The 114,835-nt window shown below is 41.5% G+C and overlaps 1 protein-coding gene across 1 annotated transcript; it reads right to left on the bottom strand.

Moving 5' to 3' along the window:
* Positions 1-35,299: 35,299 nt before the first annotated feature.
* On the bottom strand, positions 35,300-71,020 carry LOC125451461 (G-protein coupled receptor 20-like). The gene is made up of 2 exons (XM_048528539.2): positions 70,908-71,020; positions 35,300-41,002 (listed from the first exon to the last, which is right to left on the bottom strand). Exon 2 carries the CDS (start codon positions 40,982-40,984, stop codon positions 39,926-39,928), a length of 1,059 nt encoding a protein of 352 aa, XP_048384496.1. The 5' UTR covers positions 40,985-41,002; positions 70,908-71,020; the 3' UTR covers positions 35,300-39,925.
* Positions 71,021-114,835: the final 43,815 nt, after the last annotated feature.

The raw sequence follows: 114,835 nt of genomic DNA, 5'->3' as shown, positions 1-114,835 counted from the left end.
GGGACACTTGGAGGATGTGATTGAGCATTCTTAATTTTTCAATTATAGAATCGCTACAGTATAGAAGCAGGCCATTCAGCCCAACCCTCCAAAAATCATCCCACCCAGACCCACCCTCCTAACTTATCCTTGTAACACTGAGTTTCCTTTGACCATTCCACCTGGCTTGCACATTCCTGGACACTACAGGGCAATTTAACATGGCCAATCCACCTAGGCCATGCATCTTTACACTGTGGGAGGAAACTGGAACATGTAGAGGAATCCCACATACTCATGGAGAGAATATGTAAGCTCCACACAGACAGTCACCCAAGATTGGAATCAAAAGCAGGTCCTTGGTGCTGTGAGACAGCTGTGCTAACCACTGAGCCACCGTGCTGTGCTATGGTGTAAGGTGAAACAAACCAATATTTTGCATTGGTCTTCATGGTGGATGACACAGTAAACGTACCAAAGTGACAAGATAAGTAAGGTGTTAATGAGACAATCAATCCTATAACAGTCTCTATCATGAAGGATGAAGTATTTTCCAAACAATTAGGTCTGAAGGCAGACATGCTGCATGCACCTGATGGCTTTCATCCAAGAGCTTTAAAGGAAGAGTCTGCAGAGATAATGGAGGCATTGTTTGAAATATTCCAAAACTCATTGGGATTCTAAGGAGGTGCCAGTAGATTGGAATACGGCTATTATGACTCTCCTGTTCATGAAAGGAATGAGATATAAAGCAAGAAGCTTTCAGCCTTGCATCTGTCACTTGGAAAATGCTAGGGGCCATTATTAATGAAGGAATAACAGGACATTTGTAAAACCGTAACACATTCAAATCAAACAGGTTCAACATGCTTTAGGGAAGGGTGAATCATGTCAGGCAAATTTGTTCGAGATTTTTGAGGGTATAACAAGCAGAACGGATAAAGGGGAACTGGCGGTTATAATGGTTATGTATTTCAAGGAAGCATTTGATAAAATGCCATTCAATAAAAAGATATTGCATAAGACGGGAGCTCAAGATTAGGGAGTAAGATATTAGCATGGATTAGGAATGGTTGATACACGGAGTTGGAAATAAATGGGTCTTTTTCATTTTGAATGGAGGGCCACAAGGTCTCGATTATTTGTTACCCATCTTAATAATTTGCAGGAGAAGGCAGAGTATAATGCATCCAAATTTGTTGCTAGTATAAGTGGGAGAGCATGTTGGACTCAGAACATAAGGAATGCAAGGGATAGATAGGTCGAGTGAGTGAGCAAAAACTTGGCAAATGGAATGTAAAGTATGAGGCCATATACTTCAGTCAGAACTGTCAAAAGGTAGCTTATTATTTAAATGGAGAAAGACTCCAAAATCTGCAGTACAGAGGGATTTTGGTTCTTATACATGAAACACAAAAGATTAGCGTGTAAGTGCAGCAAATCAACATTGACAATCAGTCACTAATGAGTATGATTATCCTCATAGGAAATTCTGTGTCACTGGTCCTGTTTAAGAATAGGTCTGGATATAATTGCGCAGTTTGCTGGTGAGGTCACACCTGGTGTACTGTGTTCAGGTTTGGACCCATATTTAAGAAAGGATGAATAGGCATTGGAAGCAATTCAAATTCACGAGGTTGAGTCCTGAGATGATGGGAATGACTTATGAAGATCTGATTAAGTTAGGCCTTTATTCATTAAAGTTCAGAAGAATAAGACGTGATCCTGTTGAAATGTGTAGGATTCTTAACTGCCTTCTGGGCAGTTAAGGATGACCAACAAGTGCTGGTCCAGCCAGTAACGCCCTAGTCTCGAATGGATTAAAAAGAATTCTGAGGCGGTTTGACAGGGTATATGTTGAAAAGATATTTTTACCCTCGAACTAAGGGACATGGGCACAGAAATAGGGCATGCTGAGATGTGAACAAATTTCTTGTCCCAGAGGGTAGTGAATATTTGGAATTCTATAACCCAGAGAGTTATGGAGACTAGATCATTGAAAGCATTTAAAGAGAAAGTAGCTAGGTTTTTGCAATATCAGAAGAGTTGATGGCTTTGATGAGCTGGCATGAAAGAGGAATTAAGATGTGCGGTAGATCAGCCATGATCAGCTTGAGATCTTATATGTCCTACTCTTGCTCCTATTTCCTTATGTTGTTGTGTTCATCATCCCCTACCTAAGGCATTGCTGGAGCTAAGATGTCAATTGAAACATTATTTATTCTTTTCATGTAATCCTGGAAAGCAAGCTCGAGCTTGTGCTCCTAAGATGTTGCTTGGCCTGCTGTGTTCATCCAGCTTCACACTTTGTTATCTCGGACTCTCCAGCATCTGCAGTTCCCATTATCTCAGACTTGAACTTTATTTCAATCACTGCTGGGTGAACTTTCCACTAAGTGTTATCGTGGATGGTAATCAGGAATGGGAGGCCTCAGGGATCTATCCCTTTCTCAGTCAGGAACTACTAGGATTAGTTTCTACACCAATCTCCTCAGCTGGGATCAATCCATCAGCACAGCCTGAGGATTGAATCTGAGTCTTTTCTGCCTGGCCTGGCTGAACTGTAAGTTTTCCATCTCTAGATTAAAGAAGGCAGCAAGTGAAAATTTCAATAAACGCTCAAAGGGTTTCCTGTTAAACCTGCTGATGTGTTTCAAATAAAATAATTTTCAGCATATTGATAAAGATCTGAATTAGAACATTGTGAGCCCTAGGTATTGTGCTGTTTTGTATTACTCAGAAACTAAAGTGTTTTGTTTGGTACGAAAGAAATCTTGACTAGGCCCTCTCCATGTATACAAAGGAGCCGATTCAAAGAAATGCAAACTAATAGTGGAACTAAATAGTTAGGCATTTATTAATCCTGGGGGAGAATGAAACTTTATTTGAAAGACAAAGGCATCAATTTGAAATGTAGGGTACAATTTTGCCCTTCCTGGTGTGAATGAACATTGGCTAGAAAAGTAGGAAAATACAGAGAAAATGAAGAATTCAGTAACCAAACCTTGAGAATACTTTTCAACCATACCCCTTTAAGCCTTAAATGATGAGTTCAGAGTCTCACCATTGAGTGGTATCAATCTTATTTCCATGAATTTTCATCTCAATACTTGGCTCACCTCCTGGTTGTAGACATTCCTACTCTTCATCAAGGAATTAGATGGTACAAACCTCCAACATTTAAGTAAGAGCAGGTATCTAGAGGCTCTAGCTTGTCCTGGCCAAAGTACAAATGCTTCCTGGTAATAAAATCCCTGCATTTTCCTCTGGCACCACCCTCCATGACCCAAGTCAGCATCCACAAACCATCAGCCTCACCCGCATCATCATGATAGCTCCTAGACCAAGTCTCATACCACTTCAGTTTTTCATCACTTTACCTTGGAGTTCAGGGGCAATTATGCTGGCACGGTGGCTCAGTGGTCAGTACTTCTGCCTCACAGCACCAGAGACCACAACTCAACACTTGGGCGACTGTCTGTGTGGAATTTCTTGCCGTGTCTGTTTGGGTTTTCGCCGGGTGCTCTGGTTTCCATCCACAATCCAAAGTTGTGCAGGTTAGGTGAATTGGTCAAGTAAAAAATGCCCATAGTGTTCAGGGGTGTGTAGGGTAGGTGCGTTAGCGGGCTACAGGGATAGGATAGAGGGTTGAGATGCTCCTCAGAGGATTGGTCTAGACATGTTGTGGTGAATCACACTGTAGGGATTCAATATATAAAAAAGAAACTTATATGACTTTGCCTGCAGGATGCACAAGTACCTAATGCATTGATACAGGGTACATTTATGACTGTTAGTTTGCTTTCTTAGCACTCACTCACTTTGCACTGACTTGTATTCTGCTGATCTACGGTGCATTGCTTTCTTAGCACACTCTCAGCAGCAAGCTACCAGGGTGGGTGGGGGATAATCGCTCTCTCAGTGCACCAGCTCTTTAATAATCTGTTACAGGCTGACAGGCACTGCAGCTTTTTCCAGCAGAGGGAGAGACAAAAGCTTGTACCAGTGGGGAACAGCCAAGAATGTGTCATTGTGTGGCGCTGGGCTACATCAGTGTAACACATGCAGCATATGAAGACAGTTTGCGAGGCAAGCACACTGCACGTGCTTCAATTAAAACAGCGACATGTGAAGGTAAAAGGGGAGAAGTCCACCAGAGAAGGGGAGAAGAAGGGACATCTGGACAATAGGTTACTGGCCATTGTCAGCCAGGCATGAGTAGAGTCAGGGAATCTGTGCCCTTGCAGTCTGGGAATTGGGATACAGTCAGTCCTTCAGGAGAAATGCACCCAGAGAGGAGGTTACATTCAGTGTGATGTGAATAATTCTGCCTGGCAGATGGCCCACCGTCAGTTGGGGTGTCAGTTGTGTGGGTGGGCCCACGGTCAGTCCTGGGGTTATGGGCTTATCAGCGAAGGGGCTTATTGGGGAACAGATCTTAGATGCCTGGGGAATACAGGCAAATCGAGTCTGCTACTTGTGACAGTGAGAAAGAGGGGCATTGGAAATCACAAAGTGGGCTCTCATGGTGAATAGGAGGAGGTTGGAAGCTTTGGAATGGCACATTCACAGAGGCCACCGTAACTCTGGCCTTGACATGGGGAGGATCTCAAGCCAACAAAGGCATTGAAATTTCTAAAGTGATGGGCTTTAGGGGATGAAGTGGGAATTTTAATATAACGTAAAGGGACTCAACAGGAGTAGAGGAGGTTGAAAGGCTGTAGGAGTCACGAGGATAACACAAAAGAAAACAAGAAGGGTGGTGGGATATATGTGCATCGCCAGCAGACTCTGCAAGTAACTCACATTGGAACAAAGTTGGGATTGTGTCATGTTGGGTCGAGTACAATAACTGCAAAGAAAGCACAAATTGCGTGCTGAATGGGTAGAATAATTAATTTTTATTTCCCTCCAATGTGGAGTAATATTTATGGAATATGATTGGAGGGATATGGGCCAGGAGCAGGCAGGTGGGGGGCCTAGTTCAGTTTGGGATAATGTTTGGCATGGCATGGTAGGACTGAAGATTCTGTTTCTATGCTGCACGTCTCTATGACTCTATGCCACTCATTTAGCTTCCATTTACACTTCATCAGCAGTTTGTTCATTGTCTAAGACAGTAGAAATGGCGTCAAGCAGTTTGGGCTGAACACTAATGGCCTCCATGGTAAAATGATATGTCAAAATTTGGAGTTTTCACTTCACCTGAGTTACACTGACTGCCATTTAAAAACACATCCATTTAAACTGTGATACTTGTTTTCAAATCCTACCATGGACCCTCCTCTCCCAAGCTCTGAGATAGAGTCATAGAGTTACACAGCACAGAAACAGACCCTTCAGTCTAACTTGTCTGCACTGACCAATATTTTAAACTGATCTCATCCCATTTGCCAGCATTTAGCCCATATCACTCTAAACCCTTCCTATTCAATAATTCATTCAGATACCTTGTACCAGCCTCCACCACATACTCTGGTAGCTCATTCCATATGCTCACCACACTCTGTGAGGAAAAGTTGTCCCTCAGGTCCCTTTTAAATCTCTGACCCTTGCCTTAAACCTAGTTTAACCTCCTGGGAAAAAGACCTTGGCTGTTCACCCTATCCATGCCCGTTATGAATTTTACAAATCTCTATAAAGGTCACCGCTTAGCCTCTGGCTAATGTTGGCATCTTGGTTACACTGTTATTGGTGACTTTGATCTTTATCCTGTGCTCTGGAATTCCCTTCCTAAATCTCTTCACAACTCAATCCTGATTTTCTCCTTTAATGCAGCCTTAAAATCCATCTATTCAACCAAGATTTTGATCACCAGCCCAAACATCACCTTATGTTAGTTGATTTCCAATTTTGGTTTAAGACACACGTTCTGAAATACCTTCAGACATTTTGTTCCATGAAAGGTGTTATATAAGTACAAGTTGTGCATTCACTCCCTTCACCAGTGACGCACAGTGGCAGCAAGGTGTACCATCTGTGAAATGCATTTAAGCATCTATCAAGGTCACATCAACAGCAGTTTCTAAACCTATGACCACTCCCACTTAGCAGGAAGAGGGCACCAAATGCATTCAGTTTGACACCACTTACAAGCTCGCTTCCAAATCTCATGCCTGATTTGAAAATATTTCACCATTTATTCACTGTTACTGGTTCAAAATCCTGGACTTACTTTGCTGCCGGCAGTCAGACTACCGATATCACACAGATTGCAAATGTTCAAGAAGGCAGTGCACCACAATCTTCTCAAGGGCAACTTGGTGTGGGCAATAAGTGCTTGGTGAATGATGTGGAAATCCTCTGAATTAAGACAAATAAATAATCCATCTCCTTCAGTGGCACTGGCCTATGAATTAGCCCAACAACATGCAATTTTTTGACTGAAACAGTTCCCTCTATATTCTATTTTTGACTCAACCCATGTTACGTGTAGTATTGTTCAATAATAAATTGTTCACAATATTAGCTTTTCATGACGTTGAAAGCTTTAAGATTGCTTTCAATTTTGGGCTAATTCAGAAGGTGAGAGTTGTAAATAAATAAAGAAAGAATAACAATCAGTCACATTGACATCTATATGAATGTTACAGCGAGTTTTGAGAAGATTTGTAGCTCAGGTTGAGGTTCTGGATGTGAGTTTGCTCGCTGAGCTGGAAGGTTAGTTTTCAGACGTTTCGTTACTTTTTTTTATTTGAAAAAATATACTTTATTCATAAGATGTACAAAAAATAGAACATATTTATACACCTACCCAGTCATGCAAGCCGCTCCGGGTTACCCAGGGGGTACATACACCAACTAAAGGAAAAAAAAACAAAGAAGAAAAAAAAAGCAAAGAAAATACCCCGGCAGTCGTCACCCCGCACAGTCCCCATTGGCCCCTGACCAGTTGGGGAAGGCGCCAGCAGGGCCCAGTTACCAGATAGGGCCCTTTTTTCTATTCTGGACGAGGGGTTTCATACGGTGGTCTTTCCCCACCGCGCCTTGGCGGCGGCTGCCCCAAGCTTTAGTGCATCCCTCAGCACGTAGTCCTGGACCTTGGAGTGCACTAGTCTGCAACACTCGGTCGGGGTCAGTTTTTTCAGCTGGCAGACCAGCAAGTTGCGGGCAGACCAAAGAGCGTCTTTCACCGCATTGATGGTCCTCCAGGCGCAGTTGATGTTGTTCTCTGTGTGCGTCCCGGGAAACAGCCCGTAGAGCACGGAGTCTCGCGTCACGGAGCTGCTCAGGTCGAACCTCGACAAATACCACTGCATCGCCCTCCAGACCTCCTGCACATAGGCACACTCCAGAAGGAGGTGATCGACAGTCTCGTCCCCCCCACAGCCGCCTCGAGGGCAGCGTGCGGCGGCGCAGAGATTCCGGGCATGCATGAAGGATCTCACTGGCAGAGCCCCTCTCATGGCCAGCCAAGCAATGTCCTTGTGCTTGTTTGAAAGTTCTGGTGATGAGACATTCTGCCAAATGACTTTGGCAGTCTGCGTGGGGAACCACACGACGGAATCCACCCACTCCTTTTCCCGAAGGGACTCGAGGATACTACGTGCTGACCACTGCTTTACGGCCTTGTGGTCAAAGGTGTTTCCCTTCAAAAATTTCTCCACGAAGGACAGGTGGTACGGAACGGTCCAACTACTCAGAGCGTTCCGCGGCAACGAGGCCAGGCCCATCCTTCGCAACACCGGGGACAGGTAGAACCTCGGTAAGTAGTGACACTTGGTGTTTGAGTACTGAGGATCTACGCACAGCTTGATGCAGCCGCACACAAAAGTAGCCGTCAGGGCGAGGGTGGTGCTCGGTACGCCCTTTCCCCCATTTTCCAGGTCTTTGTACATGGTGTCCCTGCGGACCTGGTCCATCCTCGACCCCCAAATGAAGTGGAAGATGGCCTGGGTGACTGCAGCGGCGCAGGTCCAGGGAATAGGCCAGGCCTGCGCCACATACAACAGTACCGAAAGCCCCTCGCACCTGACAACCAGGTTCTTACCCGTGATGGAGAGGGACCGGAGCGTCCACCTGCCCAGCTTCTGCTTCAGTTTGGTGATACGCTCCTCCCAAGTCTTAGTGCACGCCCCAGCTCCACCGAACCAAACACCCAGCACCTTCAGGTAGTCTGTCCTGACGGTGAAAGGGATGAAGGAGCTGTCGTCCCAGTTCCTGAAGAACATGGCCTCGCTCTTACCCCTATTGACTTTGGCACCTGAGGCCAGTTCAAACTGGCCGCAGATGTTCAACAGTCTACTCACCGACCGACGATCGGTGCAGAAGACGGCGACAACGTCCATGTACAGGAAGGTCTTGACCTGAAGGCCTCCGCTGCCTGGGATAGTCACGCCCTTCAGGCTCACGTCCTTCCTGATGGATGTGGCGAAGGGCTCCACACAGCACACGAACAAGGCAGGAGAGAGCAAGCAGCCCTGCCTGACTCCAGATCTGATGGGAAAACTGCCCGATACACACCCGTTGATCGAGACTGCGCGAATGATGTTGGCTTGGAGCAGCCGGATCCAATTGCGGATGCCCTCCCCAAACCCCAATTTGGAGAGGACGTCCCTCATGTAAGCATGAGAGACCCTGTCGAAGGCCTTCTCCTGGTCCAGGCTGACGAGGCAGGTGTCCACCCGCCTGTCCTGTACGTAGGCGATCGTATCCCTGATGAGCGCGAGCCTCTCAGCGATCTTCCTGCCCGGCACAGCACAGGTTTGGTCAGGGTGAATCACTGACTCCAGGACAGACCTGACCCGGTTGGCTATGACCTTGGCCAGGATTTTGCAGTCCACGTTCAATAGTGAAATGGGACGCCAATTCTTAATTTCTTCCCTCTCCCCCTTCCTCTTGTAAATGAGGGTGATGATGTCCTTCGACATGGGCTTGCACATTTCCTGTGCCCGAAGCGCACTATCGTACACCTCCAGCAGGTCCTGGCCGACGAGGCCCCACACAGCGGAATACAGCTCGACCGGTAAGCCGTCGCTCCCGGGAGTCCTATTCCTCTCCAAGGACCTGAGGGCTCTGGTCAGCTTGTTCAGGGATATCGACCGGTCCAGCCACTCCCTCGTGCCGTCGTCTAAGACCTCTGTGATAGACGACAGGAATGACTCGGAGGCCGTGCTGTCGTGGGCTTCGTGTCATACAGTCCGCCATAGATGGATCTGCAGATCCTCAAAATGTCGGGCCGAGATGACGTCACCGAGCCGTCGTCCTCCCTCAGCCGGCTAAGCACAGAGCTCTCTTTGTGCATCTTCTGAAAGAAGAAATGCGAGCACGTCTCGTCCTGCTCCACGGAGCGGACCCTGGACCGGAAGATTATTCTGGAGGCCTCCGCAGCGAAGACCGAGGCTTGCTGGCCCCTCACCTCGCGGAGGTCCTCCGTGACATCGACCCCCATCAACTGCAGAAGGAGCAGGTTCTGCACCCTTTTCTGGAGTCGCGACAACTTTCCCCGCCTCTCTCTCGCCTTCCGAACACCCCCGAGGACAGAGAACCTCTTGATGTTCTCCTTCACCATCTCCCACCAGTCGCCCGAAGACTCAAAGAGGGGTTTCACGGTTCTCCAACCGGCGTACACCCTCTTAAGTTCCTTGACGTTCTCTGGGGTCAACAGAGTCGTGTTGAGCTTCCACGTCCCCTTGCCGGCCTGCTGGTCGTCCTGTAAGTGACAGTCGGCCAGCAGGAGGCAGTGGTCAGAGAAGAACACTGGCTCGACGCTGGTGGACCTGACCGAGAACGCCCGTGACACAAACAGGAAATCTATCCTTGAGCGGATAGACCCATCTGGCCGCGATCAGGTGTATCTCCGCTGCGCTCCGTCTGCAGGGGTGCTGAAGATGTCAAGCAGCTTGGTGTCCTTCACTGTGCCCATCAGGAATCTGGACGTGACGTCCAGTTGACTCCCCCCACCCGCTGTCCCCACGCCGGATCTTCCATCTGCATTGATGATGCAGTTGAAGTCTCCGCCTACGATGACCGGCCTGGACGTAGCCAGCAGGGGTGGGAGCCGCTGCAGGACGGCCAACCGCTCACTCCGTTCCGCTGGGGCGTACACGTTGATCAGCCTCAGGGGAGCATTCCTGTAGGTGACATCAGCCACTAGGAGGCGTCCCCCCACCACCTCTTGAACTTGAGAGATGGTGAAGTTGCGCCCCCGCAGCAGAATAGCCAGGCCTGAGGAGTGACAGTCATTACCCCCCAACCCGATCACAGGCGCCGAACCATTTCCCGTACCTGCTGGTGTGCAGTATCCCGCACTCCTGCAGAAACAGGAGGTCCGCCTTGACGGTGGTCAGGTAGGCCAACGTGGACACACATCTTGCGGTGGACTTGACGCTGCGCACATTAATGCTCGCAACTCGTACCCCCATTGTGGGCAGTGACCGCAGTACCCTCCCCAAGTCCAAAGTCCAGCCCCTCCATCTGTCCCTTCATGCCCATTGCCCGGGCTAACTGCTGGACGCTCTCCGGGCTCAGGAAACCGTCCGTGCTGCCTTCCGTCGGCGGTACGGAGGCAGGAGAGTCCAGCTCTGGGTCAGGCTAGAGACGCGCTGTTTCCTCCTTCCCGCCCGATAGTTCCGGGGAGCCCTCCAGGGCCCCAGAGGCTCATGGCTGGGTGTCAGAGGGAGCCTCAGGACGCCTCCCGTCACCTGGAAGCGGGGTGCTGCTTTCCTTCTCCCTTGAGATCTTTAGCTTTTGCTTTGGGCGGGCCTCCTCCGAATCTCCCTCGTCAGAGGAGCTCTTATAGCCCCCCTGTAGCTGCCTCTTCCCGCCTGATGGTTGCGATGCCTGGGCCCGCCGGCATGCCTTCCTCCTCGCTTTCCGGACCGTCGTCCATTCCCCTGGGTCACCTGTCGCCTCCTCCATCGACTCCGGGTTGTCGGGGGGGGAGCAGAGCCTGCACGGACGCTTTGCTGGCCTCGGGTCCGTCCTGCGGGGCTGGGCCCTCCTGCACGACCTGGCCCTCCTGCACATTGTGGGGGTCCTTGCAGGGTCCTAGTGCCTTCCTCTCCTCCGGGGGGGACTTGCCCCTCATTGCCCCTGCCGGCGACCTGGGCGTAGGTGGTGCCCAGCCGCGGGCATGCCCTGTAGAGGTGGCCCGCTTCCCCGCAAAGGTTGCAGCTGTTTTCTTGTGGGCATTCCTTTGCAAGGTGTCCTTGCAAATAATAACAATATATAATTTGAAGTAACACACTGTAAATTATGATCAAACTGTAGAGAAAGCCTTAACTACCAACAATCTGTAGTGAGAGGTTTTTATAATTCACTCATGGAACATGGGTATTGCTGGCTGGTCAACATTTCTTGCCCATCCCTGGTTGCCTTTGAGAAGATGGTGGTGAGCTGCTTTCTTGAACAGCTTCAGTCCACCTGCTGCAGGGGGATCCAAAATGCTGTAAGGGATGGAGAGAATTCATGATATTAACCCAGCAACAGTGAAAGAACAGTGATATATTTCCAAGTCAGGATGATGATTAGCTTGGAGAGAAAACTGAAAGCAGTGGTGTTCCCTTGCCCTCCCAGTTTGAAGTGGTTGCGAACTGCAGCAGTTCAAGAAGGCAGCTCACCACCACATTCTCAAGGGCAACTAGGGTCGGGCAATAAATGCTGGCCCAGCCAGTGACACCCATGTCCCACAAGTGACTAAGAAAAAACTCTCAGATTTGAGGTAGTTTATGCTTTCTCTACAAGCTCATCCTAATTCACAAACTTTTACTTCAAATTATTTATTAACTTAGTAATTAATTCAATTTTTAACGAGTTCTCAGAAGTAACTTTATTAGGAGGGCTCTGCCAGCTTTTTCAGCCTGATATCCTGGGAAACTGGAAATAACTAAGCTGTTGTAACATTCATATAGAGGTCAATGTGACTGATTGATTGCTATTCTTTCTCTACTCTTTACAACTCTCACCTTCTGAACCAGTGAGAAGGTGCTGTCTAAGGATCTTTGGTGAGCTAGATCATAAGATGTAGGAGCAGAAGTATGCCATTCTGCCCACTGAGTTTGGTCTGCCATTCAATTAGATCATGGTTGATCTAATACTCTTCACCTTCCCTTTCCTGCCTTTTCCCTTGCTAATTAAAAGCTGTCTAAATTAGCCTTCAATATTATAAACATGCCAAGCTCAACACTCTATGCTCATCACAAAATTCCTCGTGATCGCTTAAACGTGTGGTCTTACACTCTGAGGTTGTGCCAAATGGTCTTAGACTCTCCCAAAAGGCGAAACAATCCTCTGCATTTATCCTGTCGAGCCCCCTAAGAATCTTAGATACTTCCAGAAAATCTTTGTTTATTTGTCTAAACTCCAATGGGTCCAAGATGACCAATGTCTCCGCAAAATCAGTCAATACTCAGGATTGACCTAATGAACCTTCTCTGCTTTGCCTCTAATGCTAGTTATTTTTCTTGCAAAAGGGGACCAAAACTATTCACAGTTATTAGATGACATGTCTGACAGATCAATTTTTTGTCATTTTATTTCCATCTGTATTATTTTGCGTAACAGTTTAATGCCTAAAATTTGTTTATTTCTCTTCAATTCTTCACACTTATGTTAGAATCTAACGTACTGAGTGTGGCTATTTCGCCCATCGCGCATGTGCTCACTCTTTAAGCGCTGTCCACCCAATTCCAGTCACCTTTCTGTTCCTCATGATTGTACTATTTTTTCTCTTTTTTTCGGTAAGTATCTAATGCCCTTTTGAAAGGCGTTAATTAATTAGCTTCAACCCTCCATTTAGATTCTGGATTATAATAATTAAATTATTTTCTTCTCAAGTATTTTTTAAACCTACTTTCTAATCGACTGGTTCAGAGATGTTAATAAACATCCCTAGAACATGTGGGACTTGAGCATAGGCCTTCTGGCTCAAAAATAGGGAAACTACCACTACACTAGAAGAATCTCTCGATTCACTTTTGGTTCCTTACCAATTATCTTAAAGTATATTTTGTGTAAAGAACACTTTACAAATGATAGAGTTGCCTCCAAATGAACCTGATATCTTGATGCCCCTGTGAATCCTACTCATAATCAGAGCCTGACAGGTCTGTCAATTAAATAAATGATATATTTCATGCACTTTTCTATTGGCTTCTTTATTGTTACTGACCTTGTATCATATGGATATGTTCAGGTCATGAGTCAGCAAAGTCAAAACTGTTTCCCTAGTTTCTGTGATAATAAAATGTGAGGCTGGATGAACACAGCAGGCCAAGCAGCATCTCAGGAGCACAAAAGCTGACGTTTCGGGCCTAGACCCTTCATCAGAGAGCTCTGATGAAGGGTCTAGGCCCGAAACGTCAGCTTTTGTGCTCCTGAGATGCTGCTTGGCCTGCTGTGTTCATCCAGCCTCACATTTTATTATCTTGGAATCTCCAGCATCTGCAGTTCCCATTATCTCTCCCTAGTTTCTGTAGTACAGTTTTTCTCCTGCAGGTGGAAGGCTAGACCCACACATTCAGTCCATCATTGGGAAGTGGGTTGTAACAATGACACTGCCAAATATGTTTGTTGGAGAGAGTTGTCTTTTCAGATTGTTTTTCTTTCTTAAAATATAAGCCGCTCAGAAATATAAGTTAGAAATCGATTCTCCCAGGACCAACATTTTTCATCAAAGGCACACTGGCCCTGCCTGCAAGTTTGGAAATGTGGTCCAAGGAAATAGAGAGAAAGAAAACCTAAAAGTGAGCATTGTTTGGGGAATGAGACGTGTGCAAAGATTAGTGATATGATCCCAGGGAGATTTGACCATGGCATTCAGCCAGTGATTTTTTATAAGAAGGTTGTCCAGTTTCAGCACTGTGGAAAAACAAATACTTCATCACGAAAGGGAAGAGAATACTGGAAACCTCTAGGATTCAGTTCTGAACATTCAGAAAGACAAGTGAACAGTAGGGTCTTTGGTGGAACCATAAGGATCAAGGCCATAGTCATGGAGGAGAGCTGTGAGGGAAAGATTAAAAAGAAAACAAGATTCCAGAATTATCAACACTACCAAATTCACAGAATATTCCAGTGCCCTCTTCCAGTACTGCCTGTCATCTTAGAGGGAGGAAATTGTGAGATGAAGCATCTCAACTGAGCACATGTGCGACAGGCCAATTAGCCACATTCTGTACTGCTAGATTCTAACGTAAGTATGAAGAACTAATGAGAAATAAATAAATATCAGGCATTAGTGTCACGCAAAATAACACAGACTGAAATAAAATGACAAAAAATTGATCTGTCAGTTGAAGCCACTGTATAATCTATGCTGGGGATTGAGGAAACACTACATTGTCAGCATTGTTTACATTCAAATGAAACATCAAACTGAGCTCCTACCTGCCAATTCAAGTGACAAAATAGCCTCAAAGCATTAAATTAAATAATTGCGTTAGAATTTGCCTATGGGATAGGATGGGCCGAAGGGCTAAAAGTTAATGATGCTATTTGACAATTGCATGAGAAGATAGATTGTATATGATGGGCTGAATGGTTACAATTATTGCTGGTACTCAACAAGCTGCATGACTTTGAATGAGATAGCAAGAGCTGCAGAAACTGGAATCGGGGGTAACACAGTGTTGAACTTAAGAAACACAACTGGCCAGGCAGCACCAGAGGATCAGGAAAGTTGAGGTTTTGGTTTAGGAAATCAGCAAATACTTCCTGTTCCTCTGATGCTGCCTGACCTTGGATGAGTCTTGTTAACATTCCTTTACAGGTTGAAGTTGGCACCTGCACCTTGTTTTTCTGTAGCCGTGTTTTGTCTTCGATATCTATGTACTTTGTGCTGGCTGTTTGTCACACTGTGTAGGAGAGAGAGAGTTTCATTCCAAATCATGGGACTTTGCTTTGCCTCGGAATCGTGGATGATGCCAGGTCGAACATAAGCCTCCAGACCAGCCATCAGTCAATAGGCTGCCAATAGGCAGGAGAGTATGTAACTTGTTGCTTTTCCTAGATGTGTGTGAGAGTCACTTTTTTTCCCCCTTTCGCTTTCATTTATTATTGCCACTATAACCATTTATTACTACTTAATAAACATTCATATTTAAGCAAATTGCTGTGGTTGAGCCTTCTCTTATATTTACCTGAATCTGAACAGAACTGTTTGGATATACGCTGTGATCCAAGACAGCCTGCTAACTTGGTCAGCATTTATCCCTCAAATGGGTTAGCTAGCCTTTCATTTTGTTACTATTTTTGGGATGTTCTTGTGTGTGAATTGAGTGTTGAGTTTGCTTACAGCGAACTGATTGACTGTAATGTGAATTGAGAGTGTAAAAGGCAACGCGATGCGTGGAAGTTTGTTTTTAATAATTGCATTCATGTAGCATTATTTGTGATTTAATATCTTAAATATTTAAATTTTCATTAAGGATTATTTTTGCAGTAATTTAGAAGTTTAACTATTAAAATTCAAAGCATATAAAAATGCTAGCTTTTTCAAAAAAATTGACATTTTAAATTGATTCGGGTAAATTAGAGCAAAATAGAAGTGTATAGGTACAATAATGCAAAATGGGAATAAGAGTAGACCATTCAGTGCCTCAAGCCCATTCCATCATTTGATCATATCATGGCTGATTCGCATTTCTGCTTACCCCAGATAATCTTTTCTCCTCTGTTCAACAAGAATCTTTTTTTTAATCTCTGACTTAAATGTATCCAAGAACTTTACATCCATTGTCTTTTCAGGAAGACAGTTCCAAAGACTCACATCCCATCCTTTGACTCAATTTCTTGTTGCTGTGGAAATGCAGTCAACGTCATCAAAAACTTCTCCCATGGGTCCTGGAAGGGCTGTGTTGGTTCTGGAAATGTGGGGAGGGAGTTTTGGTCTTGCAGCAGGAATTGGGAGTGAGGTCCTAGGAGGAGAGGAGGTGTTGAGTCAGTATTAGGGGAGTGAAGGGCTCTGGGAGGGATGTAGTTTGGAGTTTGTGAATAGTTTCTCTGGAGTTGGACAAAGTATTGATTGTCAAACCTTTCCTGAGTAACTATTTACTGAATCACAGTGGACCCTGCTGAATTCTTTACTCTAAAATGGATATTTTTGGAGGGTTCCAAAGCGGGGGAAATTGCTCAGTTGAATTGTTAGCTTTCGGGGAATTCCTTAGAAATCTGTTACATTGTGGAATTCACAGTGTTCCCAGTGGCACATTGGCTTATGCTGCAGCGACAATAACTTTGTCGTGGGAAAATCTGAATCATTGTGCGTAATTAGCTATTGTACCTATTGGAATCAGGCAGCAAATTACATTTGTTATTTATGATTACGTTATTTATACAAGTGATTGTGACAGAGGTGCAGTGTAATCTAGAGTTGTAGGCCAAACCCCTGGGGACAGGAGGTCAAATCACACCATGACTTTATAAAAGGTCTGATGGTGCAGTGGTAGATATTTTTTCTTTTATTCATTTACAGGATGAGGGTGTTGTTGGCCAGGTAGTGTTTAATGCCCATCCCTAATTTCCCAGAGGGCAGTAAAGGGTCAACCACATTGCTGTAGGTCAGGAGTCACATGTAGGCCAGACCAGGTAAGGATGGCAGTTTCCTTCCCTAAAGGACATTAGTGAACCAGATGTTTTTTTCTGACAATCAGCAATAGATTCATGGTCCTCATTAGACTCTTAATTCCGGATTGTTATTGAATTCAAATTCCACTACTGCTGTAGCGGAATTCAAACCTAGGTCTCCAGGGCTTTACCTGGGTTTCTGAATTAACAGTTCAGTGATAATACCACTAGGCCATTGCCTTCTCCGTGCCCCTATCTCTGAGCCAAGAGGTATGGTTTAACATCCCACCTGCCCCACAGGTATGTAAAACTATCTTTCAGGGGGATGATTAGGAAATATCTAAATACAAGTGACCTTCTTGTCAAGACCCATTGATGGTTCATCCTTTACCATTGTTAATCAAACAGGCCAATGGGCCAAGTTTAGGGGAGGATTGATAGCGTATAATAACATCTCTCAACTGGCTGATGAGGAAAATATCTGGAAAGTGGATTGCAGGGCTGTTGTGGTGCAGGTGTAGAATCTGATCTCTGGGATCAAGCCTCTCCGACACCAAAATGTTTTGAAATTTATCTGACCTATTCTTTTAAAGTCATTTAGAAGGAGGATTTGTAGCAGCATTCTGCCCTAACTACAAACTGCCAGTGTTTGCATCCACAAACACAAAATATTCTGCTTTGAACAATGTCTGCGAGAATAGGTGGAGCCTCAGTTTAATGTCTTATCTCCAAAATTAAGGTACACCCTTACAACTGCCCAGCAGTAATAGTTTAGACCCTATGCTCTCTCTTAACCGTCTAAGCCTCAGTTGTGTGGTATCTCTCTATAAGACCATAAGACATAGGAGCAGAAGTAAAACATTCAGCCCATCGAATCTGCTCTTCCCTGTATGAGATCCATCTGCCACCAGTTGGGTTTCTCTGTTTCCTGTTTCTAAATGGAGAGCACAAATATTAACAGTCCATTCAGTGTATTCAACTATGCTTCAAGCATTGACAGTTCCTACTATCTATGTTTCTAAGTAAGTTGATCATCAACATTGTTACTATTGTAATTAGATTGATTCTCAGCAAGCTGTCACATTGCCTGCAGCCTGCAGGTTAGTTCGAGTGTGAAGTTTAACTGAAGCAGGTTGTGTGCTCTGGCTGCCTGGTTTCATACAGCTTGTTTCAAAGTCAGATCAAAGCCATGGTTTGGTAGAACTGCCTACAAACAGCTTTTAGCTGATTTTAAGAGCATACATCAAATGATTCCCTTATCACAGAAAATTTTTATAAGTTCAATGTGCTCTTTCAATTAAGGTGTGGTGCTTATGTTGATTCTAACAGCCTGTCAATGTTTGTGATCTCCATTTAGAACTGGTCCCCTTACTGTGGTAATAAAATGTGAGGCTGGATGAACACAGCAGGCCAAGCAGCATCTCAGGAGCACAAAAGCTGACGTTTCGGGCCTAGACCCTTCATCAGAGCTCTCTGATGAAGGGTCTAGGCCCGAAACGTCAGCTTTTGTGCTCCTGAGATGCTGCTTGGCCTGCTGTGTTCATCCAGCCTCACATTTTATTATCTTGGAATCTCCAGCATCTGCAGTTCCCATTATCCCTTACTGTGGTGTTTGATTGTTATCACTGAGGACATAACTCAGAGTTCATTTTCATCCGACCAAAAATTTCTCCTGTTTGATTTTCACATGTGGCCATTTGCTGGAATCACATGCTTTGTGTTTGCCAAGGAAACTGTTAGCATATTGCTGATACAGGCTCACATTCAAGGGGTAAAAAAAGAGAGAAGCTTTTATTGACATTGAGAAGCTGATGTTTTTCATTCTTTCTGTATTTTCTCATGTGTCTCATCAAACCAGGGAGGGGAATTACCACTTGTGTGTGAACAACCTGCTGTCCATTGCTGTGAACTCACAGATTTACTGACAGAGAGAATGCCAGTGTGTTATTTAATTGAAGCACACAACTACTTTCACTCTTCAGTCCTACATCAACTTCCTGTTAGGACAAAAAATTATTTAGACAGTATAGATGATTGACTCAAAGTTAATTCTGACGACCTGGCCAGCAGTTAGTAACTCACAACAGGTATTTGGATTTGAAAAAGTCAACCTTAAATGGTGGAATAAAGTCAAATACTTCACTGTCAGAAGAATCCAAATGCATGTCTTAAAGAAAGCTACCAATTGTTCATTCTGAGGTATTACTTCCATAGACTGCTATGTATAATTAAATCATTGATATTGTGCAATGAGAGAGACGGACTCTTTTTCGATGAAGGGACCACTATGTCCTCGTACCTTCATCTATCGTCACTCACCTTACCCTAAGTCACATTATTCTCTTCTCTGAACTATAATACTGATTTTCTCTGAATTCTGGCACTGATTTTTAACCTCAGTGCATTGCTGCTGATTACTTGTCTCTCCTTGTCATATAGCCCATGCTGCTGCCCTCTTTTATTCATCTCTCTTTTTCTTATAATGCATCCTTTCATCTTCTGTTGTTTATCTCTCCATTTCCAATCTGTAGGGTGTATAACTGTGTGTTGATACTAATGCAATTTGCCTATTATGTGGTGATAATAGACGATAAAGCAACATTATGCAAATTTCTTATAAAACAGACTGCGTTTCACATAGCAAATACATTTTCTTACCGTTAACATTTACAGCCAGAATCTCAACACTCAGGCACTTTAGCAAGATGCAAATTGCTGACTTAAAATTTATCTTTGCCTGAAAATAGCAGATTTCTAAATCAGTGATTTCAAAGTAAATATTTCTTAAACTGCTCAAAGTAGTCACTGTGCTTAATGCATCATAAACAGTATGTTAGGCTTTGTTAATAGTAGCCCTAGAGGAGAAGAGCTGGGAGGTTCTGATGAACTTGTCTAAGACACTAATTTGTTCTTGACTGGAGATTTGTCAATAGCTCTCAGTGATACACTTTACAAATTGTGTGAATGCATTGGACAGAGTACAGACAAGATTTATGAGAATGGCTCCAGATTCAGATGCTTCTGTCATGAAGATAGATTTGAAAGGTTAGGACTGTTTCTCTGGAAAAGTGAAGGCTAATAGCAGACTTGAAAGAAGTTTTCAAAATTGCGAGAAGCCTGGACGGAAGAGACAGGACAAAATTGTTTCTGCTTGTAAAAGAGTACACTTCAAAAATGATTTGCTTAAGAAATAAATGTGATGTGAGAAAAAAAATTCACCGAACATGTGACTCAGTTCAGGAATGCACTGCCTCAAAAAACATTTTAAGCGCATTATTTAAAGCTGTAAGGGATTAATTAAAATAAAAATAACATGCTGTATTACAAGGAAAGGATGAGAGACAGACAATAAGTTTAACAGTCTTTGGGAGAGCCAATGTAAACATGATGGGCTGAATTTTTTTTTCTGTACTGTAGCAATTGGTTGATCCCAATTTGAGTGTGCTAAGGTTTGTTATACTTCGAACACACCTGGATTGTTGGTGTAGAAGAGATGTTTACAGTCCAGGGCTTGTGAAGCATTAGTTTATGATGAAAACATGATTGTGTAAAAGGCCACTGTAACTTTGCCCTGTTCACAGGAGGTGATACCTTTGTTGATAAGAGGGGCAATTTTGTGACTCTGCAGTGAGATCTTCAAAGTTCCATCAAGTGCTTTTACATGGAAAACTTTTGCCTTCAATTTGTTGCCCATAGAAACACTCATCAGACATTCTGCCCTCCTTATCTAATTGGAAACTCAGTGCTGTCCCAATACATGTCCAGCCATTCTGAGTCTATGAGTGCCTCACTGTGCCACATTGCTATTTCACCGCAATTACACTTTTATTATTCCTGCATCTTACTATCAGAAAAGTCATGTGGCAAGTCAGAATTCTTCCAGAATGGCAGAAGTGTGCTGTAGGTACTGATTAATTGAGCAACCCTGAACAAGAAGTGCTGTACCTAAATCACAGTAAGAGACTGTCTCAAAATATATTCCACCTTAAATTTCTCAGGAATTTTGAAGGCTTTGAAGGCATCCTTAGAGGCCCAAGTCAGAGTTCTATATGAATGATATGCATACAATACTAAAAAAGAAAGGGAAGAAGAGTCCATTGTTCAATTTTTAACATAATTAACTCAGCATTTGGAAACTGTCAATTTGTACAATTAACAGATAAACTAATTAGAGACTGAATTCTATTATGTGTTCAAAGTACATTAAATCATTGACCTTGGCACACATTGTAGACGAGTACAAAGATGTATTTGTAGGGTTAGGATGTCTGCCAGGAGAATATCACCACAAAGTAAATGATGATGTAAGACTAATTCAGCATCTGCTGAGGCCAGTTTCCAGCTGCTTTCAAGGTGAATCTGACAGAGCAGATAGAGCTGGAACTATCAAGAAAATGACAATTCTGACAGAATGGATTCATGGTACGGTAATAGTTAAATAATCTGGAAAATGGAGAGTTTGCATCAACTCAAAGAGTCCGAATACAATGCAGAAGAGATCTCACTGCCCCAAAACCAGCCATTGATGGAATTTTGTCAACACTTGCAAGAGCAAAATCTTCACCACCTTAGATATGCAAAGCATTGTTCACAGCAAATGAAGCTGAATGAAAACAAGAGCTTTCTAACTTCCTTCTGGGCTCCAGCTACAGATTGTTTTAGATGCCTTTTTGCATTTCCACTGCTCCAGAAGAACACCAACACAGACATCATGAACATTGTCCAACTGTCAGGAAACATTCCCACTTCTGACCTTATGATGGAAGGAATGTCATTGATGAAGCAGCTGAAGATGTTTGGATCTGGGACTCTACCCTGAGGAACTCCTGCAGAGATGTCTTGGAGCTGAGATAACTGACCTCCAACAACCATAACCATCTTCCTTTGTGCAAGATATGACCGCAACCAGTGGAGAGTTTTCCCCTAATTCCAGTTTTATTAGTGTTCTATAATGCCACACTGGCTAAACGAGACCTTGATCTTAAGAACAATCAGTGCTATCTCACCTCTAGAATTCACCTCTTTTGTCCATGTTTGCACCAAAGCTGTGGTGAGCTCAGGAGTTGAGTAGCCCTGACAGAACCCAAACTGATAGTCAGTGAGCTGGTTATCACTAAGCTGGTGCTGCTTGTTGGCACTGTTTGTTATCATTTCCATCCCTTTACTAATGATCAAGAGTAGACTGATAGGGCAGTAATTAGCTGTGTGGGAATTGTGCTGCTCTCTGTGTACAGGATATACCTAGGTGATTTTTCACATTTTTGGTTGACACCAATATTGTAGCTTTATTGGAAGAGCTTATCTAGAGGCGCAGAGAGTTCAGTATTATTTGTTGTTAGGGCCCATAGCCTTTCTTCTATCAATTGACTTCAGTCATTTCTTGAAATCCTATGGGATGGACCAAATTAGCTGAAGACTGGCATCTGTGATGCTGGAAACATCCAGAGAAGGACAAGTTGTATCAGGAGGTATGGTTAGTAAGTTTGTGTATGACTCCAAAATAAGTGGTACTGTTGACAGTGAAAAAAGTTAGCTAAGATTACAAAGGGATCTTGATCAGCTGGCTCAGTGGGCTGAGGAGTGATAGCTGGAGTTTAATTTGGATAAATGTGAAGTGTTGCATTTTGGTGAAACAAACAAGAGCAGGATTTATACAGTTAATGGTACAGCCCTCTCTGTCAAACAGAGACCTAGGAGTTCAGGCACATAAGCCCTTGAAGTTTGCATCACTGTAAACAGGATAGTTAAGAAGACATTTAGCACACTTGTCTTTGTTGCTCAGAACAATGAGTATAGGAGTTGGGATGTTATGTTGAGGTTGTGCAGGACGTTAGTGAGGCCTGCTCTGTGTCCAGTTCTGGTTGCCCTGTTATAGAATGAATATTATTAAATTGGAGAGGGTTCAGAAAAGATTTACCAAGATGTTGTTGGGTTTGGAGGGTTTGAATTATAAGGATAGGCAGGATAAGCTGGGACTTTTTTCACTGGAGCGTAGGAAATTGAGGGTGACCTCAGAGAGCGGCATAACTGATGTGAATAGCAAAAAAGCTTTCCCTAGAGTGGGCAATTTCAAAACTAGGGTGCATATTTTTAAGATTGAGAGGAGAAAAAATTAAAAGGGAACTGACGAGCAACTTTTTCACACAGGGAGAGGTTTGTTTGTGGAATGAGGAAGTGGTAGATGCAAGTACAGTTGCAACATTTAAAAGTCACATAGATAAGTGTGTGGGTAAGAGGTGTTTGGAGGGATATGGGCCAAGTGCAGGCGGGTGGGGCAAGTTTAGTTTGGTCTTATGGTTGGCTTGGACTGAAGGATCTGTTTCCGTGTTGTATCACACTATGACACTATGACTCTATGCACTTGGCGCTTCTGGCTGAAGATTTTTGCAAATGTTTGACTTTTATCTTTCTCACTAAGCACTGCACTTCCTCATCATTGAGGATGGAAACATTTGCGAAGCCTCCTTGTCCAGTGAATTATTTAATTGTCTATAATCATTCAAGGCTGGTCGTAACAGGGTTTTCGAATTTAGGTCTGATTTGTTGGAATTGCTTATCTCTGTCTACCACTTGTTGCTAATGCTGTTTAACATACAAATAGTCCTGTTTTGTAGCTTCACTAGGTTGACACTTCATTTTTAAGTATGCCTTGTGCTTTTCCTGGCATGCCTTTCTGCACTCTTCAATGAAACAAGATTGACTTCCTCAGAGATTGTAGGAACTGCAGATGCTGGAGAATCTGAGATAACAAGGTGTACAGCTGGATGAATACAGCAGGCCAAGCAACATCAGAGGAGCAGGAAAGCTGACTTTTCGGGCCTAGATCCTTCTAGGCCCGAAACGTCAGCCTTCCTGCTCCTAAGATGCTGCTTGGCCAGCTGTGTTGATCCAGCTCTACACCTTGTTATCTCAGATTGATTTCCTGTCTTGTTGTAATGGTAGAATGGGGATATGTCAGGACATGAGTTGCAGATTGTGCTGGAGTTTGGTTCTGTAGCTGATGGCTCTCAAAAACCTCATAAATGCCCAGTCATGAGTTGCTTCTTGACTTTGTCCTGTTGTTAAATCACAGCACAAGCCATGGTTCAACAACCTCAAATATCTGGAGAAGACGGCTATTGTGGTTATGCCTGCAAATAAGCTCTAACCCTCAGCAATGTGAAGCAAATTCAAATATCAAAAGTTCTTCCTGGCATTTTTACTTTATTATATTTCAATCTTCCATTTCGCTCACCATCTTTCTTAAAGGTGCTGATTCAACTTGTATCTTGCTGCTCACCTACCCTTTATCGATAGGCTTAGGGAACTCAGAACTCAGCAACATTGTTCGACTATCTTCAACATACGGACCTCTGTGGTTTAGGTCAAAAGCCCCAGTATCCCTTTCACAAGACAGCTGAAAATGGTTAATGAATGATGGCCCATATACTAAGATATTTGTCAATTATGAGAAATAATGTTTTCTTAATCTGCCTTCCAATCAAGTGTAAAATTTCATATTTTTGTAAACAGTACTGAATATTATGATGAAATCTGCAGTTTCAAAGCTTGTAATTTTTAGACAGATCCTAGCGAAACTGCTATGATAAAACATAAGAATGTAAATAGACTCTTCAGCCATTTGGATCTGAATCCACCATTAAATTAGATCATGACTGTCCATCAACCTAAACACCAACTTGCGACATTATTTTCATTTCTATTGAAGTAATTGGCATCTAGAAATCTATTGATTACTTTCTTGAACATGCTGAATGATTGAGATTCCATAGTCCTCTTGGGTAGAGAATTTTAAAGGTTCACCCATTCTCCCCACCACCCTGCTGGAGTGAATGGATTCCTCCAGAGCTCAGTCCTAAAGGGCCTACCCCTTACTTGGAGATTATGTCCCTGGTTCAAGAGTCATTGGCTAGGGGAGGTGTCCCGTGTACCCTGTCACACCCCTTAAGGACTTCGTAAGTTTCAATGAAATCAAATCTCAATCTTCAAAATTGTAGACAGCACAGGCCCAGTTTTCTCAATCTCTTTTCATAGTACAATCCCATCACCCCAGGCATTAATATGGTGAGCTGCCATTGTATTTATTCCATGGCAAGTATATCCTTCCTTAGATAAGGGGGCCAAAACTAAACATAATATTCGAAATGCAGTGATATCAAGGTGCTATACAATTGCAGAAAGGCATCTTACTCCAGTAATTAAACCTCTTTTGTTTATTCATTAATGGGATGGAGGCTTGCTAGCTAAGCAGCATTTATTGCCCATCCCTAATTGCCCAGAGGAATCAATCACATTGCTGTGGGTCTGGAGTTACATATACGCTAGACAAGGTAAGGATGGCAGTTGCCCTCCCGAAAGGACATTGGTGAACTAGTTGTGTTTTTCCAACAATCGACAATGGCTTCATGGTCGTCATTAGATTCTTACTTCTAGATATTTTGTTGAATTCAAATTCTAAAATCTGCCTTGGTGGACTTAGAACCCAGGTCGCCAGCATATTACCTGGGCCTGTGGATCAACAGTCCAGCAATAATACCACTAGACCATTGCCTAGATGATGACAATTTGACTTTCCTAATGATTCATTCAAGTTTTAAATGACTCATGGAACACCCAGATTTCTTTGAACACTCCAGACTTTCTAACTTCCCACCACTTGCAAAATATTCTTTCTTCTGGCTTTTTTGACCAAAATGGATGTCTTCATGCTTGTTCACATTTTAATCCATTTACAATGGATTGCCTATTGACTTATCCTCCCTCAGTCTGCTTGAGTTATCTTGCATGCTCCTGTCTTCCTGACAATGCTCTATCTATTCTTAGTCTCTGTTTTCTTTTTGTTCACTAATTCTCAATCCATGTCAGTATATTGCACCAATCCCACATAATCCTTTGTATGGAAACTTATCACAAACCTTCTGGAAATTCAAAACTCAGAACGTAACTGACCATTCCATTTTCTGTTGAAACTGAGATTGGAAACTAAAACCTCTAAGGAGACCAAAACTGGTTGAGAGCGTAGTAGAGGAGACAAAGCCATTAGAATTCAGATGGTGAATTCAATGGTGCAGTGCATGCAGGCTGAAGAAGATGGAGACTAGGTCCAGAAGCTGAGAATATGCAAAATATATTGGCTGTCAATAACTGCTCAGAAGAATAAACCACATTGCTGTGCATCTGGAGTCGCATGTAGGCCAGATCAGGTAAGGGTAATGTCCTTCCCTAAAGAACATTAGTGAACTAGATAGGTTTTTTCCTCCCCTCTGACAATTGACAACAGTTTCACAGTCATCATGAGACTGTAATTATTGAATTCAAATTCCACCATCCACCATGGTAGGATTTGAACCCAAGCCCCTGGAACATTATCCAGATGTCTGGATTAATAGTTTAGTGGTAATACCATTAGGTTATTGCCTCCTCTAATTGCAGAGTTACACCATTCAGACTGTTGCAAACAGAATTGTGGAAGTTCAGTGTGAATGTGCTATTTTTAATGAAGGCTATGCTTATGAGAACCTGGGTTGGTTATGATTTAGGATTAGGCTAAATCCTAAAAGAAGAGGAACTGAAAATCTTTCTCAGGAAGACTAGAGTCTTGAAGAACTCTGTGACTGATATCTTTGATATATCTGGGGAATGCAATCCCAGACCAAGTTGCCTCTACCATTTAATGTGTAATTTAGAATGGATCACCATTTGCCTATTAAATAATTCATAAAATTTTGTGATTCTAGATTATAATGTATAAGGGCAAGTTGAGGTAATATTCATTCTTTGCTTTGTTCGACTGTTGCATATTCAAATTTATTTTGTTTTAAACTTGTGGAGTTTTGTTGCTTTTCTTTTTTTAGTAAATAGCCAGAAATTCAGTTTTGTTAAAAGAAATCGAAACGTGACTAAGAGCATAACTACATGACTAGTGAATGGCTTGAAACTTTTCCATCTAGCTCAAAGACTCAGCAACACAGCACATAGCCATTATTTGTTGAATAGTTTAATGTCATTGATTATAGTGTATATATTAACAACATTAAAAAATGGAACACAGGAAGATATAAGCTTCTGGTGTGAAAGTTCATTACTATACTTATGCAAGGGGGAATTCTAATTGCTCACCCCAGTCCTCATACCATGTACATGATAGGCGGGAGAGGTTTGGGAGTCGATTGAATATTTTAAATTCCGTAACATATGTGATGATGCTATGGCTTTAAGAGATATATTTTGTCCTGCTGGTTTTTTTTTGAAGAAAGATTTTAAGACAGAGCTATCTGTGTGAACCTAATAAACAGTTTGTGTGGCCTTGGTGTTTCTTTAAAACAAATTGGAACAATAGAAGCATCCTGAATGGGTCGTGTCCTCAAAGCCAGGAATTATAGTTTTAATTTTTCATTTGCAGTTGTTGGGGTCTTGAAGCTGGGTCTGAAAGCAACTGTACATCTCTTTCTGTTTCTCTGTCTTAGCATTTTCTCCTGATGTTTTTCCTCTTGGACTGGAGATTTGCTTGTGTGGGTGTGTTTGTGGGGTGTTATTGTGCTGGAATTGTTACTATGTAATAGTTAAATAATCTATTATTCTGTTACCTTTTCTAGTAGAGTTATGTTATTCCAAATTCTTCTTTCTTTTGTTTGTAATTTAAATATAGTGTATGAGTAAAGTGTGCCTTTCTTCAAGATTGGTAGTTTGAGTAATCAATTTGCGTCCAGAATGTAATGCTTGGCACTTGTCTTTAAAATAGCAAAAGATTAAGGTCTAGGCTACCTTCTTTATATACTTTGAGGGGGTTTGGTCTGATCCATAACACGTGACACCAATGCATCTTGAATGTGGCTGCCACCATTTGTAAGGAGGAGTGTGTGCTCTTGAGAAGCAGAAAGAACCATTATCACATTTGCCCCAGGCTGTCACACGGGGAACCTGATTAAAATTTAATTTGTCGCTGGATGAGTTTCCTAGGGCGAGAGAAATCCAGCACCTGAACAGAGGCAAGAATATTTGGATCCAGCAGGCTCAGTTCTTTTTCTAGTGCTGCTTGTGAATCGTAAGGAACAGCAATGTTTCTCACACACCAAGTTTCTGTCCCAATCACCCCCAACAATTTGCAACCTCAAGCCTTAAGCGTTCTCATCTTTCGTTCCTGATCACTCGTCTGAATCCTGCCTGATGTTCCACAACCTTTGCCAAGCAAACTGCCTCCATCACCCATCCCTCACCAATATGACCTCTGCAGTGCTACAACTTGATTTAAACATAGAACATAGAACATAGAACAGTACAGCACAGAACAGGCCCTTCAGCCCATGATGTTGTGCCGACCATTGATCCTCATGTATGCACCCTCAAATTTCTGTGACCGTATGCATGTCCAGCAGTCTCTTAAATGTCCCCAATGACCTTGCTTCCACAACTGCTGCTGGCAACACATTCCATGCTCTCACAACTCTCTGTGTAAAGAGCCCGACTCTGACATCCCCTCTATACTTTCCTCCAACCAGCTTAAAACTATGACCCCTCGTGTTAGCCTTTTCTGCCCTGGGAAATAGTCTCTGGCTATCAACTCTATCTATGCCTCTCATTATCTTGTATACCTCAATTAGGTCCCCTCTCCTCCTCCTTTTCTCCAATGAAAAGAGTTCGAGCTCAGTCAAGCTCTCTTCATTAGATAAGCCCTCCAGTCCAGGCAGCATCCTGGTAAACCTCCTCTGAACCCTCTCCAAAGCATCCACATCTTTCCTATAATAGGGCAACCAGAACTGGACGCAGTATTCCAAGTGCGGTCTAACCAAAATTTTATAGAGCTGCAACAAGATCTCATGACTCTTAAACTCAATCCCCCTGCTAATGAAAGCCAAAACACCATATGCTTTCTCAACAACCCTGTCCACTTGGGTGGCCATTTTAAGGTATCTATGTATCTGCACACCAAGATCCCTCTGTTCCTCCACACTGCCAAGAATCCTATCCTTAATCCTGTACTCAGCTTTCAAATTTGACCTTCCAAAATGCATCACCTCGCATTTATCCAGGTTGAACTCCATCTGCCACCTCTCAGCCCATCTCTGCATCTTGTCAATGTCCCGCTGCAGCCTACAAACGACACCTCCAACCTTCGTGTCCTCTGCAAACCTGCTGACCTATCCTTCAATCCCCTCATCCGAGTCATTAATAAAAATTACAAACAGTAGAGGCCCAAGGACAGAGCCCTGTGGAACACCACTCACCACTGACTTCCAGGCAGAATATTTTCCTTCTACTACCACTCGCTGTCTTCTGTTGGCTAGCCAATTCTATATCCAGACAACTAAGTTCCCCTGTATCCCATTCCTCCTGACCTTCTGAATGAGCCTACCATGGGGAACCTTATCAAATACCTTGCTGAAATCCACATATACCACATCCACAGCTCAACCCGCATCAACTTTTCTAGTCGCATCCTCAAAGAACTCACTAAGGCTTGTGAGGCATGACCTGCCCCTCACAAAGCCGTGTTGACTGCATTTAATCAAGTCATGCTCTTCCAGATGGTATAAATCCTATCCCTCAGAATTCTTTCTAACACCTTGCAGATGACAGACGTAAGACTTACCGGTCTGTAATTGCCAGGGATTTCCCTATTTCCTTTCTTGAAGAGAGGAATTACATTTGCCTCTCTCCAGTCTTCAGATACGACTCCAGTGGAGAGCGAGGATGCAAAGATCTTTGCAAGTGGCGAAGCAATTGTATTTCTCGATTCCCAAAGCAGCCGAGGACAAATCTGGTCCGGGCCTGGCGACTTGTCAATCTTAATGTTTGACAAAATTTTCAGCACATCAGCTTCCTCTATCTCTATCCATTCCAGCATGCACACCTGCTCTTCAAAGGTTTCATTCACTACAAAGTTCGTTTCTTTCGTAAAGACAGAAGCAAAAAACTCATTTAGGGCTTCCCCTACCTCCTCAGACTCCACACACAAGTTCCCTATGCTATCCCTGATCAGCCCTACTCTTTCTTTGACAATTCTCTTATTCCTCACATAAGTGTAAAATGCCTTTGTGTTCTCTCTAATCCGTTCTGCCAAGCCTTTCTCGTGCCACCTCCTGGCTCTCCTCAGACCATTTTTGAGCTCCTTCCTCGCCTGCCTGTAATCCTCTAGAGCTGAGCTTGACCCTAGCTTCCTCCACCTTATGTAAGCTACCTTCTTCCTTTTGACGAGAAGCTCCACCGCTCTCGTCATCCAAGGTTCCTTTATCTTACCCCTTCTTGCCTGTCTCAGAGGGACATATTTATTCATCACTCCCAACAACTGTTCCTTAAACAGTCTCCACATGTCTATAGTGCCTTTACCATGGAACAATTGCTCCCAGTCCATGCTTCCTGACTCATATCTAATCGCATCATAGTTTCCTCTTCCCCAATTAAATATCCTCCCATTTTGCCTAATTCTCTCCTTCTCCATAGCTATGTAGAATGTGAGGCAGTTATGGTCACTATCACCAAAATGCTCTCCCACCACAAGATCTGATACCTGCCCCGGCTCGTTTCCGAGCACCAAGTCTAGAATGGCCTCTCCGCTCGTCGGCCTGTCAACGTATTGAGTTAGGAAACCCTCCTGAACACACCTTACAAAAACAGCTCCATTCAAATCTTCTGCTCAAAGGAGGTTCCAATAAATATTAGGAAAGTTAAAGTCACCCATTACAACAACCCTACTACATCCACACTTTTCCAAAATCTGCCGACCTATGCTTTCTTCAATCTCCCTGCTGCTATTGGGGGGCCTGTAGTAAACCCCTAACGAGGTGACTACTCCCTTGCTGTTCCTAATTTCCACCCATACTGACTCGGTAGGCAGATCTTCCTCGACAATATGAGCTTCCGTAGCTGTGATACCCTCTCTGATTAGTAGTGCTACACCCCCTCCTCTTTATCCCCCCTCCCTATTCTTTTTAAATGCTCTAAACCCTGGAACATCCAGCAACCATTCCTGCCCATGAGAAACCCATGTCTCTGTTATGGCCACAACATCATAGCACCAGGTACTGATCCATGCTCTAAGTTCATCACGTTTATTCCTGATACTCCTTGCGTTAAAACAAACACTCTTTAGCTGATCCCTTGGTTCCTTCCCAGGAAAATCCTTCCCACTAGCTGGTCTACCTCTTGCTACTGCCTCACCTGCATCAACTCTCACCTCCGGTATAGAGCTCAGGTTCCCACCCCGCTGCCATACTAGTTTAAACCCTCTCGAACTACTCGAGCAAACCTTCCACCCAGGACATGGGTCCCCTTCCAGTTCAGATGCAACCCGTCCTTCTTGTACAGGTCCCACCTTCCCCACAAGGCATCCCAATTATCTACATATCTGAAGCCCTCCCTCCTACACCAGCTGCGCAGCCACGTGTTCAGCTGCGCCCGCTCCCTGTTCCTCGCCTCGCTATCTCGTGGCACCGGTAGTAAACTAGAGAACACTATTCTGTTCGTCCTGCTTTTCAACTTCCATCCTAACTCCCTGAAATTACTTTTATATCCTCAATCCTTTTTCTGGCTATATCATTAGTGCCAATATGTAACACGATTTCTGACTGTTCGCCCTCCCCTTTTAGAACCTTATCCACCCGATCGGAGACGTCCCGACCCTGGCACCAGGGAGGCAACATACCTTCTGGGAATCCCGATCCTAACCACAAAATCTCCTGTCGATTCCCCTAACTATGGAGTCCCCTACCACGAGTACTTTTCTATTCTGCCCCCTTCCCTTCTTTGCCACAGTGTCAGGCTCAGTGCCAGAGAACTGACTACTGTGGCTTTCCTCTGGTAGGCCATCCCCCCCAGTAGTATCCAAAACGGTATACTTATTGCTGAGGGGAATGCCCACAGGGGATCTCTGCACTGTCTGCCTGTCCCCTTTCCTCCCCCTAACTGTAACCCATCTATCCTTGTCCTGAGCCTTAGGAGTGACCAACTCGCAGTAACTCCTCTCAATTACCCCCTCTGCCTCCCGAATGATCCGTAGTTCATCCAGCTCCAGCTCCATTTCCCTAACACGGTTTTCAAGGAGCTGGAGTTGGGTGCACTTCCCGCAGATGTAGCCAGTGGAGACGTGTGCCATGTCTCCCACCTGCCACATTCTGCAGGAGCAGCAAGCAACTGCCCTAGCATCCATACCCCACTTATCTGAACAGCCACTCAGTACTAAAGTGGAAAGCTTAGTTCAAGTTGCTATAAAATTAATAACAAACTTATATTCAATAGAGAAAGTTTGGAATGAGCCTTACCTTATTAACTAGGTTAGAGGAGGAGGGTGGGTGGGAGACCCTACAGTTGTAGAGTCTCGGGTTTAGCCGCCTTGCTGATATATATGGTCCCTGCTTTCCTTCCCGGCTGCCCCTCTGGTCCTCGTCACTTCCTCCGCTGCTCCCGCTCCTTCTGTGAAAGAGAAAACACGGCTGCCCACTACCGGTGAGTAATTTTAAAAAACTGCCTTACCTTAGCTGCAGTCTTCCGGGTTCATCTTACCTCTGCTGCTGCTCGCACTCCAAATTTAAAATAAACAGACAATGAGGTTCTATCATTTAATTCAGAACTGCCTTCCCATTCCCAGATTTTCCAGGAACCATTTACTGACGTGCTCATTCTCAGGCTTTCTCTTTCAATCCACATAAATATCAGGGCTTCATTATTTAATATGCAGATGTTTGAGGGCAACTTTAACCACCATTGGATGATGCAGAGTTGTTGATCATGCACTGGAATCAATGTTCCCAAATTTTTTATTTTAATCTTCATGGAATTATTAAAGTGCAAATTTTAACTTTGAGTTAATAGTGTTAAATTTAGACTCCACTAAGACCAATTATTATGGCTCCGATCGTAGCTCAATTAAGATAATTGAATACACTTCTGGCTGATAGCCAAACCTAGAAAATTCCATCCCCTATTCCCAATTCTTCTGTCTCCGCCGCATCTGCTCCCACGATGAGGCATTCCACTCCCGCACATCCCAGATGTCCAAATTCTTCAAGGACCGCAACTTGCCCCCCACAGTGGTCGAGAACGCCCTTGACCGCGTCTCCCGTATTTCCCGCAACACATCCCTAACACCCCGCCCCTGCCACAACCGCCCAAAGAGGATCCCCCTCGTTCTCACACACCACCCCACCAACCTCCGGATACAACGCATCATCCTCCGACACTTCCGCCATCTACAATCCAACCCCACCACCCAAGACACTTTTCCATCCCCACCTCTGTCTGTTTTCCGGAGAGACCACTCTCTCCTTGACTCCCTTGTTCGCTCCACACTGCCCTCCAACCCCACCACACCCGGCACCTTCCCCTGCAACCGCAGGAAATGCTACACTTGCCCCCACACCTCCTCCCTCACCCCTATCCCAGGCCGCAAGATGACATTCCACATTAAGCAGAGGTTCACCTGCACATCTGCCAATGTGGTATACTGCATCCACTGTACCCGGTGTGGCTTCCTCTACATTGGGGAAACCAAGCGGATGCTTGGGGACCGCTTTGCAGAACACCTCCGCTTGGTTCGCAATAAACAACTGCACCTCCCAGTCGCAAACCATTTCCACTCCCCCTTCCATTCTTTAGATGATATGTCCATCATGGGCCTCCTGCACTGCCACAATGATGCCACCCGAAGGTTGCAAGAACAACAACTCATATTCCGCCTGGGAACCCTGCAGCCATATGGTATCAATGTGGACTTCACCAGTTTCAAAATCTCCCCTTCCCCCACCGCATCCCAAAACCAGCCCAGTTCGTCCCCTCCCCCCACTGCACCACACAACCAGCCCAGCTCTTCCCCTCCACCCACTGCATCCCAAAACCAGTCCAACCTGTCTCTGCCTCCCTAACCTGTTCTTCCTCTCACCCATCCCTTCCTCCCACCCCAAGCCGCACCTCCATCTCCTACCTACTAACCTCATCCCACCTCCTTGACCTGTCCATCTTCCCTGGACTGACCTATCCCCTCCCTACCTCCCCACCTATACTCTCCTCTCCACCTACCTTCTTTTCTCTCCATCTTTGGTCCGCCTCCCCCTCTCTCCCTATTTATTCCAGAACCCCCACCCCATCCCCCTCTCTGATGAAGGGTCTAGGCCCGAAACGTCAGCTTTTGTGCTCCTGAGATGCTGCTGGGCCTGCTGTGCTCATCCAGCCTCACATTTCATTATCTTCCATGTCTGTCAGTTTTTGTCCTTACCTTTCTCTGCTCCATATTGTTAGAGAGAGTAACAGCTCACTGCTGGTGTGGAAATATTATGCCTATAAAAAGCCTGAGGCTGGCAGCAGTTGAAGGTTTTTGGATGGAGGTAATGAGCATCCAGAAAAAAAACCTCTCAATTCTTGGAAAAAGAATTGTCTGAATTATTAGTGCAATAGGACAGTAAATGTTTCTGGGAACCTGGGCCATTTCTGTATCTTTTATAAGTTATAATCAGGCTTGCTTGCTTGGCAGATTCCTCTTTATCTCACTGCTAATAATATTCCACCTTTTACATGAAAGAAAAATACAATTTCGCCTCGCAAAGGCACAAGTGATGAAAAAAATCCTTCTGTCAAGAATGGGAAATAGTTATGCTTCAAACAGAGTTGCTGGGAAAGCTCAGCTGTCTGGCAGCATTTGCAAAGAAAAGAATCAGTGTTATTGTCACCGGACCTGTAACGTTCACTGATCTTTTCTTCACAGATGCTGCCAGACCCGCTGAGCTTTTCCAGCAACTTTTTTTTTGTTCTTAATTTACAACATCCTCAGTTCTTTCGGTTTTTATGCTTCAAACAGAATCTATTAAGTGTGGCTTTATGCCTGCCCACAAAATCCCCACTTTCAGGCTCAGAATTGGTCAGTGCCTGAACTACTTAACCAATTTAAACTCTAACCACCTTTTATTGGCGTGCAGACAATGCAACCACCCATTAGATGCTTAGGATCAAGTCTCAATTCCATTGAGAGATATGCCAACATAAAAAGGAGTTTACTAATTCAACGATGTATTAACCATGTATACATATAACCTTCCAATATATACCTGATGTTCTTACATCAATGGCCATTCCCTGTTGTAGAATTTTTGATGAACTGGCCAAGTGCTTTTGAAATTGTACACATAGGTATTCAGGAGCATTTGTTGGGGAATTTAGCAACTTGTAGTACTAGCATTTTGACAATAATCAATAACATAAATTCGGATCAGGAGTAGGCCTTCTGACCTCTGCAACCTGCTTTACCATTCAACAATATCATGGCTGCTCTGATTGTGACGTCAATTCCTTATTCCCACCTACTCCCTTTAATTCAATAAAAGGGGAAAATTGATTACAATTTCATGTTGTTTAAGGGAAGAATTTTGGCAGTGACATTGCATCAATAGCACTTGTTCTTTTTCAAAGGCAGGCAATGAATTTTCTTTAAAATTAATTTATGGGATATGGGGATCACTGGCTAGGCCAGCATTTATTGCCCATTCCTAATTGCCCAGAAGATAGCTAAGAGTCAATCACATTCCTGGTGTCAAACATGGGCCTGACCAATTAAGGATGATAGATTTCCTTCCTTAAAGGACATTAGTGAACCAAATAGGTTTTTCTTATCATGAACAGCTTCATGGCCATCTTAATTGCAGATTTTCATTGAATTTAAATTCTACCTTTTACCTTGGCAGGATTCAAACCCTGGAATTACAGGAACAGGGGGCTGATTTTCAGTTTCAACTAAAATTCAGTTTCCATGGGGCGAGACTTGAATCTATAATGTTCAAACATTGACACATAACCAACTAAGCCAAGCTGGAGACTTTCATTGCTAGTTATAAAGGCTTCTCTTTATTTCAACAGAGTTTGCCAAGCTCACAGCGAGATTTTTTAAATCATTCCAACATGTCTGATACTTCATATCATAGAAATTGGGGAGAATATAGAAAATGAACATACATATATGTACATACGTTGACAAAATATTGGCACACATAAATGGACAACAGACATGTTGAGTACTTAAACATCAAGTACATTGGTCCCAAACAATATCCTTTAAATGCCACATGGTGTGGCAGTCACAGAAGAAGGTCCTTGTTCCTTGGTCAACAGTTGAAGTTGAATACTTAAACTGCAGAACACATATGGCAGTCTGCAGTCTAACCTGATTTGCAAAGAGCTGCAGCGTTAATATTTAATATGTTACAAGTGTTTCTAGTTGACACAGTTATTGTGAAAGCATAGCATGTTGCTGATCAATCAGAAATAAATCATTACTTTTCTACATGTATATTTCCTGTGATCTCCGTTTTAATAGTTCACAAACGAATTTTACAGATTATGTACAGATGTTTACGAATGTAATCCTTATGAATTTAAAATTATTAAATGTTATTATATCTACTTGAAAGATATAAATCCTCATCGACTATATTCTGCCACAAATTTGTTCCATATAAATGTTAGCATGGAGATCATCTGTGAGGCAAAAAGCAACACATTTACAATGTTCCAAAGAGTCTTAATTGCCTTCTCTTAATAGAATCCATCTGAACTTTATAGACTTTGCTGTTTTATTTCAGGTTTCTAATATTTTCAGTGATAGCTTAAAAAAATTAATAACTTAGGCTATAGTACTTGAATGGAATGCTTGATATTCTCAGCCGACTAATGTGATAACGAAAATAGGATGGCATTTACTTCACTGTTAGTCAGTCTGAGGTTAGCTCAGTTGACTGATAACAGGTTTCAGAGCGTATGTACATGCAGTCCTCACAGCAGCTGAGGTTACCAAGAAGGACGCTCCTTCTTGATGTCTCCCCATGCCTGAGATATGGTGATCCTCAGATTAAACCTCTTCCTTTTTAGTGAGAGAGTGGGACGGTAGTGACTTTAGCTTTCCTATTCCATCAAAGATGCAAACGTCTCAAAATGCCCAGAATAGCCAAACCTCATTTAGGCAGCTTGGCAGAAGGGTGTTTGTGAAACTCTATTTAGCTTCACATGCCTCATATTCCAGGAATTCCTCATTGGAGTGAAGGAATCAGATTGGTGAACATGTTGACACCTGTCACTTAAGTCAGTTGGAAAGCTTACAAATAGCCATATCTCTCTTGTCAGTAAGAAGTCTAGATTCTAAAGCTTATTAGAGCTCTGCATAGATAAACATCCTTAACGATTGCTGTTCATGAGTACCATTGTTTAATACACCCTAAAGTTAGAAAACATTGAAACAGTGAAGTTATTTGTGAGGGCCGAAGGCAAATGTTTTTTACCTTGACAAATTTAGCATGGTTTCTAAATGTAGTTTTGTCTGTTCATTGCTGATGGTATCTAATGATAGAACATCAATAGTCCATGGCCTGTAATTTTGCATTATTAATTGGCTGCCCAGTTTGAACACTTAGATATAAGAGAAGGTCATAGAATCCCAACAGTGTGGAAGCAAGGCATCGGGCCCAACAAGTTCACACTGACTCTCTGAAACGCATCCAGACTCAACCCACTACCCCATCGCTGTAACCCAGCATTTCCCATGGCTAATAGAACATAGAACATAGAACATAGAACAGTACAGCACAGAACAGGCCCTTCAGCCCACAATGTTGTGCCAACCATTGATCCTCATGTATGCACCCTCAAATTTCTGTGACCATATACATGTCCAGCAGTCTCTTAAATGACCCCAATGACCTTGCTTCCACAACTGCTGCTGGCAATGCATTCCATGCTCTCACAACTCTCTGCGTAAAGAACCTGCCTCTGACATCCCCTCTATACTTTCCACCAACCAGCTTAAAACTATGACCCCTCGTGCTAGCCATTTCTGCCCTGGGAAAATCTACCTAATTTACACATCCCTGGACACAATGGGTAATTTAGCATGGCCAATCCAGCTAATCTGCGCATCTTTGGATTGTGGGAGGAAACCGAAACACCTGGAGGTAACCCATGCAGACACGTGGAGAGCATGCAAACTCCACACAGACACCTGAGGCTAGGATTGAATTTGGGTTCCTGGCACTGTGAGGCAGCAGCACTAACTACTGAAACACTGTGCCACCCAAAGACCTAAGAATGTTTTGTCAATGTTCAAACACGCCAATAAATGAATCACTGGATACTAAACCAGTGCCCACAATGGCAGGAGCATAATGATAGGTGAAACTAACATTTTGAATTAGCTAAATTGCACTTCCTGCATTGGGAATGGTTGCAGATATATTTGCAGTTCCAACAGACTGCTTTCTTGGCAGGAAAAATAGAAGTGGGCAACACCAATACTTTCAATTGAATCATTATCCTACATTTTTAATGTAACAGAATTTGTGTTGGACACACAATAGCAAAAAGTGTAACCATATCCATCAGCTAGTTTCACACATTCTTACTGAATCCAAGAGGGTATTCCTATGGGCTATGTATTTACAAGTAATTTACAAGCCTGTTCAGAAGGTTTGGCAAACACAGTTGATAACCTACAGACAAATTAGGAGCAGGAGCATAGATTTGATTCACTCAGTTCTGCTCCACCATTTAATAAGTTCACAGCTGATCTAATTGTGGCCTCAATTTCACATTCCCATTTACCTCTGATACCGTTGACTCCATTATTAGTCAAGAAACGATCTACCTCTGCTTTAAAAACATTCTTTGAGAACACTCACAACTTTATTCTATCACAACCTAAGAAAACATCCAGTGACTCTGCCATTATATTACAAATAGAAAGCTAAAAACACTCAATATCATCGCTTAAGATGACTTAATTATCTTGCTCATGTCTTATGTTCACTCAATTTTCCCTGCCTCAGAAGAATACTGAACAAAGACCAACAACAGAATAAAGGAATTTCACTGTTCAGTGAAATACATGCCATATAATGTATTACTGCCACGGTATAACATTGTACACCAAATCTGAAAAGCATCCATTTCCATAAAAGTTTTCCTTCGGCTTGAATGTATATTTCAGGCCCCAAGTGGAACACAAAGAAATCTTAGCCCAACAATGTCAGTAGCTCAAAAGTTGGATAGTGTATCTTAAAATGCATACAACAGCAAAATACAAAATAAAAACTATGAGGAGATAATGAGAAGTTTTTTTTTCGGTATTCACCCAGATCATATGGAAAATGACTTAACTAGTTGTATAACAAGACTTTTAAGTCTGCGTCCCAGTTTGAGTTAAAATGGAGTAATTGCAGAGGGAACACAAGTCTGGGAAAGAGCAGTGGCTTTACTGGGGAGATGGGCATTAAAGATTGTGGCTAGGGAGTAACTGAGCAGATCAACAGTTGTAGAAGTGAAGTGCTTTCTTCTGAGATCGCATTTAAGGCTATTTCCTGGGCTTTTATGTGCCCACTTAAACCAGTTAAATCCGGTGCCTCACTTGGCTGACATCAAACTTGCAGTTTTGATAATAGGGCAGAATGTCAAAGTTACAGCTGTTGTAACATGAAGTATCAGCTAAGGGTCCCAATGGGCCTATGTGGGACAGATAAGTTGCCCACCAATTATTCAGTACATCTCAGGGAATGGGTGTTGAAATGATGGATTAGCAGTCGTCAAATATATGTGTCACCACATTGCCACCAATATCACATCTAGCTGGTGCCATAAACTTTCGCAAGTTCAAGAATTGAGTTGGATCCCCTATTGGAGGCGTATAGAGAGCTCTCATGAACTGGAAACATATTACAATACCTTCTGCCCCTTGAATGAAAGATAACTACCCACCTTCAAATCTATTCCTATTCTTGTGTAGTTTAAACGAACAATGCCTCAAATTGTCAAACCAAAACAATCTATTGAACGTAATGTAGTTGAACCCATTCATTATTTTATACTATATATTAAAATGCTGAGTCCCTAGAAGAGGCATTCCCAGAAAATAGAGTTCTGAAAGTTATATCTTATCAACCCAAGGATAACTCCTGTGGTTATTTTATATCTACATAAAGTTTCAGGCACAAGTCTGAAGTTAACAGATTGGAGAATGTTTCACAAAATATATTCAACAATTTCCAGGCAAGTCAGACACATACATCACTAGAGGTGACGCTGTAAGAATGGAAAGGTAGAGTAGACAGACCTATAAACACTGGAAACCAAATTTTTTTGCTTTTGCAAGAAGAACAAAGATTTTCCATTGTATTTTGGTCTAGGGCCAAGGGTTTCTGTCCCATCTTATAAACTAATGCGCCAAACAATAAGACTTTGTTTCTCTTTCCTTTGTCTGCCAACACCAGATTGTCTTACAACTAACGGAGCATTACCTAAACAAAGAAAACCAGGCCTTCCATTCTTCTCTGGTAAAGGACACCTTGAGTAAATTCCACCAAACTGTACAAAATGATGTATTATGAACATCAAGGCACAAAATGTAGTACAAAGCAAAGTTACAGCATAATCTTGAGACATGAAAGTCCTCTTTTGCTGCGTGGATATTGCTGTTGTCTCTTCACTGTTCAATGTCCAGTGCAGGGCCATTCATCATCATGCTTGAAACTACTGTCTTTCCTGTGGACACCTTAGAGCTCTTTTGTACACTGATTACCTCTCCGCTGTTCTGTTCAGGCTCGACCTTGACAAAGATGTTCCTCACAGTAGACTGGAAGTTGTTAGTGACAAAACAGTAGACAATAGGGTCCAAACAGCTGTTGAGGCTACTTAGGGTCACAGTAACGTGGTATACTATTAAGCTGATATGAAGGGGCAGTTTAGGATTTGCGTAGACCACCACCTGGCGGACATGAAAGGGTGTGAAGCAGATCATGAAAATAATCAACACAGTGACCAGAAGCTGGACAGCCCTCATGCGTCTTTCTCTGCTCTGCTGCATAAGATTTGGCTTGGCCAGGGCACACATGATCCTAATGGTGAACCCTGTGATAATCACTAAAGGCAAAAAGTATTCAAACACTGTCAGAGCGAAGAGCTTAGACAGACAACAAGAGGCATACTTGATTGCTGTGGTGAGTATAGAGTAAGTGACAATGATGGCAAATAGCCAGATGAAAACGCAAATCCCTTTGGCATAGTGAGGGTTTCTCCACTTGCGTGAAGCTTCCACTTGGACAATAGCCAAGTACCTATCCACACAGATGCAGGTTAGGAACAGAATGCTGCAGTACATGTTCACAAAATAGCTGAAAATGTGCACAAAAGAGCATGTCAGGCATTCACCACCACTGTAATACATTATTATCCTGGTTGGCAAGGAGAAACCCACCATCAAATCCGTGATTACTAGGTTTATGGTATAGATGACAGATGTTGTTTTGGTCTTGGTACGAAAACAGAACACGTATAATGCGACGCTGTTGAGGACAATGCCAACTACAAATATGAAAACATTAATTATCATTAAGGCAAGCCAGAGGCTGTAGTAATCATTGTAGAGTGCTTCATCGAGGTGTGCTAGTTTATGTAAGTAGGGTTCCTTATGATTGTGAGTCTCATTGACAAGACTAGTCGCAGTCAAGTCTGTAAGATTTGGTCCAACTGTTGCATTTGGCATGGCTGATCTTTTGGTGATCTGCAATAAGACAAAAAAAAAGCAGTGTTAGTAAGGAATATACTTTAGTGTGAAATATCCCTTTGAGATAAGGAAAGCAGTGCCAACCACCTTGTAGATAGTAGTCAATGGAGTTAATTTTGATCATCACTACTCGACAGATCTTCCACTCATTGTTGAACCAGCCCAGTTTTCATTCCATCAAGAAAACTAGGTGGTTATGTTAAGAAAGCTGATTTGCTCCACCATCCATGTGACAAAGTTGAAAACTAGTCTCAATATCCTCTTAATGCAGAACATAAAAGCAAAGTATTGCAGATGCTGTCAATCTGAAATAGAAACAGAAAGAGCTGGAGAAACTCAACAACCCTAGCAGCATTGTGTAGAGTCAGAAACCAAGTTAATGTTTCAAGTCTGGATGCAAAATGAACTCAAGATAGAGTTTAATTTAGGTAAATATGAGGTATTGCATTTTGGTAAGACAAACCAGTGCAGGATTTACACAGTTAATGGTAGGTCTTCGGGAAGTATTGTTGAATGGAGAGATTTTGGAGTTCGGGTACATAGTTTCTTGGAGGTGCAACAGACAGGGTGGTGAAGAAGGCATTGAGTATGCTTAGATATGCAGTGTGGAGCTGGAGGAACACAACTGGCCAGGCAGCAACAGAGAATCAGGAAAGATGACATTTCAGGTCAGGACCCTTCTTCGGAAATGAACATTTATGCTTGCCTTCATTGTTCAGACCATTGAGAATAGGCGTTGGAACATCGTGTTGCAGCTGTAGAGGACATTGGTGAGGCCACTTTTGGAGTACTGTGTACAGATCTGTTTGCTCTGTTGCAGGAAAGGTATTATTAAATTGGAAAGGTGCAGAAAAGATTTTGCAAGGATGTTACCAGGGCTGAAGGATTTGAGTTATAAGGAGAGGCTGTATAGGCTGGGATTTTTTTTCCCTGGAATGGTAAGAGATTGAGTCATGTTGTTAGCCTTAAATTGCACTCATGCCAGATCAGCATGACAGATATCCATCCCTGAAGAACATTAGCGAACCTGTTCAGTTTTGTGACAATGCAATAATTTTATGACGATCATTGCTGAAACTGGCTTTTTATTCCATATTTGTTTAAGTAACTGAATTGAAGTCCTCCAGCTGCTGTTCTGGGAGTTGATCTCAGGCTTTTAGATCTTTAGTCGAGCTTTCTGTTCCTGCATTCCTTTCTCTAGTCCATTAAATCTGCCCAGTGGTGTTTTCACTAACTTCAAAATCCTCCATAAGATGTATCTCTGAGTAGGTCTTTAAGTGTGTCCCTTAATTGCCATACTGTTTCTTTCTCTTGTCTAACCCATGATTAAGTTGTGAGAAAGTTTTACATGAATTACAGGGGGTTCCCAATTTACAAACATCCAACATATGAATGTTTGTACTTACAAATGTGATCCCATACAGGAGTGTAATTTTAAGGACCTGACAAATGAGCAGTTCCTGTACTCACAAACAGCTGCTTTACATTATCCTGCACTGTGCTCTGACTTGCTTAGAAATCAATTTATGATTGGACTCCAGAATTGAACCATTGTCAACCCAGGAACTGCCTGTGCACGTTCCTGTTTTTGTGACCTCCACCCCGCCCCCCCCACCGTCCAATTTGCTCAGTATAGAGTCATGGTATTTATATCTTCTATTGGTTGGTGCTAGTGGCAATAGGAAAATTGTCTGTGCTCCATTGCAGATTGCCTTTGTGAATGCTGTAAGAGGTCTGGAATTTAGTGCTATGAAAAGAAAAGCAAGGGAAGAAGCTTGAGAAAATAACAATGATGGTAATGATGGTGTTTGGGAAGGAAGGAATGAAGAGAAAACGATTGCTGCCAAAAAATGTCCACATCTTCCCTAGAAAGTAAGGGCAAGTTTACAATGAATGCTGTTATTAAGGCACAAATCAGCTTCGAAGTTCAAGAGAAGTGGTATGGGCTGAGTTGCAAATCTATTGTTGAATAATTATAGTAAATAATTTGGATTGCACAAACAGCAGCTCACTCTCAATCACCCTGCTATATTTAACACGTGTATGTTACGTTAAACTGCAATTTCTTACATTGCTTATCCTTTCTGTCTTCTTTTCTAACCAATTCTTTCCTTTTTCTCCCTCCCACTATTTGTCCTTCTGTACTTGGTTTGCCCACCCCCCGTCTCTGACATGTCTATCTCTTTCACAATCCCCGAATGTTTCATTGGTTAAGAAGATAACTCGATCGTTTCCCTAAGATGACCATTCTTAATGTGGAGTCTGTGGAAATTTTCCAGGGGTTCTGTAGAACATGATCAGTGCAGTGTTGAGCTTTATGGTTGGGTAATGTGTGTGACTGACTATGGTGCCGTGATCAAGGAACATGAGTGGATGCTGGAACAGCGCGGGGCCATCACATGTGTAATGTGGAATAGCCTGACTGCTCCCTAAATAGCAGGGGTCCAAGAGTAGAGGAACACTGAGTGCAATGTAATGACCGTCTGTGGTTAAACCCACAGTTCATAACGTGTTCGTAGAAGGTACCAGATGACTCTAGCCATGCTCAAAGAGTTGAGCTTATAAAAATATTCACGTAGTACATATTTAAACTCAAAGACAGGGTGTCAAGTACAGGTTTATCCAGAACACCATCTTCCCTCAGGCTAACTTTGTTCTGAATAAAACTACAAAAATTAACCCTTGTTTGGAATGCTCGAAAGCCCTCTAATAGTGCATGATAGAAGCTCAGAGCAAACAACATTAAATACAAATATATAGTACACTTTTTTGGAATATATTTGGCTTTCTTCTATATTTATGGCAACTCTGTACTTATATATAACATGAACACCTTCAAAAATATTCAAAGGAACTGTACCTATCACACATTATGCAGTATTATAATTTAGATCATGGAGTCCAAGAATACGAATCCTTATCAAAGGTTTAAGAACCACCACACAAAAATGCAGAATCTTTGTTGACGCTGGACGGAGCGGTTATCTTATAGAGGGTTATAAAATCATGAAGGTTGTAGAGAAGGTGAATAGCCAAAGACTTTTTCCCAGGGTAGGGGAATCCGTAACAAGAGGGGAAAGATTTAATTGGGACCAGAAGGGCAACTGTTTCACACAGAAGGTGGTGCGTGTACAGAACAAGCTGTCAGAGGAAATATTAGAGGAGGGTACAACTACAACATTTAAAAGACATTTGGACAGGTACATGAATCGGAAATCGTTGTGATCAAATCAGCTAGCTGGACCTCACAGAATATGAGTCCCCTGATTGAGGCTGTTAATCCAATTCAAGAGACCTAGCTGACATAAAAAGGCGAATGTCAGGGATATTGAGCCCTGGAATGCCTCAGTCAGTGATAAGCTGCACTATTGTCAAAGGCTTTCTCAATAAAAAGTGATTGGTAATGTGATGCCAGCCTCTGAAGAATTATTTCAGAAGGGTTGAGATGGATGTGGGCCAAATGCAGACAAAGGGGCAAGTTCAGTTTAGGAAACTTGGTTAGCTGGGCCAAAGGGCCTGTTTCCTCTCTGTATATCTCTGATTATAGAACATTACAGCACAGTACAGGCCCTTCGGCCCTCGATGACCTGTCATACCAATCTGAAGCCCATCTAACTTACACTATTCCATGTACGTCCATATGCTTGTCTAATGATGACTTAAATGTACCTAAAGTTGGCAAATCTACTACCAATTCTCTGACTGTATGTTTTCAATCTGCATGCAGTCCCAGCAAAGTACAATACAACTTATATTCAAATTGGAGGATACAGGTAGAAGTCTAACCAATGCTGCATGTGCCAGTCTGCAAGATATAACATATTGCATTCTCGTCCCTAATTTGCAGGTGTATAACTGTTCTGCAGTCAGCTACTTCATGTCAGAGTGATGATCATGAGCATTGTTTGCTGTGATATCACAGCTCAGCAGTGGCTGACAATTTGCACTATATTTCAACAAATGACACATCAGGTATTATGGACACTGATGGTTTACCCACCAGCATGTTCTGTTTGCACCACTCTTAAAAATCAGAGTTATTTGACCTTTGCACTGTGGACCACAGAATTCAGTCAATATGCTTCCCAGAATAAGGAACAGCAAACACCTCATACTTTGCACCACAGTGCACTGAAGACTATGCTCCCCAGTTTCTAGTGTCTATTTTGTTCACTTCAGCAAGGCATCTTGTGCAGCCATCCTGGATTACTATGAAGTGGCTACTTCAGTCCATTAGTCAAATTTTACTCACTGCACTCAAAAATTTCTTTTGTTTTGTTTAGATTGAAGACTTTTGGATGTATACGTGTTCATGTGCAAGTCACGTATCAGACTTTCCTAAAAAGGAAATTTGAATTTCTCTGTATAATTTATAGCTCCGCAGCAACTTTAACAGCACAGTTTTCTTCATCTGTCAGAATCCATTGCCTCTGTTTATGAAAAGAAACTGTCTGCAGTGAGGTTTCCCAGAAAAGCTGTATTATGTGACAGGTAAGTATTTCCTTTGTGCCAGAAAATGAAGACCTAAAAGTCCTGCAAAATTAGAATTCTGTGGCCAAGCAGGTAAACGTATCATTCTTTGTGCTACAGAGTCTAATTGGCTAGACTCATAGAACCCCATCTGTGCTAAGTTTGTTTGTATCTGTCAGGGTAGTATAGGTGGGGTAGAAATTCATTGATGCTTACTACCAGATTACAGCACACTGATGAACCAGGAGAACCTAAGGCTAGCTAGAAATTAAATAATTTGGAAAATCTACATGCAGGTCTATTTTAGTTAGACAACTTCAAGCCCCATGTCTCACTGGCTGATGCCCAATGGCAAATCTCAGCAAAGGGTAGAAATGGGAGTGGTGAATTCTGCACATTGTGGGAGTGCGTTTCTGTTTCTCCTGGGTTCCAAAGGAAAAGATTTTGGTGATGGCGCAGCTTAGGCTGCAGCAACTACTGAAGATCTTCAATGGTATCGACCTCTAATTTTACAAAGCTGGCTAAAAATCAGAGCTAGATTCCTCAGTTAAAGATGTAGAGGGCTGAACGCATGTCTTGGGCAGAGTGTCAGACAATGAGTTGAACTCTTTAAGACAATATTTTGAACACAAGGTCCAAAATCCATCATGACACACTGCACATGGACAGCAGTGAATTGAGGGGAATGTAGGTTAGGTTATTTTATTTTTGGATTAGGATTATTCCACGGCACAACATTGTGGGCTGAAGGGCCTGTACTGTGCTGTGCTTTTCTATGTTCTATGTTCTATGTTCAAACGGTCTATTTCACAGGTAAATGGATTCAATGACCCTTCACGAAGAGTCAGTTTGAACAATATACGACAACAAATGTTCTGCCTGACAGTAAAGAACTGTTAGACTGTTGTTGAATGTGATCCTGTGATTGGGCAGCACTGGCTGAACAACCTTAGTATTTTAACAGCTACACCAACAGGTAAATCATATATTCAGTCAAAATTGTAAATGGGTTCATCTACACTTGCTGGAAGTAACATGCATTCAAATACAGGGATCCAGTCATTGCAAACAAAAGGAACATATCCAAGTCTTACGCTTATAATAAATTACTAGATTGATGAGGGATCTTATAGTTCCTTATTTCTTTCTCTGTGGCACAGCTCAGCCAATCAGCATTGAGTTAATAACCACCAATAGCGTTATTCCCTGTAGACAATTATTTTGACTTTTTTTCACATTTGGCATTATTGTATTTGTTATGATGAGTGCAAGATGAAAAACTTTGGCAATATGCCTTGTATTTCAACAAAAGCACAAAATTACAATGGGATAAACCATTGGATCACTGAGACTTTTGCCTCAGAGTCCTAAAGTTCCAGATTCAAGTTTCACGTCAGGGCTTGAGCACTACAATCGATACTCTCCTTCTGTGCAGTATTGAAAGAGTGATGGACAGTTGGACGTGCTATCTCTTGATGATAGATGAGATCACAGGATCATGTACTACAGAAGAGTTCAGCAAGACTGCCCTGCTAAATGTACACTCTTGCCACTTACATACAAGACCCATAGCCTTGAATGTTATGACACTTGTAGAGCTACTGCAAAGACTTTGTAAAGGCTGTGAGGTTTCTCCAGTTCTACTGCCCTTCTGGTCAGTGAATTCCAGACTCCCACCACCCTCTGGGTGAAAATACTTTTTCTCAAATCCCTTTTAAACCTCCTGATTTTTATTTTAAAATTGTGGTGCCTTGTTATTGACCTTTCTATTAGATAGGAGCTAGTGCTTTCTATCCACGCGATCCATACCCCTCATAATCTTTTACACCTTAATCAGGTTCCCACTGAACCTTCTCTGCTCCAAAGAAAATAACCTGAGCATCTCTAGCCTCTCTGCAGAGTTAATTTGCTCCATGTCGGGCAAGGACCTGGTGAATCTCCTCTTCCAATTCTCCTTTGCATTCTCAGCCTTCCTCTAGTGGTGTGGTTGTGAAAAATTCTATAAAAATGCAAACTTTCATCTTCTTTCTGATGCAGATTTTTTGAGCTTTTTTAGATTCAAAAGTACAGTGAAACATGAATGGAATGGCATTGATTTGTAGCACTGATTGCAAAAATAATGGAAAATTAGACAATTGACACATGATTTCCCAGTAAAATAGACTTAAAAATAAATGTTTGAGATGATAACTGACTTTTGCTTGTGCTTGGGCATGTATCATAAATTATGATGTTGCAATGTGGCAAATTCTGGATCAGATCTGCTTATCTTAGTTGAGATCTATTTTGGAGTAGTCCTTTCCTTGGAGGTGAGCCTGTAAATATTCACTTTTGAGCTCTGACGTTTTGATAATGAATTAGGCTAAATCCTGCAGATTAGTCTGGTGTCAAATCCTTATGCGTACATGTTGTGTAGCAATGTGCCAAAGACTGATATATTAAAATAGTTGACAAATTAGATTCAGGCAACTCTATTCTTTGAAAATTGATTATTTTTTTCAACAACCAAGCCTCTCTCTTCAAACCCCAACTTCTCCGCACTCTTCTCCAAAGGAAATAGTGATAACCTTCTAGAATTTATTGGATCAGGAATTGCAGTTGTTGTCCTCAGATCTCTGATCGTGATCCTGGCTAATGCCTACCCTGTATTGACCTTCAACTGCTCCCCAAATTTTCTGTCGAACCTCCAAGACTCCTTGTTGGGTCTACTTCCCCACCTGACCTCTTTAATTTTCAGTTGCTTGTCCTAATTATTGTTTGCTTCATAAATGGAGCTCTTCAGAAACCTTTTTGATCAGTATTATAGAATGTTTAGAATGGCAGAAATGCCATGAAATGCCCTGATCCAAAAAAAATCATAGAATGTCTACATTGTGAAAGAAGGCCATTCAGCCCATTAAGTCCACCCCGACCCTCAAAAGATCATCACATTCAGCCCCACCCCCTACCCTATCCCTGTAACCCTATATTTCCCATGGCTAATCCATCTACGCGCCCCTGGACACTATGGGCAATTTAGCATGGCCAATTAACCCAACCTGCATAACTGTGGGAGGACTCTGAAGATGGATCCTGACCCGAAATGTCAGCTTTCCTGCTCCTTTGGTACTGCCTGACCTGCTGTGCTCCTCTAGCTCCACGCTATGTTGACTCTGATTGCAATAAATACTGACAAAGATTAGATGGGCTGAATGGCCCATTCCTGGGTTGCGAATTCTATGTGACAGTGGAAAGTAATAACAAAGTTTACCAGCAGAAATGCTTTTGTAGTATTAAAATTTAAGTGAGTAATTTAATAGTTTAAAGCTTTGAGCGGTAGTAAGACCACACCTATAAATCCCAACAGCCAATTTCTCCCTAGCCTGATCATGCCATCTTAGCATTTGTTTTCTTCGGGGAAACTGGGTGAAAACCAGAGAATGTGAGAATGTGGATCTTGCTACCCTATTTGTTTTGATTTATTATTATCACATATACGAAGTACAGTGAAAAGTTTTGTTTTGCATGCAGTACAAAGTGAATTAGGATAACAGATCAAAGCACAGAGAAGGTATACAAAAATCAAGGTTAACATTGAGCTTAAAATTTGACAGGTCCATTCAGAAGTCTAATAACAGCAGGGAAGAAGCTATTCTTGAATCTATTGGGCCGCGTGTTTAATATTTTGTATCTTCTGCCTGACGGAAAAGGTTGGAAGAGATTATAATCTTCCTGAGGCAGTGAGAAGTATAGATGGAGTCAATGGAAGCAAGGTTGGCAGTTGTGATGAATTGTTCAGAACTTTCTGTAGTTTTTCATGGTCCTGGGCTGAGTAGTTTGCCGTACCAAGCTGTCACACATCTGGATGGAATACTTTCTGTGGTGCGCTTATAAAAATTGGTAAGAATCTTACAGAAGGGCTTGAAGCAATATCAATTATGTATTTAAGAATAAACTAGATAAGCCTACAAGGGAGAAAGAAACAGAAAGGCATATTGACAGTTTTAAATGTAGATGGGTGAAAAGAGTCAAGTGGAGCATAACATTAGCATGGACATGCTGGACTGAGTTTCTGTGCAGTACGGCATTTGTAATACTTTGTTGAAACTTATTACAACTACTCAAACAAAACAGGTGGTGCAATCCTACTGATGAAACCAGGCATCTGGGTGGATTAGAGGGGCTCTGTCTGAATGGGTCGAGACAATACAATTGGGCTTGAGTCCTACCTGCTCCAAAAATGTGTTACAGCACGTCAGAACTTGTTTGTTAAGAGCCCATACATGGATTAATGTGAAAAAGCAATCTAACTGAGTGGGCCAGTTGATACCAATGGCATTAAAACACAGCAGAAGTACACTGACCATTATCAGGAGTGTGTGGGGCCCTCTTACAACATATTTATTTCCAGGTTAATAAGGTTTGGTTTCAGATTCCAGCTGCCTTCGAGATATGTCTCAATAGGTTGATTTAGAAATTGTTTTAGAGTAGCCATTATCTACAATATCATATTGAATGAGCCAGCAAGGTTTTTGTTAGTATCGGGGACATTACAATAAATGAAACATGTGGTCACTCCTTTTCCTTTAATCAATTTACTTCTTTGTTTTCCAAGTGAAACACAATGGAATGTCCTTTATAACAAAACGCAGGTTTTTAAAGAAATAGGAGGAATGTTGCAACCTTAATTGAATGGGTGACCCCAATTTGTTGACAGCGATGTGCTGATCTCTCAAAGTGTTTCTAAATGCATGGAGAAGTTGCCCTGTTCCCTTGGACTTGAAATCTTTTCTGAAAGACTTGAAACAAGTCGGATCAATACGCATCATTTACCAGCTTCACTATTAGTATCCCTATAAAACTGTTTCCTTCCATTCCTTGATAATAAAATGTGAGGCTGGATGAACACAGCAGGCCAAGCAGCATCTCAGGAGCACAAAAGCTGACGTTTCGGGCCTGGACCCTTCATCAGAGAGGCTGCTCCTGAGATGCTGCTTGGCCTGCTGTGTTCATCCAGCCTCACATTTTATTATCTTGGAATTCTCCAGCATCTGCAGTTCCCATTATCTCCTTCCATTCCTTATTCAGGATCACATCATCATATTGTATCAACCAACTATTACCATTTTATATATCTGAGGATATTTATATGAGTAAATTATTCCATTGAAATAGAAAAAGGGGACATTCATAATCAGAGTGACTGTATCTGAACTCTCTTTTTCAGATTCTTTCAGAACAATTGGTCCCACTAGTAACTATATTTATAAGTTAGTCTTTATTGTGCTCTCACCTCTGAATCTTAAGGTGCCAGTTTCAAGTTGCACTTCAGAACCTGAATGCAGAATCAGGGCTGACACTCCAATGTCAGAATCCCTGTTGCCTTGGTCAATATTTATCTCTTGTTCAATAGCACAAAATCAGATTATCTGTCCCAAATACATTGTCTCTGGGAACTTGCTGTTCAAAGGATTTGGCTGCAACATTTACATCACTATGCTGATTACTACATTTCCAAAGCACTTCATGGCATATAAAGTGAGCATAAAAAAAATTCAGAAAGTGAATCTTCTTTCTTTCTGTGATTTATTGAGACAACTGCAGATGGATATTGCTGAAAACAGCTTCAAGAGATCAACAGTGTGGAGGGGCTGAAGTAGCAGAAACAGTTTGTTACAAGTCCTTGTCATGTAGAAAGAGTCAGAATACCAAACATTATGACTATCAGATAGGAAATGTTTCCATAATTAGGCAGGGATAAATTCCACCCCAGAGTTAAAAAGAACAAGAAGGTGCACTGACGCAGTGCACCTAACTGCCCTGTAACATAATCAGGCTAAATTATGCATGTTGTTATGGTTTCAGTTCTTGACACTGCTGGACATGTCAGATCCAGAATTAAGCCTGGTTAGGTAGGTTATATTTATTTTGCTTACTCAGAAGCATAGAAAATTGGAGCAGGGATAATCCTGCGATTTGAGCCTGCTCCACATTCAATAGAATCATGGTTGATCATCTACTCCATCTACTGCTTTCTTCCACTCCCCTCATTTATTTAGTGAACATGGTGATTTGTTTCTGAAACATACGCATATTTAACATCTTTAACAACAGAACAGAAGTTTGACACAGAAGAACAGACGAGAACAGAAACAAGTATAGAAGGCAGATAGCAAGGCCTAAAAAAAACAAAGTTTCAACCTGTTTCCTGACACTATCTGCTGTTGATACTCAAGATACCCCATACCAATTCTTTAGGATTTTACCAAAGAGACTCCTGACTGTTTGTTGGCCTTGAAGAATAGAAACAATTTGATGGGTACTTTCTAAATTTGCCAACATGAACGTTTCTATAAATCTGAGAGCCTAAGCTTGGTCAGTTCTAATCATTTGCTGATTTGTATCTAAATCATCTGAGCTTGGATGTTTTACAGTCTATACTTCTGCTGACATAACTTATTCCCTGAATCTTTCTTCTAGGAGAGAAGTTAAACTGACTTCTAAACTTAATCTTGATGTTTTCTGACCTTTTTTTTAAAAGAAAATGCACATCTTATAGTATCCTGAACTGAAAATAAAGCTATTAAATACTTACCCGACCTGTCATAAACGCCACACTTTAAATATCTTTGCAATAACATCAAAAGATCTGCAGCCTAACAAAAACTGGATTAGGTCACAGCTCTAAGAAGAATTTTTTGAGCTCTTTCTAAACTAAAGCAGAAAACTGTTTTGAAAAGCAACCAAAGTCCATATGCCATTACTTTGAAATCCTAATTCTTCTCATCACAATGTGCATTTACTGAACCATCTCTGTTGGTAGCACAGTCCACAGACATTGAGCTTGAATTTTTATCCCACTAATAGTAAACCTCAGATGGCAGCATAAACCAGGAATTGGACCTGGAATATATCTATCTGGTTTATTGTGTGCCAGATGGCAACTTTATCAAAAGAAATCTTGAGGCACCTGGAAGGACCAACCTTTCAAAATAAGCTTGCTATGAATGCGAATTAACTTAAACAGAAATAACGGAGGGATCAATTACAAAAATGAACACTGCACATTTTTATGGAATTTTTTGACCAAAGAAGTTATTTTCTGAAAAAAGTCTGTCAGTGCTTTAAACTTGTTTTGAACTGAAAGTAACTATTCTCATTCTGTTAACTGCTGACATTTAATAATCTGACTTCATCAACTCCCTTTTATTTGAATGATGCAATTTGCAGAAAATGTTCTGACAAAGAGGTTAAGGGACAAATTATGGAGGATGAATGGGTAAAGTATAAAATATATCATGGATTTCAGTGAAAGGTTTGGATATGACAGTTAATAAGAAATGAAAAATTACAATATTTCACTCACATTCAGCTTCTAGAGAGTTAAAACATCTTGGTTTCCAGAAAGCAAGTTTTATTAATCACTTCAAACTGTACAAAATTTTAGCAATTTAAAACACTTTTTAGAAATGAAATGCTGCCAAGCCTAAACTTTGAGACTGTTTCACAAACCATTTGTTAGGCTTACACTTAAAAGGGTCATTAACCTTTTAGTAGTGAATATCTCAAATTATTGTTAACAATGACAGCTCAGTTTAACTCTGTGTATGCTATTGCTGGAAAGCTTTGAGTTTCTGTAGTTTACTAGTTTAGTTGTTTTCTGTCCTCCCATGCCCCATGAAGAATGTTCACCAGTACTATTTGGTTAATTACATGCACATCCATATGTCATTGCAAATTGTACTTTGTAGATCAAATAATCTTGAGATCAAGATTCCTTTCTATTGTGAACTAAACATCTCATCATTGCTTGCTATTTCCCTCAAGTTCCCTTAGTTTTCTTTTATTTAAAGAGTTATGGATTAAAAGCTCTATCTTCAAATTAAAGATTAAATAGAACAGTACAGCACAGAACAGGCCCTTCAGCCCACGATGTTGTCATTGACTACAATATCGTCATTGACTACAATAATACAAATATAACTCTTTGAAATGCCATTCGAAGATCTGCTAATTATACAATGTCACAGCAAAAAAATTATAGAGTTCATCTGTTGAATAATTACTGGCCAATATTCTAAATACCGAACATTACGAAATAGAATTAAATAATTATATTGTTTGATGTTCACCATCAAAACTTTCAACATTTTAAGATTATCAACGTACCTACATTGTCTACATCTTTGCAAGTTTACTACCTTGATCTGTTTTAGTCAATAAGCTTTATGGCAGATTTGGAGAGAGAAACAGAGTTAATGCTTCAGATCCAGTGATAATGTTGCAGGATTGGTAAGCACACCCTTGTGCATGATTGCTGTGTCTATGTATAGGCTTTAATGTAATTTAAATTTGCAATTTAAAAATAATTATTTACTCATGAGATATGGGCATCACTGGCTAGCCAGCATTTCTTGCCCATCCCCAATTATCATTGAGAAGCTAGTGGTGAGCTGCCTTCTTGAACCCCTGTAGTTTTTATGCTGTAGATAGACTTACATTGCTCTTAGGGAGGGAATTCCAGGGTGTTAACCCAGTGACAGTGAAGGAATGGTAACGTATTTCCAAGTCAGGATGGTGAGCGACTTCGAGGGGAATTTGCAAATTGTTGCTTTGTATTTGCAGCCCTTGTTCTTCTGGATGGAAGTGGTTAGGGTTTGCAAACATTGCCTAAAGATCGTTGGTGAATTTCTGCACTGTGTTTTGTAGATTGTATACACTGCTGCTACTGAGCATTGGTAGAGTATTCCATCAGACTCCTAACTTATTCCTTGTTAATGGTAGACAGGCTTTTGGGAGTCAGGAGGTGAGTCACTTGCTGCAATAGTTCTAGCCTTTGACTTTCCCATGTGGTCACTATATTATATGACAAAGCCAGTTAAGCTTCTAGTCAATGATAACTGCCAGGGTATTGATAAATGGGGGATTCTGTTTCAGTAACACTATTGATGTCAAGTTGGTTAGATTCATCCTTATTGGAGATGGGCAAATCCTGACATTTGTGTGTCACTTGTCAGCCCGAGCCTGAATTTTATCCAGATCTTGTCGTATTTGAACATATACTGCTCCAGTATCTGAGGAGTCACAAATGGTGCTGAACATTGCACAATCACTGGTAAACATGCCCACTTCTGACCTTATGATGGAGGGAAGGTCATTGATGAAGCAGCTAAAGATGTTTGGGCCTAGGACTCCATTCTGAGAGACTCCTGCAGAGATGTCCTGGAGCTGAGATGACTGACCTCCAACAACCACAGCCACCTTCCTGTGTGCCAGGTCTGACTGCAATCAGCAGAGGGTTTGTCCCCAATTCCAATAATTCTAGCTTGGCTAGGGGTCCTTGATGCCACAGTTGGTCAAATGTGATTTTGACATCAATGTCTGTCACTCTCACCCCACCTCTGGAATTCAGCTCTTTTGTTAATGTTTCAAGCAAGGTAGTAATGAAGTTAGGAGCTCAGTGGCCTTGACGGAACGCAAACTGGAAGTTGGTGGGCAGATTATTGCTGAGCAGGTGTTACTTGATGGCACTGTTGAAGACACCTTCTATCTGACGATCAAGAGCAGACTGATGAGGTGGTAATTGGCCTGGTTGGATGTGTCCTGCTTTTTGTGTACAGGACATATTTGGGCAATTTTGTAGATAGATGCCAGCGTTGTAACTGTACTGGAAGAGCTTGGGTAGTGTTGAGGCAAGTTCTGGAGCAGGTGTTTTCAGTATGATTGCCAAGATGTTGTCAGGGCCCATAGCCTTTGCAGTTTCCAGTGGCCCCAACCATTTCTTGATACATATATAAAGTGATTAAATTACTGAAGACTGGTATCTTTGATGGAGGGGACCACTGGAGGAGCCTGAGATAGATCGTCTGCTTGGCACTTCTGGCTGATTAATACATTAATTAATTTTCCATTTGGCAGGGAGGTGAATTAGGTATCTTAGAATAATATAACTGAGGTAATTATGACAATCTTCTTGACAGGTAATAACAAAAATGACAAACATGCCTTTCATTGTCTCAGGATATCTTGAACAATTTCACAGCCAAGCAAGACTTTAAAAATGGAGCTATTGTTATATTAATACATCCTGTTGGTTCCACATTTCCCTGTTGCAATTCAGTCATGTGCTGACTGTCAAATAATGTAACAGTTCACTAGCTACATGAAGATCTGAATGAAATACATTCAGTGAAGCTTCAACATTTTGAAATCATTTTGAAGTGTGGGAATTGCTAATTTGTGGAAAATACAAGGTGCAGTAGTCACAGATATTTTGTCACCAAATTCATTAATGGATATGCACTCAGTAAAGATTCACATTGTGAGAAAGGACAAAATAATGTTCTCCTAAAAAGTATCCCTTGGCTGCAATGCTGAAACAACTGGCCCTAATCTTCTTCAAATGCCACTGGATCTTCTACATTGTACTCAAGTAGGCAGATAGAAGCTCACTTTATTTTCTCATCTAATAAGGCTGAATTTGCTTGAGTGGCTGAAGACTTTGTGCTCCAGACTTTGGAGTGTGGCCTACACCCAGAAATTCAAAGGCAGATTTGGGCCAACTTACTGAACCACTTACGTTGGAGAGTTACTTCACTAATTATTTTGGACAAGATATGGATGAGAAAGTATAGTCTTTAAAATAATCACTTGAATGACTAAAATTCTTCACATACTAACTGTTAGAGCTCATTGGGATCCTACTAAGTGCAAAGTATCGGTCACTATTACATAAATGAGTTTAAATAATCAAATATGTGATAAGCACCTACAATGATTGTGGATTATTTTCTCCCATACCTCCAACCACCCCACCATGCCATGGAAGCTTGTTCCTAATATATCAATGTGCCCGCGGTTTATTCCAGTATCTACATTTTTCAGAACTTTGTTAAAATCTGCTGCTCATAAACCTGAAGCATGCTGCCCCCATTTAGCTGAGCTGGAATTGAGAGCACAACATGAAGAGAAAGGGAGCACAGAGTGAAAGTAAATACTTCTAAAGAGGAATTTGGCACAAAATGTAGAGAAGATGTTATGTATACTGCCCACTATAAACTAAAAAGAATAATGAATTAAACAAGCCTAACAGCATTAGCACAGGGAGATTGTATCATGCCAACATTAACGTAGTGGTGTGGCAAGCCCTTCAACTGGAATGCATTTCACCTAAATTGAACATTAAAGGGCCCAGTGACCGCACTGCACAGACAGTTTGTAAACCGACAATGAGAAAAAATTGGCCACATTTTCTCACTCAGGGGCAGAAATTTTAACTGGGCTTCTCAAACAAACTAGGAGCTGAAATGGGATTTTTCCAACAAAGATGCAGGCATGATGGGACGGCTTCATGAAAATGTTAACAAAGAAACAACTGAAGCAATCTGACTACACAACTGAAATAGGTTGTTTAAATTTAAGTGACCGCCCTGGCCATTGAGCTCATTTGGCAAAACTGGAAACAAGACTTATAACATTAGAACAATTGTTCCATTGTGTCTGGATCTCTGTTTCCTCCCCAGTTCATAGAAATATTCATTTCAAAACTGCTACAGAAGGCAAAACTTTGTCACCAACCTGATGATGCAGATAAACTGAAATTCTATACATTAAAATACTATTATATATTAATTGACTACTCATGAACACAGGATGTGGAATTTCAACAAGATTTAAGAAATTTCATTCAAAAGCGAGAGGATTTGTCAGTCAGTGTCATGTGTGCGATGTGCTATAAAGAGCACCTTTTGGAAGAGGGTTGGAGAGAACATTATGTAAGAAATACTTTGGGAAATGCTTATCACTTGTACAGTGAGAAACCTACTTCCCAAAGTGATCATCACAGTGAGTGCTGTCTGAAAATGTGGACAGCAAAAGCAATATCTTTATAAGACTTTCTTTGATCTCACAAAGGCCTTTTACTCTGTCAACCTGAAGGAATTACCAAGTGTCCTCTTCAAATTCATCACCATTCTCTGCCTGCTACATGACAATATGCAAGTCTTGCTCCTCACCAACAAATCCAGTACATGTGCACAATGGGTTTTAGCAGGCTGTGCCATTGCATAAACTCTCCTCCATCTTTCTCATTGCAACATTCCACTCCATATCCATGCAGCTTCCTGCTGGAGTGGAGTTTCTCTACAGGAGCACCTGACAATTTAGTCACATCTAGACTATATAACTCTAGAATTAGAAAAAGAAGAATGTGCAGGGCTATAGGTAGAAGGCAGGAGAATGGTACCAGTTCAATTGCTCATTTGGAGATCTAGCACAGACATGATGGGCTAATGGCCTCCTTCAGTGCTATAATAATTCTGTGACTCTGTGATCAAACAGGTGCTTTAGAACACAGAGAGAACGCTGCAGTGTTAGAGGAACCATGACCTGCATTTATAAAACTTGTCAAACCCATTGAGTGAACAGCATTTATGTTCAAAAACAACCTATTTACTTGTATCATTTGTGAGTGCACGCTGTTTGTGGTTTAGCTCATTGATTCTGTGCATTACTACAGCGAATACAATTGCATCTCAATGGGACTAAATTGGACGCAATAAAAACAGAAGTGGTGGTGGAGCTCAGCAAGTCTTATTGAGTTTGTTTCTCTCTTCTAAGATGCTGCTAGAACCTCTGGCACAATCTGTTTATATTTTTGAACTCCAGCATCTACAATACTTTGCCTTTATTCACGTAGATGTAACTTGCTGTTTGGACATCCTGACAGTGTGAAAAGTATAATGTAAATGTAAGCTCTTTCTTTAAGTGATACTCAGCAACAAGAGATAATCTAACCATCTCACCTTGACATTGAATGGCACTACCATTGCTGACTTTCCCAGTAGCAACAACCCCAAGGGGTTACTGTTGACCAAAACAGAACTGAACTAATTGTATAAATGTTGTCGCTAAAACAGCAGCTCAGAACTCCATGGTAAGTAAATCACTTCCTGGCTCCCTGAACAGAACTGTACTGTGTTTCTGACTAAAAACAAAAACAAAAAGAACTGCAGATACTGTAAATCAGGGGCAAAAACAAAGTTGCTGGAAAAGCTCAGCAGGTCTGGCAGCATCTGTGGAGGAGAAAACAGGGTTAACATTTCGTATCCAGTGGCCCTTCCTCAGGTTTGCGTTTGTGACAGTGTATGTACAAAGTTTCTTTTTCACAAATAAAATATATTTTAAAATAAAAGAAAATCTCAGTTGGTCTTCCAGAACAAAGAGTTGACCTTGACCGAGTCTTGCAGACTGGCACATTCCAAGGTCTGGCACTATGTGCTGAGGGACTCACTGAAGCCTGAGGTAGCTGCTGCCAAGGCACAGTGAGAAAACACCACTGTCTGAGGTCTTCCTGCTGAAGGTAAATGAGGGTCTGTTCTGCTACTGGACCTTCCTTGTGTCACAAATGCACAAAAATATAGTCTGATTCAAGCAAGTGATGCCTTTGGTTTGTTTGGATAAAGCCAAACTCGAATGTTCGTTTGTTTCCTTGATATGCTATTGTACAGAACTGAACTGCATTTGTGACTTGTGACTATGAATGTATATAAAGATTTCTTTTATGTATAATAAACAAAAATGCCTCTGACTCCCTGAAGCTAGTCCAATGACAAGGCACAAGTCAAGAGAGTGAAGGAACACTCTTCACTTGCCTGCATGAGTGTAGCTCCAATAATATACAAGAAGATTGACATTAGCTAGGATGATTGGCACCACGTCTACAAACATTTACTCCCTCCACCACCAATGCTCAGTCGCAGCAGTCTGTACCATTGACAAGGTGCCCTGCAGAAATTTACTAAGGTGTTTTATAGTACCTTTCAAACCTACTACAACTATTATGTAGAGGAATAGGTTATCAGGTACATGAGAATACCATCACCTGCGTGTTCCCTTCTCCGTTGTACACTGCCCTGATGTCAAAATATGTCACAATTCCTTTCAACTTGCTGGGTCAAATGTTGGGCCTTGATCCTAACAGCATTGTGAATGTACCTACATCAGATACAGGAAGGCAACTTACCACAGCTTTCAAAAAGCAATTAAGGATTGGCAATAAATTCTGGTCAAGCCAGGAATACTCTCATATCCCATCACTGAATAGATAAACCTTTATGTATTATTACTTTAGTACAAATTGAAGCTACTTAACAGCCAAGTTATCAAATGTTTACAGTAAATCGGTATCCTGTGGTACATTGTATTGTATTGGTACAAGATATCAGAGCACGACTATCTGCACACCCAGATCACACATGGTTCTGTAATGGTAGTTACTTGTGATTCCACTTCTTGGTGGAAGAAAAGCAGAGCTGATACTCAAGTCCAGTGTGTCTTCTGGTCTTGCTAAGGTTGTGAGAAGCCAACACTTGGTCTGACTTGAGAATTAATAAATGGTCTGGGCCAATTTTCCCCTCAGTGAAGCTGACCTGAGAAGGAGTTAAACAAAACCCAACTACTTAATCTACTATTTTGGATGATGTAGAGCGGTTTTAATTTCTTCTGTCAAATGCACAGGAAACATTGTAGAATGAATAATTAAAAAGAACATTATTTCATAAACAAACCATTCGCTAATCAAAAACAGACAAGAGGGCATAAATCGAATATCATTATCAAACTTAAGGGAAGTCATTTTACACAGATGAAGTCACACCCCAGAAACAGTAATGGAAGTAGAATTCGTCTTAGCTTTTAAAGGAAAGTGGGTCAATGTTTGAAAATTAACAATATTGAAAAGTATAGGGAAAGCACAGCAAGTTAAAATCAAATGGATAGCTCTTGAGGAGTACAGTGGAGTGGGCAAAATGGTCTTTCCACAGTATCGTACAATACAACAGAGGCTCTTCAGTCTGTTGAGACTGCACCACCGAGAGATACTCTACTACCTATGTTATTCCCACTTTCCTGTACCAGGCCAACATTGCTGCACCATTCTGAGGCACTAAAATGTCAACTGGTGCAAAGGTGATACCTGTCCGAATCCAGATCAGGAGTTGAAAAACAAGGTAGAACCTGATTTTACTGAGCCAATGCAGAATACTATGGGTGCTGCTGATCTGAAGAAGATGAGCTGTATTGAACTTGAAACATAATCTCTTTATCCCTGCTCCTACAGGTGCTGCTAGTCCTGCTGAGTTACAACAGCACTTCCTGTTTTTCTCTCAATTGTACAAAGTCTATGCTTTCTGCTTTTCAATGTTGTTTTGGTGGCGTGAATTGTTGAATGTGGGCTGTTGGGAGTGAGCTATCACATGAACAATTGGCAGAAGTAATCCCCGAGAGCCTGTTCCGTTATTCAATGAGATCATGGCTAGACCAAAGAACAAAGACCAAAAAAACAAAGAAAATTATAGCACTGGAACAGGCCCTTTGGCCCTTACAGGCCTGCGTGGATCCAGATCCTCTATCTAAACTTGTTGTCTATTTTCTAAGGATCTGTATTCCTCTGCTCCCTGCCCATTCATGTATCCGTCTAGATACATCTTAAATTATGCCCTCGTGCCTGCTTCTACCACCTCTGTGGGCAATGCATTCCAGGCCCCCACCACCCTCTGCGCAAAGAACTTTCCATGCATATCTCCCTTAACCTTTTCCCCTCTCTCTTTGAAATCATGATCCCTAGTTCTGAGTCCCCCACTCTGGGGAAAAGCTTCATGCTATCCACCCTGTCTATAGCTCTCATGATTTTGTAGATCTCAGTCAGATCCCCCCTCAACCTATATAAATAACCCTAATCTACTCAACCTCTCTTCATTGCTAGTGCCCTCCATACCAGGTGACATCCTGGTGAACCTCCTCTGCACCCTCTCCAAAGCATCCACATCCTTTTGGTAATGTGGCGATCAGAACGGTACACAGTACTCCAAATGTGGCCGAACCGAAGTCCTATACAACTGTAATACGGCCTGCCAACTCTCGTACTCTGTCTCCCGGTCCGATGAATGAAAGCATCTTGGCCATTCTATCGACCTGCGTTACCACCTTCAGGGTACAATGGAACTGAATGCCCAGACTTGATTTTTAATTTGATTTTAACCCCAAATTCAAATATCCACAGTTCCACCCTATAGCGATTGTAATGAGATCAGCCAGGTGGACCTTATAGTACATGAGCTCCCTGATTGGGTCTGTTAATCTGGTCCAGTCAGGGAGCCCTGGTTAATAGATATAAACAGGAGTATCTGACATTTTGACACCCTGAGATCTAGCTCTGAGGGAACTGGACCAGTGTCAAGGACTTCCCACGTGTATATAAAGGGTGACTTGGTGATAGGACGCCAGCCTATGTGGAGTTATTTCATGCACAATCCATTCACCCTCTTACTTAGCAAGAATCTATCCACCTATACTTTAAAAATATTCAAGGGCTTTGTTTCCACTGCCTTTTGAAGAAACAAATTCCAAAGACTCAGAATCCACCGAGAAAAAAAAACAAAAATCACCTTATCTCTGTTTGAAATGGTCGACCTTGATTTTTAAGCGGCAGTGAAATTTTCCTCCAGAGGATGCATTCGAGGGAGTACCTTTGGCAGATTGTAATTGCATATTCCGTGAGCTGCAAAAGAAACAATGGAGCAATGCTTCTTCCAGCTGAAAACTGCCATAAGGCTAGTTAAAAGTGAATGGTCATCAATTCTGCAGGGCATCGATATATTTTCCCCAAGCTTGGTCTGTTGTGATGTCCTTTTAGGGGCTTCTTTCTGTCACTTTGTGGTACAACAGCGCTTTGATGTTCGATTGGCAGCTTGGCACAGTGCCACTGAATCAGTTGTGTGGGTGAAATCAGGTCCTGCCCTCCATATGCAGATATGCTCAGCCAAAGGAGGTGGTACATGATCTTTGTCCCAATAATAAGATGGCAGGTTATCTGCTTCACTGCATTTGTGTAGACTGCCAGTTGTCTGGGCCCAAAAGTAAAATTCTGAAAAGCAGCTATGTGTTTGTCTGCAGGACAGTTTATAACTCTTGCATTTTATTGAGTACATCAGCTATGAGTGGGAATTTTATCCTGTGAATTCCTTTGCAACATAATATACAGTTAATTTTATTTCTTTCTCACATCTTCTCCATTCTAGCTGCCACATCATCCGAAGATACATCTGCTTTTTCTCAGCTGATAATCACTTTATTTTTCAGCCTCTGAGTTTTAGTGAGATTATTCCTGAAGATAACTGTGACCACGAGCAGGAAATGATCTGTCAGATGCTACGAATTGAGCGTAAGGGAAATGGACCTCGCGCAAAACCAAGGAATTGTGAAACATCATTAAAAATAAAAGCAAATATGCTTTCATCTCACTTTAATAGCTCATTTTAACCTAGCTCTGCAAAGTGTGACTAAAGAGCTGCATGGTACATGCACCATACCAAATTGACAGCCAAGAAAAATGCTATTTTTGATGTACTGTGACACATTTTGATGCAACTCGTGGCAATGTTGGAAGACACATGTAAAAGTTTGGCATGTAAAGATTGTACCATCCAGCCCCACACTCCCATCTGTTAACCTTTCATTTCCTGACTCTATGGAAGATGCTAGAAAGTACAACCAAGATCAAAGCGCTCATAAGATCAGTTAACATTAAAAAGGGCCAATTTGTGGCAAAGCTATGTTTTCTGTGACTTCTGATTCTCCCCAAATTGCAGAGCAATTTGCACTGCACTACTGTCGGCTCAACAAGTCCAAAGGAATTGGTCTGTGAACCTTCTGATTGAAATGTGTTGGTACACCAGCTAATGCAGAATTTACATTCTGTGAATTAATCCCTCTGCAGTCATTTGAGGCAGGTAACTGATGCCATAAGGATGTTGTTTGGGGCTAAGTTTGTAATCCTGCAAGATGGCAGCAGAGCAGGGCTCCTGAGCTGGAGCTCGTCCATTCTGATTGCTCTTCTTTGTTCCTTTCTCACTTTTCTTTTTTTTAGGTTTTTCGCTCTGCTTACCATCAGGAGGGAGCGGCAGCGACACCAGTGGCTCGGGTCCCAGAGTGGAGACTTTGCCGATTGGCCATGAGGTAGTTGGTGTGCCCAGGCAGAAGTCTGGCGGTTGGCGGTGTGGTCCTGGAGCGGCACCAGAGTGGGACTCTGGCAGCCTGTGGCTGGTGAGCTGGGATGGTGGTCGGCAGTGAAACAGCAACACAGAGGCACGGGGGTTGACAGGCTGAGCCCAGCGTGGGGAGAGATATTGAGCCGTTGTGGGGAAAGCCCAGCAGGAAGCGGCTGCAGGCCTAAGGGAGGCTGCGGCTAAAGAAGGACTGTAATTTGGAACTTCTAATTTTATTTCTTTACTTTTCTACTCTTTACCTAAGATATTGCGGAGGTGCCTTCTGCCTGAGATGGTGCCATGAATTGTGACATTGTACACTTTTTGCTGTAACCCTCTGTGCCTTGAATGCTCATGACAATAAAACCTAATTCTAATTCTAGTTCTAAATCTGCAAGGTGCAGAAGGAGAACAATCAGTTCTGGAATCTCTCAACCACAGGTAGTAAGTTGTTTCGAAGGAATTATTTTAATGCCATCCCTGACATTTGTAACTCCTAATTGTTGTATTATGCAACGATTCAAATGGTAAAAGACAAACTAGACAGGTTTTTTATTTTATCTAGCAACTCTGGTTTTCCAACATCATAGAATCATAGGAAATATTAACAGGAGTAGGTCATTTGGCCCCGCCATTCAATAAGATCACGACTAAGGTAATTGCTGCCTAAGCTCTAATTTCCTGTCTGTGTCCTATAATCTTTGATTCCTTTGACAATAAACTGTTTACTTTAACTTTAAATATATTCAATGACTGAGCCTTTGCCTGGGGAAGAACATTCCAAGGCTGAAGACCCAGTGACAGCAGTAATTCCTTCTCGTCTCCACCTTAAATGGGAGACTGGTTATTTTTGAACTGCAGCCTCTTGTTCTAGATTTCCCTCCAAAAGAAACATTGCCCCCCCGACATCTAACCTATCAAGCTCCCCTAGAATCCTACATGCTTCAATAATATTACACCTCATTGTTGTAATCGCCAGTAAGTGTAGGCTCAACTAACCTTCCTCAAAACAACACCTTCACCCCAGGAACCAGAATAATGAATCTTTTCTCGGCTGTGTCCAATGCAAGTATATCCATCCTGAAGTAAAGCGACCAAACCTGTCTCTAGTCACTTAGGTTCGATGTCATCAATATCCTGTACAATTGTAGCAAGGCTTTGACAATCATAAAACCCATCCTACCTGCAATAAAGTCCAAAATGCCACTTGTTATTCTAATCACTTACAATGTGGCTTACGAACAAGAACACACATTTACTCTCTGTAACTGTAGTATTTTGTGACCTTTTTCCATTTATTTAATATTTTGCTCTCCTATTCTTCCTGCCAAACTTATGTATTCCCACATTTGTTTTATTCTTACATGGGATGTGGTTGTTACTGTCAAAGCCAGTATTTGTTACCCAAGCCTAATTGCCCAATGGAATGATTGGCTCTTTAATCTATTTCAGGGGGCAGTTATGAGGCAAATATTTTGCTGTGGATCTGGAGCCATAGAGTCATACAGCATGGAAACAGACCCTTTGGTCCAACCAGTCCACGCTGACCATAATCCCAAACTGAACTCATTCCACCTGCTTGCACTTGGCCCATATCCCTCCAAATCTTTCCTCTCCAAATGTTTGTTAACTGTTGTAATTGTACCTGCATTCGCAGCTTCCTCTGGCAGTTCAGTCTACACACGAACCATTCTCAGTGTTAAAAAGTTGCCCCTCATGCCCTTTTTAAATCTTTCTCCTCTCACTATAAAAATATGCTCCTTAGTTTTGAAATCCTCCATCAAAGGGAAAAGACCCTTGTTATTCATCTCATCCACACCCTGCGTGATTTTATAAAACTCAGTAAGGCCACCCTTCGGCATCCTATACTCTAGTGAAAGAAGTCCCAGCTTTTCCAGCCTATTTTTATATCTCAAACCCTCTGTTTCTGGCGACACCCTGCTAGGTCTTTTCCAAACCCTCTCCAATTTAATAATATCCTTCTATAGCAGACAACCAGAATTGCACACTGTACCCCAGAAGAAACATCATCAATATACTGTATAAACTCAACATAATGTCCCAACTCCTAGTGAGCAATGAGGGCAAGCATGTTAAATGCCTCCTTAACCACCCTGCCTACTTGTGAGATAAATTTCAAAGAGTTATCTACCTGAACCCTTAGGTCTCTGTTCTACAACACCACCTAGATCCTTACTATGAATTGCATAAGCCCTGTCCAAAATGTAGTACATTTATCCACTCTTCAGTCCAATTGATCAAGATCCATTTGTAATCTTAGATAATGTTCTTCACTGTCCACTATACCACTAATTTTGTGTCATCTGTGAGCTTAGTAGCCAGACCTCCAATAGTCATACGTAGATCAGTCGGGATAAGGATGGTCAATTTCTTTCATTTAAGGGCCTTTGTGAATCAACTGTATTTTTTTTAATGACAATCAACAATGGTTTTAGACCAGCATTATTTATTATGATACATTATTTTATTAAATTCACATTTCAACATCTGACATAATCTGAGTCAAACCCAAGTTCCCAGAACATTGGGCTTCTGTATTACTATTCCAGGAGGTACAGATACGCCTATTTTCTCTATTTTCAGCTCACCTATTTTCTCAGCTTAGACTTTATTATCACTTATTCAGCTTTTCTTCTGTCCTGGCTAGCTATCCTTAAACTCCTTGTTTGCCTGTCCCCTTCATATCTTTCTCTCTCTCTCTGGGCTCTATCTCTACCTTTCTACTCGCTTGCCCTTTCACCACCACCTCTTCCACCCTCCACTTTGGCTTCAGCACAGATACCATTTTTTCTAATGAAGAGTCACTGAACTCGAAACATTAACTCTGCCTTCTTCCCAAAGCTCCTGCCAGACTTGCTGAGTTTCTCCAGAAATTTATGTTTTTGTTTCACATCTCCAGCATCTGTGGTTCATTGTTTTATTTAATCCTATTGGTTTTCCCAGTGCTTTCTCTATAATGATCAAGATCCTCCCTCCCTTCAGGTCCTGGTCATGACAATAATGTCAATTCAATACTTCAGGGCTCAGGAATATTGAAAATAAGCACTTCTTCTCTCAGATCATCTGAAGGACAAATACAATGAATTTTAAAAAAGAGATAGTAGGAACTGCAGATGCTGGAGTATCTGAGATAACAAGGTGTAGAGCTGGATGAACACAACAGGTCAAGCAGCATCAGAGGAGCAGGAAAACTGACATTTTGGATTGAGACCCTTCTTCAAAAATTTCTGAAGATGGGTCTAGACCAGAAATGTCAGCCTTCCTGCTCCTCTGATGATGCTTGGCCTCCTGAATTCAAAAACCAATGGCGTTATAACACCTTACTTGTTTGATTGTTTCTTGTAATTTGTCTTACCTTTGCTTTCCACTGTAAATTAATGCTCTATCTTTCCCTCACTTTATTTCTCTTCCTGACATTTTTTTCTGTCATTCTCTCTGTTTCTATCCTTGCCTTCTGCTTCATTGATTAAAGAGAGCAATCATCGAATATGACCATCATGAGGTCTCAGACGCAACAGTGTCATTATTGTATTGTCAACTCACATTTCCAGTCATTAGCAGCATACTGTCTGGAGGTCAAAGTTAAAGTACAAGTCATGTGTCTAAGTGCCAAAAGAGATATTGGTAGAAATCCCAGAGAAGCATCATGACAGTTTGAAGGTGACCAGTTACTCACCTTCCTGGAGGCTTTGCTTTTGCTTGGTCTTAACTCTAGCGTAGGAATCCCTATAGAATTTCCAGGGCCTGGAGTAGTTTGCGCATTCTTTATATGACAATGTTTCAGCACCTACATGTTTTTGGAAAGTCAAAGCTAGCCATTGAAACTGGGGCTTGCCTAACTGAGGGAGAAAGAGAAGAAAGGGAAAAGAAGTGAAGGAGGAAAATGGAGAGTAGGGAGGTTTAAAAGTATGTAAAAAGGGTGGAGTATGCATTTCAGCAAAAAAGAAGAGTGGAATAGTAGGCAAAGGATGTACTGAGTCCATCTACAAGTGAGTGAAATAAGTTTGGGAGAGAAACGTATAGGTGTGTATGAAACACAGGGTGTTGATGGAAATGAGGAAAGGAATTTGGTCTGAATAGCTTTGTGCGTGGCTTTGTCTGTGTGGATATGTGTGTGTGTGTGTGTGTGTGTTCAAATAGCCAAGGTAAATGTAAGCAATTTTTCTTAATAAGTACTTCTGGACAATTTATGATCCAGACAGCACATACTCTGGCTTGATTTTACAATATACATATTGTTCTGAAGATTGCATTTTAAAGAGAAAAATATACTGAAGAAATGATTGCCACATCAATTACAGCTTGTGCATTTCATTTAGAAGGCATGATAAAACAAACACCAACACTTTAAGTATGAGAGACAAGTACATTTGCAATAATGGATCTCAGATTAAATAACATATTGAAATTAAACATCTGTTTTATCGCTTTGTGTATCCAAATGTGTGTGACATTCTGAACGAGCAAATCCTTATGATTTTCCTTTAAATTAAAAGTTTCACTAGTTCCTAATGGTCAACATTTTTTATGTTTGTTACAATCACTGCTCCCACTTCTTATCTATGAATGTTATTCAATACAAGAGTTGGCAAATTGTGGTTGTCATTTGCAATTCTTAAATCTGTTCAGTTATATCTGTCTGTGGCATATATTGGGCATATGAAGAAAGTATAAAAAGGCACAATAACAACTTAATAAATGATAATTAAAAGTTCAGTCTACCTCAATTACAATTTATCTTCTGTTGCCACTTAAATTCGTCCCATATATTTTATTAATTGAACACGTAAATTATGTTTTCTGTGAGTGACTCTTGTCCGTGGATGATGTTTATAAATACTGAATTTTTGTCTTGCAGCTCCTGTTAGTTTTTATTTGAGTTAGTTTCAACAAAAATGTTCTTCAGTTACAGATGGTTGTTGACTCCTGTCCCAGAATCTCTCACCCCTCTAGAATCATCCTAAAACGTAAGAACATTCTTAACTTCCACTTCCACAACATTATTTACCTCCTCTGCTGTTTTTCTCCGAGAAACTATATTTTTTCATCCGATCTGATGTGCTTCATCAATTCTAAAGTGAGGACAATAACTAAGCTTGTGAGGTCTCCTGTCTAGTACTGCGCCCTACTCTAACCTCAGCCTCCATTTGCTGGCTGTTGTCTCCTGTATTTGCTCGTATCAAAACCTAGTTTCAGGCAGATGAAGTTTAATTGAGATAAATGTGAAATGCTGCATTTTGGTAAGGCAATTCAGGGAAGAACCTATACATTTAATGGTAAGGTCCTGGGGACGTTTCGAAACAGAAATCTGGGAGTTGCAGGTAGACAGGATAGTGGAAAAGCTGGCTGGTACCCTTAACTTTATTGGTCAGTGCATTGAGTACAGGAATTGGGATGTCATGTTGTGGCTTACAGGATGTTAGTTAGGCCACTTTTGGAAAACTGCATTCAATTCTGGAGTGCCTGCTATGGGAAAGATGTTATGAAACTTGAAAGGGTTCAGAAAAGATTTACAAGATGCTGCCCGGTTGGAGGGTTTGAGCTGTAGGGAGAAGCTGAATAGGTTGGGGTTAATTTCCCTGGAGTGTCGGGGGCTGAGGGCTGACATTAATAGAGATTTATAAAATCATGAGGGGAATGGATAGGGTGAATAGTCAAAGTCTTTTCCCTAGGTAGGGGAGTCCAAAACTAGAAGACATAGGTTTAGGGTGGGAGGGGTATGATTTAAAAAGGACTTGAAGGGCAACTTGCTCATGCGGAGGGTGGTGCATGTATAGAGTGAGCTGATAGAGGAAATGGTGGAGGCTGGTAAAATTATAACATTTAAAATGCTGGATGGGTATATGAATAGGAAGGGTTTAGGGGAATATGTGCCAAATGCTGGCAATTGGGACTGGATTCATTTAGGATATTTGGTCAGCATGGATGAGTTCGAAGGGCCTATTTCCATGCTGTACATTTCTAAGACTCTTTATAAACTGGAAGCATAAATTAGAACATCATCATCATCAAAAGCCCTTATTGTACCTTTGAAACTGTCATCCCACCACTAAGTCATGGACAGCCAAAGTTTTCGCCAACTGAATCCCAGCAAGACTAATGTTGAATTTCTCAGTCCTCAACCAAGTTGACTGCACTTTTACTGATTTTGAGCTGACTTTTGTCTGTCATTAAGGTTCTATGTTTCTACCTCTGGGATCTATTTACTCCTGACCCTGTTTCTTCCTTTCTGCTAATGAAATTGTAATTCAGGTTTGGAATCTCCAGGACTTCCCAGATGTTGCCTATACCAACTTGTCTTCTACAAGTTCCGCTTCATTCAGACTTCAGTTCTCAGGTTCCAATGCTTAACAGTGATAACTCCAACACTCTCCCAACTCTGGCAAACCACTTCACTGGTATCAAGACCTTCATCTTTACTTTCATGCATGTTCGTGATTTTATTCCTTTTTAACTTCTACCACCGTATGCGCTATCACTGCACATTGCACCTTGAATAATTTTGTGCTCTTCCTCACTACCAGTAGCTGCTCACTGCAGTTTGCCTCCCGAAACCACTTTGCCACATTATTCCTCTCCTCTTTTTAATAGTGTGTTAAAAACTTGAATTATGGTTTTGGTTTTTGACTTATCCTTCCCATGCTGGGCTTGGCTTCCCTTTCCTCCTGAAAAATACTGAGATATTTCCTTTCCACGAAGGTGCTAGAAGAGTATACATTGTTGAGCTTATAGCTGACAATCTGCACTGTTCCGTATCATTTACCTCAAAGGTTTCACTACAGATGTTCAAAACTGCATTAAATTTTCTACAGGTCAGTGGAAATGATTAAAAAAAGTTTGGAAGATTACTGACCTTACTGCCGTCATTAATAAAAAAAGAACTATCTGCACAAGTGCTATTTTTAGATATAGGATTTAAAATATGTGTTTATAGTAAAAATCAACAGCAAAAGAAAAAAATGGACAGTATTATTAGCGTCTCTGTGAGAAAGGTGGGTTGGTAAAGTTACTCAGGGTGGGAGATTACAGAGACAATGTAATGCTGCAAATGGACATGATAAAGTAAAGTTAACTGAATCTCCATTATGTTAATGCATTCATTTTACTAAAATGCTCCTGTTTAACAGTCAAACAAATGGGAAAACATCAGATCACTTGCAACACGATTAACATTGAAATTCTGGTGCTGTATCCTGGAATAAATAAGTACATCTTGAGACAGACATTAAAATACTACTTGGTTTATCTGCGATAAAGCTTAAATTAAATCGTTAAAGAACAAGAACTCAGAACGGCTCGAGAATTTCAGTCCCAGAGAAGTGCAAAATCACATTCCTTGATTGTCTTTATAAAACCTTTCCTATAAAGTGAACATTAGCAGAACTTACTGTCAAGCACAGTGAATGCAGCTGGTTCCTTCTGTATTTCAGATGCTTCAGTGATGTGACACACAGGGCATCGTCTTGGACTTGCCTTTGGCTGACTCAGACGTACTCAAGACATGATTTAGAGGCCGTTGACGTCAGATCTTTCCTTTCACTTAAAGTCTGCAAGGCTTTGGTAAAATGTAATGAACTGCAGACTTCCAAGAACAGTAGGACTTACTGAAAGTTAAATTTAAACTGTGAAGAGAAACATGTGATGATTCTAATACAAAAAATTTAAAAGCGACTCTAGTCAAATGAGCAAGAATATTATTTGATGAAAATTAAAATGCAGAATGACTTTTCTTTAAACTGCAATAAACTACAAATACATTCATCAATGGTAAGGAACTCCACAGAAATAGAATATGAGGCTTTGTGCAAAAATAGCACATAACCCTTAAAGTAGCCCTGTTCTCAAGATTAACCGGTCTGGATGAGATTCTGCCAAACTTGTGTGCAGAAGTGAATAATAAAAACAATTCTGAATAAATTTGTACCAACAAAAATGCCCACAGTTAAAATTGTTTTATTTTATTTGAAAAGTTAGTAACAGCTAATTCCAGACTCGCAGTGTCTGTTACAATCTGCAGCATAATGCAAATTTTCAAGTAAACGTTCCACATTTAACTGCCTACATAACTATTGATGTAATGTCATCCAAGTCTTCTATCTAACTCATCCTTTCCCAGGATCTTATCACGCTTGAAATGCTTTGCATCCCTAAGCTTTTCCTTCCTTTAAATAATCTATAGGCTTTCAAAACTCAAAGTGGAGTGGACATTTTGAACTCACCAGTTTGTAGGGAAGTAAATGGCATCTTGCTGAATGTTGGTTTTACAACTTAAATACTTTGGAATAGATTCTTCTCTTTAAATGTTTAGTCAGAGATATATTTAGGGTCAGGTCTTATATTAATGCTTAAACTATTGTTAAAATTAGAAGCTCATAAATTGTCCAAAAGAGAATTGGCTGAATGCTGGGGACAATGAAAGAAGTGAGATCTCTGTTCAGGATCATATATTATCCGTACATAGCAAAAAATAGTTTTCGTTGATATTAATTGTTCCATACAAGCCTGGCAAATAATGTTACGTTTTCAGAGACTTGCGTAGAGATGACTTTTATTCATTCATGGAATATAGACTCACTGACTACAACAGCATGGATTACCTATCCCTAATTGTCCTTGAGAAACTGCTGGAGAGCTGCCTTTTGAAACTATTGTAATCCATGGGGTGTAGGGGCAATAGAGTACTGTTAAGGAGGGAGTTCTAGGATTCTGATCTACTAATACTGAAGCAACTGCAACATATTTCCAATAAAGAATGCTGTGTGGCTTGGAAGACAGCTTGCAGTTAGTGGTGTTTTCAAGCACCCGCTGCCCTTGTCCATCTCAATTAACGTGACCTATATAAAGAAGAAAATTTCCAGAAAAGGGCAGAGGTATCTAATTCTCTCAGAAACTTGATGGTTTAATGAATATTTTGGGAATGCTGGTGGGATGGAAGTTGGGAGTTAGCTGCTTGACTCACCATCGTTTACTGTAATGAGTTGTTCTTTTGATGTTATTAGCCTGGGTTCATTCTGAACCAATGTGGATGACACAATAGGGTAGCTGGAGAACAACAGAGACATCCTCATCTCGCATTATTCACTGCTTCCACTAGTTTCTCTTCATTTGATATATGTCAGTTTATTTGTTCCTGTGACATTTAAACTAGCTGCTTCCTTTTTCAATTTGATGCCAAAGCCGAGGGGAGCATAGATATAGACAGATTCGACACAGGGCTGCATGACTCTATGACTGTATAAACAGCTAAGTCCAGTTATCCACAATCTCACTTGAAACAATGTATCATCCATACAGGGAAGCAGCATGGATTGTGGACAATTCCCATTCCCTAATCACAGGGCATCAGAGCAATGACGTTGAAAAGAGTCAGTTTCTGAAGACAGGTTCTTATATGCATGACGTTTATGACCTCCAAAACTCACCCTGAAGAAGGAATCTTTATTATTTACTTCTTGGTTTAGTATGCGTGAACATGCTATCCAATTAGCTAGAAAGGTTAACGTCCCCTGTGCAACTCATAGGGTTCAGTTAGAAAGAATACATCTAAACAGGGTAGAGCATTGACGTAAATTTTGTTTAAAATACATTCATTTCTGAGCGCTACATTTGAAATCATTAAATTCAGATTCAGACACCGTAAACTGCTTCATCATGATTGACTGAATCCGTTCTCAGACTGAGCGAACATTTGGTGCATTTAGGGAAGAGAATGAAAGATATAAGGCAGAAAAGTCAAGTAAGATAATCATAAAAATTAATTATCGCCTAATCCATCATTGGAGTAGTTTGCTTTTTACTACCCATGAGTGTGCATTCTTTGTCGGACTTATTCACAATCCCCTCCCCGAGGAGACAAGCTCACTTGTGTCAGCTTGCTTGATGGAAGTTGAAGTACAACTGCCGTAGATTGCTGCTGGAAATGAGCCATAATCTTTCAGTTTATTCTTAGCCATCTTTGTTTCCAGGAAACTTTACTAACAAAGGAAACAAGCTGAATTTCATGGGGAATATTAGATAGAAGAGACACAGTCCTGCTATGGATGAGAAAGAGTAAATTGTAAGTTGAGCAATAAGCAGGGTTTGTTTTGGGTCAGATGTCCAACTGTTGGAGAACACTGGTTATATATTAATTATAGTGCTTGGCTTCCTAGTTATACAGATGGATTCTACCCACTATTTACCTTGCAAAGATTTAATTGTTGTATTTAGTTTAATCTTGCCAGGGTATGTTTTAAACTTACTTATTTGAGAAGTGGCTTAGCAGACCTGAGGAGGGTCTTCAATTGCAGGATGCAATCTATGCAGGGCTGGCAAAAAAACTGAGTACTGACAGCAGCATTGAGAATCTCATTAAGGAAGAAGTCATCGCTTATTTCCATTGATAGGAGTTTCTGCACATTGGAGCCAGCAAGTATTTTGCAACATTTTCCCTGAAACCTCCTGGCTCAGTTTCTCAGGTCTCCTGGTTCAGACGTCAGGTGCTAAGATTCATTGGTATGCCTTCAAGCTCACTTGGGTCCAGATAATAACTTTTGCTATAACATAAATATTTAAACTAAAATTTAGAAAATGTTTTCTTTGACAAAGTAAAAACAAAATGGTCCTTTGAGCACTCAACAAAATCAATAGGATGATATCTGAATAATCTCCAGAGTACTTGGATAATTCTGTCCTGTTCCAGTTGTGAGGCGAACATGGAAGCTCTCCGGATCTGATATGCACACCACTTTCTGTATGTTCTGCTTTCTCTGCACAGTTGCTGCCAGATCTGCTGAGCTTTTTCAGCAATTTTTGTCTTTTTTTCTGATTTCCAACATCCATTCTTCTTAGATTTGTGTTTATTGTCAACATTATGTTGTAAATGGATGTGATGGAAAATATACCTTTATTTAGAAGGAAAGAAAAAAACCCATCAAGATCAAAGATAACTGATTAATATTTTTATTTAGAAACCATCTTTCCCATTGCATTCAAAAGGAGCATGGAGGAAGTCATTTTGATATCAGGTTAAAGGCTTCAATATTAATCCAGAAGTATCACAGACTGAAGGGAGATGCAGTTTTGACTTGGGTGGTCTGCAACTAATTGGGAGGAACAGAATAAAAGATATAAGCCTGTACCTCGAGCAGAGAAAATACAGCCTGGACTATTCATGGAGAACAGAGTTGAGGTCTTACTCTCAGTTGATGGCCTGAGGAGTTAAAGCATTCTGGAAGATTTGATTAACTTGGAGTTAGAGAAGAAATTCCTCAGAGTAACCCCCACAGTGAGAGATAGTTCTGGCATTAAGAATTATATTTGGATGGGATTGTAAAAGAAATGAAACGGCCTACAGGAAACTGAGTACAACTCTTTGCTGAGAGGGCTATATTTTCTCAGCAAGTGTGAAGTAACAAGGAACTGTTTATTTCTATAAAGTATAAGTAGCCAATACAAGAAAATGGTGCTTAGCCAATAGGTTTTTCAGATATTTGAGATCGTAAATGTTCTTCAAAATGTGCGATCTTAATGCTCCATCCTTTTAGCCAAGTTGTCAGTCTCTGTGGAGGTTGTAAACTCTTCTACCTCTTCACCCCACCTATTAGCCGTTGACTTCTTCAGCCATCTATTTAACACCTCCAGAGTCGAGTATTCTGTTTTCTCCAGGTTAGCCTACCACCTTCCATGGATTTCAGCTCACCTAATAATCTGCCGTCTATAATTGTTCTACCAAGTATCGTGCTCACCACTACCCCTCTGCTTTCATAATTTGATGCTGGTTTCCAAAAGTAAAATTCCCATTCTTACATTTTAACCCCTTCATGGCATCAAGTCTCTCAGCTTTACCATTATCTCTATCCTTTACCTAACCTCCAATCCCATTCTCCCCTCAGCCCACTCTTGGGTATCATTGTTGTCTTTTCCTCGCCATTTCAAACAGCACTTTCAGCTGCATCTCACATCGTTTCCCCTGTTTAAAATGTACTTTAAACCTACTATTTTGAATGTACTTTTGATTGTTCTCTTAACATTTTCATTTCTTTGATCCTGCTATTGTAAAGTGTTTTAGCATGTCCATTCTATTAAAAATAAAGAGTGGCATTTAATGAAGATGATAGGGGATTTGCCCAGGGATGAGAGATTCACCGAAGCCTTGTTCCACCATTTCCTGAGGACACCCTCAAACTAAGCAACAGTCAGGCACTTTACTAGACAGCCAAATGCCCCCTTGAGATCAGGGATCCCAGGTCCTGCTGAGAATCAGCGACTAGATTCTGTGCAGGGCTGGATGAACACAGCAGGCCAGACAGCATCAGAGGAGCAGGAAAGCTGATGTTTTGGGTCTGGACACTTCTTCAGAAATGGGGCAGGGGAACGGGGCTCTGAAATAAATAGAGAGAGGGGGAGGCGATGGTGGAAAGTGGATACAGGAGCAGATTGGTGGAGAGAAGATGGGCAGGTCAAGGAGGCAAGGATGGAGCCAGTAAAGGTGAGTGTAGGTGGGGACTGGGTTTGGTCAGAGATAATGGAGATGCTGGAGAACCCGAGATAACAAAGTGTGGAGCTGAATGAACACAGCAGGCCAAGCAGCATCTTAGGAGCACAAAAGCTAATGTTTCGGGTTGGGCAGGAGAGGTGGGTGGGTGTGACAGGTCAAGGAGGCCGAGGATAAGGCTAGAAGGTGTCTACCTGTGACTCCACTTTCAAGGAACTACGAACCTGCACTTCAAGGTCGCTTTGTTCGGCAACACTCCCCAGGAGTCCTGTCCCCATTTTGTCCTACCAAAATGCAACATTTATTGAAATTAAACTCTATCTGCTATTCCTTGGCCCATTGGCCTATCTGATCAAGGTCCTGTTGTACTCTGAGATAACATTCTTCACTGTCCATTACACCACCAATTTAGGTGTCATCTGCGAACTTAGTAGCCATACGTCCTCTATTCTAATCTGATTATTTATAAAAGGCAGTGGGCCAGCGCCGATCCCTTTGGCACACCACCAGTCACAGGCTTCCAGTCCAAAAGGGAACCCTCCTCTTCCACCCTCTGTTTCCTACCTTTGAGCCAATTTTGTATCTAATTGGCTAGCTCCCTCGGATTCCATGTGATCTGGCCTTATTAACCAGTCTACCATGTGGAACCTTGTCAAACACTTTGCTGAAGTCCATATAGACAATGTCCACCTCTCTGCCTTAAACAGTCTTCTTCGTGGCCTCTTCAAACAACTCAGTCAAGTTAGTGAGACAGATTTCCTGTCCACAAAACCATGTTGACCATCCCTAATCAGTTCTTGCCTTTCCAAACACATATAAACCTTATCTCTCAAAATCCCTTGATAACAAAGTGTGGAGCTGGATGAACACAGCAGGCCAAGCAGCATTTTAGGAACACAATAGCTGATGTTTCGGGTCTTTTGTCATTAACTTATTTGTAGAATCTCTTTGGATTCTCCTTAACTCTATTTGCTAAAGCTGTCTCTTCCCTCCTGATTTCTCTCTTCAGTCTCCTCCTACTGCCCTTTTACCCTTCTAGGGATTCACTCGATCCCAGCTGTATATACCTACCACATGCCTCCTTCTTTTTCTTGACCAGAGCCTCAATTTCTCTAGTCATCCAGAATTCCCTACACCTACCAGCCTTGCCTTTCACACTAACATAATGGACTCTTATTATCTCATTTTTGAAGGGCTCCCACTTTCCAACCTTCACTTTTCCTGAAAATAGCCTCTTCCAATGAAGTTTTGAAAGTTCTTGCCTTAATGCCATCAAAATTGGTCTTACTCCAGTTTAGAACTTTAACTTCTAGATCAGATCTATCCTTTTCCATCACCATTTTAAAACTAATACAATTATAATCACTGGCTCCAAAAGTGCTCCCCTATTGACACCCCAGTCACCTGCCCTGCCTTGTTTCCCACAAGAAAGTCAAGTTTTGCACCTTCTCTGGTAGGTACATTCACATATAGAATAAGAAAACTTTCCTGTACACACTTAACCAATTTATCTTCATCCAACTCTTAATACTATGACAGTCCCAGTCTATGTTTGGAAAATTAAAACCCCCTACCATTATCAACCCTATTATCCTCACAGGTATCTGAAATCTTCTTAGAAATTTGTTCCCCAATTTCCTGCTGACTACTGGGATCCACTAGTACAATCCCAACATGGTGATCATCCATTTCATATTTCTCAGTTCCACCCAAATAGCTTCACTTGACATACTGCCTGGGTTATCCTCCCCAAGCACAGCTGTAATGTTACCCCTAAACAAAACTGCCTCCCTTGCCCTCCCTGTCTATGCTTCCTATAGCATCTATACCCTAGAACATTACGCTGCCAGTCATGGTCCTCCCTGAGCCACATTTCTGTAATAACTATGATATCCTAGTCCCATATTTCCAACCACGTGCTGCCTTTATCTGCCTAACCTGTTAGCCCTCTTGCATTGAGATGAATACAGTTTAATTTATCGGTCTTACCTCATACTCTGACTTGCTCCTGCCTGCCTTGACTATTTGATTTACTTCTCTATCCAATTGTAACAGCTTCAGACGTATCTCAATTCTCACTATGTCTCCGGGTGCCTCCCCCACCCACCGACTAGTTTAAAGTCTCCTGATTGCTATTAACAAATCTCTCTGTCAGGGTATTGTACTCCTTCCAATTCAGAAGCAATCTGTCCTTCTTATACAGGTCACTTCCCACCCCAGAAGAGTTCCTAATGATTCAAAAATGTGAATACTGGCCCTCTGCACCAGCTCATCAACCAAGCATTCATCTGCTGTATCCTCCTATTCCTATTTTCGCTAGCATGAAGCAATGCAAACAATCCAGATATAACTAACTTCGAGATCAATTTTTTAACCTTCTGCGGAGTTTCCCATATTCTCTCTTCAGAACCTCCCTTTCTCTCCCTTGTCAGAAATCAAACAACGATGAGTCAGAATACAGAAAAGAGGTAGCGTGCTTGGAGTCATGGTGCAATGACAACAATGCCTCTCTCAATGTCAGCGAAACAAAAAAAGCAATCATTGACTTCAGTAAGAAAGGAGGAGGACATGCTCCTATCTGTATCATTAGGGCTGACGTGGAGGGGGTCGAGGGTGTCACCAGGAGTGACGACAACCAACAATCTGTTCTGGGCCTCCCATGTAGATGCGACGGTCAAGAAGACACAGCAACTTCTCTTCTTCCTCAGGAGGTTAAAGAAATTCAGCACGTCCATAACTACTCACACTAACCTCTATGCATGCACCATCAACATCATTCTACCTGGCTGCATAACAGCCTGGTAACGCAACTGCTCTTCCCAGGACCGTAAGAAACTTCAGAAAGTTGTGTGCACAGCTCAGACCATTATGGAAGCCAATCTGCCTTCAATGGACTCCATCCACACTTCCCATTGCTGTGGAAAGAATGCCAACATCATCAAAAACCCGTGGTAATAGTCTCTTCCATTATGCAGAAGTTACAGGAGCTTGAACACACACACACCAAGAACAACTCCTGTTATTAGACTGCTGAATGGTTCTCTCTAATCTCAAATCTAATGTTGACTTTGCTTTTGTGCATCTCCTGTGCAGCCATGACTTTGTATGCCTCGCTCTGTCAAAGCCCCCATGATCTGTATGTCCTTGTTTGCTATGATCTGCCTGTTCTGCTCTTAAAATAAAACTTTTCACTGTACGTAGGTACATGTGACAACAACAAATCAAATGTCACTGGCACCAACATGTACAACAACCTATTCCCCGTCACTCTCCCCTTTGACAATATTCTGCACCTTCTCCGAGATGTCCTTGATCCTGGCACCAGGGAGGCAACGCACCGTTCTGAAGCCTCGCTATCAGCCAGAGAAATGTCTGTCTGTGCCTGTGACTAGACAGTCCCTTTTCACAATTGGAACATGACATACCTGTCATGACAGTAGAGTCAGTCTCCGTACCAGAAACCTGGCTGCCAGTGTTACATTCCCCTGAGAGTCTGTCACTCCCTCCATTTTCCAGAACAGCACACTTTGTTTGAGATGAGGATAGCCACAATAGACTCCTGCACTACCTGCTTACCATTCCCACCTTTCCTTGAGGTAACTAGTCTTCCTGAATGAATCTGTGATTTTTCCAGCTTCCTGAAACTTCCAACCATCACTCCCCTGGCTTCTCTAAATTTTTGATTGCCTTTAATTGTTGACCCAACCGATCTGAAACGACTTGCAACTAAATACATGTCTTTCTCACAGCATACGTACAGGGAGAAACAGAGTTAACATTTTGAGTCCAGTATGACTGCTTCTTTAAATTCTGCCTCCTCTATTAGCACAAATAGGTAATAAAATGTGTGATAATTCATTCAAGATCGTACGGCTTCTGACACAAAATGGAGTCCAACAGAAATATTAAACTGGTCGCAAATTCTCCAGACTGAACTATGTATTCCTGTCAAGTAACTTGCCAAATATTAAACGATTTCTCTGAGGCAGTCATGTTGCTACCAAAACCAACTGCACACAACTACCCCATTATTGGATTCTCTCGAGGCGCTCAAAAGAAAAGCTTCCAAGTTTTGTTGAAAATCACAGGATCGTTGGCAAAGAATTGATGACATAAAATGCACATTGCTGAGAAGGTCGAAAAGACATTGTTGAAATGAAATGCATGCAGATAAGCCCAGTTTGGCCAAAGGAAAAATCTGTAGAGATCTTCAAGATTATTCAGGCTAACAGGTCTACCCCAGAATCCCAGACATCTGGCAAGTTTACTCTTGCAGTCTTTTCTTCAATGTCATCCATCAGTACAGTAAAATGAATTGAATAAGTATTACTGGGATTAAAACAGAACAGTATTTAAGATTTTTAAAGCATTTGAAAAGAATTCTTGCATCATGATTCACTGCGACATGTCGCCTCTCTTTGTAGCAGCATTGAAGATACTTGATGCCATCCAGGAACCAGCAGCCGGCTTGGTTGGCACCACAAGCATGTACTCCCTCCCCCACTGACATTCTGTAGCATTAGTGCGTCCCAGCTACAAGGCGCTGCGCAGAATTTCACCAAAGCTCTTTAGGCAGGACCTTCTAAACCTAATGATCACTTCTAATTCCACGTAGAAGGACAAGGACAGCAAATACACATGAACACCACCATCTGCAATTTCCTCTCCAAGCCATTTACATTCGTGACTTGGAATTATATCACCATTCGTTCAGCGTCGAAATCCTGGAATTCCTTCCCAAGGGGATTGTGGGTCTTCGGTTCAACAAGGCAGCTCACTGGCCCAGCTAACAACTCCCACATCCCACAAGTGAATAAAAGATTTGTGTATCTGACCAGACAAATATTTTTATTCCTGACTCCACAAGGATTAATTGAAGGAGAAATTGCATCTCGCATTGCCCATCTTGTGAGTGAAAATCACCAATTAAGCACCATGCTGTCCAATGTTTGAACTGTGGCAGAAGTATATCTTTGAATATATTTAAAATAGAAGATGATAAATTTTTGATTATCAGTTCCATAAGGGGTTATGGGGATAGTGGGGGTAAAAGGAGCGTTTGATCAGCTATGATTGTGTCAAACACCAGAGATTCCCCAACAAGTTGAATGTCCTACTGTTGTTCTATATTCCACTGTAGCCCATGTTATTCTGGTATCAGGTGTGTCTGCCTGAATCAAGTGCTGAGCTAATGAAAACATGAAACAGAGTATTTTGTTGCCATGGAATAACTAATCTGTCAGCTTCTGATATCCACAAATCACAGTGAGATACTTAAAAGGATCATCACCTCAATTAAATTAAGCCATTAGTCAGTCTTTATTGACTACTGGTGTGCTTTTTCAAAACTTTGGGTCAAGGTTTCACTGGCTTTGGAGAGTCAGTTTTGCATTCTTTGTTAGGATTTGCTTCAGCTCAGTTTTGAAAGATTCCAGGCTTCTGAGTTTGATTTGATTTATTGTAGTCACATGTACTCAAGTATAGTGCAAAGCTTTGCTTTGAGAGCAGTACAGGCAGATCATAGCAAATGAGGGCATACAGATCACAGCGTGCTTAGACAGAGTGTGGAATACAAGGTTACAAGTGCACTGGAGATGTACATAGTAAGATCGCCACGAGCAAGATCGAGAGCCTTTTTCCTCGGATGGTGTTGGCTAGCATGAGGGGATGTAGCTTTAAATTGAGGGGTGACAGATATAGGTCAGATGTCAGAGATAGGTCCTTTACTCAGAGAGTAGTAAGTGTGTGGAATGTCCTGCCTGCAACAGTCGTAGACTCGCCAACTTTAAGGGTATTTAAATGGTCATTGGATAAACATATAGATGATAATGGAATTGTGTAGATTAGATGGGCTTCAGATTGCATTCACAGGTCAGCGTTACATCAAGGGCTGAAGGGCCTGTACTGCGCTGTAATGCTCTATGCTCTATGTTCTATATTCTATGTTCTATGTAAGAACAACATTATTTGAAGTTAGATAAGTCCATTCAGCAGTCAGACAACTGCAGGGAAGAAGCTGTTCTTGAACCTATTGGTGAGTGTGTTCTAGCTTCTGTGTCTACTGCCTAATGGAAGAGGTTGGAAAAGACCGTTACCACAGTGGGAGGGGTCTTTGATGATGTTGGCAATGTTTCCCTGGCAACGGGAAGTTTAAATGGGGTCTATGGGTAGAGGGTTGGCTTCCATGATGGTCTGGGCTGTGCACACCACCTTCTGTAGTTTCTTACAGGGGTCCTGGGCGGAGCAGTTGCCATACCAGGCCGATATGCACCCAGATAGAATGCTTCTGATGGTGCATCTGAAAACGTTGGTGAGAGTCCTTTTTTCCTAAGTTGCTTGAGAAAGAAGAGTTATTGTTATGCCTTCTTGACTGTTGTATCTACATAGGCAGTCCAGGACAGTTTCTTGGTTATTGTCATTCCTAGGAAGTTGACACTCTAAAGCCTCTCCACCTCCACTCCATTAATGTAGCTGGGGGCATGTTTTCCTCCTTTCTTCCTGAAGTTAATGATCAGTTCTTTTGTTTTGCTGATATGGAGAGAGATGTTGTTGTCATTTGACCAACACCAATCCCTCTATTTCCTTCCTGTACTTTGATTCATCGTTGTTTGATATCTATTATACCACTGTGGTATGATCAGAGAACTTGTAGATAGTGTTCATTTGGAACTTGGCAACGCAGTTGTGGGTGTACAGGGGGTACAGTAGAGGTCTGAGAATGCATCCTTGCAGGGCCCCAGTGTTGAGGAGGTCCTGTTGTCTTACCTTCACTGATTGCGATCTGTGGGACAGGAAGCCGAAGATCTAGTTGTAGAGGATGAAGCTAGGTCTCAGTTTTGAGATTCGGCTGAAAGAGATTGTTATTGAAGGTGGAGCTGTAGACGGTGACTAGGAACCTGATATTGGGATCCTAGTTACCCTTCTATAAGTGCCAGGCTAGGGAAATGGCAACTGCAATGGACCTATTTTGCTGGTCGGCAAATTGTAGGGGACTGAGGCAGGCTGGGAGGCTGGAGTTGATGTGGGCCATGACCATCCTCCCAAAGTACTGCTTGATGATGAAGGTCAGAACCACTGGGCAGTAATCATTAGGCATGTCGTTTGTGTTTTGTTTGGTACTGGAATGATGAAGCAGGTGAGGACCTTGGCTTGGGTTCGGCTTCTCCATGACTTCATTTTCTTGTGTTGCCTTGGAAACTGCCAAATGCAGAAGATGACTAAGAATAGCCAGAAGACAGCAGAGGCCTGGGAAAGTTTCTGGGAAAATGGGGATGTCAGGAGCAGGCCATACAAGATGTGAATCATGCATTTGAAGCTGTGATGTTAAGCATCTGGGGCAACAAATGAATTTTGATCACGCCTGAGCGGCATAAAAATATGTGAACATCCATGAGAGGGTACAGAGGAGATTTTACAGAATGGTTTCAGGGACTGTAGACTCATAACTTAGGTCAGGATTTTTTATTCAGAGAACAAGTAGTACAAACAATAGCAAACTAATTGCAAAACAGAAACCCTACAGTAGGGGCTAAAAGTAGTTATTCAGATTGTTAGAGATAATGGGAACTGCAGATGCTGGAAATTCCAAGATAATAAAATGTGAGGCTGGATGAACACAGCAGGCCAAGCAGCATCTCAGGAGCACAAAAGCTGACGTTTCGGGCCTAGACCCTTCATCAGAGCTCTCTGATGAAGGGTCTAGGCCCAAAACGTCAGCTTTTGTGCTCCTGAGATGCTGCTTGGCCTGCTGTGTTCATCCAGCCTCACATTTTATTATCTTATTCAGATTGTTAAGTGAGATTTCACAAGGATATAGCTGGAACTGCCGTTGTTCTCTATTTACATCAATGATTTGTTAATGAACACATGAATATTGGCTGGGTGAAATCCAAACTCAGTGCGGTGAGAATGGATCGGACCCATATCAATTGAAATGCAAGGTTGGCAGACAACACATTATCTGAACAATGAACTTCATTGAGAAAAGCAACAATTTGAGCACATACATTCCCAGAAAGAGGAAGGGCAGGGTAAATAAATCTAGATGACAAAAGAGATAGAGATTTAAGATGAAGAAAATAAAACTATAATATCAGATCCCAGGGGGCCAGAACAATCAAGAACCAAACTGAACAAAAAAGCTTCAGAGGGGAAGTGAAATCGTAAAAGAGGCAAAGTGAAATTATTAAAAGAGACCAGCAGCTAATCTAAGAGAAATCTATAATCATATGTACAATATGGGGTAATGAATTGGGGAATGGGGCTGATTGGGAGCAAGAAGTGGACTTTTACATAGTGTCAAAGTGCTTGGTTGGTATCACATTAATACTTTATATCTGTCTTTACCAAGGAAGAAGATGTTGTGCAGGTCCTGGTAAAAAAAGGAAGTAATTCAGATACTTGAATCATTTATAAGTGATAAGGAGGATATATTGAATAGAGTCACTGTGCCTAGAGTCGATAAGAAGCCAGGTTCAGATGAAATGCATCCAGAGATATTGAGAGGCTTTAAAATGGAAATTGCAGTAGCATTGGTCATAATTTCCTCGTCTTCCTCAGATTCTGGATGGTGTTGGAGGGCCAGAGAATTGGTATTACTACACCTTTGTTCAAAAAAGTATCTAAAGATACACCTAGGATTTACAGACCAGTCAGTTTAACATCTGTGGTGGGAAAGCTTCTAGAAAGGATCATTTTGGAGCAAAATTAATAGTTACTCGGGCAAAGGTATGCTAATTAAGGAAATTTGTAACAATTTGTTCAAAGCCACATTGTGTTTAAGTTGATGGAGCTTTTTGAAAGGTAATAGAAGTTTGACAAATGTAATTCTGCTGATGTGGTGTATGTGGACTTCCAGAAACATTTGATAAAGTGACTCACAACATACTTATGCACAAAGCCTTGTAGAATAAAACACAGATTCAAAATTGGTTGAATGACAGTAAACAGAACGTTCTGATTAATGCATGTTTGAAGAAAGGTTTATAGTAGACAACTGTGGATGATACACAGCTTTAAAGCATTGTGTGGTCAGGATTTGAATATACATCTGAGACTGTGGTGAGACAGATTTTATTGAGATATTAAAGAGATGATTTGAATGTTACCTTAAATGGAAGGTAAAAATAGCAGGGGGAATTGCTCTAAATAAATTAGAGTTGAGACATTTCACATGACTTGATTATTTGATCAATGTCCTGATGAATGTCAGGCCAATAGCTAAATTCACAAGCCAAACCTTGCCTTTTCATCCATGTGACGTATGTTCATATGTTCAGGTGTACCTACATGTAGAGCCTGGAGAATAATTACATACTTGCCTTTGACAATCAGAAAGTCCTAGTTCATCTCTTAATGATCAGAAAGAACGTGCATGCTCAGAAACCTGGTTAATGAATTCAGGCCATACATTGATGACGATCTAAAATACCGAAAGAACTGCGGATGCTGTAAATTAGGAACAAAAACAAAGTTGCTGGAAAAGCTCAACAGGTCTGGCAGCATCTGTGAAGAAAAAAACCAAGAGTTAACATTTCAGGTCTGGTGACCCTTGCTCAGAACTGAAGAAGAGCTACCGGACCTGAACTGATAACTTTGATTTTTTTCTTCTCAGATGCTGCCAGACCAGCTGAGCTTTTCCAGCAACTTCTATTCGTGTTCCTGGTTTACAGCATCTGCAGTTCTTTTGTCGTTTTTATTACATATTCAATAATGTCCACTTACAGGTCCAGTGGAAGATTTTTGTTCTTAGCAGAGTTTTGAAGTCAGCTCGGAACATTGGAATCATCCTCCGCAAGCCTGCTTTGTATTGTACTTCTGAGGAGATTAGGGACGATCCCAAGGCTTTTTATACATGTATAAAAAACAATAGAGTAGCCAGGGAAAGTGTTGGCCCACTCAAGGACAAAGGAGGGAATGCGTGTGTAGAGGTAGGTGAGTTCTTAAACAAATATTTTATGTTGGTATTCACCACACAGAAATAAAAAGGGTGAAGTCACATAGTATCAGTGGTGAGCTGGCCGGATGGATACAGAACTTGCTCAGTCGTGGGAGACTGAGGGTAGTGGTGGAAGGATGCTTTTCAGAATGGAGGGCTGTGATTAGTGGTGTTACACAGGGATCAGTGCTGGGACCTCTACTGTTCGTGATTTACATTAATGATTTGGAGGAAAATGTAGCTGGTCCAATTGGTAAGTTTACAGATGATACAAAGATTGGCGGAGTTTTGGATAGTGGGCAGAAAAATGGCAGATGGTGTTTAATCCGCACAAATGTGAGGTGATGCATTTTTGGAGGTCATGTATGGGTGGAAATTACACTTTAAGTGGCAGAACCCTTTGGTGTGTTGATATGCAGAAGGATCTGTTTGTGCAGGTGCACAGATCACTGTAGGTGGCAGCACAGCTAGATTAGGTCATAAAAAATGGTTATGGCATGCTTGTATTCATTGGAAGGGGTACTGAGTATAAGGATAGACAAGTCATGCTGCAGTTTTAGTTAGGCTACACTTGGAATAATGTGTACCATTCTGGCTCCCACACTGCCACAAGATTGTGAATGCTTTGGAGAGGGTACAGAAATGGTTTACCGGGATGTTGCCTGGTGTGGGGGATTTTAGCTATGAAGAAAGGTTGGATAGTCTGGGCTTGTTTTTACTCGAATGCGGGAGGTTGAGGGGGCAACCTGATAGAAATTTAAAGATTGTTAATGGCCTCAGGGGTGGAGGGTTCAAATATTAGGGGACACAGGTTCAAGGTGAGAGGGGGAATGTTTAAAAGAGATGTGCGAGGCACATTTTTCACACAAAGAATGGAGAATGCCTGGGACTCACTGCCAGACGAGGTGGTGGAAGCAGACTCATTAGCAGCTTTCAAGAAACACTGGATGAATACATGAATAGGGAGGGAATAGAGAGATATGGACTCTGTGAGTAAAGATAGTTTGTGTATGGAAGGACAAAATGGGTTGGTGAGGGCTTGGATGGTTGGAGATCTTGTTCCTGGCCGGTATTGCCCTTTCTTCTTCTTTGTCCTTGTTCTAAGTCATTCCAGTGAAACTGCACAAAAGGTAGTTTTGGAGGTGCATTTACAAAAGGTTTTTGACGGATCATTTCCAAAGGTTTGTGATTGGTATGAACAATGATATGCTTGCCAAGTACGTTTGTGTGGAACGTTTGTATTCCAAAAGCTAGAGCGAAGGTTTCTTTTACAACGTTTGATTTGCTCGTCCAAGCTGTCGGAAGGACTTTAGAATCAAAACAAATAGAATTGTCATCCAATAATAGACATGCTCATCCAGGAATAGACATGCTCAAGCTGTAATAGATATGCTCATCTTGTAAAAAAACATGCACCAAAATCTTTGTGATATATTTACTTCCAAAGCGGTAAGCTTGAAGAAAACTTCACTTGCAAGATAATAGAGCATTTTAAAATGATCGAAAATATGTGCATGGTGCATCTTAATGGAGAAAATATCTCAGAGGAGATGCTTTGTTTGCAAAGTTAGAATGTTCAGGGTTTAAAATTCAAGGAAACTGAGAGACCTTTGCAGGTTACCTTTATCTTGTGATGTAAGCATCTTCTGTATGTCAACTATGTTGGTCAGATCAGATCTAATGCTGCTTGAAGGTAGATATGTCCAAGGACATTGATTTGGCTCATGTTGATTCAACATCTTTTGCAGTTTGAAAGGAAGACAATGTTTACTTGCCAATGTCATAAGCTGACACGAGCTTGTATCATGCTCATATTTAGTTCTTCCAAAAACTGCAATGTCATCTGAAATACAGAGACCCTTTATGATGTATTCCATATGTTATTGGAAAATATTCTGGCTAATAGACAATCAGAATGATGTTCTGCGAAAATGGTGTCAATGGAAGGAAGTTCTAAAAGTCTAGATTAGATTAGATTCCCTACAGCGTGGAAACAGGCCCTTTGGCCCAACAAGTCCACACCGCCCCTTGAAGCATCCTACCCAGACCCAGCCCCCATAACCCACACACCCCTCAACACTACGGGCAATTTAGCATGGCCAATCCACCTCGCCTGCACATCTTTGGACTTGACATTGAACTTGGAAAAAGTGTTTGGCACCTAAGAGTTTGGGATTAAGTTCCTCCTGGGTAGGAATCTTGTCAGGACATATTTTTAGTGTCCTGCTTAGTTGCCTTGGATATATATCTTTCCTCAAAACACCAGCAGTGCGGTGGCACTAATTGGTGGGATTTTCAACATTTCAAATTATATTTTGTACAATGGAATTCAGTTCCAGTTTGAGCTTATCATGAATTTGAATGCTGTACTCATGTGGAAGGTCAATGCTGGGTTGGGCGTCATCTTTCAGATGTAGTACTGCATCACTGCCATGACTGTGAATTGTAACCCTTGATTACCCATGGACCTAATGAACATTCATTGCAAATGGCGTTTCTTTAAAAAAGAAAAAGGCAAAGGTTTGTTGCATCTGGAAAATCAGTGGCTGCCTGGATTGAGAGAGAGAGAGAGAGAGACAGAGACAGAGAGAGATGGAGAGCCCTCTGGAATGTCACACTGGACAAGTTATGAAAGATGTTTCAGAAAGAGAAATGCATTGCAAACCAAATTTGTAAGCTCCTGAGAATATCTCAGATTGTAAACATTGTGGTAAAGAAGACAGCAGTTTGAGTGATTCACATTTATATTTCCCCCAATTCAGGTATCAACTAGGTCAGGGGTTAAAAATACATTTCAACCTTGGTGCGTATGTGTTAGTGGCTGGATGTCTGAATGGAATAGTTTGTAGAGAGGGTGACATCTCTGGGAAAAGACAAGTAAACACCCTTACACTGCAAAACAAAGGGCAAACACTCGCTAACTCTGAATACTGTCAGTGAGGTGCTGTCAGAAGGAATCAGGATGAGGTTCAATAATCTAAAAATCCAAGAATTTCAATAAACTATTCAACTATCAACTGCAATGCTACCTACAACAGCTATAATGCTTAACTATTTGATCTTCATGAACAATTCAGCGACTGAAACATTTACCTTTTTAACTTTTATCTTTATGGAATCATCTCCTGTTGTATATTTAAACTGTGTATATGTGTGTTAGATTATAAGATTATAAGACATGAGTAGAATCAAACAATTCAATCCACTGAGGCTGCGCTGCCATTTGATCATGGCCGATATGATTCTCAGCCCTATTCTCCTGCCTTCTTTCTGTAAACTTTGTCCCCCTTGAAGAACCTATTTATCCATGTCTTAAATACAGTCAATGACTTGTCTCCACAGTTCTCTAGGGCAATGAGTTCCACAGATTCATTACCCTCTGGCTGAAGAAATTCCTCCTCATCTCAGTTCTAAATTGTCATCCTCTCACCCTAATGCTGATCCCTTAGGTTCTAGTTTCTCACATGAATAGAAAAATCTTCTTCACCTCCACTCTATCCACATCTCTCAGTATTCTATAAGTTTCAAGGAGACCACCCCATCCCCCCCATCCTTCTAAACTCTCTTGAGTACAGGCCCAGAGCCCTCAACCACTCCGTATTTGACAAGTCCTTTATTCACAGGATCATTCTTGTTAATCTCCTCTGGATTCCCTCAAACTCCAACACATCTTCCCTTAGTTACAGGGCCCAAAACTAAAATCAGCCTTATACAGTCTCACCAGTACATCTGTTGATCTATCCCTCTCAAAATGAATGCCAACATTACATTTGCCTTCTTAATTGCCAACAGAACCCGCATGTTAACCTTAAAAGAATCCTGAACTAAGACTTCTAAGCCTCTTTGTGCTTCAGATTTCTGAAGCCTTTTCCCATTTAGGAATCAGCATATGCCTCTATTCTTCCAACTAAATTGCATAACCTCACTCTTTCCCACATTGTATTCCATCTGCCACTTCTTTGCTCACTGTCCTAGCCTGCCCACATCGTATGCAGCCTTCCTGCTTCCTCAAAATTACTTGTTCCTCCACCTATCTTTGTGTCATCTGCAGCAATGCTCAGTTCTTTCGTCCAGATCGTTAATGTGTAACGTAAATAGTTGTCCCAATGCTGACCCTTGGAGAACTCCACTACTCACTAACTACCATCCCGAATAAGACATCTTTATCCTCACTCCCTGACTTCTGCCATTCGGCCCATCCTCTCTTCATGCCAGTGTTGCATTACCATTTCTTCTTGAATTTGGTAGTTGATAAACTCAATCTTTTTTAATAATTCAAGAAAGCCATTTTAAATTGGCTTGTTTCAAAATGTAAGATCAGTTAGGTCTGGGAGAAAGCTATCCACAAAGGATTGTTTTAAAATTAAACTTGTTACAACCAACCAAGGCTTGAGCAAATAGCCAAGGAAAGCTAGTATACCCCAACTCATCAGTGAGCTTAATGGTTTGAGGTATCCTATCTGGACTGCAAAAAAGTGGGGAGCCTTGCCTGGGGGCTGATCAAAGAAACCTCCTTTAAAGTTGACAAGGTAGACATTATAGATGCAGAGATAATGGGAACTGCAGATGCTGGAGAATTCCAAGATAATAAAATGTGAGGCTGGATGAACACAGCAGGCCAAGCAGCATCTCAGGAGCACAAAAGCTGACGTTTCGGGCCTAGACCCTTCATCAGAGAGCCCCCCCTCTGTTATCTTATTACATGTGTAAGCATTATATCGTACCAGTTTCCTGAGCACTTCTCCTATAAGATATGTAAACAACTGCAGCAGTATCAATTTTTGCACTTAGTGCATGTTGTCCATTCCTCTTGGATAGATGTAAAGTCTTCAGTTTATCTGATGGCATGTGTTGTGTTAGGTTTCCAACATGTACTGTCTTACTGGTGTCTGAAAGCTGCAATGTTGTGGTTCTCCCTTGTACCTTCGCTGGGATACCTTCATGCAAAGAAGAATGTTTGGAAATATATTTAAGATTGTTCCTTGGTTGGCTGTTCATGCCATGCTGCTATGGAACATTGTGTCGCACTTTGGGTTTTAACGTGTATATGGACTTTTTGTACATTTTAGTTTAATATCCTTTTTTAGAGCATGGAGTGCATATACCACAAGGCATTGGACATTGTCTCAACCACCAAACCAATGCACATCTAATGCAAGATCTAGTTGTTTTGTAAATCTTGTTGACGGCTTCAACAACTGCTGCAGAGTCAAACATCTGCAGATGTTGCTGTCCAACAGCATTTTCTTCGAACTTGCATGCTTATTTCAGCAGTATCTCAATGGTGTAATCTTTCGGATTGTCCAGAAGTGCTTTTTGAAAAGATTGCATAGGTGTAAAGGTAATGACAATAAAGCATAATCCTTTTATTTACATTAGCTTCGGTGAAACCAAATTCTGGATCTTTACATCAATAGGTCCATTGTTTGATCTAGCTGTTGGTGGTGTGACGTGAACTCAAGCCTTTGTATTCTGAAATTGATATCGGCCTTGGGTCGATGGCCTAAAAATTGGAAATCTTTGTCAGAATCTTTTTGGTTATCATTAGAAAAACTGAAGGATTTTATTCTTCTCAATTCTTAGTTTCCCAATTGTCTGTCTTTCCTATCAGCCACCTATTTTTGAGAAGATGCTTCATTCTTTTTTCAAATAACGGAAATTGTGACCGAATGTCACTGGAATGTCAATCCATGTTCAGATGTTGATTTCCATCCTTAAAATGGAACTTTGTGCTCTTTAACTTTTGCCAACATGCACAATATCTGTAGTTTCGTGTAATGATTTCCTTACTTTGTTATTCCTCTCCTTATTGCTGCTTTCTGTTTTAATAACTCACCATTTTTAAAGAAAACAAAGTAGCAGAAGCAACCAATGTCTGTGCTCAGATAGAGCTTTAACAGTATATAGAATGTTGTTTATTTCTAGTGTTCTGGGTTGCACTTCCTTCTCGGATTGCTTTGTCAAATTGAAACTGCCCTGGGCCTCTTGAAAACAGTTATATTTTAAATAGAAAAATGAGGCCTTTCATTTTTTTTTCTGAGAGATTGTACTCACAATTATTCTTCTTGCAGTTCTTCAATACAGATGTAGCCTTCAGCCTTCACTGTTACACGGGGTCTTCAAGTCTGAACTCTGGCAGCTGAGAAAAGATCTTTTCTCAAAAATAATGTGTGCTATCGCCCCTTAGGTTTTGGTACCAACTTGATGCAATTAAAGTTTAGGACCTACTTATTGTCACCAGATTCTAATACCAACTTACTGTTCATGTGACATATTCCATAGAGACTGGGTTCTGGGACAAATATCTGAAGATTTATTAACAAACAATGTACTCCAATATGACATTACTGACTTAGACAGAGTCTAGATTAGATCATGATCTATAGAATTGTACAGCTTGGGAACAGGACATTTGCCCTCCGTATCTTTGCTGATCATGATGTAATTCTAAACTAATCCCATCAGCTCGCACATCATCTGTATCCCTCTATTCCCTGTGAGTTCATATATCCATCTAAATATCTCTTAAACATTGCTATTGTATCTATTCTACCACCACCCCGATAACATATTCCTGATACCGACCAACATCGTATAAAAAAATTGCCTCATAAAGCTCCTTGAAACTCCCTCTCACCTTAAACTTAAACCCCCAGTATTTCACATTTCTACACTGGGAAAAAGAATCCGACTATCCACTCTGTCCAAGTTTGTCATAATTTTATGTACTTCTATCAGGTCATCTGTCAGCTTCCAATGTTCTCGTAAAAACAATCCAAGTTTGTCCAACTTCTCCTTATAGCTAATATACTCAAATCCAGGCAACATTCTGGAGAAACATTTTAGCACCCTCTCCAATGTCTCCACATCCTTCCTGTAGTGTGGCCACCAGAATGGCATGCAATACTCCATATTCCTATTTATGTAACTATTAAATTTTACACAAGGTGTCTGACTTACTGCTTACTTAACTGACCAACTGATATCAGATTGTCACGTCAGGATGCCATCCAGCTGTCTTAAAGGTATAGTGTTTTTGAGATCTGTGTACCAATACAAGAAGACGAAGGAAGGCATTTCTTCAGCTTAAGACCACAGCAGTTTATGGACGAGCCACTAATAGTACAGACATTGCCATAAGCCTACCAGAGCATTGGGCTGCTCTCTCATTAGAGACAGACAAATGGTGGTGGCTTAACCTGAGAGTCAGCACATCTCCAGCGAGGGGAGAGGTTGAGAAGGAGAGTCCTTTAAGGTAACCTCTAGGGGAATTGAACCCACACTTTTAGCATCATTTGATATCACAAACCAGCCATCCCGCCAACCAAGTTTGTGGTATAGTAACACGGACAGATGACTAGCTAACCAATTGAAAACAGAGCATTCGGATAATGGAGATAATGGGAACTGCAGATGCTGGAGAATCCAAGATAACAAAGTGTGAAGCTGGATGAACACAGCAGGCCAAGCAGCATCTCAGGAGCACAAAAGCTGACGTTTCGGGCCTAGACCCTTCATCACGGGGCCATTTTTAAGATTTTCTGCCACTTCCCCAGAAAAAGTGGGAGATGCACTCATCCACAGGTGAGTCTAAAAAAAACAGGGCTTCAAATCCCTCCTCCCCAGCATGCTTCTGGTAAATGTCCAAGCCATACCAAGCAAGCTGGACAAGCTTAAAACTACACTCACCTACCAAGAGAAACTGCTGTGTGCTCTGTTTTACAGAGACATGACTTACTTCTGTTTCACCTGACTGTGCCTTATGACCTGAGGGCTTCTCAATTCACTGGATGGGTTGCACACCAACCTCGGTAAGGCCAAGCTCAGAGGGGTCTACCTCCTGATCAACACCTCTTGGTGCTCAGGCATAATAACGCTGGCAAATTTACTGCTCCCTGGACCCAGAAAATCAAACAGTGAAATGCCATCCTTATTACCTGCCATGGGAGTGTACATTGCTATGCTAACAGTAGTTTACATTCCATGTGAAAGTGAAGAGCACACCTGATGAAATATACACCACAACAAATAGTCTTGAGACAGAATACCTTGAGGCCTTGTTAATCGTAGCCAGTGACTTCAACCTGGCCAGTCTCAGAAGTGTGCTTCCAGGGTAGCACCAACACATCTCCTGTTTCACCAGAGGCCCAAACAACCTGGAGCATCACTACACAGATGCCTACTGCTCCATCCCCAACCTGCAATTTGGTAAACCAGGCCATAAAGCGGTGCTCCTTCTCCCAGCTTATAGGCAGAAACCGAAGCTTTAGGACTCAGTGCAGAAAGGAGTACTGTGCTGACCTGAGATAATGGATGAGCTCCTCTGTGACTGCTTGGAACTGGTGTACTGATCAATACTCATGAACTCAGTGGCCAACCAAAATGAGCATGCCATTACCGTCACCGACTTCATCAGTAAGTGTGTAGGGGACTGTGTGCCAAAGAAGTTTATCCGAATGCCCCCCCAGCCAGAAACCATGGAGGAATGGTAAGATCCACTCCCACTGAAGTCCAGGTCTGAGGTGTTCAGTTCTGGTGATGCTGACCTGTACAGGAAATCTAGGTACGATCTTTGCAAAGCCATCAGAAGCACCAAGAGAAAATACCAAACTGAACTAGAGTCCCAGACAAGCCACACGAACGCACATCCATGGTGGCAAAGTTTACACAATGTAATGGGCTACAAAGCAAAGTTGAGTAGAATCACTGACAACAATGCACCCCTTCCCGATGAGCTCAATGCAGTGTATGCTTGTTTCGAACAGAAGGCCAATGAAATGGTGTCACCCGCCCTGATATCCCCAGGCGTACCTGTACCCACAGTCATCACCATGGACATAAGAATGGCCTTCTTGAGAGAGTGACCCCAGGGAAAGTGACCGGCTTGGGCGGAGCACCTGCCTGTACACTCAGATCAGAAACTTCTTTAGCCTTTTCTTACTATGATGGGAGATTCCCACCTGCTTCAGGAGGACCACTATCATCCAGGTGCCAAAGAAAAAAACAGGCAAAGTGCCTTAATGACTACACCTGACGGCTCTGACATCCATCATTCTGAAGTGCTTTGAGAGGTTAGTAATGGCACTCATCTATCCCAGTCTCCCAGATTGCCTAGGTCCACTACAGTTTGCTTACTGTCACAATACAGGCAGCCGTACCCACATCCCAGTGCCTCTGGATAACAAGGACACCTATACCAGACTCCTATTTATTGACTTCAGCTCTGCCTTCAACACCATAATTCCAATAAAACCCAACCCCAAATTCTGAGACCTAGGACTCTGCTTCCCCCCTCAGCAACTAATCCTCAATGTCTTGACCCACAGACCACAATCAGTAAGGATAGACCACAACATTGCAAGTCTGTGTACTAAGCCCCTTACTGTACTCCTTAGACACTCACAACTGTGTAGCCAAATTCTGCTCTAATTCCACTTACAAATTTGCTGATGAAACCACTGTAGTGGGTTGGATCTCAAACAATGATGAGACAGAGTATGAGAAAGAGATAGAAAGCTTAGAGTCATGGTGTAAAGACAACAATCTCTCCCTCAATGTCAGCAAAATGAGGGAGCTGGTCATTGACTTCCGGAAATGGAGTGGAGGTCATGCCCCTGTCTATACCAATGGTGTTGAAATAGAGATTGTTGAGAGTTTCAAGTTGCTGGGAGTAACTATCACCGACGATCTATCCTGGGCCATCCACATTAATGCTATAGTCAAGAATGCACACCAGTGACTCGACTTCCTCAGAAATCAAAGGAAGTTCGGCCTGTCCGTAATGACTATTACTAATTTTTATAGATGCACCACATAAAGTATCCTAACTGGGTATGGCTACTGCTCTGCCAAAAAAATTACAGAGAATTGTGGATATAGCCCCGTCCATCACAAAAACTAGGTTTCCTTCCATGGACCTTGTCTACACGTCTCGCTGCCTCGAGAAAGCAACCAACATAATCAAAAACCCCTCCTAGCCCAGCTATACTCCCTTCCACATGTTTCCATTGGGAAGAAGATACAAAAGCTTGAAAAGGTGTACCAACAGATTCAAAAACAGCTTCTTCCCTGCTGCTACCAGACTTACGAACAGACCGCTCATGTATTAGAGTTGATCTTTCTCTATACCTTCTCCATAGCCGTAACATTATATTCTGCATTCTGCTCTGTTACCCTGATATACTAATGTAATGTTTGATTTATCTGGTTAGCATGTAAACAATATGTTTCACTGTCCCTTCATACACATGACAATAATAAATCGAATCAATGCAAATCAAATGTAATGAGTGGAATGCCACTGGGATCTGTACTGGGGCCACAATTATTTAGAATACATGTTACTGAGGAAAGTGAATGTGCTACAGCCACGTTTGCAGATGTTACAAAAATAGGTGGGAAGACAAGTGGTTAAAATGATACAAAGACTCTGCAGAGAGGTAGAAACTAATTAAATGAGTGGGGAAAAACCTGGCAGATAGAATATGATATAGGAAAATGTGAGTTTATGCACTTTGGCAGGAAGAATAAAGGAGTTGAATATTATTTTAACAGAGAAAATGGCAGAAAGCTATTGGAGGATATTTTGGAGGCCTCAAGCATGAATTACAAAAAACCATCATCAAAGTTCAGTGAATTATAGGAAAGGCAAATGGAAGTTGGCCTTCCAGCAGTGGACGGAATCTGCCAGTGGTTGGGATGTCCACATGTAACAGACTCGGTTTCTAGGATCTCTGCACTCTACATATTTATAAAATCACATCCCCCGAACTGGGAAAATGTTGCCCAATAATGCTCACACTAAAATACAGAAGAGAGAAAGTCAGACAGCAAAATGGGGGATGGTGTGAAACATAACAAAGAAACTTGAGAGATAAAAAACCATGTCCAGTATGAAGTTGCTTTGATTACAGTAGAAGAAAAAGGTATAAACTTACAAAGAAATTAGTAAGTTGAATTGCTAATAGAGTTAGTATTTGATGTCTGTCAAATTTCAATGTGCTCTCTGACTGCAGTTCTGTTTAAGTTCTATTTCCTTGCTCCTTTTCAAAAATCCCAAAAATCTACCCCCTCATATATTTATTTATTTCCCATTGATTTCCCTTCTTGTTCTTTGACACTTACCTTAAATTTGTTACTGACACTTCAGCCGCTAAAAACAGCTTCTCCCTAATTAACAAGGTGTGGATCTGGATGAGCACAGCAGGCCAAGCAGCATCATAGGAGCCCGAAAGCTGACGTTTTGGGCCTACACCTTTCTGATGAAGGTTCTAGGCCGAAACGTCAGCTTTCCTGCTCCTAAGCTTGGCCTGCTGTGTTCATCCAACTCTACACCTTGTTATCTTGGATTCTCCAGCATCTGCAGTTCTTATTATCTCTGATACAATTTTTTCCCTAATTAATCAGCTTCATTCATGATTATGAATATCTCTTAATTCTCCTCTCAACCTAAGGAAAAACAGCTGAAGTTTCCGCGATGCTTTCACAAAGCTAAAACCTTTCATCTCTGTTTTCCATTAAACCTCTTCCTTATCCATCATACCCACCCTAAAATGTGGTGTCTAGCGACAATGATGAGATGGTGGTGAGATGTCTAAGTAAGAAGCTGTTTCCCCCCCCTCCCCCACCCCCCACCTCACCCTTTCCCTGGAGATCCCCACATCTCATTAGAGTTAGCTGTTGTGTCAATCAGTGGACAGTCCATTCAGCATGGCCTATGGGTAGAAACACTTGGCATTGTTGGGACTGCTTAGGGGCAAACAGCAGGAGGAGCATCAAAGAAGCGCCTTCAGTAGGAGATAAACTGCACCCCTGCAATGGCCACTGTCATGTAGCATCTGTCTCTGTGAAGTGCCTGCAATGACATTCCTTTTGCTTGGGCAGGCCTGAGAATTATAGTTTACCACCAGCAAATTAAACAAAATGCTCAAATTTGTTCTACATCTTGGACTTTCTACCATTAAGCCATCTCCACTATTTTGTTGGGCTCCTGACACAGCATTGCACCATTGGGCAGATTTAAGGCATGCTCCAGTTGATAGCACAATTGTTAGGCAGGTTGCTATCCTGCTGGGGCCCACATCCAGGGAAAAGCTCACAGAGGTGGGAGCCCATTACAGAGCTGACCTGGCTCATAGATATTCCACACATGCCCCACTCCTCCAAGTCCTCCAAAGCCGTTTCAAAAAGTCTTGAAAATCTCAGCCCCATGCTGTAGTCTGGATGTAACCAATGTTCTACAATGTTTTACACAGCCCTTTATTACACAGCAAGCTTCTGTGGATAAATCTGAGGCCTGTTTAACAGCCTTTTTAATTTACCCCACCACTGACACAATCTCACATATGCATTTCTCCATCTCTCATTGATCTTTCATCCTCTTTAAAACTACGCTTAGTTTACATTGTAGCTCTTTCAAAGAGCTGGCACAGATACAGATGGGCTGAGGGACCTTCCTAATCTGTATGATTCAATGAGGGAAACTGGAATGAGGTGAGTCATGCATTCAATATATAATTCTCATCGCAGAAAACTCATGCATGATGATATACATTCTTGACCAGTCGCTGGTTGGGTATCGCTCTGATAATATTGCTGACTTATCCTTTGGGTTAAAAGAAATTTAAATGCTAAATTCAGCTGAATTCCAACACACTCAATCTCTTTTCTTGAACCATGTATTTCAGCCACGCAGAAACAACCGAGGAAAAATGTTTTCAACTTCAACTGCAATATTCTTGAAACAAGTCGTGTCTTTAGCTGAAAAGCTTGTTGGAAAATAGTTGATTCGAAAAGGGTAATTTTACAGGGGTGAGAATGAAACTTAGGGAGGTGGGCTCTAAAAATTTTGAATTGAGCATGAATGTAGATCAGGAAGAGGATAAATTTAAAATGATAAGTTGAAAGTTGTTGAATAGATTTAAGTAAAATTAAAAAGACCTAGGCAATCTGGTATTTAAGAGACTTTTTACAAATGCATATACTTTACATGTCTAACAAGGCCAAAATGCCATTTTATGAATAACATTGTTCTAATTTCACTGAGCCTCATTTCCCAGAACACAAACAATCCAAGTTATAAGTAATAATAGTATGAGAAACATCTTACACATTTCTGTGATTGAAGACTAAGCAGTAAATAAGTGGTTATGAACAAAGACTGTACTTTCTTTTATTATTATTTTTACTAAGTCTTAGCTGTATTTTTATTAACATTGTCACAAACTACCTCTGAGAATGAAATAATTAAGATGCCACCAGCTAATTTTCATCAGGCCATGACCTTGCAAGAGAACACAAACTGACTGGGAAACTGTTCATTGTAAGATAAGGTGAACATTATAAGATGCTGCATTGTCTTTGAGTGAGCAGTTATTCATGCATAGAAAGATCTGATCAAATTAAGCGTTCCACATTGTTAGCAAATTGAAAGTGGAAAATGAGGTGCTTTTCTGCCAGCTTGCGTTGGGCTTCACTGGAACAATGCAGCAAACCAGAGACAGAGATGTTGGCCAGGGAGCAGGGTGGTGCTTTGAAGTGGCAGACAACAGGTTGTTCAGGGTCTTTTTTTGCGAGCAGAACATAGATGTTCTGCGAAGCGGTCACCAAGTCTATGCTTCGTTTCCCCAATGTAGAGGAGACCACATTGTGAGCAGCGAATGCAGTAGACGAGACTCTGGGAAGTACAGGTGAAGTGTTGCTTCACCTGGAAGGTATGTTTGGGGCCTTGCATAGTGGGGATGAAGGAGGTAAATGCGCAGGTGTTGCACCTTTGCTGGTTACAGGGGAAGGTGCCGTAGGGCTGTGGGGTGGTGTTGGGGGTGAAGGAAGTGTGGACCAGGGTGCCCCGGAGGGAACAGTCCCTGCGGAAGGCGGACAAGGGAGGGGAGGGGAGGGGAATATGTGTCTGGTGGTGGCATCTTGCTGGAGGTGGCGGAAATGGTGTCTGCTGATCTTCTGGATGTGGATGCTGGTGGGATGTTAGGTGAGGATAAAGGGAACCCTATTGCTGTTGCGGGAGGGAAGAGAAGGGTTGAGGGCAGAAGTGCGGGAGATGGGCTGGACCTGGTTGAGGGCCCTGTTGACAACGGAGCTGGGGGAGACTCAGTTGAGGAAGAAAGTGGACATTTCGGAGGCTCCCTTGTCGAAGTTGGCCTCATTTGAACATATGCGATGGAGACGGAGGAACTGAGAGAATGGGATGCAGTCTTTACAGGAAGTGGGGTGTGAGGATGTATAGCCCAGGGGTAACTGTGGGAGTCGGTGGGTTTGTAATGGATATTAGTGGCTACTCTATCCCCAGAAATGGAAACAGAAATGTCGAGGGAAGTAAGGGAGGAGTCAGAGATAGACCAGGTGAAAGTGAGGGCAGGGTGGAAATTGGAGGTGAAGTTGAGTCCAGACAAGAGAGGGAAGCAGCACTGATAGGACTGCCCAGGCCATCCTGTTTGTGGATTTTTAGCAGGAGGTAGAAACGAGATGTGCGGGCTTGGGGAACTATTAGCTTGGAAGTGGAGTTGGGGAGATCACTGGATGAAATGAGGCCCATAACCGTCTTGGATACTGTGGCCTGTTGTGCCATGGTGGGGTCATGGTCCAGAAGAAGGTAGGAGGAGTTATCTGAGAGCTGGCGCCCAGCCCCTGCGAGGTAGAGGTCAATATGCCAGACTACAACAGCAGGCTTGATGACAATGTCAGGGTTAGATCTGAATGCATGGAGTGCAGTCAGTTCAGAGGCAGATAGGTTAGATTTGTTGAGGGGACAGTGAAATTAAGGTGATTAATGTCACATCAACTGTTCTCAATGAAAAGATCGAGTGCAGGTAAAAGGCTGGAGGGAGGGGTCCAGGTGGAGGGAGAGTGTTGGAATTGGGCAAAGGGGTCTGTGGGATGGGGAGATGGACTCTTGTCCAAAGAAATGGGCCTTGAGGCAAAGACAGTGGAAGAAGAGTTCGGCTTCCTTCACAGATGTTGCCAGACCTGCTGAGCTTTTCCAGCAACTGTGTTTTCGTTCCTGATTTACAGCATCCGCAGTTCTTTTGGTTTTTCTTACAGGATAACCTCAGGTTGTTTTCTTTAGAACAGGGAAGGCTGAGAGGGAAGTTGATAAAGGTGCATGAGATTACGAGAGACTTGGGCAGGGTGGACAGGAAGCAGCTATTACCCTTAGGGGAATGGTCAATAACAAGGGGGGATAATTATAAACTGAAAGGCAGGTTGTTTAGAAGTGATTTGAGGGCATTGTTTTTCACCCAAAGAGTAGGGAGAATCAGGAATGAACTGTTTGGAAGAGATAATAGGAATTGCCGATGCTGGAGAATCTGAGATAACACGGTGTGAAGTTGGATGAGCACAGCGGGCCAAACAGCATCAGAAGAGCAGGAAAGTTGACATTTCAGGTCGAGACCCTCCTTCAGAAAATTTCTTGAGTGTTGTTGGAGCTGTACCCATCCAGGCAACTGGGGGGTATTCAACCACATTCCTGATCTGTGCCTTGTAGATAGTAAACAGGCTTTGAGGAGTCGGGAGGTGAGTTACTCTTCAGAGGATGTAGAACAAGATGTTTGCCATTTGTTCTTTACTTGGCTAATGACAAAATAACTGCAAACTACATCTTGTCATTCCATTTTGTTTTAAACGTAAGCTTCACATAGGCTGCATTAATTGGCTGATGAACGATACAGCTTTGGCTGACTACTTCTCACACGAAGTGCTTACAATGGGAACATTGAGTCCTCATCACTACATCAGAAACAGAACACAGTGACGTCAGATTGGTGATTAAAACCTTGATTAAACTGGGAACTGAACAGGAAAAGTAAAGTTCAGCTTATCAGAAGCCCAAAATGTTTCCAAATTCCCGACTACTCATAGTAATGAGTGAAATTATTGCTTTATTTGTCTCAAGACTTTCTGTTGTCACCAGTTATTTTTGGCTGGGTGAAAAATACTGCTAATAGAAGCATTTGCATTTACATGATGTTAGCGGCATCAGCCATGTGTTGTTGCGCATGTACGGAATATGTTGAGGAATAACTTACATTTAAATATATTAACAGTTTGTGTATTTTGGATTACAAAACAAATGTGTTGTTTGAAACTATAATGAGCCACATGAAAACACCACCAGGTCATTCTGTAGCAAATGGGTGGAAATATTTGTGAATATAGGAATGTAAGTAGGCCATTCAGCTCTTTTGAGACTGTTACATCTGAGTGCATGTGTTTGGGCCAAAGCATGCCCTATCAAATTTAAAAATCTGAAAATGATCACTACCTCAAACATCCTTGTCGTCCATTAGCCATTATAATGATTCGGAAAACAAGAAAGTGATAACACAATGCATGCATGTGGAACCAAAGATTTGGTGGCAATTTTAAATCAGCCGTAGAAACCTTCAAAATAAATGTACAATAAGAGTCTGGATGGAACTGCTACACATACTTGTTGTGAGAATTTTCGTCTGTGTTATGATCTATGAGCTGTCAAAATTGGGAGATTGACACCGGATTAATAAAGCAAAACATCACTGAAGTTGAGAGAAAGTGTAAGGTAAGCGAAGAAGTAATTATAAGATACTGCAAGGCTTGGCTCGAAGAAAAGTCAAAGTGATATTCTTAAACTAAATACGTAATGAATGAATTTTGAAGTGTATTCACTTGTTACAAAGGAAACACATGGCCAACTTACTCACAGCAAGATCACACTAACAAATGGGACGTGACATAACAAAACAAATCAACACTTATTTCCTCTCCAAATGCAGACACAAGCGCCCCCCCCCCCCCCGGCTATTCTTTTCATGCTGGCTTCGAGAGTCCCAGGTCTATGCAGCTCATAATTTTATACACTTCTATCAAATCTCCCCTCAGTTTCTGCTGCTCCAGAGAAAACAATCCAAGTTTTTGTAGACTCTCCTTACAGCTCATATCCTCTTCTTCACCATCCCTAAGGCCTCCACGTCCTTCCTATAATGTGATGACCAGAATTGAAGGCAATACTCTAAATGTGACCTAACCGAAGTCTTATAAAGCTGCAACATGACATCCTGGATCATTTCTTTCTGTGCAGGAGCTACTGTATCATCCAATAAAAAAGATGTGGGTGTCTGTGAATGTTGGCAGTTCAGCTGGAGATTTAAGGAGGTGCCTGGAGACAATTGCATCTGTGGAAATGTAAGGTGTGTTGATCAAAGAAGTTGCGTTGGGAGGTTGCTATGAAAACAGATGCCACATGAAAGTATCACTTTTTGGAACCCAATGAGCTCATTAAGCTTCTTCTGACAATGAATCTAGATGCTGGTCAGCATTACTGTGTTTCCCACAACCTCTGCTACATTGGATGAGTTCTGCTGCAAAGGTAAGGGCACCGGTGACAGGAATACAGACAAAGCCTGATGGATATGCAGAAAGGGATGCTTGGAATGTCCGCACCGTGAAGGATTATAGAGGTGCTCAGCTCTGTGCTTTACACAGGCCTCGGAATGCATTGCCTAATCTGTCAGAGAGCTGGCCAACTCCATGGAAGCACATGAAGAACCAACCATGATACAGCATTTGATGACCAATGTCGCAGCTTCCATTACAGGGCAAGTAGAAGACATCCAATCTCTAAGTGCTGCAGTGGACATCCAGGCAGAAGGCGTCCAGTGTCTGCTGGTTTCCTTGCAGGCTTAGATAGCTGGCTGCATTGCAGACAATAAGGCTTTTGACAGCGCATTCAGCCTCTCACTGTTACTCTGTTCATGCCCTGCGGAGCATAGACTGTCATCCTTAAGATGTAGGAGCAGTATTAGGCCATTCGGCCCATTGAGTCTGCTCCACTATTCAATGGGATCATGGCTGATGTGATCATCCTCAGCTCCACTTTTCTGCCTTTCCCCCATAATCTTCGATTCCCTTACTGATTAAAAATGTATCCACCTCAACATTGAATATACCCATCAACCCAGTTCAAGTGCTTACTCAAATATCCCTCAATTAACACATAAACTTCATTTGTTACTTAGTTCCATTTGGTCTCAGGCATTCCTGCCAGGCCCAACTAAATGGTAACATCAACCACAACTTTGGCTGGGAAATGACTAAAAGAAGTGTGTGCAAATTACACTTTTGGTAAGAATTGTGATGAGATAACTGTAATCCCCAGATTACTCTCTAATGGGTCCTGCAAAGATCTTTTGACCTGTTGCTAGACTTCCATTCTATCACACTATCCCTTGTATTTCCTATCCCCTGATTCACTTCCTCAGCCCTCAAACATGTCCTGAAAACCAATTTTATAGAATCCCTACAGTGTGGAAGCAGGCCATTTGGCCCATCAAGTCCACATCAACCCTCCAAAGAGTGTCCGACCCATATTCCACGCCTGCATTTCACACCATAGACACTATGGGTAATTTAGCATGGCCAATCCACCTAACCTGCACACCTTTGGACTGTGGGAGGAAACCGGAGAAAACCCAGCAGACATGGGGACAAAATGCCAGCTCCACACAGAAAGTTACCCGAGGCTGGAGTTGAACCCAGGTCCTTGGTGCTGTGAGGTAGCAGTGCTAACCACTGAGCCATTTTTGTGAGAGGCTAGTTCATTTTCCACATTAGCAAAACATTGAGCAAGTAACAAGATAATAAAATGTGAGGCTGGATGAACACAGCAGGCCAAACAGCATCTCAGGAGCACAAAAGCTGACGTTTCGGGCCTAGACCCTTCATCAGAGAGCAAGTAACAAGTCTGACTGTCAGTCTGCAATGGGCCAATTACAACTAAAACAAGGTCTGAAGTGAAAAAATGGTTGTAGCCTCTTGGCTGTGGCCCTGGCTGTGAGTGAATATTGCAGTTATTTGTGGGCTTGCATTAAAAAAAAATGGCCCAGCACAGCCTACAAAGGACTGCCACTGAATTACACACCCATGGCAAAATTAAGCCACACAAGGGGAATGAAATAAATTGTAAATTGTCAGCATGTGAGTTACAATAAGCAGAACAAATGGATAAGTGCAATGAATAATGCCATTATCCAAACAATTAGGTGAGTAAAATGACTTTATTTGAAGAGGATGGAGTCTCACTGTCTGGACTGTGATAATACGATTGTAATGTAAGCAATGCCCTTGGGAAGGAATTTCTTTTAATTTGTTGAAGAGGACAGAGGGTGAAAATGTGAAGTTTTTGGTTTTGAGGCATTTGGCACATTGTCATCATATGTTTGAAGTGGTCAATTTTAATTCCACTGATCTGCTGCAAATACCATTAAAAAGAATAAAATTAATAAGATCACAATATATTACTTGAGGCTGTATGTTGAGGGGCATCTCATTATCAGGAGCTTGACATAATGCTGGCTTTTACTGACAGCACAGTTCAGTATATAGGGACAGCTCGAACTCAATCAATGTCCCGGACAAAGCAAACATTTTCTTCACAACCTCTTCCACCACAAAACAACTGAGATAACTCAACTCAAATTAATTTGAACAAAGTAAAGAATTGCGAATGCTGGAGATCCGAACAAAAACAGAAATTGCTGGAGAAATTCAGCAGCTAAGAGAAAAGCAGAGGTAACATTGTGAGTCTGGTGACTCTTCATCAGAATAATTTGATGTTAAAATTAATTTGAACCCTGCAATGAAGTCTTGAATGGAAATGGGTAGCATGGTGGCTCAGTGGTGAGTACTGCTGCCTTACTGCTCCAGGGACCCGAATTCAATTCCACCCTTGGGTGACTGCCTGTGTTGAGTTTACACATTCTCCCTGTGTCTGTGTGGGTTTCTGCCAGGTGCTCCAGTTTCCTCCCACAATCCAAAGATATGCAGATTAGGTAGGTTGGCCAAGGTAAATTGCCCATAGTGTCCAGGGGTATAAATTAGGTGGATTAGCCACAGGAATTACAGGATTAGCATATGGGGTAGCATTTGGGGAAACATCTGGGTGGGATGCTCTTTGGAAGGTCAGTGTGGCCTTGTTGGGCCGAATGGCTTGTTTCCACACTGTAGGGATTCTATGATTGTATGTACCTTTCCACTAGTAATAAATTGTTAAATTTAAACACGATGATTTAAAACAAAAACTATCGATCAAAGTTTGCATTACTGCATCTTGTTTATTAACTCATAAAATATGTTTTTGTTATTGAACTAATGTCTTATGGACAAGGACTTTCATGATTTCATGCTGATGTGTTTGCAAATCGTGATCAAATTGTTGATATGCTAAAATGGCAATTCAAATGTTGCTTGTGGGGAAATAAATAGGAATGAAATCATCACTAATGTCTTCAAGACAGTCAAACTGGAAGGTAGATTGCGACCATAAATATACTGTAGTGAGAAGGCAAATAACTGGAGACGTTTTAGGTTAATCACGTTCCATATGGATACTCTTCATCCATTATTGCTGATTTGTTACACAACGTGTTTGGGCCATTGTCTTTTGGACACTGGCACAAAAGCTCAGATCTCTAAATGTAAATTCCATCTGTCTTGCTGCCCAAGGATGATTCAGACTGTTTTCAAACTTGGTATTCCAGTAGACCCCATGTCTAGCTTCCAACTGCATTATCCTATAGCAAAATCTCAGTCCCACCTCCCAAACATGGCAGGCCGCCAACTCTCCCTCAGTTATTTTACTTTGAAAATTTTATTCATGTCTTTGCTATCTCCAGACATGATAACTCCAATACTCTCCCACTTTTCACCCTCTAAAAATTTGAATTAATCACAAACTCATCAAAAGCTCTATTTCTCTTATTGTAACCTTTACCAAGTCTAAGTCACCTGCTATGTCTGCAGTTCTACATTAGCTTCCCACTCGACAAAGCCTTAATTTTAAACTTATTATTCTACTTGTTCCTCCGTATCCTCCCCCTTTCTTATCTCTGTATTGTGTCCAGCTCCTTAAAACCTCTAAATCATCTGTTTCAGATCTTGTAACCCTTAAACTAGTATTTTCTGAACTATTGACGTTAAACTAAGCAGGATACAGTTTTCTGGGTTATCGCCAATCTTCCTTTTTAAGTTACACATTATTCGTTTTCTTATTGATTTTGTGATACAAGGCTATTGAGAATCCACAGGGATTAGCCACCTGAGCCTGGAAACACATCCTTTTAGTAGTTAGTTAGTATCTCCTTTCTTAGATTTTTAACTGTGATAGTATCGAACTTGATTGATGATAATGCTGTCATTTCATCTTTGGTAGTGGTGTGTTACAGATCACTCATGGAGTCTGCGTGCTGCAGCAGAAAGCATTTCGAAATGCATGTTGTTGTCTGAATCTGTGGATAGTGATGAGGTTCTAACACTTTTTTTCTATTACATGACCGACCAGAAATCTCTCCTGCCCTGGCTGCCTGTCATTAGCATGTATTGGAAGGATCTGCAGCTTATCGTCCTTTCGACTTATCAACAATATACATGCATCTTCTTTTGTCATCAGGTTCTGGAGAGGGACATGGACCCAGGCTATCTGATTCAGTCACCGGGACCTCGCCTACTGCACCACTAAATTTCCTCTCTCAGTATAAATGATTCCAACTATCTTTTCTAACTCTGCTTGTTGTGGTAGCTTTTGTTATTTATCTTTATTTCTTAGTGGCATTTCATTATTTAATAATTTGCTATTTTTAATAGACTTTACTTTGTTAACTTCATTTCTATTTAACCTCTTTTGCCATCCCTTATTGAGTGCTTTATTCTTCATTAAATTTTATTCCCTGTTCTTTATTTATTCATAACACTATATTGTATATTATTCCTGAACATCATTGAGGACAAGATAAACTGTAAATCAAAAGCTCAAACTTCAATGTCACATTTATAATTTTGCCTGGAGAGGACGTAAATCTGTATGCCACTTCTGAATTGTAAAAGGGAAAGAAAAATCATTGGAATGAACAACTCAATATGTGAAGGCTAAAAAAACCTTGTGGCATTGGGTGGAAGAAATCATACAATTATCTTCTACATGTGGAGTGAAAAAATCAGGAAGGCTAATGTAGCCTAGATAAGGAGTTCATAAAATATATTCAGTATAGTTTCTTGAAACAATGTGTTTTGGAGTCAACCAGACAGGAGGATGCACTAGATCTTTCATTGTGCAATGAATTAAAAGTAATTACTTACCTCAAGGTGACAGTTCTATAGGTATCAACAATCATAATATGATTGAATTTTACATTCACTTTCAGAGTGAGAAGAGTGGGTCCAAGACTAGAACTTTAAGCCCATTACTTGGGCATAAATGCAGAGCTAGCTGAAGTCAACTGGCAAATTAGGGAAAGAGACGTCTCAACTGAGAAGCAGTATTTTAGGAGATTTTTCAGAATACACAAAATAGACTCATTCCAAAGAGAAATAAAAAATCCAATGGAAGGTCTCATGATCTGTGGTTAATGAAACAGTTAAATATAGTATCAGACTTAAAGAGAAAACACTTAATTGTATAAAGATGTCTGGCAGTTCAGAAGATTGGATAGAATATGAAAAAGAATAAAGAATGACTCAAAGATTTATTAGGAGAGAAAAATTAGAGTACGAGAGAAAGTAAGATAGAAATATGATACACATATTAAGGCTTTCCATGGATATTTAAAAAGAAAATTAGTTCCCAAAATGAGTAATCATATGGAATGTCTGGGGAATTAATAATGGAAAAGAAAGACAGAAATTGCTGGCGAAATTCAGCAAGTCTGGCAGCATGCCTGGGGATAAGGCATAGTTAATGTTTTGATTCTGATGATTCTTCATCAGAACTGATATCAACTAGAAAAAAGTAGTATTTATGCTGAAGGTAGAGCCAGGGAAGTTGGGGGAAAGTGAGCTGATATGTAGAGATGGATCTTAGAGAGGTAGAGATAGAAAGAGGTAGGCAAGACATAGAATTGATAGTAAGCCAGGGTAGGAGAAGCTGGATAAGTGAGAAAGAGAGCTGAAAATAGGGGATTATGCATAGGTTGTGCTGAAAGCAAATCCAGTTATTGGCAAGACTAGGATGTGGGGTGGATAAGAACATGGAAGAAGTAATCAGGCTCTAATGTTATTGAAGTCAATGTTGAACCCTAGATGCTGCTGGATCTCCTAAGAGAAAGATAAGGTGCTGTCCTATGAGCTTGTGCTGAGGCTGTCTGGAGAACTGCAGCAGGTCTGAGGCAGGCCTTAACATCAGAGAAGATGTTAGAAGATATTATTGAAGACATCATTGAAGAGAACTTTGACAAAAAGGCAGTGTCAACCCGGTTTTGTGAAAATGAGGTAGTGTTTACTCAAATTGTTGGCATTCTTTGAAGAAGTACATCTGCTGTGGGAACTATGGATGCACTATACTTAGCTTTCCAGCCATATTTGATAAGGTGTCACTTTAAAGGTTTTTGTAGAAAACAATGCTAATGATGCAGAGAGTCACATGGAGAGGACATTGGCTGGCTAACAAGGAACAGTGAATAGGCACAAATGGATCATTTTTGATTGGCAAGATATAACTAGTTGTGTACAACAGGGATGAGCTCTGGGCTTCAAGATTTTTGTAACTCATATAAGTGACTTGCATGAAGGGATTGTAGACATAGTTGCTAAAATTACTGTTGACTCAAACACATGGTGGGATGTAAGATGTGAGGAGGGCATAAAGATGCTACAAATTGAGCAAGATGGGAAAAGGTCTCTATCAGTCGGCGTGGATGTCGCCTACAAAGTGTTTCTGCTGTGTTCCTGGGTGTCTACTGCTGTGACCAAGTCACAAGTAGAACATTTGCTTAGAAGACTACTCTAAGGCTTAACACTGATATATGTCCTGCCTAACAGACTTGGCTTTGAGTGATTAACATCTCAATATTAGCAAGAGAATGTCACAGTTGGACTGCCTTTCTTGGCACTGGATTTGCAGGAGATTGAGAAAGTACCACTGGTGGCACTCCCCCAGTGCTTTGAGGTGCCTGCTATCGATTTTCCAGATCTCTGAAACATATAGTACTGTGGAGATCACTGCTGCCCTGGTAAACCATGATGATAGTTAAAACAGTGCAAATATCAGATTTTTGTAAAAAACCATCTGATTCAATACGTCCCTTAGGGAATGAAATCAATTGCAGTTATCTAGAACAGCCAATTTCAGATCCATGCCAATATGGTTGATTATCATCTGAGATCACTTAACAAGTCTCTCAAATAAAGGCAATGAATAAAGGACAATAATTGTTGGCCTTGTCAGAAATATCGATGTCTCATCAATGAATTCTATTATAGTGGAATTGTATTGTGTGAAATGAGTTGAAAAAATAATTGAATTAATTATCTGTAGCAGAATGCCAAGGAGTGGAAAAGAATGAAATAAAAATTGATGCATGAAAGAGGAGAAATGAGAAACAGTGAGGAGTGGAGTAGTGGACATTAAAGTGGACATTTATAACATACTGGGGTCATAGGGTAGAATTCTGAAGGAGAAGAATGAAGTGGGCAAACTTTCAAGGTAAGAGCAGAAAAGAATGAACAGAGTGGTGGATGGAATGTGCATTAAATTGGACAAAATATTTGTCTGCAGAGCACCATGATTTTCTAGCTTTGTACCTTACAAACGACAATGAATCTAATCCTATTTACCAGAATTGTCAGGCGTTGAAATAAAAGCAGAAAATGTAAAAGAAGTTCAGCATCTCTGGCAGCATCTATGGAGAGAGAAACAGAGTTAATGTTTTGGAATTCAATTTGAATTCGGTTTGAATTCATCTTCAGTCACATGAGAATCGAAACATTCACTCTGTTTCTCTCCCCACAGATACTACCAGACCTGCTGAGTTTTTCCAGCATTCTCTGCTTTAATTTCAGATTTTCAGAATACGCAGCACCTCACTTTATGCGACTGTCAGGGGCTCATCTACATCTCCAAAAATGAGTGTCTAGTGGAGAACTCACAAACTTTAAAGAAAAAAGCATGAAATGTTCTATTTCTCAAATTTGGAATTCCCAAGCAGAAATAAATAGCCACAATGAAACATAATGCAGTTTCAGTCTCATCAATCTTGGCTTATGAAGCTTGACAAACTTCCACTATCCTGTGTTGACAAGCCATATTTCCTCATTCTAATGACAGGAATTAATGTTTTTTGGCTTTTTTTTCCTCTTTGACTACAGAAACAGAGAAAGTGATGAGCAAACTACTTCAGATGTCTATTATTGGCATCGCTTTTATTTTTGCTCATAGTCTAAGAGTGTAGGAGAAAAACAACCCAAAAAAAGTCTTGGTAATGAAATGAAGAACTTGTGGAAGATATATGTAAATAGCCATGGGGAGTTTTATTATTACTTTGATACATAAAAAATGATTATTTTAGTGCATTGTAAGAGATACTTACATTATTCACACACAATTATGTGAGCAACATTCCACAAACATTGGGTTGGCTGGTTATTTTGTTGGCAAGGGATGAATATTGGCTCGGACAACAAGAAAATTCCCAAGATAGTAGGAACTGCAGATGCTGGAGAATCTGAGATAACAAGGTGTACAGCTGGATGAACACAGCGGTCCAAGCAGCATCAGAGGAGCAGGAAAGCTGATGTTTCGGGCCTGGGTCTAGGCCCAAAATGTCACCCTTCCTGCTGTGATCAAGAAAATTCCCGCTTCTTTGATGTCTGGTTCAAAGGTAGCACCTCCAGCATTTTAGTATTGCCTCAGTACTCAGTCTTAGACTTCATCATGTGTACAAGTCCCTGAAACAAAATTCCGACTCAATCACGTGTAATTCAGGGACAGGCATGTTATCAATTGAGCCAAACAGGGGGAAAAAAACATTTTTAGCCCTCCCACTCACTCAGTATCTTTCCCCCAAAAAATTATTAATGGAGTGAGGGAGAGATAAGAATATTAAAGAGAATAAAAGTAATTTAAAATGAGGCTTAACATAGATTGGTTATGAAATAATCTGGCAGGGCAGCGTAACCTTTTCATGAAAAGAGACTGTACAAATTAAATAAAAAGATAGAGGAAAGTATCTAGGGTGCTGGAGTAAATTTAAGCATTGGTCATCATATGGTTTTAAACCTAATCTCAGCCCCTATCTCATCGGCATGAGCAGTAAAAACTCACTGAGAAAGATAATATCAAATTAAGTATGTTTAAGCCACAAACATGACTTGAAAATTTTGCGATGAGCTGAAGGGGTGGTCACGGGGCAGGGTGGGCTAGATGTATTTTTTCCTATTTGGTCCAATTGAGGGCGCAGTTCTGTAACTGTAACAATACTCTCATCACAGAATCACAAATAGTTACAGCACAGAAAAGGGCCATTCACCTTTTGTGTGGCTCTTTGAATGAGTAAGTTCTAGTGCCAATCTCCTGCCTTTTCCACATAACCCTGCATGTACTATCTTTTGTGAAAGCAATCTCATTCTATGTTGAATACTTTAATTAAATCTGCTTTTGTCAAACTCACGGGTTGCACATTCCAGGCCTTTGAAAATTGCTGCATGAAAATCCTTTTCTTCTCATCTAGTTCTTGTTTCTTTGACTAATTTCTTTAAATCTGTGCCCTTTCAATCACAGTCCTTTAACAAGTGGAAACAGTTATGTCTGGTTTACACTGTCTAGGCCCCTCATGGTTCTGAATATCGCAAGTGAAATAATTGCATAGTGGCTGATATCCTGTCACAAAGTCACCCAGTGAGCTTAGACCCAGCCCTAAGAGTCAGCCAGGGCTCCCTGATTGGCCAGGATTAACAGCCCCAATCAGGGATCTCAATCTCAATGACATTCACCTGGCCAACCTCGTTCTAATCATTACAAGTAAATCTCCTCTCAGCCTTCTTTCCTCCTAAGAAAACCTCCCCAATTTATCCTTTTAACTGTGATCAGAGATAATGGGAACTGCAGATGTTGGAGAATCTGAGATAACAAAGTGATAAGCTGGATGAACACGGCAGGCCCAAAACGTCAGTTTTTGTGCTCCTAAGATGCTGCTTGGCCTGCCATGTTCATCCAGCTTCACACTTTGTTAGTCTGTTAACTGACGTTTCTCATCCCTGGAACCAATCTTATGAATCTTTCTTCCCTGGCTTCTCATTCTTCTCAAAATACAACACCCAAAACTGAATGCAACGCTCCAGGTATTGTCGAAATGAAATCTTATACAAATTCAATATTGCTTCCTTTCTCTTGTACATTCTGCTCCTACTAATAAATACTCTATGCTTTATTCACTGCACCCTCAAACTGCCTGCCACATTTAATTACTTATGCACATATATAGCCAGGTTCCTTTGCTTCTACAGAGACAGTAAGAACTGCTGATGCTGGAGTCAGAGATAACACATTGTGAAGCTGGAGGAGCACTGCAGGCTAGGCAGTATCAGGGAAAGCAGGAAAGCTAGCATTTCGGGTCAGCACCCTTCCACAGAAAGTGTCTGAAAATCTCAAACAACCACGTGCCAAGATATAGAGTGGCATGGTGCAAAGACAACAATCTCTCCCTTCATGTTAGCATAATATAGGAGCTGGTCATTGACTTCAGGAAGCAGAGTGGAGAGCATACCAATCTTCCCCAGTCCATCCATGTGTATGCTACAGGCATCAGAAGGCTAAGGAAAATCGGCTTGTCCATGATGACTCTTTATATATTTTTATATAAATTTTTATAGAGGCACCGTAGAAAGCATCTTATCCAGATGCATTATAGCTTGATACCGTAATTGTACTGTCCAAGGCAGCAAGCGGTTAGAGAGTTTAAACACAGCCCTGTCCATCATTAACTCCATTCATTGACCCTGTCTGCACTTCCTGTTACCATGGGAAAGCAGCCAATATAATTGAAGACCCCTCCCGTCCTGGTTATATTCTCTTCCACCCTCTTCCATCAGGCAGAAGATACAGAAGTTTGAAAACATATATCAAGAGATTCAAGGACAGCTTCTTCCTCGCTGTTATCAGACTTGTGAGTGGTCCTCTCATGTTTTAGAGTTGATCTCTCTCTGCACCTCCTCTGTTGTCGCGGTAACACGATATTCTCCTACCAGTTCTTTACCTCTGATATACTTATGTAAGGTATGATTTGTCTGGTTAGGACACAAAACAAGGCTTTTCACTGTATCTTGGTACATGTGACAATCAAAAGTGTCAAAATAAATTAATCAAATGAAATCAAATCAGATTTTGGATCATCTACAAATTTTGAAACTGTGCCCTGTATCTCAAGGATAACAATATATCTCAAGGTCAACAAAGAAAAAGTCAGCAGGTGATTGGGAAACTGGCACCAGCAACTTTCCTCAGAACCAGACACCCGCCTTCCTTGAGAGATAATGGGAAATGCAGATGCTGGAGAATCCAAGACAACAAAATGTGAGGCTGGATGAACACAGCAGGCCAAGCAGCATCTCAGGAGCACAAAAGCTGAAGTTTCGGGCCTAGACCCTTCATCAGAGAGGGGGATGGGGTGAGGGTTCTGGAATAAATAGGGAGAGAGGGGGAGGCGGACCGAAGATGGAGAGTAAAGAAGATAGGTGGAGAGAGTATAGGTGGGGAAGTAGGGAGGGGATAGGTCAGTCCAGGGAAGACGGACAGGTCAAGGAGGTGGGATGAGGTTAGTAGGTAGGAAATGGAGGTGCGGCTTGGGGTGGGAGGAAGGGATGGGTGAGAGGAAGAACAGGTTAGGGAGGCGGAGACAGGTTGGACTGGTTTTGAAATGCAGTGGGTGGAGTGGAGGAGCTGGGCTGGTTGTGTGGTGCAGTTGGGGGAGGGGACGAACTGGGCTGGTTTAGGGATGCAGTAGGGGAAGGGGAGATTTTGAAACTGGTGAAGTCCACATTGACACCATTAGGCTGCAGGGTTCCCAGGCGGAATATGAGTTGCTGTTCCTGCAACCTTCGGGTGGCATCGTTGTGGCACTGCAGGAGGCCCATGATGGACATGTCATCTA

The sequence above is a fragment of the Stegostoma tigrinum genome, chromosome 5 (genome assembly GCF_030684315.1).
Source record: "Stegostoma tigrinum isolate sSteTig4 chromosome 5, sSteTig4.hap1, whole genome shotgun sequence".
Taxonomy (NCBI): domain Eukaryota; kingdom Metazoa; phylum Chordata; class Chondrichthyes; order Orectolobiformes; family Stegostomatidae; genus Stegostoma; species Stegostoma tigrinum.
Note: the sequence above shows the minus strand (reverse complement) of the source record. Positions and strands in the feature narration are given on the sequence as shown.

Bases quoted from the DNA above. Each gene is read 5' to 3' on its own strand.
- LOC125451461 (XM_048528539.2), bottom strand. From the start codon at position 40,984: ATGCCAAATGCAACAGTTGGACCAAATCTTACAGACTTGACTGCGACT.